The following is a 135,588-nucleotide window of genomic DNA, read 5'->3' as shown; positions in this document are numbered from 1 at the left end:
AAAACAACAATACCTTGTCAGAACCAAATTTTCTCGTTAAACTTCATGTCGGTACCTCCTCAGAACCAACCTTTATTTACAGTAAAAAAATACAATACCTTGTCAGAACTAAATTTTTTCTAAGTAATTTAAATGTCGGTACCTCCTCAGAACCATCCGTTATTTACAGTAAAAACAACAATACTTTGTCAGAACTAAATTTTCTAAGTAAACTTTATGTTGGTACCTCCTCAGAACCAATCTTATTTACAATAAAACAACAATACCTTATCAGAACCAAATTTTTTAAGTAATTTTTATGTCTGTACCTCCAGACAACCATTCGTTATTTACAGTAAAAACAACAATACCTTGTCAGAACTAAATTTTCTAAGTAAATTTTATGTTGGTACCTCCCCAGAACCAAACTTTTTTTTACAATAAAAACAACCATGCCTTGTCAGAACTAACTCGAATAATTCAAGCCCTTACCGTCTCCGATTCTCTCCACCTTTCGAGGGCTTGAATTCTTTATGATCATTGGACGCGTCACCAGCCCTGTCGCTGAGAGGGCCCAATCAAATTGCAGGTCATTATAATTATGCATGATTTTGCGCAGAAGACACTTCCGTAGTTTCCGGTTATTGAATCCAAAACAAAAATATGGACATCTTTGAAGCTTTACAAGACTTAGAAGCCAAATATGACTTTATATTTAAAGAAAAACAAAAGCTCGCTATTACATCTATATTTGACTGTCAGGATACCTTTGTAGTTCTGCCAACTGGTTACGGCAAGTCCAAAATTTATTCACATTTGCCAGAATTGTACGAAATTGTAACCCACGTCAAAGGCACAGTGTTAGTTATATCACCAATTCAAGCCCTTATGATAGACCAGGTTACCAAACTTGAAAGCAATGGTGTTAGTGCTACATTCGTTGGAGAAAAGCAAACAGACAAAAGTATTCCGGCACGAATTATTGAGGGTGAATTCTCCATTGTGTTTTCCTCTCCTGAAGCAGTATTGAATAAAGGTCCATGGCGGAGATGTATTACACAAGGTGTATTCCATGAGAACTTGAAGGCAGTTGTTATAGATGAGGCTCACTGTATAACACAATGGTAATTTTTTGATATTATTATAATATGTGTATTGATCTACAGTTTTTTTTTTATTAAACTATGAAGGCAACAATTTTGTATGTCATAAAATGAATAAGGAGATGTGGCCATGATATATTTGCCAATGAGACAACAATAGCTATCCACCAAAATTCATATGATATGGATCCGATATTAGAAATTATAGACAACCGTACAGCTTTGAACAATTAGTAAATACCCATGCCCTATAGGCAGCCATAAAAGGCCCTCACAAGAAAAATATGTCAACTGAACAATTCAATTGAGAAAACTAATGACTAAATTTATAACAAAACAATTATGAAAAAACAAAAATGGCAGACATGTACTAACAACAACAACATAAAGTTTGTGTTGGGTTTCTGGGTTTAAACACGTTGGTGCCTGGGACACTGGTGTTATAGCACAATATGATTTAACAAATTTAAAATTTATTTTTAAAACTATAAAATTCCATTGAAAAAAAGTAATTTGTTCAGATAAAATACAGAATCAGATGTTGAGACCTTGTCAGACTTTAATAAAAAAATATGTGTACATAAACAATAATTAAAACGCTTTCCAATACATGTAGATTGGTTGTCTTAAAATGGAAAAAAGGAGATGTGTGTATGATTCAATTAATGCAGTAAGAAGAATGTCAGTCTATTTCTAAACATTATATTTTTCTTTTTTTGCTATTTTAGGGGTGGTGAATTTCGCAAGGAGTATAGTCATCTTGGAGAACTTCGATCTGTTGTGCCCAAAAAAACAACTTTTGTAACTTTAACAGCAACTGCAACAAGATCAATAAAGAAAGACATTATGAAAACACTTGATATGGACATCAAAAGAACAAGCATTATTTCCGTGATACCAGAAAGGCCAAATTTATCATATTATGTGCAAAAAAGTAGTAAGAATTTGGCAGATTTAGACTGGCTAATTAACGATCTACTTAAATTTGAAAAATCCACCAAAAAGACAATCATATATTGCAGAAATATTGTTTCTTGTTCCAATTTGTATGAGTATTTCAGACTATCATTAGATGACAGAAGTGAATCTCTAGATGATAGATTGATAGGAATGTTTCACCGTTCAACTGCTGATATCAATAAAAGTCATGTGCTTGATGAGTTTCAGAAACTTGACAGTTCTCTGCGTGTTGTTTTTGCTACCATTGCGTTTGGAATGGGTATAGACATTCCTGACATTGAGCGTGTCATTCACTGGGGAGGGCCACGAGGTCTAGAGCAATTCTCACAGGAAAGTGGCAGGGCAGGCAGAGATGGTCGTTCAGCCGTATCAGTTATTTACTTCAGTGGATATGACTTGGCTAAGGGAAACTGTTCAGAAGAAGTGCGAGAATTTTGTAAGACTGAAGACTGTTTAAGGAATACTTTGTGTGCATACTTTCAATTAGATACATTTGTACTAGTGGTTATAGCGTTATAAAGCCCGATCCTCCTTGTACATGCTGTAGTAACTGCAAATTAAAGTGTGTCTGTGGATTCTGTAGTGAAAGCCAATTTCTAGGTAGTGAATTAGATAACTCATCGGTTCTTGATGAGGACTTAAACACAGCTGGTATTAAAAGAGATCTTACTCTTGAACAACGACGATTACTTCGTGAAAACTTATTAGACTACAAAGAATGTCTTATTGAAGAAGAAAGTGAACTTTCAAGTGAGTTAGAGGACTTTGCTTTAGACCAGATTGTAAAAAATGCACCATATTTGTTATGTGAAGATGATGTCATATCTCTAGGACTTGTTAGCCCTGAGCTTGCTGCAGATATTTTAACACTTATTGATGAAGTCTAAGTACATACAGTGATTTAGGGCCATACTTACATGACTTATGTCAAAATATTGCATGAATTTTGTTGTAGAAATGCAACATACAACATGTACAATGTATTTTCAAAAACTCAACCAAGTTCTAAAAAGAATTTTTTTTTATCATGTACATCTACCTGTAGATGTTCAATTTTTAATGCTCAGATACATGTACATGTATGTACAACTGATCATGTGAGATCTCCGACATTAAGAAAAATACCGAGTTGATTAGTCATATTTTAAGTACAATGTATCATAAACATTTGTCATACATGTCCACATTGTCATGATTATCTGGTTTACTTTTGAAAATAAATAGAAATATTTTACAGTTATTTATTTGCACTGTCTTCTCATTGCCGACATTTGTTTTGTTTTGTGCATGTTTGTTTGATTGATACTAGCAAAATGTCCAATGATATACATGTACATAAATGCCTATTACATGTATTATTCAAGAGTATTAAGAAGTTGTCAATCAGTCCAGACATTACACATGCTACAGTAAGCTTCTACTGAGAACCTGAGATAACAGTTTTTATTTGATGTGCTTCAGAGTTTTTAGTTTTCTATGTTGTATTATGTTAGCTGCTGTTTGTCTTGATGTAATTTTTTATAATTTCTCAATGGCTTTATTAAAATATGATGTAGTATGATTGCCAATGAGAGAACTGTTGTTGGTTTTCCACCTTTTGAGTTGATTGTCCCTTTGTTATGTTTCTACTTTCTTTTCCACTAATGAAAGAAGCGGTATGGGCTTTGATCATTGTTGTAGGCTGACGGTGACCTATAGTTGTTAATTTCTGCGTCATTTCGTTTCTTTAGGAGAGTTGTCTCATTGGTAATCATACCACATCTTCTTTTTTATAGTTTCTTAAGTTTCAGTTATAGTACACCAACAAAGGTATGGAGAAAACCAACAGCCTAATTATTGTACAAAACTAGATATCATTGAGATGGGAGCCATCTCTGTGGGCCCCGCTGTGAATAATGTGTGGTCAAAAATTTGTATCTTTATCATTGGACATGGGGTTGTCAAATGAAACCAAAGTTTTTGACCTTGACCTTTGACCTAGGAAGTTGTACATAAATTATGACACACCCTTTGGTTTATATACATATCAAGTATAAACTTTGAAATCATAACGGTTCTCAAGATATAGAGCGGACACGATCTTTACCATAGGACATGGGGTTGTCAACTAAAACCAGAGCGGACAAGATTTGTTACGGACAGACGGATAGACTGATCACTATAGGGCGGCCACCATTCGGCGGGGCCCTAATAAGCATCAAAATCAACAGTGGAAAATTTAAACCAGCTTTACTCACGAGAACATCAACCATAACACAAAAGAACAACTAGTTTATTCATGCCCTTGATTACTGTATATTCAGAAATTAATGCTATTTTCAAGTATTTCAAAAGTAATCACATGATGAAAAATTTCAAATTTAGAATGTAATATTTTTTGTGCAGCTTTCCTGATCGATAATAATTTCTGAATTTACAGTTATTAAAAACTAAAAACCTGAAACTGACAAGAAGTATAAAGAATCAAAGCATTGGAAGTTGTATTCAATTTTTATTTCAGATCTGATTAGATCAAAATAAAAAGAAATATATCATAAATAAAACTAAGCACATACATGTACAAGGTTTTGTATGTGTAATCAATACACATGTATATATCTTGGGAGGCAACTGGTTCAATATTTATATTTAAAAGGATTTTTCTATAATGGAAAGGCCTTTACAAAATTTCTAAAATACCAAAGTTATATATACAAACACAAAGACTATTAAGATAAGATAATAATTTATTAAAGGGTAACCTGTTGATTGCCTCAAATTTAACATTATAAAAAATAACCATGTAAAATAACCATTATCCAGTCAAAAAAAAAGTATTAGATACTAAATCTAAACAAAAAAATTCAAATGTATCACTTAATATTAAACATGCCATCGAATTCATGATTTAAATTTCTATTCAAATAATAATTATTTTTTAGAAACTAGCTAAGCATTCCAAAATTCAGTGCCAATGTAACAATTAGATGGGGGAAAAAAATACATTAGTAGGTACAACTTACAACCTATCAAAATTCATCGTAATATTTCCATCTTTTAAGGGGAACATATACATGATATAAATGTTAAGAAAAACAAAAGCAGAACACATCAATATAAACAAGAAGCACACAAATATAAACAAGCACACATAAATATAAAAAAGAAGCACACATCAATATAAACAGACTCAGCACACGTCAATATGTACAAACAGAAACAGCACACATCAATATGTACAAACAAAAGCAGCACACATCAATACATCCAGACTCAGTACACGTCAATATGTACAAACAAAAGCAGCACACATCAATACATCCAGACTCAGCGCACGTCAATATGTACAAACAGAAACAGCACACATCAATATGTTCAAACAAAAGCAGCACACATCAATATATACATAGCACACATCAATACAAACAGATACAGCACACTTAAATATGTACAAAAAAGCTGCACATAAAATAATACAAACAGAAACAGCAAATATGTCAAACTCAAGCAGCTTGCATCAATAGAAACAAGTAGCACACTTCAACTAAAACACAAAAGCAGGACACATCAATACATTAAAAGCACAAAAAGCACATATGTACAAACAATAGCAGCACACATCATTATAAACAAGTAGCACACATCAACTTAAACACAAAAGCAGGACACATCAATACATTAAAAGCACTACTAAAATGAATAGAAAATTTGTGTAGCATGTACATGTATTTAAAAGCAAATATATTGTAATAGAACCAGAACAAAATTTTGAATTCATTGCTTTTCCAATAAAATATGAAAAAATAATAAAATATGTACAGTGAAATATGTAGCACCATTATACTATTTATACATCAAAGCACTGAATTTGTAATCAAAGTAAATAAGACCGTAGTCTTTGTGTCTTTGAAAATTCTTCTTTTTTGCTGGTGAGCCAAGAGTTTAATTTTTGTCCATCCAACTTGGTTAGGCAATTGGAGTTCATACAGTTAAATGTGCGGTGACATCTTCCTGGAATGACTTGAAAAAGTTCTTCTGGTTGTAAATGTTTTACAAGAATGTCAATATCTTTCTGGATTGATGGCTTGGTGTTCGAAGGCTTTCCAAAAAATTGGTTTAATCCTGTTGTATAGGAATCAATGATGTCATTGCAGCCTTGGAGACTTCTCCCGCACCTTTCAATAGATGAACCGGTCATGTTGCCTCTGAGAGAGTTTAAAGCATCTTTTGCCCTCATATTCATAAACTCAAGAGCAAGGTCTCCTGGAACGTTAGCTCCCTTTCCACCATGTATATTGACACTTCTGTTGTTTTTCAGTTGAAAGGCTTGTTTTGGAGGCAGTATTGCTAAAAGCTGGGCATGTAATTTAAAAGCTAGTAGTTTGTATTTAACATGATTGTTTAAAGCGAATTTTAAAATGTCAAATCGCCACATTCTAACTAAACGTTCACCATCATTTTCTCTCGCAGCATCTTCTCTACACCAGTCAAATAGCCCATCCCTTAACAAACTGCAGCTGTAATTGTGTTTAAAATCTTCCTTCTTTTCTTCAACCTCAATGGTGCTTTGGACATGTTGGTCAGTATCATTATCTGGCTGTAGAACACCTTCGAAGTCTTTATAATGACATCGAAACCTGTGCTTTGACCTACATTTCCCATCTACAGCGAAACTTTTCTTGCAGCCAGGATATCCACACACATATCTTCCTTCTTCTCGTGTATTGGTTTCTTTAAGTGTGTCTAAATCAAATTTTTCTGTAGTTATGTACTGGTCTACAATATCTTGGGAAAGTTTTTCCAAGAATTCCTTCTTTTGAGTGTCAGAAGTATGATTAAGGTCTTTAAATTTGTCTAACGAATCAAATCCTAACAACTGCATGGCTCCAAGAATTATATAGCCTCTTGTCACAAATCTTAAGAATTCTCGACAGTCATTTACTGCATCTTTCACCTATAAAGAATAAAAAATATTTAATTTTTTTTTTATGTTGAAATATAAAAATTACATTTTAATTAAAAGTTATACAATATACATCAACTTCATTTGTGCGAAGAGTTGTCTCATTAGCCAGCCATCATACCATATCTTTTTAATTTTTATACGTGCATATGACGTTCAACAGAAAAGAATCTTTATGAAGATTACATATATCAAAACCTGTTGTAAACGGTCATGTAACTACTTATGAAAATCATGAAACAATCTTCTCTGTATCAATACATTCCCACTTTGGCTGTAATTTTTGCAATGTTGGATAATTTACATTTTTTTTTCATGTTTGTTAATGGTTCACAAAACTTACATTTGTAAATGGAAAGAATATTATGTATATGTACATGTACCTCTGATTTAACACCTCTTCTATCAAACTTGTTTTTCAGTTGGAACAATGTTCCCATTTCACCAGATGATGATCCCTTGAAATGGAGGTTAAATGTATCCTGAAAATAATAATAAATATTTAGAACAAGTAAATTTATTTGTTAGGGGACGACCATTTGATATTCTGGGGGGGGCCAGGAGGATTTGTTTTGGATCGGTTATTTATTTTTGTAAACTAAGAGGACAGATTATCTATTTTCTGCACTATTGAAGCAAGATTTTTCATTTTCATCAAAGCAAGGGACTGATTATTTATTTTCACAACTATATTTATATTATTCGAAAACATACAATTTTTAAATTATTTGTTTATTATAAATAATTCATGTATAGTCAAGTCATTATGTACCATTTAATCAGAATTAATTTTTAACCTCTGCAGAAATGAATCTTCTATAATCCCCAATGCATATACATGTATTGCATACATACACAGTATTAAAGTTTGGTTGTAACTAAGGCTCTTTTAAAAGTATTGGCAAACATGTTTTTCGCCGAGCGGAGCGAGGGAAAATTTTTTTGAAGGGTTTTTGAACCGCTGAAGGCCCAAGAAGCTATAGAACAAATGATGCAAAATCATGCCTTCTGGGTGTTCCCCAGACCCTTTCTTAAACTGAAAATGCAAGTTCTGTTTTAATAATTTTATGACAATATTTTGGTCTCAAAGCAAAATCACGTTATAGATTCAGTGTAAGACTTAAGTTTCTAGGGACAACATCAAAAGACAAATATGCATGATAAAGCAAAAATGTAATTCACATAGTTAAGTCTGTGGCTGATGTGTTTTTTTAAACTCATGATCAAGTTAATAATAAAATTACTAAATTACAAAATGAATGCAACACTAACAGAATACAGAACATGCAGAAGGGCAATCAATGGACAAAACACAAATATATAAGAAACATTGATCCCGAAAAATCAGGGGCTACGTCTGAGGGAGAACAGAACTTGCTTCTTGCAAGGCACTCACGGTGAACACAATTTGATATGGAGACAAGCGTTTGGTTTTGAAATTTCCTACATGAGGCATTTGTCTCAATGTAGTTACGGCCCTGATTTAATAAAAGTGAGGTAAGTGTTCCTGAGACAATTAACCTCAAGTTAAATGAAACCAATTTTCTGACATTTCAAGTATATTTAAATAATATTTATACTTTTATTATTAAAAGATATGGGAAGTGTTTCCCGATTTTTTTTTATGGAAAAAAGATGAATTTATGAAGAATCTGGTGCCATCTCATACTTTCGATTAGACCTGCTGAGTTATTTATTTTCAATACATTGCAAGTCAGGTAATTTATTTTCAAACTACCACAGAACAAACCATTTATTTTTGTGATTATCAAGGCTGAGTTATTTATTTTCAAAATCCTCCTGGCCCCCCCAGAATATCAAATGGTCATCCCCTTACATGTATACATGTACATAATTGTTTATGCATTGTCTGAAAAAGAACAAATCAATTCATATGAAACATGTACATGTACAAATGTATGAATATTAATGTAGTGATCGATAGGGAGCGTAATATAACGACTGGATTATTCGGGTTATGTCAGAACTAAACTTTCTAAGTAAACTGAATGTCGGTACCTCCTCAGAACCAACCTTTATTTACAGTAAGAACTTCAATACCTTATCAGAACCAAATTTTGTCAGTAAAGTGAATGTCGGTACCTCCTCAGAACCAACCTTTTTTTTTACAGTAAAAACATCAATACCTTCTCAGAACCAAATTTATAATGTAACTTTTATGGCTGTACATTCTCAGAACCAGCCATTATATACAGTTGAAACAAAAATCCCTTCTTAGAACAAATTTTCAAAGTAAACTGAATGGATGTACCTCCTCAGAATCAACCGTTATTAACAGTTAAAACAACAATACCTTACCAGATCCAAATTTTTAAAGGAAACTGAATGTCGGTACCTCCCCAGAACCAACAGTTTTTTCACAGTAAAAACAACAATACCTGGTCAGAACTAAATTTTTTATGTAAACTTTATGTTGGTACCTTATCAGAACCAACCTTTATTTACAGTAAAAAAAAAAAATACCTTGTCAGAACCAAATTTTTAAACTAAATTTTTTGTCGGTACCTCCTCAGAACCAACCGTTATTAATAAAAATTTACAGTAAAAACAACAATACCTGGTCATAACTAAATTGTATATGTATACTTTATGTTACAGTACCTCCTCAGAACCAACCTTTATTTATAGTAAAAACAACCATATCTTGTCAGAACTCAATTTTGAATGTAAATTTTATGACTGTACATTCTCAGAACCAGCCGTTATATCATACAGTTGAAACAACAATCCCTTCTCTGAACAAATGTTCTCGGTAAACTTTATGTCGATACTTTCTCAGAACCAACCGTTATTTGCAGTAAAGCAACAATATCTTGTCAGAACCGAATTTATATAACTAAACTTTATGTCGGTACCTTCTCAGAACCAACCTTTATTTTTAGTAAAAACAATCATACCTTCATGCCCTTTTCAGAACTAAATTTTAAATGTAGCTTTTACGACTGTACATTCTCAGAACCAGCCGTTATATACAGTAAAAACAACCATACCTTGTCAGAACTCAATTTTGAATGTAAACTTTATGACTGTACATTCTCAGAACCAGCCGTTATATACAGTAAAAACAACCATACCTTGTCAGAACTCAATTTTGAATGTAAATTTTATGACTGTACATTCTCAGAACCAGCCTTTATATCATACAGTTGAAACAACAATCCCTTCTCAGAACAAATATTCTCGGTAAACTTTATGTCGGTACTTTCTCAGAACCAACCGTTATTTGCAGTAAAGCAACAATACCTTGTCAGAACCGAAATTAAACTTTATATCGGTACCTCCTCAGAACCAACTTTATTTACAGTAAAAACAATCATACCTTCATGACCTTGTCAGAACTTAATTTTAAATGTAACTTTTCTGACTGTACATTCTCAGAACCAGCCGTTATATAGAGTAAAAACAACCATACCTTGTCAGAACTCAATTTTGAATGTAAATTTTATGTCGGACTGTACATTCTCAGAACCAGCCGTTATATCATACAGTTGAAACAACAATCCCTTCTCAGAACAAATGTTCTCGGTAAACTTTATGTCGATACTTTCTCAGAACCAACCGTTATTTACAGTAAAAACAACAGTACCTTGTCAGAACCGAATTTATATAACTAAACTTTATATCGGTATCTCCTCAGAACCAACCTTTATTTACAGAAAAACAACCATTCCTGGTCAGAACTAAATTTTCTGAGTAAACTGAATGTTGGTACCGACTATAGGACGGTACCTCCTCAGAACCAACCGTTATTTACAGTAAAACAACAATAAATTATCCGAACTAAATTTCCTAGGTAAACTTTAGGCCGGTACATTCTCAGAACCAACCGTTATTTACAGTACAAACACCAATACCTTGTCAGAACTAAATTATCTATGTAGACTCTAGGTCGGTTCCTCCTCACAACCAATCGTTATTTACAGTAAAAACAACAAAACTTTGTCAGAACCGATTTTTTTATCGACTTTAGGTCGTTACCTCCTCAGAACCATTTTGTTTATTTGAGACACGAAACGTACCATGCTCAGTACCAACCATTATATACATTAAATTCAACTGTATATACCTTGCAAGAACCAACTTTTGTACTTTTTTAGGATCTCAATGAAAATGAATGGGGAATGTGTCTATGGGACACAGATGATGCCCCCGGCCCGCTTGTATATAGATCTCAAAAACAGTCAAAGTGACGCTACCCAATTTCGTACTTGATCAGAGTTTTGTGGTAATAAGCATTATGTATAAGTTTCATAACATTTGGTTGAGGCAAACTTAAGTTGGAGAACGGAAACGAAAATTTTAACAATTTTCCATTTGTAAAGGGCATAACTCTAGAAAGGTAAAAGTGACGCCACCCAAATTCAATCTTGATCTGTGTTTTGTGGTAATAAGCATTGTGTATAAGTTTCATAACATTTGGTTGGGGGCAAACTAAAGTTAGAAAGCTACTATTTGATTTTTATGGGGGGGGGGGGGGGGGGATTTTTTATTAGTTTATCCTGACATTTTTTACATAAATTGTCATCCTGCCTTTTTTTGCCAAGTTGCTCACCCTGCCTATTTTTTTTACTCAAAACTCTTGTCCTGCCTTCTTTCTTCAAATTTCATCCTACCCCCCCCCCCCCCCCCCCCCCATACAAATCAAATGGTAGCTCCCTAATAATATAAGTCAAATCCAATCATTATTTACAGTAAATTATACACCCTGTAAGAACCTACTTCTGTATTTAAAATATAGGACGAAACCTCCTTAGAACCAACTAATATTTCTGGTAATTCAACAAAACCTTCTCAGAACCAAATTGTCTTCATTATTAAAAATTGTTACCTCCTTATAATCAACCATTTTTTTACTTATTTTTGAAGTGAAAATTCAGCGGTTGCGATGCTCTATTATATTGTCAGTTTTCACATACTCATTTTTCAAGTTATGTAATGAGTTAATGAAAAAATATTTTAATTGTTAAATATACAGCTAAAATTAAGCAAAAATGGATAGACGTACAAATTTATCGAGAAGCAACTGTTTTCCCTTATAACAGCTGTATAATGTGACATAAATGTTTTAATTTGTTTATCTTACCGACTCCCTATTCCATATTTAAGAAAACAAGTGTATTCGAAGAAAAATTGTACGTGTAAATTCGGACAAAAATATTTAGAAAGAAAATAAACCAAAGATTAAGAAACCAATTGTATAATATTCATATTTTATTGTAGGATAAACTATCTAGCACATAAAACCAAATTGAAATATGTCTCTTGGGACCAATAGATCATGAAGTGTAAATAACAGATGTTTCTAATATATAACTGACAAAGATAATAAAATATAAAGTTATCTAATTAAGGACGCATCTCAAAACATTAAATTTTACATACTGAACCCAAAACACCGGCTAACATGCAATTAATGAAGTCTTTAATTTCTATATTTTATCATTAAATCAGAGACATTGTACAAACTAAAAGTGTATATAATCTAAGACTACTGTGTTATAGTAGTCTCAGATATAATATATGTCTCCGAGTAGATCAATATATATGTCGTGATTATTGGTGTACATTCAGGTCATAATTGTTTGTCGGTAATTAGCTAACAACTGCTGCGCATGACTTTTGAATGTTTCTGGAGACGTATTCCGGTGCTGCATTTGTACGGTTCTGTGCTCGTACCGGCTGCCGTATATTGATGACGAGAGCTGTGGGTGTACGTTCTTAAGTTACTTATATCACTCCTATCTAGGAGCACCACAAGATACAGTACACAGTGTATCGTTACAGATTAATGTGAGCATTAATTTTTTATTTTAAATTTTTATCTTGTTATTTCAGGATATTCCACATGATACAAATATTTTTTTAGTTAACAAATAAAATTGGTGAGTAAATAAAAATCAGTATAATGCAAGTTTAACCCTGCCTCATTCTGTATGTGCATGTCCCATGCCATTAGCCTGTAATTCAGTGGTTGTCATTTGTTGCTGTGTAACATAATTGTTTTTCGTTCATTATTTTGTACATAAATTAGGCCGTTAGTTTTCTCGTTTGAATTGTCATACATTTGTTAATTAATGGGCCTTTTATAGCTGACTATGCGGTATGGGCTTTGCGGTGACCTATAGTTGTTAATTTCTCTGTCATTTGGTCACTTGTGGAGAGTTGTCTCATTGGCAATCATACCACATCTTCTTATTTTTATAAAACAAAATTGCACATACAAAGCTGACACTGCCAACTCAGATGCTCCAAGAACTGCACATTTATCAAGAGAAAACTTTTTTTATTTCATGTGTTTAAATACTAAATCAAAAATGCTAGGTTCCAATGCAAAAATTAGTTGGTGTGAATTTTGTAGTCAGACACACAGGCACACCAGTTAATTGTACCGACTAAGGACTAATATGTGTCTGTGTATCCCAAGACACAAAATGCATGCTGACTCTATTTTGCACTGAAAAAAGGACATATCTGTAATAAATATAATTATAGCTTGCAATATGGTGTGGGTTTTGCTCATTGTTAAAGGCCGTACAGCAACCTTTAGTTGCTAACATCAACAACATTTGATCTCAAGTGGATAGTTGTCTCATTGACAACCAATATACCACATCTCCTTATTCTATAAAGTATGCTTGGAGGAACAAATAAACATGCATGTACTTATGAGTTGTTACAGTTTTTTTCCTGTATAAGAGTTAGGGAGCTACCATTTGATTTTTATGGGGGGGGGGGGGGGGGGGGGGGGGGGGGCTAGGATGAAATTGGAAAAAAATAGGCAGGACAGGATTTTTGAGTAAAAAAAAAGGCAGGATGAGATTATTTGCCAAAAAAAAAGGCAGGATGACAATTTATGTAAAAAAATAGTCAGGATAAACTAAAAAAAAAAAAAAAGCAGGACCGAATAGAGTGAAAAATAAAAAGGCAGGACCGAATAGAGGGGAAAATAAATAGGCAAGACAAAATTTTTCATCCTAGCCCCCCCATAAAAATCAAATGGTAGCTCCCATACAATTCATAGCGGGATACCATTACAAAATCAACTTTTAAAAAAAATCCCCACTGTGGTAAGCATCCCTTTGGCCACTCTCTTACATTGCAGATAAGAATATAATTCATGATTGAAATCCCTATTTTGTTGATCTTGTATTCTTATCATTTTTTCTGTGAACAGTTTCTCTTTCTGCTACATGCACAGATTTTTGCCCCAATCACCCAAATGGGTAAAAATGTAATTCAAGGGCATTAACTCTCATAAAAAGTCTGGACTGATTATTTCTGCTTTGTTGGCCTAGTAATTAGTAATTTTTGGGGCCCTTTATAGCTTGAATGCTCCGTGTTGACGGCTGTACCTTGACCTATAATTGTTTACTTTTATAAATTGGTACTTGGATGGAGAGTTGTCTCATTGGCACTCATACCACATCTTCCTATATCTATTTTCAGATTTTGTCTTGCAAATAGTTTTTGCTTGTTAGTTTCTTTTTATCTTCTATAGATTTTGCTCAAAACTTAAATAAGTGTAAAAATTGCCAATTAAGGCCAACAACTTCTATAAGGAGCATACCTTGTCTTGCTGATCATTTTTTGCTTTTTAACATGTCTATAATCTATCTTTTATAAATTTCAAGATAATGTGCAAAAACTCAAAAAAAAATGGTAAAAATTGTCATTAAAGAGCAAGCACTCCTGCAAGGAATCGACTGACGACTTCACCCATGATGACTTATTTGTAGATCTAAATTTACTGATCATTTTTGCGTTTTAAAAGGGTCTATCTATCTTTTGAAGTATTCAAGATAATAGGCAAAAGCACTAAAAATTGTCATTTAAGAGAAATATCTCCAATAAGAAGTCAACTGATGATTTCAGCCATATGATTTATTTGTAGGTCTTAATTTGCTGATCATTTTTGCTATTTAAAGTGTCTATCTATCTTTTCTATTTTTCAAGTTAATATGCAAAAACATAAACAAGAAATGAGCTGTCAAATTGACAACAAACTTGAATTTCTGTACACATTCTATGCCTATTTTTAAATTTATCGAGAACGACAAAAATGAAAATCTTCAACTTCAAACATTACCACTATTTTGTCACCAGTAAAAGCATATTTAATCAATATTGGACTTGACCTATCAAGAACCATAACTCATTTTACTGCAAAGTTCAAAACCATCAATATCTAACTTGAGTTTCATTTTTTCATCAGCAGCAAAAAGTAAAATCACAAAATTATCAAACTCAGAGGAAAATTCAAAACGGAAAGTCCCTTATCAAATGGAAAAATCACAAGCTCAAACACATCAAACGAATGGATAACAACTGTTATATTCCTGACTTGGTACAGGCATTTTCTTATGAATAGAAAATGGTGGATTAAACCTTAGGTTTTATAGCTAGCTAAACCTCTCACTTGTATAACAGTCACATAAAATTCCATTATATTGACAATGATGTGTGAACAAAACAAACAGACATAATAGGTAAAAATGTCAAAATAGGGGTACAACAGTCAACATTGTGTTATAATCTAAATCACTAAAAAAAAAAAAACAAATATGTAACAAAGAAACACAAAAAGGCATACAAACAAGGAATTATTTGAATCTGGAATAATTTTGAATTCTGGAAAATTGATGAGAAATATATGATGAAAACTAACCCAACTAAATAGGGTTAGCCATGCGCGCATGGCTAAGGTGGGTTAGTTAGTTCATACTGAAATGATAGTGAAAGTAAAATTAAGCTTAGCCATGCACGCATGGCTAACCCTATTTAGTTGGGTTAGTTTTAATCATACATTTCTTATCCATTTTCCAGAATTCAAAATTATTCCAGATTCAAATAATTCCTTGTTTACAGACAAAGCACACAAACAAAAATGGAAGACAAGAATACAAAAAATTAGCAACAGATTTAAATTCAAAAAGCATTTGTCAAGTGGTTGAAATGTAATAGCACAAAAAGGACATAAAGTGTAATTTTCCAATAGATCAAGGACCATAACTCCTGAACAGTAAAAGTGAATATCATCGATATTGAACTTGACCTCCATTTTGTCATCAGTAACAACATATTATAATTTGAAAACCATTGGAAGAAGGGTTCATAAGTTATTGAAAGGTAACGACATAAAGTGCCATTTCCAATATATCAAGGTCTTCAAGGACCATAACTCTTGATTAATAAAAGTGAAAATCGTCAAATCAATAACTGTTTTTTTCCTTCTTCAACCCAGTTAAAAAATTGGTAAAAAATACCATTAAATTGCAAAAACTCCAATAAGGAGTCAATTGACGATTTCAGCCATTGGAATTCTTTGTAGATCTTATCTTGGTGATAATTTTTGTCTATTGAAGTTTTTATCTATCTATTATACTTTTTAAAATATTAGGCAATAACGAAAAAAATTGGTAAAAATCATCATTAAAGGGCAATAACTCCATTAAGGAGTTGTTGGACAATTTCAACCATGTTGACTTATTTGTACATCTTGTCTTGACACTGGACGTTAAGCAACCAACAATCAATCAATCTTGTCTTGCTAATCATTGTTGCTCTTAAAGTTTTTATCTTATCTATTATAGTTTCAAGAAAAAAGGCAAAAACACTAAAAATGGGTAAAAATGGACAGCTGGGTCATAATGGATACATTTTATAAACTAGATACCTAATGATGATTGTCAAGATTGGTGAAATTTTGCTTAGTAGTTTCAGAGGATAAGATTTTTGTAAAAGAAAATGCACAACTACAGATACCAAGTGATGAGAAAAGCTCACTTGGCCCTGTGGGCCAGGCGCGCAAAAAAGATAACAGAAATTACTAAGATTAATGTACTGTACACTACACCAACCACCAACATCTGATACCTCTAAAAGTTTCGCATACAAACAAAAACAAACAACACATTTTTAAGATAGCACGACTTGGAACTGGCACAAAAAATGGTGAGGATAAACCACTTTTATGTGGGCAAAACTACTGCTTTGTATATTTAAACCATTAAATGATCCTCATGGAAGCAATTGTGATTGACTCTGATAAATCTGACTTAGTACAGCCATTTTGGAATGTAAGTGGCTGAAGAAGGATTAACAGCACTCCAAACTTCAATTATTGACAGTCATCACAGTCCCAATCATTTCCTACTGGATGTTAAACAAAGCCACAATCAATCAAGAAATCAAATTATTTTCTTTTAGATGATGTCTATATATATATTGGGCATGGATGTGTATTTGCCAAGCCAAACAGACGTTGTTGTGTAAGTATACTTTCTGCACAACAGGTTTGTGCCTCAGCAAGAGAACAGTAGCTGCAAGGGTTTTGTGGATCCAGATAGACTACATAAATCAGGCCGTTAGTCTTCTTGTTTGAATTGTTTTACATTTGTCATTTCAGGGCCTTTTATAGGTGACTGCGGTATGGGTTTTACTCATTGTTGAAGGCCGTAGAGTGACTTATAGTTGTTAATTTCTGTGTCATTTGGTCTCTAGTGGGAGTTGCCTCATTGGCAATCATACCACATCTTCTCATTTTTACATCGGATGTGACCTTGAGAGGTAATACCGGTGTTATGCTGCTGCAGAAATTTCTGCACACATCCCTTGTGCTTTTGACTGATAACCGAACGTATTTTGTATAAATACGCGGATATTATTGAGTGCAAAATAACATTCCTTATCGCTTGTTATAAATTCATTTCTTCAATGAATACTCATGAAAATATTTTTAAGAACATAAATAAATAATATGAAAATGTTTTGTCATGAGAAGTATATATATATAATTAAAAAAATCATTACCGGTAATATCTATGCACACATACCGAAAAATTGTGTTTGCAGATGAATTTGTCATTTATATCATGTGTATTGAATAATTGTAAGGTGTACAGATCTGTCTGGCAGGTATATTACTGCCTGTCATTTATTCATCATCCATCCAACATAACTTGCGGTCATCCCATGTTCAGTACTTCAGTACTTTGATTATAGCATATTACCACACATGCATTTTATTCAACATCCCCAATTACTTCAGATATAGCTGTTAACAAAAAATCTGAATTAGCTGAGGCTTTTCAGGGCCACCTTTTGCTACCAAAAAGTTCCACAACTTTCTTTGTGAAGAACAAACTGTATGTATAATAAACCCGCTGCAATTGTTTGCACCTGTCCTAGTCAGGAACCTGATGTTCAGTAGTTGTCGTTTGTTGATGTGGTTCATAAGTGTTTCTCGTTTCTCGATTTTTATATAGATTAGACCATTAGTTTTCCTGTTTGAATGGTTTTACACTGGTCATTTTTGGGGCACTTTATAGCTTGCTGTTCGGTGTGAGCCAAGACTGTGTTGAAGGCCGTACTTTGACCTATAATGGTTTAATTTTACAAATTGTGACTAGGATGGAAAGTTGTCTCATTGGCACTCATACCACATCTTCTTATATCTATGCAATATAGGTTTCCAAGGTATGGACAATAAAAAAATACAAAACAATAAAAACAATGAAATAACAAGTTTTATTGATACAAAATTTTACTTAACAACATTTAAGAATTAAAAAAAAATATCACAGATAACATTGTTCAGTAAATTTAATTTTTGTATAAAGACAGTTCACATGTCCATTTTTTGTATACAACATTAACACCTTAAAAGTAGAAAGCTAATTATAATCTAATATCTATTCAACAATAAGCTAAGAAGAGCATTTATTGATAAAGGTCATTATGGTCTTAGTCAATTACCTATTAAAAATATACTTGACAAAATCTAGCAAGGTACTTTTCTTTCGGTTTGAATTTGTTCTAAAAAAAAAATATTTCCTACATATTTCCAAGAATCCAAAGGTTATTCTTCCTTTGGGGTTACATTTTTCACTGAAATAGCAAATCAAAGCCAGTATCACAAAAGTCAGCTCCTATCTACTTTAATTGACATTTTTCAGTGTTTATATTTCATTTATTTTGGTTTAAAATTGTGTCAATGGTTTTGAACAAGAAGAATGTTTTACATTAAAGTACATTTACAGTGATTACAAGTTCAACAAAACTATTTTTGGCTTACAAATTTATGTAATTGAGGACATTGTGTATATTTTAAAGAGTATAGTCAAACAATTAGGGAAGTATAACTGTCCCTTTAACAAAGTTATAAAATCCTCCTGTAGAGACTGCTCCTATGGTAATATGGACCTTTAATCCACTTGATGCCTGAACAGATGCTGGCAGTCCAAATGTTACACTGGTATGGTTTGTATACTGCCATTGAAGAATATTAACACCACTATCATGTGTTCCAGCAGACACCTCATAGTATAAATGGTGGTCTGACAAGAAAATTCCTTCCCATGATGCCATAAATTTATTCTCTTTCCATAATACGCTCACAGTTTTTGCAGCTGAAAGAAAAATAAGCCCTATTATTGCAAGTTTATTCATTATTTATCAAATTGAAATTAATATGTATCAACACCAATTTTATTTTATTCCTTTGTTGATATATGGTATACAAATTACAAAAGTGCACATGCTGAAATGTCATGCCTGCTTTACTGATTGAATTTTAAGTGGAAAATCTTAAGGAGCAAGTCAAATGATCCCATTGTACAGATATCCACTTCATTTGAACTTTGGTGGATAGTTGTCTCATAGGCAATGATACCACATCTCCTTTTTTTTATTTTATTATAATCTATTAGATTATCCAGCTCTTTTATGTTTTTAAATTTGAATCTTTATACAAGCTAATGTGGTTACTTACAAAGTAGCATATAATTGTCTAGCTTTCTTAAACAAGACAAAACAATAAATAAAATAAAAATACTTGTAAAATCCTTCTATTAAATTATCTCCCTTTAGTGTTGAATACAATTGTATACAAAAAAGAAAGAATTTAACACCCTTATACATTGAAATATAAAACAGGCAAACAATTCCTTCTGGTAATTTATTTCCCTTTATTGTTGAATACAATTGAATATAAAAATAAAGTATTTAACATCCCATTGAAATAACAAACAGGCAACCAAGTTACTTTATTTATGACACTAAACTTCATATATTTTTTCTTAGTATCTTTTTTTCCCATCTTCAGAGAGCTAACTTTTTACCAAATATTTAGTTGGTTTGATAGTATATGTTTTTAAGCAATTAGAATTCTTCACTGATCATACTTTGTTATTGCAAGTTCTTTCATATTTATTCATGAAAAAGTAACTACAGATCTTAAACATGAGAAGCAATTTCTCACAATCAGAAAATAGATGGTTATACCGACATATCCCCCTTTTAGACTTTGAATATTTTGCAGCATACAAACAAAACAAAAATTTAAGGCTAGAAAAAAATGCTTATATTTTCATTCCATCCCCACACCTAAATTTCCTAACTTATAAAAGTTAGATGAGAATGTAGATTTTTGTATTTCCATGTCAGGAGTGAAATAAATAAATGGAGAATGTGTCCATGGGACACAGATGATGCCCCCGCTTGCATATCATATAAAGTTATAAAGGGACACAACTGAAGAACGGTAAATGTGACGCTACCCAAATTTGTTATTGATCTGAGTTTTGTAGTAATAAGCATTGTGTATAAGTTTCTTAACATTTGGTTGAGGCAAACTTAAGTTAGAGCACAGAAACGAAAAATTCAGCATTTTTTTCCTTTTGTAAAGGGGCACAACTCTAGAACAGTAAAAGTGACACCACCTTAACTCAGACTTGATCTGTATTTTGTGGTAATGAGCATTGTGTGTAAGTTTCAAAACATTTGCTTGAGGCAAACTAAAGTTACAGAACGGAAACGAAAAATTCAGCAATTTTTCCATTTGTAAAGGGGCATAACTCTAGAACAGTTATAGTGATGCCACCAACACTCAAACTTGATCTGTGTTTTGTGGTAATAAGCATTGTGTATAAGTTTCATAACATTTGGTTGAGGCTAACTTAAGTTAGAGAACGAAAACGAAAAATTCAGCAATTTTTCCATCTGTAAAGGAGCATAATTCTAGAACGGTAACAGTGACACCACCAAAATTCAAAATTGATCTGTATTTTGTGGTAATAAGCATTGTGTATAAGTTTCATAACATTTGGTTGAGGCAAACTAAAGTTAGGGAATGGAAACGAAAAATTCAGCAATTTTTCCATATGTAAAGGGCATAACACTAGAACAGTTAAAGTGACACCACCAAAATTCAGTCTTGATCTGTATTTTGTGGTAATAAGCATTGTGTACAAGTTTCAAAACATTTGGTTGAGGCAAACTATAGTTAGAGAACGAAAACCAACTTTGGACGGACGGACAGACAGACAAGGGTAAAACTTGATGCCCCCTCCGCTCCGGCGGGGGCATAAAAAAGTTGTTTATATACATATATAAAAATATGATAACATAGAATGATTGATTGATTATTGATTGCTGATGTTTAATGCCACTTTCAGCACTATTGGTTATATTGTGGCTGCCAGTTTTTATTGGTGGAGGAAGCTACAGTGCCTGGAAAAAACCACAATTTGGCAGGAAAACTGGCCAACCTAGTCAATTATGATCGGAGTCAAACACACCTGCCATGTGTGAGGTTCTAACTCACAACATCAGTGTTAAAAGGCTCGTGATTGCTGTACATGAACTACTTAGACAACTCAGCTACGGATGCCCCTATATAACATAAACTGTTAACACAGAGATATGTCTCGCCTATTTGTTATTTTGATAATGCAAATGTTGAAATTAAAATAGCAATACTTTAACATGTAAGTTATGCAAATATTTAAAGTCAATGAACCATGACTGAAGGTACAGGGATAAACAATCTCCATGGAAATGAGATGTGCCATTTTATGCTAATACAACTGCAAACCAAATACCATTGAATTTTCATAAGTCGTTCCTTTTAAACAAACCTAAACACAAACATAAACTTGTAAACTATGTAAAAGTTTCAAAGTCAATGAACCATAATTAGGGGGTGTGGTTATATAATCTCCATGGAAATGAAACTTGCAAATGCCAATACATTTGTATACCAAATATCATTGACTTTACATTAGTGGTTCATCTTAAACTGACCTAATCACAAACTAATACATGAAAACTAAGCAAAAGTTTCAAAGTCAATCGACCATGAATGAGGGGGCGGGGCCAACTAATCTCCATGGAAATGAGATATGCCAATGCTAATACAACTGCATACCAAATATCATTGACCTATCACTTGTGGTTCCCCATAAACTGACCTAATCACAAACTAATACATGAAAACTAAGCAAAAGTTTCAAAGTCAATAGACCATGAATGAGGGGGCGGGGCCAAATAATCTCCATGGTAATGAGATGTGCAAATGCTAATACAACTGCATACCAAATATCATTGACCTACCACTAGTGGTTCCCCATAAACTGACCTAATCACAAACTAATACATTTAAACTAAGCAAAGTTTCAAAGTCAACAGACCTTGACTGAGGGAGTGGGGCCAAATAATCTCCATGGTAATGAGATGTGCCAATGCTAATAGAACTGCATACCAAATATCATTGACCTACCACTAGTGGTTCACCATGAACTAGACCTAATCACAAACTAATACATTGTTGACGCCGACGTCGCCGCCGGAAACAACATACCTATGTCTCGCTTTTTGACTCCATCAAGGCGAGACAATAAAATGAACCTGTATAAATATTAAACCTACCATCAACCTGTGGTGTGTCCAGATACACCATTAAGTCTTCTGTCACTTTAGCACTTCTGAGGAAGACTTTATTAACTGCCTGAATGGAAAGTTTTTGTTGAATATCACTGGCTATAGACATTTGTGTGAAGTGGGTATACATCAAATCTTGTTCTGTAGGGAAAAACATTAGTTCTGACCTGCCATCACCAACATCTACCTGGAAGTATACAATAAAATATAAGTGAATACATTTATATTGTTAAGACTGCCTATTAGACTATAATAAAAAAAAATGTCAAAAATCAGTGGCATTAATGGATATGTTAAGCTGAAACATACTCACAGCTGTTAGAAAGGACAAGACTTCTGGTGAGACATAACAGAAAAGAGCAAACTTATTTGTTCAATAATTTATTAAAAGGAGTAGGGGTATCTATATTACTAAATGAATAGAGTTGAAATTGGGTGTCACGTTTTCTTCTTTCACATAAAATCCACAAATATTGTTTTATACCACAAAGGGGTAATGACCAGCGTAGTTTATTATGTGTTCATTTCTCTTTTGGGGGGTCATTTGGGGGTTAAAATCAGAAAAAAGCCAGTTCAGATCGACCTACCTTCACGACGTTCGGCTCTGAAATTTATGTGACGTCATTATTTCCGTCATTGCACATCTGCCCAGCAAAATTAAATTTTATTTCGTAGCAGATATGGTAAATATTGACCTTACACTGAAACACTTTGTGATACACATTCCCTTGACGCTCTCAGCAATTTAACAACAGATTTTTACACGTCAAGAGCTTTTCCTTCCGGGGAACCACATCAATTCAACATGAAAAGGGTGGGGGGGATTACTTCAGTTTTCAGTTAAAAATGGGTAAGTGCAGCTGGAATGTGACCCATTCATATATTAATGCATAAAATTTTCAGACCACTCATATATGGGGGTGGTTCTGAGCACGGAAACACCAGAAATCAGGTGCGGATCTAGGATTTAATTTTAGGGGAGAGGTGCAAAAAATATTGTTCTGCGGAACAGAGCATGTTGCAAAATATTTTTAATTAGCATTAAATTAGCAAAAATTTACGTGCCGTCATCATTTCCGCTTTGTCTACAAGTATTATGCTCAGCAAAAAGTTTACCCTAAAGAGTGGGGATTACTTCGGTTTTCGGTTAATAATGGGTACAAAAGTGCGGCTGGAATGTGACCCCCCATTCATATATTAATGCATAAAATTGTAAGCCCACTCATATATGGGGGTGGTTCTGAGCACAAAAACACCTGAAATCAGATGCGGATTGACTGTCTTGCGCACCTGGATTTTTCATCATTCAATGTTTTCCCTATGTGTTCAGTACACAAAATTTATAACCAAAATTTTTTGGGGGTTTGACAAAACTGCTAGAAGTGCTAGACAGATTTTTTTTTTTACCAAATCAGGGTCAGGATATTTTTTGTAAAAAATCCCAGTCAGTTTTCAATTTATATGTCACCAATTAAAGGTATTTATAAACACATATCATTTTGATCAGTGCAATGCATCCAGGGTATAACAATGACATATCCTATGATTAGATCACAAACGCCAATAGTTTCTGTCGGGAAGACTATTCTTTTGTGTGTCATATTGAGTGGTGGTATTTCGTCTGTGACACGCTTCAAAAAGATTTAAGATCTTAATATCGCCTTACACAAAAACTATGTATCTTCAAATTATGAACCAAAGTATATTTTGCGGGTATTTTCTAGTTAAATAGATATAAGAAGATGTGGTATGAGTGCCAATGAGACAACTCTCCATCCAAGTCAAAATTTATAAAAGTAAACCATTATAGGTCAAAGTACGGTCTTCAAAACAGAGCCTTGGCTCACACTGAACAGCAAGCTATAAAGGGCCCCAAAAATTACTAGTGTAAAACCATTTAAACGGGAAAACCAACGGTCTAATCTATATAAACAAGAGTGCACACGCTGAAATGTCTCGCCTTCTTTACTAATCATTGATATTATGTTGATAGTCCTAAATATAAAGCTTTATTACAACTGTCACATAAACTTAACATTAACCAAGTAACCTTATCATTGACCAATGAACCATGAAAATGAGGTCAAGGTCAGATGAACCATGCTAGGCAGGCATGTACAGCTATCAATTCTTCCATACAACAAATATAGTTGACCTATTGCTAATAGTTTAAGAAAAACAGACCAAAACACAAAAACTTAACACTGAGCAATGAACTTTGAAAATGAGGTCAAGGTCAAATAAAACCTGCGTGACTGCCAAATAGATCATAAAATATTTCCATACACCAAATATAGTTGAACTATTGCATATAGTATTAGAAAAAAAGACCAAAACTCAAAAAACTTAACTTTGACCACTGAACCATGAAAATGAGGTCAAGGTCAGATGACACCTGCCCGCTAGACATGTACACCTTACAATCATTCCATACACCAAATATAGTAGACCTATGGCATACAGTATAAGAAAAACAGACCAAAACACAAAAACTTAACTATAACCACTGAACCATGAAAATGAGGTCAAGGTCAGATGACACCTGCCAGTTGGACATGTACACCTTACAGTCCTTCCATACACCAAATATACTAGACCTATTGCCTATAGTATCTGAGATATGGACTTGACCACCAAAACTTAACCTTGTTCACTGATCCATGAAATGAGGTCAAGGTCAAGTGAAAACTGTCTGACGGGCATGAGGACCTTGCAAGGTACGCACATACCAAATATAGTTGAACTATTGCATATAGTATTAGAAAAAAAGACCAAAACTCAAAAACTTAACTTTGACCACTGAACCTTGAAACTGAGGTCAAGGTCAGATGACACCTGCCCGCTAGACATGTACACCTTACAATCATTCCATACACCAAATATAGTAGACCTATGGCATACAGTATAAGAAAAACAGACCAAAACACAAAAACTTAACTATAACCACTGAACCATGAAAATGAGGTCAAGGTCAGATGACACCTGCCAGTTGGACATGTACACCTTACAGTCCTTCCATACACCGAATATACTAGACCTATTGCTTATAGTATCTGAGATATGGACTTGACCACCAAAACTTAACCTTGTTCACTGATCCATGAAATGAGGTCGAGGTCAAGTGAAAACTGTCTGACGGGCATGAGGACCTTGCAAGGTACGCACATACCAAATATAGTTATCCTATTACTTATAATAAGAGAGAATCTAACATTACAAAAAATCTTAACTTTTTTTTCAAGTAGTCACTGAACCATGAAAATGAGGTCAAGGACATTGGACATGTGACTGACGGAAACTTCGTAACATGAGGCATCCATATACAAAGTATGAAGCATCCAGACCTTCCACCTTCTAAAATATAAAGCTTTTAAGAAGTTAGCTAACGCCGCCGCCGCCGTAGCCGGATCACTATCCCTATGTCGAGCTTTCTGCGACAAAAGTCGCAGGCTCGACAAAAACGAGAAACGAGAAACACTTATGAACCACATCAACAAACGACATCTACTGAACATCAGATTCCTGACTTAGGACAGGTGCAAACAATTGCAGCAGGTTTAAACGTTTTAATGGTACCAAACCTTCACCTTTATCTGAAACAATAGTGTAACATCACAACATAGAAAGACACACTATAAAATATCAATTGAAATGGTTTAACTCAATCAAAAGACATATTAACACCAGTGAACATACACTGAACAAATAAATTTGATCTATGTATCATAGATCAAATTTATTTGTTCAGTGTTTTTTTATATTCTGAATACAAATGATACAAAGCAAATACAAAATAAATAAACTAAGGGAAGAATAATTAAAGTAACATGTTATACCACTGTGAAATAAAGCCCGGTTTTGGCCCGATAAAATAAAATATTTGACAACTATTTCAAATTTGCACATAGTGTTTGGAAATGCATAGAGTTAGGAAATATAGATAAGAGACATAAGATTTTTTTAACTGATGACGTCACAATTACGTCATACTATGTACTGTTTTCATGAAAATGATGAAAAATACAGAATTTATGCAGTTTTCCATCGTTATTTCCATTGTGGAAACAATGTGCACAGTCAAGAAACAACAAAATAATTTAAGAGAAGCTTTATTATTAGTATTGTCATAATCTCACCAAATATAAAGTTGTTTCTTGGGTGTGCACATACTTTGCCAATCTAAAATATACTTAAAATTTGATAAAAAAACCAAGGAAAATCAGGAAATTTTACAAAATATACAAATTTCGTCATGGTTTATTGCCATGGTAACTCGCTAAATGTGAAATTTTTTTTTATATTCTGAATACCTGGTACCTTTGTCTAGTTATGACAAATTTAAGAATATGTATGAAAACTTTTAAATTTCCAGGAATAGAGATATATTTAAGTTGTTTTTTGTTATTATGTTCTTAGGTGATTCTCCTGTAAAAAATTATCCTTTCATTATTATTTTGGCTCAACTACATTTCACATAAGTCTGAGATACAGTAGCTTGACTAACTGGTAAAAGATGTCTTTTCAGACGTTCAGGTGCAAAACAAATTATTTTTCAAAAATGGACATAACCAAGAAGTTCTGTTGTTTGGGCACCCCCTTAGACTGTATATAAAAGAAAAAATAGATTCTTAATTCAGTATGATCTGCTGCACTCAACAACAAGTATGTGATACATTTTACTATGATAAAAGAAAGTGCTTTACCCCATTAATCACACTAATTTTCTCCATCAATATGACTCAGGCCATAAAAAAGAATATGTTTGTTTGCCCTAACCCTACCTACCCAGAAAATAGCTGCCTACTCAAAATCTTTTATTGTCCTGATGTGAAAAAGTTTTTTTTAATCAGATAGGCATGAAGACTAAAAAACATCTGACACTTCAATTTCTCTTTGCCAAAAAAAGAAAAGAAAATGCCTACCTACCTACCCACTGTCTCTACCTTTGGTAAGGGTTTGGGCAAACCAAAATATTTTTAAATGTGGCCTAACTATTATGAATAAACAGCTGCGCCATGAGGGCATGATACGCCCGTCGTCTTGTGTGTGAATTTTTATGCAATAAGCATAAGTAGTTTCTGACATACGGCGTGACATGCGAAAACCCCCTTTTTTTTTTTTTACAAAAAACTCAATATCTCTAAAATAAAATTTTGAATCAAAACCAAAAAGTATACAGATCTATAGATTAATATAACTAAGAAGTGTGTAAAATTTTAAGCAATAATCATAAATCGTTTTTGAGATACAGCGCGACATGTGAAAAACCCCCCTTTTAAAAAAAAAAAAATCAATATCTCAAAAATAAAATTTTGAATCAAAACCAAAAAGTATACAGATCTATAGATTAATATAACTAAGAAGTGTGTAAAATTTTAAGCAATAATCATAAATCGTATTAGAGATACGGCGGGACATGTGAAAAACCCCTCCCCCTTTTTTTACAAAATACTCAATAACTCAAAAATAAAATTTTGAATCATCACCAAAAAGTATACAGATCTTGAGGTTAATATAACTAAGAAGTGTGTAAAGTTTTAAGCAATAATCATAAACTGTTTTTGAGATACGGCGCGACATGTGAAAAACCCCTCCCCTTTTTTAACAAAATACTCAATATCTCTAAAATAAAATTTTGAATCATCACCAAAAAGTATACAAATCTTACGATTAATATAACTTAGAAGTGTGTAAAGTTTTAAGCAATAATCATAAATTGTTTTTGAGATACGGCGCAACATGTGAAAAAAAACACACACCTGTTTTAGTTACTAAGTCCCGTAACTCAAAAAGTTTTAATCTTATTTTCACCAAAAAGTATACAGATCGTTTGACCATCATAAGAAACAACTATGTTAAGTTTCATGAAATTTGGATATGTCATTCTCAAGTTACGGTGCGACATGTTTCCGCCGGACAGACAGACGGACGGACGGACAGACAGACGGACGGACGCCGGACATTTGTATAACATAATACGTCCCGTCAAAAATTTGACGGGCGTATAAAAACTGCTGAATCATTTATTTTAATATGTACCCATTTTCGTGGATTGAGGAAAAACTATTTTTCGTGAATTTGCCAAAGTCTACATACCAGCCTATAGAAAACTTGCACTTCCTTGAACATTTAAATTAGTGGTTAAACTTTACCCACAAAATTGGTATACCACGAATAATAATGAATCCACTGCATATGAAAGTATAAATAATGACATTAAACCCCATCACCTAGAACATCTTTTCAATTTAGCCACTTTCTTTTACTTTAGGGATAAGACCCAACCCATGTAGACTTATACTAAACTAACCCTAGTCCTCAACCTAACAAATAACCTTTTCTAACCCTAAGTCCCTAACACTACAACGCTTACCCTTACCATAGAACAAATACTGACCTAACACTTACCAGAACAAATACTCACCTAACCCTAACCATAAATGAACCATTACACTAAAACACACAGACCCCTAAAGTAAAAATAAACCAATTAAGCTTTGTACTTACTACATATGCATCTATACCAACATTATCAGTAAACCCAGACCATTTCAGTCTTATGTTATCTGTAACTCCCTGGAATCCACTCTGAGGATTGTACTGTGTAGACGATATACCAACAACCTCTACCTCAGCATGATCAGTGGAGGGACGTTTCTCTGTGATTTTCACTCCATCAGTAGATCTAACCGAAGACAAGCCAGCATTGTTTTCACAACTCAGTGTAGAATAGACGGTATAACCCTCCAATACACTGTAGTCAAATTCCCTTGTACCTGTGTTACCTGCTACTGTGGTGTAGATTTGCAAGTCTGTCCTTTCAGGTAGATAGCCTGTATATAAAAGATTTAATATTAGAATTATAAAAACTAAATTTGTTTAAAAACACTAAGAACTAATAGTTCATTCTCCTAATAAGGATAACTCAAACTTGACTAGAAAATTGACACATAAGAACAGACAGACAAGACAGATTGATGGACACAGTCAGAATGATCACTTTAACTTGAACAAAGTAATATTTGACATTTCACCCAGACAGACAAGAAGCTACTGTTAGATAATTTGTCAACTCATCAGCCTGAGCAAGTTGTTGTTCTAAAAGATATGCTGATTGATGAAGACAGAATTCCATTACTGGAAATTGACTTCTGATCAGGATTATATTAATAAAAAGCTTTGATATCTGTAAAATTTTCCTGAGACTTGCAAAATTTCCTATATAATTTCAGACACTGCAACAAAGTTTAGTTTTGAAAATCCTTGCTGATCTGCTTAAGACGTCCATTTGACTGTCACTCAGTAGAAAATATCAAAGAGTTAAGTAATAGCAAAATTATACTGTTACTACCATCAGTCTTAGAATTCGTTAGACGCTATCAAAGATGTAAATATCTATAGTTAAAAATAAATATTTAAAACTTTTCATGCAAAATCAATTTTGTGTTGATTTTTTTTTGTTGATACAATGTTGAATAATATTTCTTAATCATCCAAACAATAACAGAAGTGACAAAAAATATCTGTATTTATAACTAGAGGAGCTCAAGAGCCTGAATCATTCATCAGTTAAAACATGCCATTTTGATATTAATTTTTATTTTTACCTTTATTGCAATTCATTTATGCTTGCTTATTTGTGGATCTTATTTAGCGTCATTTGTGTAGATTTTGTATTGATGATCATTTTTACAGTTACTACCTATCTATTATACTTTAAAGTTTGAGATAATTAGTAAAAAAGCAAAAATTAGTCAAAATCATCATTAAAGGGCCATTAATCCTTAAAAAGCCATCAAATGATTTTGATGGTGTTGGATTTTTTGTAGATATTGAATTGCTGATCATTTTTGCAGTTTACAGTTAACAGTTTCTACTTACCGGTTATCTATTATAGTTTTGGAGATAATGGGCCAAAACACAAATGAAAAATCATTCAAAAATAGTCATTTAAGGACAATAGCTCCTAAAGGTATCATCCAATGGTTTTGGTGTAGATCTTGTATTGCTGATCATTTTAACTGTTTCTACAGATCTATTCAAGTTTTCTAGATAATAAGTAAACAATCTTAGTTTCAGGGCAACAACTCTTTACAAATTCATCAAATGATTATTTGTAGATCTTGTCTAATGCTTATCATTGTTGCTGTTTACAGTTTTTATCTATCTATTATATTTTTCAAGATACATGTCAAAAACAAGAAAATAAGTCAAAAATTGACATTTAAGGATAACATCTCCAATAAGGAATCATCCAATGGTTTCTTGAGATGATAAGCAAAAAATTGAAAATTAGTAAAAAAAATGTTGTTTAAGGCAAGGAGTCATCTGATAACTTTGGTGAAAATAGGAAACTGATCTTGACATTCTGAGCATTTTTTCCCCTGTCAGATTTTCTCTATCTTTTATAGTTTAGTTATACAACAATAATGCATTCTACCCTTATGTTCTATTTTAAGTCATGTTTGTTGATAGACAGAATAAAAACCACAAACTTTAAACTAGATACCCTTTAAGGATCATTCATCTAAAGTTTGGTTGAAATTGGTCGGTAGATTCAGAGGAGAAGATTTAAAAAAAGTTTACAATGATGACGGACGACAATGGACGCCAAATGATAGCAGGCCAGATGAGCTCAAACAATCAAGTGCAATTAATATTTACCCATTGTATACTACTTACAAACATTGATACCAATGACTCATTATAAATTTTCAAGCATATATACAATTTTTATTCCTTGTACATTACAAGCCTAATGATACATGTATTTACCCATTGTTCAAGTGTTAAAACTGATATTTACCTATTGCCCATTTACATTCCTTGATACCAGATTGTAAATCTTCTACTTCCCATTTAGCAGACACTTCATTTAAGATCCAGGAATCTTCATCTATACCTACAAATCAACATGTACTTTTATCAAGCAAGAATGTGTCCATAGTACACGGATGCCCCACTCGCACTATCATTTTCTATGTTCAGTGGACCGTGAAATTGGGGTCAAAACTCTAATTTGGCATAAAATTTAGAAAAGATCATATCATAGGGAACATGTGTACTAAATTTCAAGTTGATTGCACTTCAACTTCATCAAAAACTACCTTTACCAAAAACTTTAACCTGAAGCGGGACAGATGGACGAACGGACTGATGCACAGACCGAAAAACATAATGCCCCTCTACTATCGTAGGTGGGGCATAAAAATTATTGATCTTAATTTAATTATTTCATTATTTATCAATGCAAAAAGTGAGCCATGATAATCATTGAATTATTAAATCTAACATTCCAATATGACGATCTTCCTTCACTTTGTTAGAAAGCCATGTTCTTATTCAGACAAAAATACAGTGTATGTGCATGATGACCTCAACATTAAACTTTCAATTGTCAGTTGTATTTTGAATGACGCTGGAGAGCAAGATGGATTTCTAAGTAAGAAATTCAATAAAATCTTTTAAAATGTAAGTCGTATTAGTACCATTTTTAATTGTGAAACAGTTTGTTTTCTGGAACGTTTCTGTTTTCTCAAAATCAAATTTCTATCGTGTCTAATAAGTCTGCTTCAAATGCAATAGTGTTCTTAATTGTCCTATCAAACACAAAATAATTCATGCAGCCAAGGTCTCCAATAGATAAACTTGATATACAGCCCATTCATGTCTTCACTAATAGACTCACATCTGTTTTAGTTTTATTAAGTCAGCTTCTACTGACATCCATAGTGAATTGAAAATATTAAAAGATTTTGTACAAATTAAACAAACACATTTGTCAAGGACCATCTTCAGAAAAATCAAGCCCGTGAAAAGTTTTGCTATTTAATCATTTTATTAATAGAAAAAGATGTAGAAATAGCTCTTATTACTTACTTAAGCCATCATTGATATAATTGATATCTGGGGGTGTCAAGTCTACTAGTATTGGATCTGAATATGACACACCCCTCAGTCCTGCAGCATTTGTGGCAATAACAGTGATATAAATGTAGACATTGTGAACCAGTGTAATGTTATTGTTGTAACCAAAGTTCATCACTCCTACACTCCTGAATGGCTGGATCTGGGTACCTCCTTCTGCATAACCTATTGAAAAATGATGAATAATATCATTTAGGCCCTTCAAATGAAGACCATAAAATATGTATACTGGTACATTATAACTGTGAGTTATACAGATCGATGAGAAAAATTGGCATCTGTATGTACTCAATTACTATATAGTATCACGAAGAATATTTTTCAAAGTACATTGTTGTAACTGCAAGATTGAAGAACTATATAACTAGTATATCAAATATGTGTAGCACTGTTGAAGAAAGCTGTTGCTTCAATGTGATTAATTTTATCATTAAATGAAGGTACAACTGGATTCTTAAACAGACTGATGCTTACAAATGGATATGCACAAAAGAAATGTTATTTGATGGAAAAATTAACCATACTAATACAGATTATAAAGCAGTCTCTGGGTTCTAGATACTTAAAAAAACATACATACCAATAGCCCAAGCGTAATCTATAATTGGAGATTCTGGGTCTGCAAAGCTCCAAGATCCATGAATTGACCCCCATTCATGTATATAAACAATATGGCCTAAGATATGTCCACCAGAGATGTCATTACTTGCTAATGTCACTTCCAGTACAGAGAGGTCATCTATTAATATTCCTGTTTTCTGATCAGCACTTCCAATAGTCAAATTTACATTATCCTCATTAGCTTTAATATAGTAAGTGTGTCTGTGCCAGGATACTTCTTCTCTAGAGCTATCTCCATGGTTATCTCTCCTATATGCCTTTGTATATATTAAGAATATTTCATTGTGGTCTCCAAGCTGTATGAATCCTTGTTTATTAGCTGCTGCTGAGTCCCAAATTGGTAAATGACTTGAAAAGAAAGAGACTTTATAAAGGGTTCCAGCAATTATATTTTCTAATCTCTGATGAACACTTCCTCTAATAAACAAGAATGAACGTCCATCTTTGGCCAAATTAACATCTGAAGATACGACTGCCAAGCACGCCAATGGTTCTGGTGACCATGACGATGGATAGTAAATATAACTTAACATGCAAATATCAGTTGAATTTACATCCTCCCACATAACTTCACTTCCACTTGTGTTTTCAAATGATGGATTACTGACAAGATTAACATCTGCATGTAGAAATTTTTCAGAAACAGGTTGAGTTATATCTATGACAACACCATCAGATATAGCTGTGTCTGATCTTAAACCAACATTATCAATGGCATATACCTTGCTGTAGATTTTATTCCCTGTAAATATTGAATAGCCATATATATCATAAAATGCAAGAAAGAGTAATAAAGAAAGTTTGATATAACTTCAATATAAGTTTTGTTAGTGGCCAGGATATTAGGTGCAAAGTTCACATAACATTTCTCTGTGACTTAGACATTAGTATGTTTACTTTGAATGTGTAATTTTTACAGAATGCTTGAGCAAATTCATGCTGTAAGCTTCATGAATAGAAAAATTTACTAACAGATATTTTTTATTGGCCAAAATGAGGTTTTAAATTACATGTCTTGGCAATTTTATATTGATTATGTTAGCTTAACCATTCAATTAGATCCCTAAACCAAAAGAAAACACTTCCAAGTCATTATACCTTGTGTAATACTAGATGATAAATTCCTTGATACTGATACATGTAGTCCAACATTTGTCCAGCCTATGACAGAGCATTCAGAAGGATCAACTGATGTTCCTACACACCATCTATACTCCTTTATACCGGAATCAGTGTCAATAAACCCATGCCATCTAGCTGATATAAAATCTGATGAGTTCTGGTATTCCAGGTCAGATCTTCCTAGAAATCAATAGAAATATTTACAATAAGAAGTTTTCAAGGTTGGAAGAAAGTCATGTGTAAACTTGAACAGTTATTACTATCAAGGGCACAAAAGAACCCAAGGATATGTTTGTGCAATTTTAATAATGGCAGTACTTTAATATTGCAAAAAAGACATCTTAAAATAGTTCAAAAACAAATTTAAAATCATGTACTACTAATATAGTTTTTTTTTTTTTAAACATTTACAGTAGTGACCACACACAAATAACAAGGAGACCATTACATATTCTTCATTGCTATATCTTCCATTACAATCATAGTTTGGTTCCTTTATGTGAATCAATACAATCTGATAACTCAGTAAAATATGTCAAACTTCATATCATTCTAAGTATAAGATCACTCTCAATACAAAAGACTATAAAAAGACAATTAATCTAATTTTTGAAGTGAAATATAGATCCAATATCAGTTGATATTGAACCTTGACCTTTATTCTTTTTTTAAGTCTGGTCCAGTTTCTTATGTGGGAAGCAAGCTACCTACATAGAGCTGAGGAAGAAAGAAGGAATGTGAAATTTTGTAGAATTTGTCTATAATAATTACCTATCCCATCATACACTATACCAGAGACAGGAGAGTGAACATCCACAATAAATCCATCAGAGGTCACAGTTGTATGAACTCCAGAGTAGGTATATGCTACAACATTTGTGAAGTACAAAACGCTGGGTACCAGACTTAATCGAGATATGTTGTAACCAGTGGCACTTCCTGATAATTCATCACTTCCAGCCCATATGTCATGACCTAAAATTATCTAAATTCTATTAGTTTGCAATACAAGCAACGTATTTTACTTCCTTTCAGGCATGATACAAACAAATTAGGAGCCTGTAATATAGCGGTTGTTGTTTTTTGCTGTATATCATATTTGTTTTTTGTTCATTCTTTTGTACAGAAATCATGACATTAGTTTTCTCGTTTCAATAGACGATTTTCATATTACCGACTTTTGACTCCAAATTATATAATTTTTCGACAGGTTACTTTTTCTGTGGTAGGACATCCTTGTACTCGGTCAAGTATGAGCAACCAAAATAAGTAAAATCAAACATATAGTCGGTGTAATTTGAGGGGAAATTTTTCTATTTTCCGATGAATTTGTTGTGTAAAGAAAATATAAAGCAGTTAATTTTCCCCAAAAATTGTATCGATTGAAAGCCTCATTTTACTTCTTTACGTTGCTCTTATTTGATCTGGTACCATGATGTCCTACCTCTGTACTATGTAACCAGTGGCGGATCCAGAAATTTTCATAAGTGGGGGCCCGCTCCAGTCATGCTTCAGTGATTCCCTATATAATCAACCAAATTTTTCCTAAAAAAGGGGGGGCCTGGGCCCCCCTCTAAATCTGCCTCTGGTAACCTGTCAAATAAATATAAACTTAGGAGTCAAAAGTCGGTAATATGAAAATGGTCTATTGTTTTACATTTGTCATTTTGGGGCCTTTTATAGCTGACTTTGTTGCTATCTTTCTCATTGTTGAAAGCAGTACAATGACCTATAGTTGTTAACTTCTGTGTCATTTGGTCTCTGGTGGAGAGTTGTCTCATTGGCAACCACACCACATCTTCTTATTTTTATATTTGATCAATGTTTTTACACTACAAAAAGAAGCATTTAATTATTTCACACAGAATGTTTATGAGCCTTGTTTGAAAATTTTTAAATTTTATTTAACATCCTCAATAAACATTGATACCAAATATTACAATGAATGAAATCTTTTAATCCCAACTTCATTGAAGAATATAAATCTGACATCCAGGATATGTACTCAAGAGTCACTTCCACTCCTTCATAAGCAAGTAAAATACATACATCCAAGGCATGTACTCAGATAAACTTCTACTACTTCATAGGTGAGTATACAACTTATCTCCACAATGTGTTCTCAGATAAACTTCTACTCATTTATGTGTGAGTATTATACTCACTTCCATGCTATTTACTCAGATAAACCCCCACTCCTTTATAGGAGAGTAAAGTACTTACCTCCAGGATATGTACTCAGATAAAAACCCACTCCTTCATAGGAGAGTAAAGTACTTACCTCCAGGGTACTTACTCAGATAAAAGCCCACTCCTTCATAGTGTCACAGAATAGAAGTTCCTTCATAATATAAGTTCCAAAAGGAAACAGTATTCTGGAATATTATTTCCAATGGAAAAAATATTACAGTAAATGTTCCTAACGGAATAAATGGTATAGAATATTTGTTCCAACAGGAACAGATATTATGACATTGTTTATAACAAAGTTTCCAGTGGAACTTCTGTTAGGCGGAACAAATATACGTTGACAATAGGAGAGTAAAGTACTTACCTCCAGGGTATGTACTCAGATAAAAACCCACTCCTTCATAGGAGAGTAAAGTACTTACCTCCAGGGTATGTACTCAGATAAATTTTGTACTTTTGAACCAAATCTTCTGCCTCTAAGAATTTGCCACTCCAATCAATAACCATGGGTCTTCCTGTCTGTATATAATCTTGATCTTTGGCATTGTTTCCTAGGGTCTTTTCTGTAACCTTAAAAGTATAAACATTTATGATAAACTGGTTGTTAAAGAAACTTTCCACCATGACAGGGAAAGTTTAGAAGTCTTTTCATAACTTAACAAGTTTAAAATGTTTCCACAAATACTTATATATACCCAAGGGTATCACTAGCCCAGTAATTATAATTGATATGCTCATAATTTTAAATTAAGGAATAGATTTCTTATTATAGATAAGCTGTATTTTCAGAATTTTGGGTCCTCAATGCTTTTCAACTTCATACTTATTTGGCCTACTTATGTTTTTAATTTGAGTGTCACTGATGAGTATTTGTAGACAAAACGCACGTCTGGTATACCAAATTTTAAGTCTGGTATCTATGATGAGTTTATTAATATTTATTTGTTTAGAGGTTGGGATAATCTGGACTATTCAATAAGTGAAAAATTATATGTTTTTCTATCTAGAAGTGAAGACTACCAGCCATTAACTTACAAAACACTTTTTTGGTTTTGTACTATTCTATAGTTTGTATTGTTCTTACTTACAACTTTACCACGGACAGATGTTACCGGTGGAGTTTGAGAGAATACAGTAATACCATCTGACATGAAGACAGCATAAGAGTCCACTGTGTACCAAACCCTCACATAGAAACTGTATGATGAATGTTCAACAAAATTCACACCTGAAAATAATTAACAATTTCAAATTACAACCCGTATGAAAATTTCAACAGGAGTTCAACTGGACTCCAGCTGGATTTGAGACGTATTCCAGTCTGACTTTGAAAAGTCCAGTCTGACATGAGCCGTACACGTACTTTTTCTTATACTTTGGTTATTTGCCAGCCGCACTTTTTGTAATGCTGACAAGAAAATAAACACGGCTGGACTTTTGAGGAAATTTATTCCTTTCTGTAGAATGATCAGCAGGATTTTTGTCTTAGAAAATTTTACATTCATTTATGACAGGAATTTAGACTTAGAAAATTTTCATCAGCCAAATCTACCCTTACAGAAATAAAAAGTTTGCCACAATAGATTTATTCTATGAAAGGAACAATTCTTTCAAAATATTAAACAGTTAAAAATGAAAGTTTGCAAGTAATAATAATAATGATAAAATATTTGTTTTCAATATACTTTTAGTTCAAACTATAAGATGTGATACTTTTCCTAGATTTTCAATTCCATTATGGAATATTTAACATAGACTGTTCATGGAAAGTTAAAATTTAATTTTGGTGACTTTTGATTGAATTAAATCCAAGTTAATATGTTTAATACAACAATAATTTAACATTTCTACTTTTTTCATAAAAAAAAAATACTAGCAACATCAGTGTTACAGGTTAAATTTATTCATTTTCTAGTATATTTATATTTTTAATTAGATGATTAGATGAATGCATAAAATTAATAATTTAATCATTCATTCTTTAACATCAATTAGAAACTTGAGCCATATAACAGTGATTTAATAGCAGTTAGTCTTGTAGAAATGTGCCATCTGTTTTCAATTAACCTCAGTCTGGACAGGTCACAGGAAGTATTATCTCCACAGTGATTGAGGCCATATGTAAGGAGAACACATTTCGAAATACATATTTCTGCAATTACTATCACTTTTATTAAAAATTTCATAATCAAACAAATTAATAATTGATTTTCTTTTTTTAATATATCACATATTCAAAATTAAGGCACATACAATTAGTCATAAAAAGAACATTTAAAACAACTCCTTAAACAACCTCATGTATTGCAATACAACACAATTTGAATTTGGAATAAACAGGAAGATGTGTCTTCTTTCTTGAACAAAATGAGAATTTTACATAATTTTGTGTAAAGCAAATGTTTGGAAGTAGTTCTTTTCACATTAAATAGAGAAGATGGATCCTTCTGACTGGCATCAATGACAATTTAGGAAGATTGCTGTTTGCATGTGTTTTGGATTGCATATTCTGGTAAGTACAATAAATTGAATTCCACCATTTTGGTGATATTATCTGATATGCTCTTTTTATTCAACATATTAATAGAATAATTACAATATTATAAATAGCTTAATTCTTATTTTTGAAGAGTAAAAAGAATAAAAAACCTACATCAAATATTTATATTCATGCAATAATTTTCATCATGTCTGTTATGTCACTGTCACTTCCTGTTTTGAATTGTTATGTAAAAAAAATGTATTGTTATATTTTTTTATTCCCTCTGTATTAAGGAATGGTTATTATTTGAGTTGTTTTGAAAGTTTTTTGATCTCTACACTTTAAGTGACTTTCAAAGCCAACTTCATTTTATTTTTAGCCACTTTAAAATTATTTAGGCTATTATAACCACAAATTTTTAGAAGTTGGCATTTAGCTTCTCAGTTCCCCATTTCTTGGTTTTTGCCAGTAAGACAGTACAAAAAAGAAAAAGAAATAACCAGTATAAATGCATAATGTCATCTGTTGTTTTTGTATTTTCAGATTATTATAGCAAGGGATGCATGATGCAAATTAAATCAGAAGAACCAACCATCTGAAGAAAACTGAGCAGTGGTGGATCCAGGGGGAGGGTTCCGGGGGTTGGACACCCCCCCCCCCCCCCCCCTTATCCTGAGTAAGGAACCCCCCTTTTGAAAATGGCAGGATTCGCCCCTGCTGAGATCATCTTTAAAAGTCAAACCCCACTTTTTGAAGTCCAGCTGGACTTTATAGAGTTCAGCTGGACTTTTTAAAGTTCAGCCGGACTTTGTAAAGTCCAGCTGAACTTTATAGAGTCCATATTTTTGCCACAAATGCCGGCTGGATTTTTTTTCAGACGTACTTTTATTAAAGTCCAGCTGGACTTTATGAACCGGACTCCTGCTAATTTAAATATTTCGAGCCGGTTTACGGCTAATTTCGCTGAAAGTCCAGCCGGGGTATCTATTATAAGCAATTCAAAGAAAAGACCAAATGAATATTATAAGTACGGTTCTCAGTACGGCTACAGTACGGCTACTGTCCGGCTGGAGTACGTGTCATGTTTTTCATACGGGAATGTACCTGAAATGAGGAAAATTCTTTTTGTGATAATTTAATTGCCAAAGTCTGCATACAAGCCTATAAAAAATATGTAATTCATTGGATATTTCAATTCCTGTTTCACCGGTACCCACCAAATTCACGAAAATTGGTGAATAATAATGAATCCACAGTGTATCTATTTTACTGAACAGCTGTAAATCTGTGAAAAGTCAGACAAATAAAACAAATCAAAAAGCTCATATAACTCATCAGTATACATCGTGCGCGATCTACACATGAAAAATCATATCAAGATCTGCATAAACAAAATTCTGCAAAACTGATATACATTGATTGTTTGTAATTTTGGAGGCATTTTGGAGGCATTAAAAGATATACATGGGTAAAAATTATATGTCCCTTAGTGCATTTCATACATTATATAACAATGATTAAGAATATTTTTAATATATGCTAGTTATATGGAATATTGTAGAAGGCATTCAGTAAGAAGGCAGTGATAAACATTGATTGTAATTTAAAGACAGACATGGGGAAAAATTGTATGTCCCTAACCAATACATGTGTTCAATAAATAATTAAAATGGATTTGGCTATTTTTCTATGTCCTTTTGATCATATAGCTCTTCAATGGTTTCTGTTCATATATATATATATATACAATCTTGCCTTTCAAATATTTGGCTTTGAGCGTTCCTGATGAAGGTAAATCCAGAAAAGCTCTTCAGACACATGAAATTAATAGCTTGTTTTCATTTTCTAACAGAACAAACCTCTATTGGTTATATATACTCCATCTGTAAACTGTCCTCCATCTTGCCAATTTTTTTGGTCTACTAGATTATATATACCAGTTGGAGTAGAAAATCCAGTATAACCAACACTCCATTCATACCTGTAAACATTTTCATAGTTGGTCTTAAGTAGGGCAAAAAATCTTATTTAACTGATCTTTAACAGTATCAAATGGTATAAGGCTGCAAGTTCTATTAGTCCAGCCCTGGCCTCAGTGACTTATTTTCAATTTTTAATTTTTTTTGTTGTCACTGAGTCCAGCTCGCCCTCCATTACCTTCAATGGTGCAAGCTCCCAGGTAGATTACCCGGGGACGATATAGACAATACCAGAGCGCTCAAGTACGAAAAATGTATAACAAATGGTAAAACTTGATAAAATAAACAAGTTACATACCTGAAATGCTTATACACTATATGGAAACTCATTTTAACAGGAGGAAATCCCTTGCAGTCGGAGCTGTGGGGATCTTGTTTACATCAGTAACGCTATATTACGGAACGTGACGTTTCTACGCTATAACATAGACGAAACGAAATTCAATGTATCGATAAAGTGGGTCTCATTGGGATCTAAGCGTGACCCGGGATTGCCGATTTTTTGTAAGCGTGACACGTGAAAGTCAAATTATTGTGCCGTGAAAACGGGAAATGAAGTCTAGCGGGACACGGGAAATTACAAAAAAATGAGAATTGCTTACGTACATAGTGTAAGCGGGATACGGGAATCTGACAAAACAGAAAGCGGGATCCGGGATCAGAACCCCCCAATGAGACCCCCGATAAAGATATTCAACGTTTAAACTCATTAAATCAACGATTTTGCACCTCAAACTTTTTAAACGTGGACTTTAGGGCACTGAATGCTGCTGGTAAATTATGACACTTTAAATTATGTATGTGTATACTTTCTGTTGTTCAGAAGAAGTTTACTGATTGTGTTTTTTTTTCTTCCAAGTGACAGAAACCAAATCAGTTTAAACGTTTTCACATATCATGGTTCCTTTCAATAAATGATGGGACAATATTAAAAAAATCTCTTCATCAATTTATCATCACACTTTTATTTTTTGAACCATTTTTCAACCCGAATTTCAACGAATAACCCCGAATTTTTATTTGGGGTTGCTGTACGGCTGATAGGCGGCTCTGTCGATTTCCTTGCGATTACTTATATATTAACCGCTCTTTCAAAAGCTTTTTGAATGTGAATTTATTGTTACTGGTGACAAAATGGAGAACAACTTTAATACTGACGATTTTCATCTTCTATCATTGTTTTGAAGCTCTCGTTGATATACAACTGAAATTCCGGCCTCGTTAAGTCTTGTTTTACTGAAGCAGCGAATGATAAGTCTGAAACTGTTTTTTTCACATAAAGTCTTTTATATCTTAATTAGTGTATTCAATTTAACATTGTAATTTAATGCAATCTAATAAATTTTTTTAACTTTCAAATTAACGATACACATACCTGCTATTAACCTTTGGGCCAAAATAAAGTATTTTGAATGGTGATTAATGTGAAACTAGACTTACGGACTAAGTCCAGTTTCCAAAATCGTATCATGGCAGGACCATCTCCGTTGAAATTCGGGTTGAAAAATTGTTAAAAGAATAAAAGTGTAATGATTTATTGATGAAGAGATTTCTTATTGTCCCGTCATTTACTGAAAATTTACGAAGATATGGACAATAGTCATGTGATTATATCAGATTCTAGTTTTTTAGTCCTAGAAGATATGGCCAACCACGAAAACATTCCTTTACCGGTGTGAATGTTTTTTTAATTTCCATCCATTTGTATATCATTCTATTTCTTTTATTCTAGTAATAGTGCATTGCAAGTGCATGGTGGACACTCTTTTGTATTATTCGAAAAAAAAAAGAAATTTACTGGACTGAAAGAATACGGATGGAATTAGGCAAAAAAGCACAATACAAGCACACGTTGAAACTCATTATCACACAGAAAAGAGTTTTTTTTTAGCATCGAATGAGAAAAAAAATGGTTGAACTTGATTATTTGGCAAAATAACTTTCCCTGTGTTCCAAGTGTAATCAGTCTCTGAAATTCATTGGTCTGTACAGAAGAAATCTGATATAGTTTCGGAAATATTTTAAAAATAAAGTTCTAGCTTTGTAATCGTATAAACGGGTCTCCACAGGACAGCAACATCGGAATGAGGAGAAAGTTAACAAAGGCTCAGAAATACATGTGCACTTGGTAAGGAAGAAATACAATTACATAATTCATGTCCTGTTACAGCCTGATTAAAGCCAGGGAGAGACAAAACGACTGAAAGACGATTAACAGAGTTGCCTTTTGGGGGGAGGGCATATTGCTCACATAGGCGTCGGGGAAAAGCTCGAGGGTTTTCATAGTCTTATAAGGAGTTTTTAGAGCAAGTAAACAAGTATGTATGTACGGCTGTTGTCTGCTCTTTGGTCGGGTTGTTGTCTCTTTGACCTATTCCCAATTTCCATTCTCAATTTTATGTATGTAAAAAATAGTGTTGGTGTTTCTTTGTGTGAATAAATGGAGATATGGGATATACAATAAGATAGCAACATGCAACTAATGATATCAAAACCACATGTATCTAGAAAATCGTGACTAATGCATTATGGACTAGTATCTTTGTACTTCTAATTTGTAGTTTTAGTAAACGTTGGTCCCCTGGATTGGAAAGATATATAAGTATATTTAGTATAGCAAGAATTAAATCTATCACGTTCACAACAATAGCCATATTTTAACTATCGTAGTAACATATTTCAGTTTCCTAGTACATATTTGTTTAAGTCGTTAAACTTCTTTTGTTTCTGGAGAAAACACAAACCATAATGAAATAAGGAGATGTGGTATAGTTGCCAACGAAACAACTTTCCACCAAAGACCAAATGACGTACATGTTTGTTTACTAACATTGCTTCATTTCAGATCTCCAAATCACCATTTCACTATACATGCTATAGCAATGAACTGCATATTCAATGATATTTGTATTGTCACCACATTCCTTATAAAATAGCACCATAACATATATATATATATATTGTTTTAACCGTGCCCGTTCGACAGTCAAATCCGTACTGGGTATAAATAGGTTTTAGACGGCTAATTTCTTAGGACTGCAGTCTTTTAAATTGTATACCTGCTTATACTAAAGTTGCTGCGCATATCGTCAGGTTTATATTTTGTAAATGACAGGTTGCTGGATTTGGCATTTTGATAATATAAAAAGGCACGCATAATACAGACTCCGGCTTACATCTCCTACATGTACAGTTTCAAACTGGCACTTTTGCGCAGAGTTTTTTACATATATATAGAGGGTGCATATGTAAGCGTAATTTCATTCCACCGTGTATTTATTCCGGGTACCTTTTTTCACTAGAGAATATTGGATGTAAATAGCTTGAAAGCATCGATCTTGATATCGTTGTTTTGTTTATATTGACCGGTTTATTGTTTACATACATTTATGGGTTGGAATTAGAATAATTTTCAAGGAACCAGTGTAATTGATCTGAATCAATCTATCCGGCGTTTTATGATATATAGATACTGACAAAGAAGACATGATTTTAAGTCGATTAAAACGCAAATGCACTGTAAAACTTCGGCAATGCAGTGTATGATTATTACAATTAGTGACAATTCAAATCATAAAGATTTTATGGATTTGCATAGAAAAATCATTTAAATCTAATTTGTAAATAAAACGTTATTGTGTTATCATGTGTTCAAATCAAAATAAGTACCCAAACACTTCATGAATGTATGGATCCGAAACACTCGTGTAATGAATCCCGGTTCAAAATAACTATTGCAATTAATCCTCGTACAAAATCACTAGTGTAATCATTCCTGGTTCAAAATCAATGTAATCATTCCTGGTTCAAAATCAGTGTAATCATTTCTGGTACAAAAGCACTAGTGTAATCATTCCTGGTTCAGAAACACTTGTGTGAACATTGAATTTCCTTCGATGAAAAACACGAGTTTACTTTGTCAATTTTATACATAAATCAACTATGCAAGTTTAAATTAGATCAAATACCCCCCAAAAATACCAAGCCCCATTTGTTATATATTTCCCCTTCAAAAAATTTGTCGTCAACGTTTACATTGACTGACGTTTTCTTATGAAAATTACAAGAACAAAAATGGTGACCTAAGTTTTTATTGCATACAATGACATATGCTAATGTAACTCGATTCAAAATACAAGTGTGCCAAAAAAATTTAAATATCAGGATCGAGATATGCCATTCGGTGTCGTGTTACCGTAACGAGTTTTAAGCGTTGAAAATCTTTATCGATACATTGAATTCGTTTCGTCTACGTTATAGCGTAGAAACGTCACGTTCTGTAATATAGCGTTACTGATGTAAACAAGATCTCCACAGCTCCGACTGCAAGGGATTTCCTCCTGTTAAAATGAGTTTCCATATAGTGTATAAGCATTTCAGGTATGTAACTTGTTTATTTTATCAAGTTTTACCATTTGTTATACATTTTTCGTACTTGAGCGCTCTGGTATTGTCTATATCGTCCCCGGGTAATCTACCCGGGAGCTTGCACCATTGAAGGAAGTGGATGTCGAGCTGGACTCAGTGACAACAAAAAAAAATAAAAATTGAAAATAAGTCACTGAGGCCAGGGCTGGACTACAAGTTCTATATATATATATCTGAATTACTGTTGGATAATTTTGTTAAGATCTAAAGGCATGTCAAGGTAACTCCTTGTAATTCTAATTAGTATAATACAGTAGTATCTATAGTACTGTAAGTTCAGAAATTAATGCAAACATTTCATTAATGCAAATAATGCAACAGGGTCAATTTCGCAATCATAAGAACTCGCATTCTGATATCAGATACTTATAATTGTATGCAGATTTTCCTGAAATCTTGAAGTTTTGTCCTTTCTTCAAAAAGCGTAATAATAAATGCACACAATTATTTCTGAACTTACAGTAACTCAGAAACTGATTAAATCTTGAAAACTTAAAACAAACACTGGACTGTGAAACTCAGGTAACAGTATAGTGATATTTCTATAAAAAATATTAATATCATCATCATTTTCCTTATATAGTTCAGTCCACCATTTGGCATATATTATAGAACTGATGTGTGGTGTAGACAAAACATTATTTACCGTGCAGTTAAAACCAGAATGAACAATTAACACAATTCTTAATTAAATGTGTCTACTGGAGGACTATTTGAACAAAGGAAGAAGACAGAATTGATCCCTATGTATTGTATGGTTACTTTCTCACCACAGAGGAGCCAGTCCTTGTGACTGTGATATCATCCATTGTCCTCTTAGAACATTTGCTGATGAAGTAAAGGACAAGTCAGTGGAAGAGTATCCATTTGAATCCATGACAAGCAGAATACTGTTTGAATTATCTAAAAATATATCAAAAACTCCTTTTAAATAACTACTATTAAATTCTTTGCAGACATGAAAATAAAAACATAGATATAAATTCCACTCCTGCATAAGTGATATATGATATTCCTTCAATCTATGAGAAATAAAATAAAAATGTTTATAAGTGCCAGGCTAGTCAACTTTTTTAAGAATATTTAAAAAATTATCAAAAGTGGAGAAATATCATATTTCATGAGATGCAGTGGTGGAAACTGTTTCTCTAATGATTATAAAACAGCTGGTAGACAAACTTCAATGTTCTTTTTAAATAATCTGTAAACAATTGCAAACCAACAAATAGGAATCATTTTGTCTGATAAACAGCACAAAACATTTTTTTTCGGTTTTGGTTCTTATACATCTTTGGCTTTCAAATATTTGGCTTTGGGTGTTGCTGGTGAAGGTTTATCCATAAAGCGCTTTGGACGCATACAATTTATAAAGTGTTATTTTAATTTTTTCTGAAATTTTGGATACTTTTGGCAGCCATTATAATCATTGAATGGTGATCTCTACTTGTCTTTTGTTGGTATTTTTTTGTTGTTTTTTTTCAGCAGTATTGATATTCACCTCATACTGTGGATTCATTTATTTTAGTGGGTATCAATTTTCGTGGATTTCTGAAAACTTGCATATTCGTGGTTATTTGATTTCGTGGTTTTGCCAATATCTGTATACTAAGCCTATTGAAAATACGTTATTCATTGAACATTTGAATTCGTGGTTCACCTGTACCCATGAAACCCAGGAAAATTGGTATCCAACGAATAATAATGAATCCACAGTACTTCATATTATAATTATATATAAGTTTACATACTTGTAGTTATGTCTGTACAAGATTTTAAACTAGGTGAAGTTGGACATTTCTGGTCCTGCGGAGCACAAACACAATGACCTTCACATGACATTGAGTCACAACGTCTGATCAACTCTAGTGCTCCTCCTGGCACTCTTCTGAAGGCAGAGTAAATAAGATCACTTCTTAAACCAACCTACAAGAAGATGCAGCTTAAATAAGTTTGATGTTCACAGACAAATAAGCATACTTTGTAACTTTTATATTTTTGTTGGATATACATATATATCAATGTGTTTAATCAGGTCAACAAAACAAAAAGCTAACCCAATGGTTTGCACAATATATCCCCACTTGTTTTTATACATTGACAAAACTTTTACTGCTCATATGGTTTGATTAAAATTAAAAGTACTGCCAAACATGTAATAATTGCCACATAGATATGAAAAAATTTTACATGATACATCTCAAAATCATAAACTTACAGATGAAAGGGGGTCTCATTGGGGGGGGGGGGGGGGGGGGGTCCTGATCCCAGATCCCTCTTATTGTTTTGTCAGATTCGCGTATCCCGGTTATCATTGTAATAATAACGCTTGTAATTTCACATGTCCCTCCCGACCTCGTTTCCCCTTTTCACGCACAATTATTCGAATTTCAGGTGTCACACTTACTAAAAATCTGCCAATCCTGCGTCACACTTAGACCCCAACGAGACCCACATCAAATACCAAATCATTCATTCAAGTAGTAAATATACATTATATCAAAGCTTTTAAATCAGCCTGTCACCTTGCGACTTTATTGCAAATGAGAAATGTCGCCTTTAAAACTTGATGCAAAACTGCAGATTCAAGCCATTGTACCTTGAAACTAAATAGTTTTATCCTCTCATCAAGGACATGCTCTGCAGCAAGTTTTTCTACCCCCTTTAATATCAAACATCCCCACTTTTTTTTACCCCTATATCCCACAACCCCCTCTATGGTATATATACTTGCCTATTATTGAAGAATGTATGTAGACCATCAGATGTCTTTTGTGTTGTGGGGTTGCTGTCTCACTGACATCTTATTCATATATATTTGACACAAGTTGACAATAAATTATGCAGACCTGCCAACTATCCCTATTTATGGGGGATATCCCCCATGAGCGGTGCTGACCTGAATTTTGAAATTCTTTGTAATATAAACTGAAGACCTCAAAACAGGTATTTAAATGAGTTAAAAGGGTATTTAAGCACATATATACTCATTCAAACAATATAGAAGTAGAATAAATAAGAACACATTTGATAATAAAAGAGGAGCATTAGGTCCTCTTGCGCTTAAAATCCCCCATGGAGATTTTGAAAAGTTGGCAGGTATAATTATGTATATGACACAACACTAAGCATGCATAGTTTTACACATTTAACTCCATCATCAGATGTATCCATTTATGTATGATACTGCACAGTTCTTAGTTTGACGATCTACATATTATACAGTACTGTTCATTTAAATACTTACACCATTTACAGCCCAAATAGTAACATAGAGAATATCGTAGTTGATCAGGCCTTTAGTTTGAACTTTGAAAAGTTGAACTTTGCCTTCATCTCCATTATCCTCATTAGCAGTGGAATGTGAATACTTAGCATCTGGTTTCTGTTATAAAAAGTACAAATGAATACAGTTAGATGGAACATTTTCCCACTCTTTCATATCTTAACCTTAATATCAAAATGTTATACTAATCTTATAATTTTTAATTTGAAAATTAAACTTCAATTGACGACAATATTTTTTATCCACCAAAAATACCCATATAGAGTGAATTATATTAACACTTAAGGTGGTATGGGAGTATAAATTAAAAATGATAGAATTTGTTCATACTTTGCCAAAACGTAGTATATGTTATGATATGTTCAAAAATATAATAAAAAATGATAGGTCACCGAGCTTTTTCTCAAGCTACATTTTGTATGGATTATACAGGAAAAAATATATTTAAGGATGTTAGCTCCTCTTGTTTTTGAATTTTTGTCAGATATTCAGAATTCTCTGGTTTTATCCATGTATTGCCATTGAAAATTTTTGCCCGCAAACCCCTACTTTTCTTTTCATAATTTTATCACATATATTTTTAAAAAGCCATATTTGACAATCTTATAAAATCCTTGCTATTTTTCAGTGTTTGAAAGAAAAAAGTTGCCAATGATAAATGGATAAAAATCTAGAGAGAATCAATTCTGCCAAATTAAGTATCAATTTATAACAGTCTTTTAAAAAGCTTGTTATTTTGAAAAAGAGTAGCGAACATCCTTAAGTGAATAAAAGCTAAACTAAATGTCTTTTTGATAGAATTTTTTCCTGCTAAAATATCAAATAGCAAAATCTCATGTAGATTCCTTTAGAAAATGTACTATTCCAGAGTTACCTCCCCTTAATACGCCAATTTTTAAAAAAACATTGGAAATACAAGCAAAAATAATCTACGTTTGTAAAAATATTAATAATTATAAGTTAAAATCTTATAAATTTGTTATTTAAAATGAAATTCACATTAGTTAATTGCATTCCTCATCAAATTCTGCTGACTCGATTGAAAATCTGGACCTTAGGTGCTCTGCTATTTTACAATCAAAGATGACGAAAGACACCCATTCTTAGGTCCGAGTACACAGTTATTTCGTAGTGCATTTCTTTTAGACAATAAATGGAAATTAAAAAAATCCCACCTGCGCTTTCTCAATAATATTTTTACAGTGTGTTGTACTACTTTTGGGACAAATTATATCAAAATTATAGAAAACTTCATCGGCTCTAACTCAAAATATGGACAATTTCATGCTAAGGGGGTCTTCAAATCTTTTGACAGCTTCCGATGTGCTAATTTTTAACATTTTTCAGCTGGACCAAATCACTACTTTACTTTAAAATTCATGACCCAAATTTTTTTACAGTGTCATTTCACCCCCCTACTTACTATTTGAGTCATAAAACATGGAGAAATAAATTCGGAAGGGGTATAAAAAAAATCGACAAGTAACACACTGTCCACACTAGGGACTATATTCGTGGACAACGAAAATCAAAGGACGATAACTGTGTACCCGGACCTAATAGGGTAGAAAAAGTTGACCAATCTTAATGAAACTTGGTATGACTAAAGCTTATAAAATTATAAGACTGCTTACAAAGTTTCATGGCAATAGGATATATATTATAGACAATATGACTAATTCTATATTGAACTTTGAGTGTTAAATTTAGACGTTAAAATTGAAAATTTTCAACTATCAACAATTGAGGCTTAAAAAATTAAAATATTGCAAAAAAATACTTTTGAAATGCCTTAATATATAATATAATATGTATTAAAAGCAATAGAGTACTCATTTGATTCATCAGACTTATCATAATTATTAAAAAGTCAAATTTATATGAGCCTGTGGCTAAAAATGGAGGTTTTCCAATGAAGGGGGGCCTTACATGAAGATGTAATATTTTCCAGCAATTTTAAATTTGTAAAGCTTTTTGGTTATAAATAATCCTTACATATGTATTTAATGTACTTTAAATGGAAAGAAAACTTACAAATAACATATCACATTAGCTTAAAAGGGTCTTAGGCCAAGTAAGACTGAAAATAATTTAGGGTAAATTTAGGCCGTATCACATATTTACATTTAAAAATGCATATTGAAGCTATATGAAATAAAATTTTGTGTCTTTTCTATCATTTCTATACTCAGGTGACATGATACAATAAATCTGAGCACAAAAAGACTCTTGCATTCAACTTTTTTTGCAGACAGTATGGTCTGATACAAAGATTTTTCACTTTTTAGTGAAAAACATGCATGCAATTTTAGTCTCAACAGGCTTATATTTGAACCACTTGCTATCCTACAGAAGAAAAGAAAGGTATTATGTGACATAAAACAGGTACAAAAGACACTGTTAAGTGCTTTTTATACAAATTTAGTGAGGTCTTTATAATGGACTTCAACTTTTATGTTCCAAGCTCCTCACATTTAACTTGATCCAAACAGGGCGTTAGACGATGATCATATATACAACACATTTTGCGCATATTGTCTGAGATAATCTTCTTTTCTGTAGATTCAGAGTTCACAAATGAGTAATACAACTGGATTGAAACATAGAAACACAAATATTGACACATAAAAACCTGTCAGATAGAAAGTCAGAATGCCACTTATGCATCAAAATTGAAAAAGCTATGAAATGCTTATTTTGACCATAAAATGCCAAAATTGGTAATTTTTGCAGAAATTCTATCAAATAAAAGTTTAAATCCTTTAGTTTTATGCTATTTGATAAATTGACACCATCAAATCATTCAGGGAAGTTGCCAAAGTACAGATTCTATATTTCCTGATTTCACCTCTTAGGTCCGAGTACACAGTTATTTCGTAGTGCATTTCTTTTAGACAATAAATGGAAATTAAAAAAATCCCACCTGCGCTTTCTCAATAATATTTTTACAGTGTGTTGTACTACTTTTGGGACAAATTATATCAAAATTATAGAAAACTTCATCGGCTCTAACTCAAAATATGGACAATTTCATGCTAAGGGGGTCTTCAAATCTTTTGACAGCTTCCGATGTGCTAATTTTTAACATTTTTCAGCTGGACCAAATCACTACTTTACTTTAAAATTCATGACCCAAATTTTTTTACAGTGTCATTTCACCCCCCTACTTACTATTTGAGTCATAAAACATGGAGAAATAAATTCGGAAGGGGTATAAAAAAAATCGACAAGTAACACACTGTCCACACTAGGGACTATATTCGTGGACAACGAAAATCAAAGGACGATAACTGTGTACCCGGACCATACTACCTTAACCTGTAATCTTACATAATACACAAACTGTAAAAGTGCTACCTTATGTCAGTTGTGAAAATTATACTGAAATTAATTATTCAAACTAATCTGTGTATTATCATTGATCATACTAACTCTAATGTTGAAAAAAAATATAACTACAAGTTTACCATACATTTATCTAATTTTGATTATGCTCGGGATATGTTGCATTCATTCTTAAATTATCTCCCCTCTATAAAATAAGTTTTAAATTAGCTCTTTCTAACTTGGTTATTATGTCAAAGTATCAAAGACCTTTTTCCTCCAAATAGGCAAAGGATCAAATACCTTTTCCTCAAAATACATCAAATTTTCTCATCAGAAATTCCCAAAATAAAATCATAAAATCCCCAAAGGAGTAAAGCCAGGTACCCCAATAAACAGCCCAGTTAAAAGGTGTTTTTTTTTAACTTGATTCAAGTAAATCTAACTTTTGTATGTATTGCTAAATGTATGATATTTGAAAGTATAACAAGAAAAATATGTATATCTGCTTCATATTTATAAATATATTAGTTAGAAATAGGAATAGATTTCATTTTTGTCCATATTTCTTGAAATTTGCCATGTTTTTCTACATTTTTTCAAGATTTGATAAGTGGCGCCACCCCCCACCCATTAAAATGTTTGTGGAAAAGTAACGAATATGATATATAAAGAATATTTAAGCAATAATATTTGTGGGTGAAGGGTGGCGCCACTGTTGATTTTTCAGAAAACTGTCATAAATTTTACAAAATTCAGCAAAAAATTAGGTTTTTACAACATTCGCCTACAATATGAAGTCACAAATACTTCACTAATAACGCAATTGGTAAAAGTATATTTTAACTGAAACAATTGGACATTTTAACATAAATTTATCAAATTTTCACCACTATTTTAGCAGTGAAAAAAAATCAGATTTTTAGGACCAAAATTATGAGTTAGTGAACTAACTACTTTAATAACATTCTCAAGCATACTTTCACTTGATAGTTTGATACAGTATATGTTTCAACAGACAGTTAAGTAATACCTTGCCAACATCAGTAGCCATATAAGATGATCCAACAGTAACTTTGTAATGGTTTATACTAGAATGTGCATCACTAAAACCCAGCCATGCTAAAAATAGAGTTGAATATGTCCATGTCATCCATCCATCAGAATGTCTAGATAGGTCAGAATTGACAGCATGGTCTGTATTTATAGCAAACATTCCTGCACAGTAAACAAATGACTTGGTTTAATAAGGTTAAATTATTTGTCCTATACCAAAACTGGGAAGTTAACATCTCATTATTATTTATACTTATCAAGGTACCATTTTTCAGAATTCTTTATTGTAAAGTAGGTACCGGTAATTAAATTTAGTGGATTGCAATGATTGTGATGCATTTTTAATTTTCTATTCACAAATCAATGGGAAAGTTTCAACATATCAGTCATTTTATGCACAGCAATCCTTATATTTCTCTTAATTTTTAAAAGCATTCATTTAAATCAATTTTTTTTTATATTTACTACTTTTTTCATTCACTTCTACCCAAATACTAAAACTAAAATTTTTCATCAGAAATGGATTTCTCTGGATTTTAAGGGTTTTTCCACCTTCATGAATACATTTTCATAAAAAGAAAGGATTAGCTCAATTTAAAACAGGGAGAGAGAGGATGTCAATATACTGAAGAAGTGAAAGCAAGAATAAAATCTTGGGTATTTGTCAAATACAAGTCTAACCTCTGGATGGTGGCGAGCTGTCTACGAACATCCCTGGAGATGTACTGGTAATACAGATCTCTGCTCCATTACAGGAGATTAATGTTACATAGTATGTCACACCATCATGTAGGTCTAGTCCTGTTATAACATACCACCTAGCTATTCCATTTACCTGCAATGAAAATTCCCGTATGAAAAACATGACACGTACTCCAGCCGGACAGTAGCCGTACTGTAGCCGTACTGAGAACCGTACTTATAATATTCATTTGGTCTTTTCTTTGAATTGCTTATAATAGATACCCCGGCTGGACTTTCAGCGAAATTAGCCGTAAACCGGCTCGAAATATTTAAATTAGCAGGAGTCCGGTTCATAAAGTCCAGCTGGACTTTAATAAAAGTACGTCTGAAAAAAAATCCAGCCGGCATTTGTGGCAAAAATATGGACTCTATAAAGTTCAGCTGGACTTTACAAAGTCCGGCTGAACTTTAAAAAGTCCAGCTGAACTCTATAAAGTCCAGCTGGACTTCAAAAAGTGGGGTTTGACTTTTAAAGATGATCTCAGCAGGGGCGAATCCTGCCATTTTCAAAAGGGGGGTTCCTTACTCAGGATAAGGGGGGGGGGGGGGGGTGTCCAACCCCCGGAACCCTCCCCCTGGATCCACCACTGCTCAGTTTTCTTCAGATGGTTGGTTCTTCTGATTTAATTTGCATCATGCATCCCTTGCTATAATAATCTGAAAATACAAAAACAACAGATGACATTATGCATTTATACTGGTTATTTCTTTTTCTTTTTTGTACTGTCTTACTGGCAAAAACCAAGAAATGGGGAACTGAGAAGCTAAATGCCAACTTCTAAAAATTTGTGGTTATAATAGCCTAAATAATTTTAAAGTGGCTAAAAATAAAATGAAGTTGGCTTTGAAAGTCACTTAAAGTGTAGAGATCAAAAAACTTTCAAAACAACTCAAATAATAACCATTCCTTAATACAGAGGGAATAAAAAAATATAACAATACATTTTTTTTACATAACAATTCAAAACAGGAAGTGACAGTGACATAACAGACATGATGAAAATTATTGCATGAATATAAATATTTGATGTAGGTTTTTTATTCTTTTTACTCTTCAAAAATAAGAATTAAGCTATTTATAATATTGTAATTATTCTATTAATATGTTGAATAAAAAGAGCATATCAGATAATATCACCAAAATGGTGGAATTCAATTTATTGTACTTACCAGAATATGCAATCCAAAACACATGCAAACAGCAATCTTCCTAAATTGTCATTGATGCCAGTCAGAAGGATCCATCTTCTCTATTTAATGTGAAAAGAACTACTTCCAAACATTTGCTTTACACAAAATTATGTAAAATTCTCATTTTGTTCAAGAAAGAAGACACATCTTCCTGTTTATTCCAAATTCAAATTGTGTTGTATTGCAATACATGAGGTTGTTTAAGGAGTTGTTTTAAATGTTCTTTTTATGACTAATTGTATGTGCCTTAATTTTGAATATGTGATATATTAAAAAAAGAAAATCAATTATTAATTTGTTTGATTATGAAATTTTTAATAAAAGTGATAGTAATTGCAGAAATATGTATTTCGAAATGTGTTCTCCTTACATATGGCCTCAATCACTGTGGAGATAATACTTCCTGTGACCTGTCCAGACTGAGGTTAATTGAAAACAGATGGCACATTTCTACAAGACTAACTGCTATTAAATCACTGTTATATGGCTCAAGTTTCTAATTGATGTTAAAGAATGAATGATTAAATTATTAATTTTATGCATTCATCTAATCATCTAATTAAAAATATAAATATACTAGAAAATGAATAAATTTAACCTGTAACACTGATGTTGCTAGTATTTTTTTTTTATGAAAAAAGTAGAAATGTTAAATTATTGTTGTATTAAACATATTAACTTGGATTTAATTCAATCAAAAGTCACCAAAATTAAATTTTAACTTTCCATGAACAGTCTATGTTAAATATTCCATAATGGAATTGAAAATCTAGGAAAAGTATCACATCTTATAGTTTGAACTAAAAGTATATTGAAAACAAATATTTTATCATTATTATTATTACTTGCAAACTTTCATTTTTAACTGTTTAATATTTTGAAAGAATTGTTCCTTTCATAGAATAAATCTATTGTGGCAAACTTTTTATTTCTGTAAGGGTAGATTTGGCTGATGAAAATTTTCTAAGTCTAAATTCCTGTCATAAATGAATGTAAAATTTTCTAAGACAAAAATCCTGCTGATCATTCTACAGAAAGGAATAAATTTCCTCAAAAGTCCAGCCGTGTTTATTTTCTTGTCAGCATTACAAAAAGTGCGGCTGGCAAATAACCAAAGTATAAGAAAAAGTACGTGTACGGCTCATGTCAGACTGGACTTTTCAAAGTCAGACTGGAATACGTCTCAAATCCAGCTGGAGTCCAGTTGAACTCCTGTTGAAATTTTCATACGGGATATGACAGTACAAAATCTCAGGCTGTATCAAACTGCATACTGATTTTTCCCAACTTAAAGTAATGTGAAAATTTAAACAATCAGCAAATGCATTTACATGAGATGTCTGGATACATTTAATATATAAGGATAAATGTCCATTGTTATGGAAAAGACCTACAGATTTAGAACAAATAAAAGATGAACAAAGTTAATCAAATTCAATTATCTTCCATTTAACATGTTGGACCAGGATTACATTCCTTTTCACACATCCTCAGGTGTGTTCTACAACTGTATGAAGTATCATTAATATGTGTCTGGCCATTTAAGAGAAGTTGCGCTTACCAGAGACTATTAACCCATATTGAAATATTAAAGTTCTATTATCTCCCCTTTAACATGTTGAATCAATATTTAATTCCTACATGCACATCCTCAAGTAGAGTTCTATACCTATGTAAATCTTCATCAATATCTGCCTATGCTATTTAAGAGAAGTTGTGCTTACAAGAGATTATTAAATGATATGATCAAATCAGCCCTAATACGGATAAATCAGCATGTGCAATACTGGTGACGTTGTCCTGTCGATATAAATCAGGAGTAATATTGCTTTTCGGACAGGGCCAATACGGGGGCCAATACGGAAAAGCCTAAGCTTACTTAACAGTTAATTTTGGACGTATCGTTATGAATAAAATACATTTGTATTCATATTTTTGAACTTAATATCATAAAAAAAGTTTAAATGATGTTCAGTGTTTTGTTACGTCTTGAAAGGGAAATATTTCTCAGCCTCTTCGAGTACGACTTCCGATTATTTTTACTGTTTCATTTCCGTTGATCAATCATCAGAATGCAGAAGATTCTAGAGCATGAATAGTTAAACAGTCTGATTTATTCTTCCCAGCTACTTTATATTTGATAGATAAAATGAATTGTAATAGCATAATATTAAGTACATTTGTACTTGGACGAGAAATCAGAAATTACATCTGACAATGTTGACAAAAAATCCATGGACGTGATTGCGAATTTCTGTATCTTCTTCACGGTAATTTTCTTAGTTTATTCTGATTAAATTTTTTTAAATCATTTGATAAAAGTGTTATGAACTGGCTGTTTCTGTATTTCTCTTCGAGTCTCGGGTCCAATACAGCTAACCTCGAATCTATAACAGGGCCAGTACAGAAACAGCCAGTTAACAACACTATACTATTACCCCATATTAGAACACTGAATTTCTATTATCTCCTCTTAACATGTTGTACAAAAATTATAATCCTTTGTGCACATCATCAGGAAGTGTTATTAATCTGTGTTAAGAAGACACTCTAAACAATTTGGAGATTTATATTCCAGGGAAGAGGTTCACATCATTGAAACTTCTGTTATTCGAGAAGTTGTTAAAGATTATTTTTGTAACTTTATTTTGTTTCACTATTTTGTTTTAAATGGCTAATTATTATCAATATAGTTCCATGAACAAAAATATTTTTGTGTATCATGCCTTTATATGTCTTACATGTATTGAAGACAAGTTAAACTCTCCACCAATGTGTGAACTGATAGATAAATACTGTCTTATTATGAACGATTCTGGATCATCTATGTCCCATTCTACTTTAATTGAGTCTCTGTATATCTGTGTTAGACCATTAATCCCATAATCCTTTGCAAAGGTCAATGAGGTTGATACAACAGGGGCTGTGATGTCCACAATAAAACCATTGGATGAAGATTCTGTCCATAAACCTTGAACAAAAAATAGCTTTAATTTGTACTGAACTTTCATTTTGTTGTCTATGCTATTGCTTTTTCAGAGATAATACAAAGAGTTCAAATATTAGATAAAGATAAGTGTGTCATAAATTGTTAAAATAAATTTGAAAGTCAAGGTTAATGTTTTGAAGGAAAACCAAAAACATAAAATTGAGAATGGAAATGGGGAATGTGTCAAAGAGACAACAACCCGACCACAGAACAGACAACAGCAGAAGGTCACCAACAGGTCTTCAATGCAGCGAGAAATTCCCGCACCCGGAGGCGTCCTTCAGCTGGCCCCTAAACAAATATATATATATACTAGTTCAGTGATAATGAACGCCATACTAAACTCCAAATTGTACACAAGAAACTAAAATTAAAAATAATACAAGACTAACAAAGGCTAGAGGCTCCAGACTTGGGACAGGCGCAAAAATGCGGCGGGGTTAAACATGTTTATGAGATCTCAACCCTCCCCCTATACCTCTAGCCAATGTAGAAAAGTAAACGCATAACAATACGCACATTAAAATTCAGTTCAAGAGAAGTCCGAGTCTGATGTCAGAAGATGTATGGTTTGTAGGTGAAGATGAAACCAATGGATTATAGATATACAAGTTGTAATGACAGTAATATTGAATTGCTGAAAGGGGGGCTATTCTATTTTCATTTCTATTTCATTTTGTGAAATACCATACCTGCTCTGTTATAAGCTCTGACAGTAAGATAAATTTTCTGATTTACAGGCAGATTTAGATTAAGATCATTAAGTGCTAGAACCTCTGTCAAGTGTAGCTCTGTTGGGGATACAATGTCATCTCCACCTATACTGGTACCTGCCCTCCATTCATATTTTTGTAAACCAGATTGAGGGTCATCAAATCCATACCATTTAGCAGATATATATGTTCTGTAATAAACGTATCATAAAAAGTCTGCATTAGCTGAACCAATAGTATTGAAGCATCATAAAAAGTCTGAATTAGCTGAACCAATAGTATTCAAGTATAAAAAATTGACTTCTTATTCATACAGGCTGTAGGAAACTGTTGATAATGAAGAACAATTTCATCAGCATCTTGTGCAGGACAAATCTTCCTTCAACTTACAAAAAAAACATTAAGAAATACAAACACAATGAATCATGAATATTATTGCATTAAACTTTAATATTTTATACTGGTTTGTGCTGTTGGATTCGACAGCATAATTCTCAATCTATTTGTTGTAATTGAAGGGTCCACCTGAATTGATTGTTGTTTGCTTAATGTGATATGTCCAGTGGCAAATATTTTATGCATTTTCAGGAGAATTTGCCTATTCAGTTTCTGTACATCAACTTTATGTTTTTTTCATTTTTTTCTACATACTCTTAGATTTTCATATGTTATTATTTCAAATATTTTAATATATATTTATCTATTAGAATTGACCTTTAAACTAAAATATTACCTCTGATATCATTGTACAGGTAAAATCTAACTTTTCCTTTTTTTTTCTTCTTTTTTTTGCAATTTTGTTACATTTAATAATCTGCAATTAGTGCAAAAGCTCAATAGCTAATAGTCCTACCTCATAGACTGGTACTGTGTGTCATAGAACCCTGTACCATCTTGTACATGACCAGCAATGGGTGGACTGTTGTCAATAATAACACCATCAGAAGTAACAGAAGTACACATAGATGCAGTATTACATGCTGTAACAGTGGTATAATATTGTAATCCTGTTCCAAGATGGATATCCTTTAATGTAAATTCTGTAATCAAACAAATACATGTAAAAAACAGATAGTGTGTAAGAAACTAATCTTTTACTTTTCAGTATCATTCCAATAATGAAAATCTTACTGCATAAAGAACAACAAATTAAATAAACCACCAGGGTATTATATACAGTGACTTGATTGTAAGTGTTGTCCTTTATTTAATGAAACAAATTGCAATTTGGTCTGAATTTTAAATAAACTGCAATAGGTGGACAGAAACAATGACAATCAAGTCACAGTAAGAGTATGAAAATGTGAGAAAATATCACAGAGGACAAACAAAAATCAGTATGAAGAAGAACATATAAAAACATCAGCAAAGGAAAAAAACAATACAAAAAGACAAAGAACTAAACTGCACATAAAACTAAAGATTGAGTGACAAAAACTCCTAAAATGACCTGGGGTACATTCAGATGCTTTGTTAGGGTATTATTCATAATTTAACATGATTTTAATTCAGGACAATCTTTACATATTGGTATAAACTCATGTCCTTAATTTTACAGGGCATAATTTAAGAACCTCATATGTGGAATCTACCTTTAAAGTTGCATTTGCTAACTTTGTGTGTAAAAGTCCATTAAAAATTGAGAATAGTTCCAATTAATGCTCCAACTGCCTAACAACTTGGGATACACTTCATCTGAACTTTGGTGGATAATTGTCTCATTGGCAATCATACCACATCTCCTTATTTTTATAATGAAAAAATTCAAATTCTTCATAGCAATATTAATATTCAATATAACCACTTTTCAAATACCCATAGAAATGTCCATTCAAATCATTATAATTCCAAATGGCTACATAAAATAGCATCAATGATTCACATCAACATAATATATATATTTCAAATCAGTATTACCATTAGTTATTCCTACAGCTTGTTTTGTCAGAATATCTTCACACTGGGGACAGGTTCCAACTGATACGTAATAATCCTGTATGATCGAATGAGTATCATGGAATCCTTCCCAGTATACATGTATAACTTTTGTCTCTGTCTGGTAGTCTATATCCTTTACATTTCCTGTTAACATTGTTTTATCTCCATCATATACATGACCAACTGTGGGTGGCGTTGTGTCTACTTGGAAAGCCCAGGATGTAGCCAAAGATGATAATCCAGCTTTGTTAAAAGCCTGTTGAATGAGTAGAAAACATTTTTTTTTTTGTATTTTAGGTACAAATGCACTTTTAACACTCTCTAAGTTACTAATACATACTCTTATCTGAATCTTAACTTAACCTGTGATATAAGAAAAATAAAATATAACCAAACATTATATGAAACAGTCTATGGGGAGTTTAATTAATTAGCTTGCAATAAATTATTTAAAATATCTAGTTCAGAGTTTTGGAAATTTCAGTCAATCATTTACAATTCTACTTTCTTAATGCTGTAAATTACATATACATTTACCCTGACATTGATATAATAATAATGGCCGTCTAGCAGATCCAGACGGTTGTTTTTATCTGTTGTATCGCACTCCTCAAAAACTGTAACAAATGGCATCATATCTACATAGCCTGGTTCTGATCCTATCGACCATAGGAAATAATCTATCCCACTTTCTAAGTCTGCGAACACATTCTTCCAGCTATAATATAAAATGATCATTGGTTGAAACAGTCCATGAAAGCGTTTAGATCAAATTGGAAATATCTTATAGCATTTTCATCTGTCTTTTACTGATATAAAATGATAAGTACTTTTACTTACATGTATGCATTTTTAAAGAGTGTTTTACTATTGCAATGTCAAAATCAGGATTTCAGAAATGAGCTTCTAATAAGCTATACATATGCACTGAATATCGTACATGTATGGTAATGCATAATTTAGATATAATAAAAAAGTATACATCAAGAGGCAACAACACAAAAGCATGAAGAAAGCAAGTTACATTATCAAGTTCCTCCATTTGTAGCGATAATAAACAGTTATGCAAGTGTATCACCACTTGCAGATAGTAATTATATTAAAAGTACATTGCAAAGCCTCAGCTATTCCATAATTGATATTTGGGGCCATTTTTTAATTGTCAAAAGTGTAATATCATGCTTCTGTTTTTTATGGATGCTAAATGTGGAAGTTATTACTAAAATTAATTTTCTAGACTAAAAATATTTTTTCTTAAGGAATGTGAAGACATATAACTATTTCAGCAGTACATTACCATGCTTCAATTTCTGTGGTGGATGTTATATGTAGATTTGTAATTGTTATGGGATCATTTGACTTCTCTGGTGGAGTAATATCAACAATCACAGGATCTGACATTACTGTGGTTTCTCTGTTAGCAAAATCTACAGCTAGAAAATAGATACAATTTTTTTAGTAATGTCTTGCTAAAGAATGTTTTTAAAAATAAATAAAATTCACAAATTTTGGAGCTAAATAACATGTTTAAATGTAACAAAGGAATACTTTCACTTGTCTAAATCTTGACCTTCAACTTTAAGAGAATGTCAAAACAGTTCATTCCTATCTAATATTTCTACTAGCAAACAAAGACAATCTTAGAGTAAGTGTTATTCTTTTGCACAAATCTAGTTCAGGTTTATTTAATGAATCAATGTTTCAAACGTCTATATTTACCTTTTATTGTAGCATAATATTTGTAACCGTTCTGTAGATTTAATCCATGTAAGGCTTTATGCTGTACTGTTCCTACATTCTCAAATGGGAACACATCATTTCCTCCAGAGGTTGTTCCTAGTTAAGCAAAATTCATTACTTATAATTTTGATTTACATTTGAAAGTGAAAACTTCCAATAAGCAATGCATAGTAAAACTATTATAAGAGGAAGAAGTTCTTATTACAGTAAAAATCAAAGTACTGAAGTACTGAACATCGGATGACCGCAGGTTCTTGTGGATGGTCAAAAGCACATGTCACAGAAACAGATCACATCTCTATACCTGAAACTGAGGTTAATTTACAGAGATTTTTTTTTCTTATACAAGTTCGTGCTTGGATGATGAATAAATGACAGGAAATTCAACCTAACCGTAATAACTATTATATTGTAGTGATACAAATCAGTATACCTTAGACTATTATACTAATATAATAATAGTTCCAGAGAATACACTGGTTTGTTGTTATATATTATATTAATATTACGGTTGCATGTATATATAATTTTCATCTATTTGTATATCATACTATTCTACTATTATTATAGTGTAATGCAAGTGCATGGTGGACACTCTTCTGTAAAAAAAAAAATCAAAGTCTTAAAGGCTGTAAAAGCAATTGCTGCCATGTTAATGTTTTGTGGACGTTTATTTTTCATCCATATATATAAGAATTAAACCTGACAGGACAGGAGTGTTGACTAGTGAGAAGCAAGATGGTTTTAACTTTATATCAATATAAGACTTTAGCAGGAAATCATTTTAAATATGTTTTATATTTTACAAGGAGACAACAAGTTTACCAGGCTAAAGTTGGGGTTAATTATACATGTGCTGAAACATATAACTGAAAAAAAAATCATTATGGATTATCCCCTGGTAGTGTTTGTAACTGGGCAATAATTTCCTTTATTGATTTAATTTTAACCATTTTCATAATTAATTTAAATTAACCATTCAGTTAAAACATTTCAACTTTCCAGACGCAAATGTTGAATCAAAGCACTGTAAGCGCTGTAAAGGCAGTTAATTACAGGTTGTGTGTATTTTAAGTCCAGTTATATCATTATCTTGCATAGTACAGTGTACTTATCAGAGGTGGCTTTCAGTATTTAAGATTTAGAGTTCTCTAATGATATTGAATAAGTTTTATGAATGTCATATTCTGAGCACTATATGAAGGCGATTGTTCTCACTTGTTTATGAACTAGTGCATTATGTCCAGTTTGTACCTTTTTTATCTATGTTTATAGTCAAATTAGTTATCAAAGGTACCAGGATTATAATTTAATACGCCAGACGTGTGTTTCGTCTACATAAGACTCATCAGTGACATTCAGATCAAAATAGTAACAAAGCCAAACAAGTACAAAGTTGAAGAGCATTGAGGACCCAAAATTCCAAAAAGTTGTGCCAAATACGGCTAAGGTAATCTATTCCTTGGATAAGAAAATCCTTAGTTTTTTCATTGGCAATCATAACACATGTACATCTCCTTATTTAATGATATAATGATCTATATTCAACGACCTCAGGTACAAAAAAAATGTATGTAACTAAACTATGACGGGAAACCTTTGACTTCTTTCTTTATATAAACTTTTGATTTGGTACCATAGAACTATGTAGAGTAAATGTACATTGCAACATGTCAACTCTTTCAACTCCAAGCAAAATTATATTTCCAAGCATAAAGTAATTTATGAATGAAATAAAATGCTCCGCTGGGGCGCAGCTTGATACGACCGCAGAGGTCGAACCCTGAACAGTTGGGGCAAGTATGAACACAACATTCAAGCTTGATTCAGCACTGAATTTGGATTGTAATTAAATATTTGACACAGCATAGGTTTCTGACACAGAATGGAAGTGGTCTAAGATACTAAAAAAAATTTAATTTACCTATTCAAACCATATCATTATTATTTGCTTTTATATATAAATCAGAAATAACCAATTTAAAATGGAAAATTTTAAAGAAAAAAAAGGAAAAAGAATCCCCCCCCCCAAATTTTTTGAACCCCCTTATGATTCATCACCCCAAAACTCAATCCCAGCCTTCCCTTTGTGGTATGGTACCTTGCAGTACAATTTCAGAGAGATCCATACACTTGAACACATGTTATTGTCTGGAAACTAGAAAAATGCTTGTTTTTTGGCCCCTTTTTGGTCCCAAATTCCTAAACGTTTAGGGCAATTACCCCAAACTCAAACCCAGCTTTCCCTTTGTGATATGGAACCTTGTAGTACAATTTCATATAGATCCATACACTTACACACAAGTTATTGTCATGAAACTGGAAAAATGCTTGTTTTTGGCCCCTAATTCCTAAAATTTGGAGGCAATTACCCCCAAAATCAATCCCAGCATTCCCTTTGTGGAATGGTACCTTGCAGTACAATTTCAGAGAGATCCATACACTTGAACACAAGTTATTGTCTGGAAACTAGAAAAATGCTTATTTTTGGCCCCTTATTCCTAAACTTTTTGGGCAATTACCCCCAAACTCAATTCCAACTTTCCCTTTGTGATATGGAACCTTGTTGTACAATTTCATAAAGATCCATACACTTACACACAAGTTATTGCCATGAAACTAGAAAAATGCTTGTTTTTTGCCCCTTTTTGGCCCCTAATTCCTAAAATTTGTAGGCAATTACCCCCAAATTCAATCCCAGCATTCCCTTTGTGATATGGAACCTTGTGATACAATGTCAGAGAGATCCATAGACTTGCACACAAGTTATTGTCATGAAACTAGAAAAATGCTTGTTTTTTGCCCCTTTTTGGCCCCTAATTCCTAAAATTTGGAGGCAATTACCCCCAAAAATCAATCCCAGCATTCCCTTTGTGATATGGAACCTTGTGGTACAATGTCAGAGAGATCCATACATTTACACACAAGTTATGTCTGGAAGTTACAAAAATGCTTATTTTTGGCCCCTTTTTGGCCCCTAATTCCTTAACTGTTGGTACCATAACCCCCAAAATCAATCCCCACTATTCTTTTGTGGTATTGAACCTTATTTTCAAATTTAATTGAGATCCATTCACTTAAACTAAAGTTAGAGTGCGAAAACTAATGTGTCTTCGGACGACGACGACGCCAACGTCATACCAATATACGACCACAAAAATTTTTTTGCGGTCGTATAAAAAGGAGTTCTTAATTAAGAAATAAACTGATTCGCTGAGTGCAGCTGGATACACCCGCAGAGGTACTACCCTGAACAGCTGGGGCAAAAATGGACACAATATTCAAGCTTGATACAGGTCTGAATTTGGATTGTAATTAAATATTAGACATATTACAGTTTCTGAATAAATGTAGTCAATGAACTTGAAATCGGTTATATGAATTGAATTTATATTCAATTAAAGATTTCTTGCTGTTGTGCAATACACTGTGCTGTTGTGCAATACTTAATAAATCTGTTGCCAGACTATAAACAAATAAAGTTCAATTTCTTCTCAATGTCATATTTGAAATTTATGAAAATCAATAGGGAGATTACATCAATAGCTATAAATAATTCACCAAAGTTTCATGTGAACTGCTTAAAGCATTTTTGAGTTGTTGTCCAAAAACTGGAAAATCCCCCCTTTTTTAATGAATAAAACCCCATAACTCAGAAATGTAAAATCTAAAATTTATAAAATTCTAAAGGGAGCTTAAGGATTAATAATTTAGTCTTAGATGCAAGATTTTTTTATCAGTTGTTAGTGGCTTTGAACTAGCTGTCAGTAACTGCGAGTACTCTCAGATTTGTACTTAGTGTCTTTTTGTTGTTTGGATGTACAACTACCCGACCACGTCCACTTGTATTTGTATTTATCCATCTGATGAGTTTAGCCTCTTTCAACTGATTTTTATAGTTCTTTCTTATATTGTACTGTTACACCACTGTCCCAGGTTAGGGAGAGGGTTGGGATCCCGCTAACATGTTTAAGCCCGCCACATTCTGTATGTACATGTATGTGCCTGTCCCAAGTCAGGAGCCTATAAAAGTGTAATTCAGTGGTTGTCGTTTGTTTATGTGTTGCATATTTGTTATATTTGTTCATTTTTTTACATAAAATAGGCCGTTAGTTTTCTTGTTTGAATTGTTTTACATTGTCATTTCTGGGCCTTTTATAGCTGACTGTGCGGTATGGGCTTTGCTCATTGTTGAAGGCCGTACTGTGACCTATAGCTGTTAATTTCTGTGTCATTTGGTCTCTTGTGCATGTGTGGAGAGTTGTCTCATTGGCAATCATACCACATCTTCTTTTTTATATTTACATCAACAGATATAAAAAATTCACCAAAGTCAAGGTGAGACAACAAAACTTAGTTGTAAGATCTCTGACATTTTTTACAGGGTACGAGTTTTTCTCATTGTTGGAGATTGTACGGTGACAGTAACACCTGTAACTGCTTTACCCATTTCTTATGCACTTTGGTTCGATAAACTCACTGAATATCATACCACATCTCCTTATTTTTATATGCATTACAATTTACATGTGCATGTAATTGTAAATATATATATATATCAGAACAAAATTCATTGCGTCACTTTTATTTATGCATCCTTTGGCACAATACAAGTTCTAAAATTACACAACATAAAACAACTAAATGTTATTTCAGATGAAAGTTTTGTTTCAGTTCCATTCATAGGATTTATTAGAATTTTGTATGTTTTGCCAAGTCCAATAATTCGCTCTATGTGACATAGAGACATAGTTGACTAAACCACCAGGTGTCGAACATTCAAGAATTTTCAGTGTTTCTGTTTTTATTTGATAAAAAGGTTGCCTGAGCTCTAGGAGCTTTAGGTTTTATCACGGGATATTCTGTGCTGTCAATAATAATCCAAGTCGTAGGAAACTTTAATTTGAAGTTGGATGGTGAAAAATACCTGACTAAACCACTAGATGGCCAAGTGTTAGCCTCAAACCACTGTTTAGACATAAAAACAATCCATGTACACACAATATTCTTAACACTAGATTCAATCTAGAATCTAGACAGTTCAAAGTTGGTTGTATGATGCCTCAAATTCATCAAAGTCATAAAAAAACTGATTTTCAACTGACACCCTATCAATTTGAAAATATATGTATCTCAAACAATGTGCTGCTGGACCAAGTGTGGTCAAAACAAATAAAAATTTAGTATACAACTCTAAACCGGTATAAAAATGCATGGCTGTGTCACGTGTCTTCATTTCAAAATTCTCTGCTGAAAACATAGGCATTGATGGTGTTTGCGTAATTCCATCTGTGAAGCTCAACATTAGCTCGGCAGTTGGTGGTGGACAGTCATAAATCCTTTCTGCAGTATGAATGACTTCTTCAAGAAAACCAACTTTACAATCAAAACCTTCCTCTAGATTTCTACTACAATATTCATCAAGTTTAGTTCTTTTGTTTTCACAGGAAACTGCCCTGATTTTTCTTTTTGCGGACGATTCAGTCTCTTGCTTGGTCCAGGAAAATAGGCTGGGAACTGCAGTAGACTAAAGTCTCTGTATGGTGGGTTTGCCCCCTGAAAAAGGTTATAAAACATTAGTTTTTTTATAATTCAATGAACTTCCATTAGCAATGTATACTTTGTACTACCTGGCGAAATATTAACTAGATTTATTCATTACAATCTGGATAAAACTATGTTTGCCTGATTCAATGTATGTTATGTAAATCCAAAGGACAAACAATGAGAGACTTATGCAACAAACGTACATTGTTTGTACCTAAATAACTATAATATAGATGAGAGCATGTCATTGTTTTGTTCCTGTTAACATTGTCATTGATATTTTTCAAGAAAGTCTATGAGGCATAGCTTATGCATTCCTGTCATTACTACATTAGCATAATTACTGCTAAAATAATTCTCAGTATGATATACCTCTTGTAAGAAATCATTATAATTGTAGCAATCACCAAAAAATCTCTAACAGATCACATTGAATCGTAATCCAAAAAATTATGACGTCTTGAACTACCCACCCCCTTTTATTCTAAAACGATAATTGCGGTTGTAAACAGACTTTGGTTTATTCGCATGGTGATTACATATATAACTATATATTTCACAAAGAAAATAGAGTTTTACCATGAATAGTTTCCTGCACATAGTCTTTTTCAGTAAAACGTGCCTTGCAAACAACAGCTGATTGAGATGGACTCCACGATATCATCGTGTTCTCATCCAATCTGCGTATGGGCCATGGCGTTGATCCAACTTTTCCTTCTTTTTAAGTCATTTGGAAATGCATGTCCTCCTCTTAAATGACATCCAGGTACACAACAACAAGTACTTGGCATCGTTAATTAAAAATATAACTGAAATAGTTGCACAGTGGAGAAACCGGAAGTAGAGGAACAGGATCCGCTACCACGGCGCCACCTATTCAGGAACGATAATTTGCTACTTTATATAACTGCGAAAATAACGTTAGATGGGTTCACGTGCATAAACAGAAATGCGCTTTAAATTGTATAATATAATTCATGTTCAGTCGACCTTTAATTATTATATCAACGACTGAAATGATTTATAAACATCTAGATTGCAGATAACACTCGAAATTAACCCGAGCTCTTTCCACACGGAATTCAAATAATTCTAGTTTGTCAATCGGTTGACTGCTTATAATGCAAAATACTAATATATCAAAAGTTTTTAAAACTAACAAAACACAATGATCGTTTCTCTATTTCCCAATGTAAATGAAATGAAACAAAAAACATTTTATATCGCAATAAGAAGAGGAGAGAATTCAACATTTCCGGATCTACTTGGAGTCTAATGACCCCCCACGTAGATAAGTTGGATATCGCGGAAGGAAGGATTAACCCGGCAACTAGAAAGGCATTAAAGCACTGCCTTTAAAAACGGGACAGAAATAAAATATCTTCCAAGACATAAACATGTAAAAAATAAATATATATTTCAGCTTACTAAAAATATTTTCATAATGTTACTTTGACATCATTTCTTAAAACTAAGTCCCAAACATAATTGCTCAGTTGACATGTGTCATCCTCATGTGATACGAGATAACTATAATTCTGATGCAATCCCGAAAAGAGGGGTCATCACAAACAAACATGACATTAAATTGTCATTATACGAACTAGAACAAACAGCTCTATGTTGCTTTGATATTTATCAATTTTCAGGAAACATGTGAAATAAATTTCAGGTCCATTTCATTATAGTGCCTAACAAGATTGTGTGAGGTAGACGAAATTGACCTTAAAACGATCGTATTGTCTTTTGAAGTCCAAAAATAGGCAGATCGGACATATAAGGACTTTATCTAATGACTACATAAATTTGGGATTTATTATTATTATAATATTCTAATGAAACTGAAAATTGTATTTTTTTTTAGGATAAACAACAATTTTACCTGGCGTAGCCGTTCATAAATGTTTTTCTGCATTTATCTTCGAAAAATGGCGTATTAAATGGAATAGAACGTTAATACAGTAAACTTTCTCTTTTTTCTCCGCAATAGGCTATCAAAAATAATTTATCTAATGTGTATGTGGAAAATTATGTGAAAAGATAAAAAGTGGCATGAACAGTTTGAAGGTAATCTAATAATAACTTAATCCAATCAAATTGCATACGATTCAATAACAATGTCAAGTCCACATCATAATGAGTAATAGAGGTAAACTGGGTAGGGAGAAAATGACAGATATTTCAAGTTAATATTTATGCAATAACGAATTAAAATTTGTCAACCAAAAGTTTTGCTACAATTTCAAAAACATGTCGTTCTGTATGGGTATAGTTTTCGTATCTTTCATTAGCGTATTTAAGGCTATAAAAAGTTTGGGCTTCAAAAGTTCACACAATTATTGACTTTATACAGAAAATTCGTCCTTGTAAAACATTTAATAGTTCACAAATGATACGCGATTTTAAAGTAAAATTATTTCTTAAAACACTGCAAAAAATTTCATTCATATTGATAAAGTGGTATCGTCATAAAGTGCGTTGAAATGAACAGTGGTATAGCAAACATCGAATTCCTTCACAAAATGTTATCACACACTACAGTAAGGGGAGTCAGTTAAGTTTGTCTATTTTTAGATACTATACAGGTAATCTTTTGACACTACGTATACAACCTGTGTGACCTGTGTAGTGATTTTGATTTTACGATAAATTCATAAATGAACGATAATTTTATGAATGAACATGAGCACCTGACCTCTTTCTTAAACACCTATTAAACATATAAAACCGTATTTATTAAGGAGATAATTCAGTCAAATTTTCAGTACTAAATCAACAACTGAAATGATTCCATTTTTTGATGAAACATTGTACGAACGGAGAACGGAATCGCAGGTATAAAAATGCACTTTTTTCCCTTGTAATGACCGCGGATCTATAATTTTTATAGATCGGTTGAAATCCCAAAACTAATTTGCATAATGGAAATTTAGGCGATAGCAATACATCGGAATGACCTGAAGGTCATCCTCTGTAAAAATCAATATAAAAATCTATATAATAGTCAATCAAATATCTTTCGATTTCACTTTTCTGTTCTTCATACATGAATAAATGTCATCTTGTACTCTTCAATGACAACATGTACCCTATTTTTACCAAGTCATACTTTTACCAACTTGTTCCAAATTTTTTTTTTAAAAGAGCATATGATTTTCCCTGATTTGTAAATTTGATTACCAAAATTATCATTGCATTTATACAGATCGTCTTTTTTACAGTTTACACCTGCATAACATTATACATAAATAGACAAATTTTACCTCAATTTCACTGTGGGGTTATTTCAGCTTACGTTGCTTCACAGAGAGTATTATTTTCAATTAGTTACACATTAAAATACCCCTCATTCATGAATACCACCAAATAGGGACAAAGAAATCAGTAACAGAATTTTTCCACTCTGTATACACAACAGTTGTAAGGATTGCATTATGTACAGGACATTGTAGTGAAGATATTCAAGGAAACAATGGTAAGGGGTTTAAATGTACTTCATTCATGAACACTCCACCTTCACAATATTTAATTCAAGTTGTATAATATTCTATGCTAATAGATCAATAACAATAACGGCTATTGTCTAAAATGCCTTACAACTCCAACTCCAACCAACAAATAACTTGATTCCTGGAATAAGCCTTATGGAATATTTATGCCACGTTCTTACCTATACCCAATATATACTCCTTTATGCCTGTGGAATGAGGACCATTATTGTACTCTTCAACATCATAAAAACCATCCCAATTCACATACATATCTGTAATAACAGTCTGAAAAACAAACCATCACTCAATTTACATGCAATTATGCCTTAACAGTCACATCCATAAATTGACTCTTACAATTTAATCATTAAACATATTTTTGCCCTATTGAAAAGAAATCTACATCATGGCAAGAAATCTTGTTAAGATTAAATAATTTTAACAGCCTCATTTTCAAATACAACTCCTACAAAACTGATCGACTGTATTTGAGGTAGCAAAGCTACATGACACAGATCAAACAGCATCTTAATTACTGCCTTTTTACATCTATGATTTTTGATACTATTAAATTCATGTTGTCCCAAAATTCAATAGTTTTTTCAACATTTGAACACTGCAAGTGCTCAATGAGAATATTCAAATTTCACAGTTTGTTCTACAACAATTTCAACCAAATTAAGGACGAAATTATCACTAATAACAGACAGGAATACAAGAACAAGTCAAGTCAAACTAACAGTATACCACTATACCTGATGTGTAACCGTTGGAATATTACCAATCCACACTCTCCCATCCACCGGAGGAGTGAGATCCACAATGATACCATCACTACATGTATTAACTTCTGCGAGTATGTCTGTCCACATCTCATACTCAATCACTCTAGGATTAGCATGGATACACACTGTATACCTTGTACCATGAATCAGTTCTCCATCAGCAAATTCAACATTCATAAACTCTGAATCTAAAATTGATCAAAGCATGAAAGCCATATAACAAAAATGAAATAATTCAACATTTATAATTAATATAAAACATATTTCAGGCAATCAACACATAAAATATTGTATAATGAACTTTATAAATTTCGAACTTTATAATGCCAAAAAAATTCTAATTTTTAAACTAATTGGTTTATTGTGTCAATATTTTAGTATAGTAAATTGTTAACAGTAAAGGTGCAATATTATTGATTAATTTGTGTAAAAAAAATATATATATTTTAGTACTTAATTTTGATATATAAACAAGTAACAAGTTGCTGACAAAAAACAGCAAACTGGGATTTCTTACATTTATTAGTGTCTTTATCAAAGCAATTTAAGTCCATAACTCCTAAACAACAAAGTTGAAAATGTTCAAAAACCAATCTTCACCTACATTTTGTCATCAGCAACATTGAAACTTAAAAAGTACTGAATCAAGCTTTCTCAAGTCATCAAATTGAATCAGCAAAAAAGGCCATTTTTTCAACAACATGGATCATAACTCCTGACAGCAAAAGTGAAAATTATTAATATGGATCTACACCTCCATATTTAAATCAGTAACAACATATTAAAATTGGAAAAGCATTGGTTTAACAGTTCTCTCATGATTGCATGCCTGCCTGCCTCACAGTACTATCCCAAATAACCATTTTTGTTGTTGTTGTTGAAATATCAAGTTAATAATATTACTTGTAGCTCCACATTTTATAGCATCAGGGTGATCACATGGGTCTTTCAAACTCAGCTGGTTAATTTGACGATAGTAGGTGGTGACATCTATTGTTTTAGCATTCAGAACAGCATAAGTGTAAGATCTATGACGCAGAGTTGGCCAGACAGCAGAAATAACATTCTTGTATGGTGTGTAATCTTGGTCAGCCTCTGGCCAGTAGTCATTCTTGGTCAGATAAATTGTCCTTCCAACTCCATCTGGAAATAACATGCAGTTGACAATTATTTTTTACTAAACAAGGATAGTTTGATAACTGTGATTATATGAATCAAAATTACAAAATTCTGTCTATATTCCATCAAATGTTGGGTCAGGAACTTGTGTCAAATAAAGTAAATTTTAATTTTTGTGAGTGGTTTATTTTTGTAATTTTGTGGTTGAATTAATATCTGAAAAAACACCCTCTTGCCTTAATTTTAAACCCCTTTAACGTAAGATTAGAATAAAAAAATTCATAAATTTATCCTTTTCAACTGATCTTCTTTGAAATAAACTATCATAATAGCAAATAACCAATGATAATAACCATGTAATTTTGGAGAAAAAATGCACCAAAAACTATATGGAAAACTTGCATATTTAACAGTTTCTTTCTTCTTCAAAGTTTGGAGAAACAGACAAATTGCCATTTAAATTCAAAAATAAATACTAAATCATATACAAGGTAGTTGAACAGTTCCATTCAACTTGGTAAAAAAAAAGACCTAACTAAGATCACAAGATTACAAAATATCTATCAATAGTACATCAAGTTGACATGCAGCATCTATAACAATATAAAGAATAATCCTATTTGGCTAAAAGGTATCAAGATGCAAATCCAAGATTTAAAACAAGAATGTGTCTATAGTACATGGATGCCCAACTGGCACTATCATTTTCTATGTTCAGAGGACCGTGAAATTGGGGTCAAAACTCTAATTTGGCATTAAAATTAGAAAGATCATATCATAGGGAACATGTGTACTAAGTTTCAAGTTGATTGGACTTCAACTTCATCAAAAACTACCTTGACCAAAAACTTTAACCTGAAGCAGGACAGACGGACGGATGGACGGACGGATGAACGAATGGACGCACAGACCAAAAAACATAATGCCCCTTTACAATAGTAGGTGGGGCATAAAAAGAGGGCTCCCATTAAGGGGGTAGGGTGTTTCAGGACCCCTGCCAACACCCTTAATTAGCCTCTGGGTATAATAATATTTCAGCCTCTGGTAATTTTACTTACCTACTAGATCAGGTTGTCCTACAGCATCTATTACAATGTTTGGGTTAATAAGTATAGGATTGTAAGCTGTACAATCTTTGATCTCTGTTGACACAATGGAATAATGCTTGGCTTTGTTATAACCTCTAATCGTAAATCTTTTACATCTAGAAAAATCCATCTCACCAGTTAAAGGCACCTCAAAGGAAACCTAAAATATTGAAGATATTAATCAAAAATGTGTAAATTTTTCTCACAATTTTATGAAGAGCTCAAAATAGTTTTGATGGCTAAATAATATTACTCTTTTTTGTCAAAGAATCAGTTCTAAAAATTTTAAGATTGAACAAGGTTTCAAATACAAAATGCCAGTCCACTTGTAGAGAATATAAATTCATGCTACTGTAGAAGAACAAAACATTTAAGTTTTTCAATATTTTGTTTTCCAATTCTTGTCATTAAATGTCCCTCCTCTTTGTGAGTGCATCAATGTACTGTAAATTCTGCAGTTTAAAAGAATTGAATAAGATAGATTAATTTCCGATTACTTAAAAAAGAGGCTGTAAAAAGAACTTGTTAACCTCTTGTTTTTAGTATTTTGCATTCAGGACTTCTGTATTGACCTGTTTATATGTGACTGCATCTTAATAAGAATATATTTTCCATAACAGCCTATGTCATCATGGTCATATATTTATGTAACTGTATAAATATTCCCATTCTTCCTTATAAAATATTCCTGAAATACAAACCTTGTGATTTTCTGTACTTTGACTTTTAATTGAAGTCCATGGTGTGTACATTTTTCCTAGTATAGAATTATCAGTAATGGCATACTCATATGTTGGGACTGCATCATATTTTTCTGTAGTGTTCTCTATATCTGGGTCATAAAATTGGTCAAAGGTCACAAGCAGCTGTAATAGAGAATTGGAATATTAATTAAAAAGAAATGTGTGAGTATTCCAATGAAGATATATGTTGTCTCCAAATAATATAAGCTGAAATGGTGGTCAATGTTTTGGTATGAAAAACCTAAAACTAGAGGCTCTAAAGAGCCTGTGTTGCTCACCTATGTGCATCTTTATACAATTGACAATCTCGAGCATTGAAGACTAGAAAAATCAAAGAGCGAAAGCACTGTAAAGGCAGTTAATTACAGGTTGTGTGTATTTTTAGTCCAGTTATATCATTATCTTGCATAGTACAGTGTACTTATCAGAGGTGGCTTTCAGTATTTAAGATTAAGAGTTCTCTAATGATATTGAACAAGTTTTATGAATGTCATATTCTGAGCACTATATGAAGGCGATTGTTCTCACTTGTTTATGAACTAGTGCATTATGTCCAGTTTGTACCTTTTTTATCTATGTTTATAGTCAAATACTGTTTAAAATAGTTAGGCATTTTCCTTTTAGTAATAAGTAAATTTTATCAACTGTATTTTATTCAACTTTGCAAATATGTTTTGTTACTGGTAAGTATGGATGATGGTTGTTTCATTGGCAATCATAACACATCTCCTTATTTATACAAGAGTGCACACGCTGAAATGTCTCACCTTCTTTACTAATCATTGATATTATGTTGATAGACCTAAATATAAAGCTTTATTACAACTGTCACATAAACTTAACATTAACCAAGTAAACTAAACATTGACCAATGAACCATGAAAATGAGGTCAAGGTCAGATGAAACATGCTAGGCAGGCATGTACAGCTAACAGTTCTTTCATACAACAAATATAGTTGACCTATTGCTCATAGTTTAAGAAAAACAGACAAAAACACAAAAACTTAACACTGAGCAATGAACCTTGAAAATGAGGTCAAGGTCAAATAAAACCTGCGTGACTGACATATAGATCATAAATTATTTCCATACACCAAATATAGTTGAACTATTGCATATAGTATTAGAAAAAAAGACCAAAACTCAAAAACTGAACTTTGACCACTGAACCATGAAAGTGAGGTCAAGGTCAGATGACACCTGCCAGCTAGACATGTACACCTTACAATCATTCCATACACCAAATATAGTAGACCTATTGCATACATTATATGAAAAACAGACCAAAACACAAAAACTTAACTTTGACCACTGAACCATGAAAATGAGGTCAAGGTCAGATGACACCTGCCATCTAGACATGTACACCTTACAATCATTCCATACACCAAATATAGTAGACCTATTGCATACAGTATAAGAAAAACAGACCAAAACACAAAAACTTAACTATAACCACTGAACCATGAAAATGAGGTCAAGGTCAGATGACACCTGCCAGTTGGACATGTACACCTTACAGTCCTTCCATACACCGAATATACTAGACCTATTGCTTATAGTATCTGAGATATGGACTTGACCACCAAAACTTAACCTTGTTCACTGATCCATGAAATGAGGTCGAGGTCAAGTGAAAACTGCCTGACAGGCATGAGGACCTTGCAAGGTACGCACATACCAAATATAGTTATCCTATTACTTATAATAAGAGAGAATTTAACATTACAAAAAATCTTAACTTTTTTTTCAAGTAGTCACTGAACCATGAAAATGAGGTCAAGGACATTGGACATGTGACTGATGGAAACTTCGTAACATGAGGCATCCATATACAAAGTATGAAGCATCCAGATCTTCCACCCTCTAAAATATAATGCTTTTAGGAAGTTAGCTAACGCCGCTGCCGCCGCCGGATCACTATCCCTATGTCGAGCTTTCCGTAACAAAAGTTACAGGCTCGACAATAATGATCTATATTCAACGACCTCAGGTACAAAAAAAAAATGTATGTAACTAAACTATGATGGGAAACCTTTGACTTCTTTCTTTTATATAAACTTTTGATTTGGTACCATAGTACTATGTAGAATAAATGTACATTGCAATATGTCAACTCTTTCAATGACAATACTTTTTTTAGAAACTATAACTCCAAGCAAAATTATATTTCCAAGTATAAAGTAATTTATGAATGAAACAAGAGGCTCTCAAGAGCCTGAATCGCTCACCTGTATTTCAGAGAAGATTTTTAAATGTTAGCAAACTTGATGAACAAATTGTGTAAAATTGTCTTTAAAGGGCAATAACTCCTTAAGGGGTCAATTGACAATTATGGTCTTAATAATTTTTTTGTAGATCTTACTTTGCTGAACATTATTGCTGTTTACAGTTTATATCTATCTACATGGTCTATAATAATATTCAAGATAACAAAAAACTGCAAAATTTCCTTAAAACTACTTATTTAGTGGCAGCAACCCAACAATGGGTTGATCGATTCATCTGAAAATTTCAGGGCTGATAGATCTTGACCAATTGAACAATTTTACCCCCGTGTCAGATTTGCTCTAAAAGCTTTAGTTTTTAAGATATAAGCCAAAAACTGCATTTGACCAATATGTTCTATTTTTAGCCATGGTGGCCATGTTTTTCGATGGATCAAAACTTCGGATATAATTTATAAACTAGATACCCTAAGGAACATTTAGTTAAAGTTTGAAGGTATTTGGCCCAGTAGTTTCAGAGGAGAAGATTTTTGAAATAGTTTACGACGACAGACGACGACGATGACGCCAAGTTTTATGAAAATCAATAGGGAGATTACATCAATAGCTATAAATAATTCACCAAAGTTTCATGCGAACTGCTTAAAGCATTTTTGAGTTGTTGTCCAAAAACTGGAAAATCCCCCCTTTTTGTTGAGCCTTCAACTTTAGTCAAAAAAGCGAGACATAGCGATCCTACATTCCGTCGGCGTGGTCGTCCGCGGCGTCCACAAATATTCACTCTGTGGTTAAAGTTTTTGAAATTTTAATAACTTTCTTAAACTATCCTGGATTTCTACCAAACTTGGACAGAAGCTTGTTTATGATCATAAGATAGTATCCAGAAGTAAATTTTGTAAAAATAAAATTCCATTTTTTCCATATTTTACTTATAAATGGACTTAGTTTTTCTGCCAGGGAAATATTACATTCACTCTGTGGTTAAAGTTTTTTAAATTTTAATAACTTTCTTAAACTGTCCTGGGTTTGTACCAAACTTGGACAGAAGCTTGTTTATGATCATAAGATAGTATCCAGAAGTAAATTTTGTAAAAAAATAAATCCATTTTTACCTTATTTTACTTTTAAATGGACTTAGATTTTCTGCCAGGAAACAACACATTCACTCTGTGGTTAAAGTTTTTAAAATTTTAATAACTTTCTTATACTATTTTGGATTTGTACCAAACTTGGACAGAAGCTTGTTTATGATCAAAAACTAGTATCTAGAAGGAAATTTTGTAAAAAAATAAATCCATTTTTTCCATATTTTACTTTTAAATGGACTTAGATTTTCTGCCAGGAAACAACACATTCACTCTGTGGTTTTATAATCAAATGCTAGTATCTAGAAGGAAATTTTGTTTTCTTCCAGTTAGCATTACATTCAGTCTGCAGTTAAAGTTTTTAAACATTTATTAGATTCATAAACTATCCTGGATTTTCTTCTTATAAAGCTTCTTACAATCAAAAGATAGTATCAAAAGGAATATATTTATTGATTTACTTCCTCATTTTTGTTGAGCCTGCGATTAACAGAAAAAGTAGGCGAGACACTGGGTTCGGCGGAACCCTTACAAATTTTTTAATGAATAAAACCCCACAACTCAGAAATGTAAAATGTAAAATTTATAAAATTCTAAAGGGAGCTTACGAATTGATAATTTAGTCTTAGATGCAAGATTTTTTTATCAGTTGTTAGTGGCTTTGAACTAGCTGTCAGTAACTGTGAGTACTCTCAGATCTGTACTTAGTGTCTTTTTGTTGTTTGGATGTACAACTACCTGGCCATGGCCACTTGTATTTGTATTTATCCATCTGATGAGTTAAGCCTCTTTCAACTGATTTTTATAGTTCATTCTTATATTGTACTGTTACACCACTGTCCCAGGTTATGAGAGGGTTGGGATCCCGCTAACATGTTTAACCCGCCACATTCTGTATGTACATGTATGTGCCTGTCCCAAGTCAGGAGCCTGTAATTCAGTGGTTGTCGTTTGTTTATGTGTTGCATATTTGTTATTCGTTCATTTTTTGTACATAAATTAGGCCTTTAGTTTTCTTGTTTGAATTGTTTTACATTGTCATTTCGGGGCCTTTTATAGCTGACTGTGCAGTATGGGCTTTGCTCATTGTTGAAGGCCGTACTGTGACCTATAGCTGTTAATTTCTGTGTCATTTGGTCTCTTGTGGAGAGTTGTCTCATTGGCAATCATACCACATCTTCTTTTTTATATTTACATCAACAGATATAAACAATTCACCAAAGTCAAGGTGAGACAACAAAACTTAGTTGTAAGATCTCTGAAATTTTTTACACAGTACGAGTTTTTCTCATTGTTGGAGATTGTATGGTGACAGCAACACCTGTAACTGCTTAAACCCATTTCTTATGCACTTTGGTTTGATAAACTCACTGAATATCATACCACATCTCCTTATTTTTATATGCATTACAATTTATAAGTGCATGTAATTGTAAATATATATATATATCAGAACAAAATTCATTGCGTCACTTTTATTTATGCATCATTTGGAACAATACAAGTTCTAAAATTACACAACATAATACAACTAAATGTTATTTCAGATAAAAGTTTTGTTTCAGTTCCATTCATAGAATTTATTAGAATTTTGTATGTTTTGCCAAGTCCAATAATTCGCTCTATGTGCATGTGTTAATTGGAGACTCTTCAATCCTGTATAAGAGTTTTGGAACTAATTCTGTTTCATTTTTGAAAAAATTTAGCAAACAAATTTTGCCTATTTAAACCTTTGTCTGCCATCACACTGTCACCTGGATCACATAATTGAACTATTCTACATCTTTCAACTATTTCACAGTCAATGGTACAACCAACATATGCATTAGAGACATAGTTGTCAGACTAAACCACCAGGTGTCGAACATACAAGTATTTTCAGTGTTTCTGTTTTTATATGATGAAAAGGTTGCCTGAGCTCTAGGAGCTTTAGGTTTTATCACGGGATATTCTGTGCTGTCAATAATAATCCAAGTTGTAGGAAACTTTAATTTGAAGTTGGATAGCGAAAAATACCTGACTAAACCACTAGATGGCCAAGTGTTAGCCTCACACCACTGTTTAGACATAAAAACAATCCATGTATACACAATATTCCTAACACTAGATTTAATCTAGAATCTAGACAGTTCAAAGTTGGTTGTATAATGCCTCAATTTCATCAAAGTCATAAAAAAACTGATTTTCAACTGACACCCTATCAATTTGAAAATATATGTATCTCAAACAATGTGCTGCTGGACCAAGTGTGGTCAAAACAAATAAAATTTAGTATACAACTCTAAACTTGTATAAAAATGCATGGCTGTGTCACGTGTCTTCATTTCAAAATTCTCTGCTGAAAACATAGGCATTGATGGTGTTTGTGTAATTCCATCTGTGAAGCTCATCATTAGCTCGACAGTTGGTGGTGGACAGTCATAAATCCTTTCTGCAGTATGAATGACTTCTTCAGGAAAACCAACTTTACAATCAAAACTTTCCTCTAGATTTCTACTACAATATTCATCAAGTTTAGTTCTTTTGTTTTCACAGGAAACTGCCCTGATTTTTCTTTTTGCGGACGGTTCAGTCTCTTGCTTGGTCCAGGAAAATAGGCTGGGAATGGCAGTAGACTCAAGTCTCTGTATGATGGGTTTGCGCCCTGAAAAAAGGTAATAAAACATTAGTTTTTTGATAATCAAATGAACTTCCATTAGCAATGTATACTTTGTACTACCTGGCAAAATATTAACTAGATTTATTCATTACAATCTGGATAAAACTATGTTTGCCTGATTCAATGTATGCTATGTAAATCCAAAGGACAAACAATGCGAGGCTTATGCAACAAACGTACATTGTTTGTACCTAAATAACTATAATATAGATGAGAGCATGTCATTGTTTTGTTCCTGTTAACATTGTCATTGATATTTTTCAAGTAAGTCTATGAGGCATAGCTTATGCATTCCTGTCATTACTACATTAGCATAATTACTGCTAAAAAAATTCTCAGTATGATATACCTCTTGTAAGAAATCATTATAATTGTAGCAAGCACCAAAAAATCTCAAACAGATCACATTGAATCGTAATCCAAAAAATTGACGTCTTGAATTAACCATCCCCTTTTATTCTAAAATGATAATTGCGGTTGTAAACAGACTTTGGTTTTATTCGCATGGCGATTACATATATAACTATATATTTCAAAAAGAAAATAGAGTTTTACCATAAATAGTTTCCTGCACGTAGTCTTTTTCCGTAAAATGTGCCTTGCAAACAACAGCTGATTGAGATGGACTCCACGATTTCATCGTGTTCTCGTCCAATCTGCGTATGGGCCATGGCGTTGATCCAACTTTTCCTTCTTTTTAAGTCATTTGGAAATGCATGTCCTCCTCTTAAATAACATCCAGGTACACAACAACAAGTACTTGGCATCGTTAATAAAAATGTCACTGTAATAGTTGCACAGTGCACAAACCGGAAGTTGAGGAACAGGATCGGCTACCACGGCGCCACCTATTCAGGAACGATAATTTGCTACTTTAAACTGCAAAATAACAATAACGTTAGACAGGTTCACGTGCATAAACAGAAATGCGCTTTAATTGTATAATATAATTCATGTTCAGTCTACCTTTAATTATTATATCAACGACTGAAATGATTAATAAACATCTAGATTGCAGATAACACTCGAAATTAACCCGACCTCTTTCCACACTGAATTCAAATAATTCTAGTTTGTCAATCGGTTGACTGCTTATAATGCAAAATACAAATATATCAAAAGTTTTTAAAACTAACAAAACACAATGATCATTTCTCTATCTCCCAATGTAAATGAAATGAAACAAAAACATTTTATATCACAATAAGAAGAGGAGAGAATTCAACATTTCCGGATCTACTTGGAGCCTAATGACCCCCCACGTAGATAAGTTGGATATCGCGGAAGGAAGGATTAACCCGGCAACCAGAAAGGCATTAAAGCACTGCCTTTAAAAATCATGACAAAAATCTCTTTCTTTTTTATCTCTTATTGCTGATCATTTTTCTGTTTACAGTTTCTCTTTCTTCTTTAGTTTTTGCCCAAACACAAAAAGGGGTAAAAAAATCATCATTTAAGGGCAATCACTCCTATAACGAGTCTACTACATATTTCAGCAACATTTAACTAGTCTGTAGATCAAGTCTTGTTGATCATTTTAGTGAATTTAAGTTTCTATCTATCTTTTATAGTTTTCAAGATAATAGGCAATAACATTAAAAATGGTAAAAATCATCATTCAAGAGCAAGAACTCCAATAATGAGTCAACTGACCATTTCAGCCATTTTGACTTATTTGTCTTGCTGACCATTTTTGCTATTTTAAGTGTCTATTGCAGTTTTTAAGGTTAAATATGAAAAATGGCATATTTTCATATCGTGCATAGAGCAATTAATATCATACATTTACATTTTCTCTCCCACTTCAAGTATCATGACAGAACAAGTATTTTGAGAATAGGGTTTATTAATGCTGACTAAAACGTGTGTATAAAAAGAAATACCTTTTCAGTTCCACCACCAGCAGTCAAATTCAGATGTTGTAGAGTTATTGCCCCTGTTGCTGGAGGACTAGACATCACCATTACTCCATCTGTACTTATTGTCTGGAAACAAATTGTATTGGCACAAAGTTTCAAAACAACACGATACATGGTCCCAGGTGATAGTGTTAAATTGTCTACTGTTATGTCAAACACTGTGGAAACGTAGTCAAAGCCGTGGAAGGGAAGCCAAATATCTGAAAATAATGTCACGGTAATATTGTATTCAATATGGTTGACAATGATATACAATTTTGATAACTGAAGCTCCAATTATCAACATTAAAACTTCTTATGAAATTTGGAATATTTTCCTTGAGCACCTAAAAAAAAAAATAACATCAAAATTGCTCATTTTAGGGACATTTATAAAAAAGAACCTCAAATAAACAACTAAGGAGTAACTGTAAATACATTGGTCTTTGGTGAGACCTGAGAGTGCAAGTTCTTACAATGAAAAACAAACCTCCCAGAGATGATCGTCTCTCTATAGCAAACAATGCGTCAAAAGTATACAACTGTATATCCTCTGGTACAGTCCAGTAGGCCTTGATAGAGTTCAATGACATCTGGACATCTATGTCATCTGGACAGGGAAATCTGTGGTCCTAGGAACATATTTTTCAAATTAAAACATGATATATTGTTAAGTGGAAAATTATTGTGAGCGGTTAGTTTTTGCTTATTTTGTGTTTAAAGTCATATGAAACTTTAAATTTTTTTTAAAAAGTTGAACATGTTTTATATATATTTGAATTTACTCTAAAAGAAGTGAACGTGAACTGTTTTTAAAGAAAATTCTTTATGGTATCAAAATCTTCATAAATTCGGCTGTTGTCTGCTCTTTGGTCAAGTTGTTGTCTCTTTGACATATTCCCCATTTCCATTCTCAATTTTAATTAATAACTAAGCAAAAGCTTCAAAGTCATTAGACCGTGACTGAGGGGTAAGGACCAAATATTCTCCATGGAAATGAGATGTGCTAATGCTTATACAACTGCATACCAATTATCATTGACCTACCACTAACGGTTCCCCTTAAAATGACCTAATCACAAACTTATACATGAAAACTAAGCAAAAGTTTCAAAGTCAATAGACCATGACTGAGGGGGCGGGCCAAATAATCTCCATGGAAATGAGATATGCCAATGCTTCTACAACTGCATACCAAATATCATTAACCTACCACTAGTGGTTCCCCATAAACTGAACTTATCACAAACTAATACATGTAAAATAAGCAAAGTTTCAAAGTCAATAGACCATGACTGAGGCGGCGGAGCCAAATAATCTCTATGGTAATGAGATGTACCAATGCTAATATAACTGCATACCAAATATCATTGACCTATCACTTGTGGTTCATCATAAACTAGACCTAATCACAAACTAATACATTGTTGACGGCCCGGAAACAGCATACCTATGTCTTGCTTTTTGACTCCATCAAGGAGAGACAAAAACGTGGATGCAAGACTAGTTTAGTATATATGCATGCATTGGTTCTAAAACAACAGTCCTTTCTAACTTACATGTGCAACAAAGTTTTGAATGGCCATAATTTCGATAACATTAAAATTTCAAGAAACTCGTTTCATATGACTTTAAGCCAGATGGGCTTTTATTTAAATTACTTTAAAATTAAAATCCATAGAATTTTTTAATAATTTGTCAAAATGTAGTTTATATAATGCTTTTTTTCAAAAACATATTAAAAAAGTATGGGTCACCAAGACTTTTTCACACTACAGGCTGTGCAAAATGGCAGATTTTGTATTAGATTTATATGCATGGAAAACCCAATTTTGTGTGATAAAAAGAAAACTACACCATAGAATTTTAAAATAAAATATGAGAAGATAGCTCTAATAATATGCTTTTTGATAAGAAAAAAAAAATGGGGTCACCGGACTTGTTTTTTTTGCTGCGTAATAAAATAGGGAAAATTCACAACACATTTACTTTATCTGAGTTATCTCCCCTTATGTGGCCAAGTTGGAAAAAAAAAATGAATCAAGCAAAAATATTCTGTTTTTTGTAAAATACAGCCTTAAAATATGCTTAAACTCATAGTTTTCTATCTTAACATGAAAGGTCTTACACATGAATTACATATCACTTTCAAAATTAGCATATGTCGTCAAAGATCTAGACCAATTGTTATCTGCTATTTCAAAATCAAAGTTGGAGGAAGACACCCCAGCTACCTTAAGTCTATACAAGAAAATATCCCCTTGCATAAATGTAATCTCTAAGTAAGACCAAAAAAAGGGAAAAGAAAATGAAAAATTAAACACTGCAAACAAATTTAAAGTAATTTAAATAAAATTGTCCATCAATTGACAAGAAACATTTTGCTCATTAGTAAATTCAAGATTTTCCTTACAAAAGTGGAGGTAATAAGTAGATATCATAGTGTTACTTTTATGTCAATGCAATGCATATGTCTTAATTGATCTTGTTGTAAGGTAAGTTCTTAAACTCACCACCAGTACTGTCATGATGATAAACAGCAATAAAAGCACTTATCAGTTGATTAAAGGCTGTATGACAATATATCTTGGAAATATTGTCATATGATATATCAATCCAATTTCACCATCATTGGATTCATTTGAATTACAAATATTGAATTCATTTTTGCTCCATCAAACCAAGTTTATTTTAATCATAAATCAAACTTTGATTACTGTGAATTTCAGCTATTTGCTTTGTTAAATGTATCAATTTTGATATATTAATTAATAAACAGCTGCGCCATGAGCGCATGATACGCCCGTCGTCTTGTGTGTGAATTTTTATGCAATAAGCATAAATAGTTTCTGACATACAGTGTGACATGCGAAAACTCCCTTTTTTTTTTAAAAAAAACTCAATATCTCTAAAATAAATTTTGAATCAAAACCAAAAAGTATACAGATCTTAAGATTAATATAACTAAGAAGTGTGTACAATTTTAAGCAATAATCATAAATCGTTTTTGAGATACAGCGCTACATGTGAAAACCCCCCTTTTAAAAAAAAAAAAAATCAATATCTCAAAAATAAAATTTTGAATCAAGACCAAAAAGTATGCAGATCTTTAGATTAATATAACTAAGAAGTGTGTAAAGTTTTAAGCAATAATCATTAACTGTTTTTGAGATACGGCGCGACATGTGAAAAACCCCTCCCCCTTTTTTTTACAAAATACTCAATAACTCAAAAATAAAATTTTGAACCATCACCAAAAAGTATACAGATCTTAAGGTTTATATAACTAAGAAGTGTGTAAAGTTTTAAGCAATAATCATAAACTGTTTTTGAGATACGGGGCGACATGTGAAAAACCCCTCCCCCTTTTTTAACAAAATACTCAATATCTCTAAAATAAAATTTTGAATCATCACCAAAAAGTATACAGATCTTATGATTAATATAACTAAGAAGTGTGTAAAGTTTTAAGCAATAATCATAAATTGTTTTTGAGATACGGCGCGACATGTGAAAAAAAACACACACCTGTTTTAGTTACTGAGTCCCGTAACTCAAAAAGTTTTAATCTTATTTTCACCAAAAAGTATACAGATCCTTTGACCATCATAAGAAACAACTATGTTAAGTTTCATGAAATTTGGATAAGTCATTCTCAAGTTACGGTGCGACATGTTTACGCCGGACAGACAGACGGACAGACAGACGCCGGACATTTGTATACCATAATTATCCCGTCAAAAATTTGACGGGCGTATAAAAATTGTAATTGCTTGGCAATTTTATTTTGTCATTTTTAACAAATTAAATGAAATCAAATCTGTATTCTACACAAACTTCTTAATGAACTTACCACTTCATGATGACCTAGGGTAAAACCTGAAAATGTATATAAAAACTTGTAGAACTCATACAGACTAATAATTTTGGATAGTTTCATAATGTAACAATTACACAATAAAAATTTAAGAAATCAAATTTGTGATTGTCCATTATTACTGTATGTAAAAGACTAGTTATAAGTCTAAAACAACTCTCCTTTCTAACTTACATGTGCAACAAAGTATGAATGGCCATCAATTATTATAAATGTGAATTCTTTTTTATTTCAGCAAATAGACTATTGATTTAAAAAATGTTCAAAGTGTTTAATCTTAAAGTAAGTTACAAGTTAATCATTTTCTCATGTCATACTGAACCATTATAAACTAAGAAAACTCCAGGATGGAAAAGTACTTTTTAATGTTGCCACAAAATATGTTCACCGTTAATCCTAGGTAATGTAATAATATAAGACTAACACTTTTTAGACAAGTAAATTAAGAAACTAAATAATTTTTTTCTTAAGTTATACTGTAAATTCAGAAATTATTGCAATGTTTTTATTATTGCGAAAAATGCGACAGGGTTTTAATCGCAATAATTAAAACTCGCATTTTGAAGTTTTTTATATGAATTAAACAGGATTTTTCTCAAAACGGCAAAAATTAAAATCGCAGTTTAGTCTAAAATGACAAAATCGCAATAATAAATGCACGCAATAATTTCTGAATTTACAGTAATACATATATTGTACCTGTCATGTTACAAGGTTTCCCGTCATATATCTTCACTCCTGACAATGCAGCATTCTCTGTTACTATAGTGACACCATCTGAAGAAACACTAATGCTGCCAGCAGATGTCACTGCAGTCACAGTTACAAAATATTTCTGCAGAAAAGTCGAAAAACTTGCAAAAATATAGTTATACTAAACACATTCTCCTAATCATACATAATTTTTATAAAATTGTTCCTGTGCATGTTTTGGCAGTATCAATAGGCTTACATTTAACCTTTTTTCAAGTTTTTTGAAGTTGCAGTTTAAATTCATCTCTTCAGACTGATCAAAGAGGAAAAATTCAGCCAACTGCTTAAGAAAGGTTTGTTTGTTCATTTGTTGGTGTCTATCATATATTCAACATATTTCACAGAATTACTTTAGTCTTACAAATATATTTTCAACTTTCATTTCAGAACAATAGTTGAATAACCATTTAAACAATGTTCAGCACAAACTTATATAATGTTACATGTCATTATGATAGAACAATTTTCAATATTTCTATAAAAATCAAAATGCTATTCAATGCCACATGCTGCTTTGGTCGACATTTTGCTTCAAAACTGTACATTTTACATGTTTTTGTAAAATTTTGCATTGAAGAACATTTCTAACCAAAATTAATTGATTTGTATCTGAATGACAATATATAGGTTGATTCTAACAGAACTTTGGTTTAGAATGTCATTCTTATACATCTTTGGGATAAATACTCAAAATTTGCCTAAATCTGTTAAACTTGCAGTTTTGACCTATTTCTAGGCATTTATAATTTGATCATCAGTTTTAAAATATGTCACAACATTGTTAAAACCTCAACATGCACACATGAAGCTGTAATACTGAACACTGAATAACATTTAGAAAATGGGTGCTGTGTGAAAATAATTCAGGCAAAATTGACCCTACCTTTTTATACTTTCTCACCTTTAATGGGTCTAAAGATAAACCTGTTTCTTTATATGCTGTAACAATCCCAACATCTTTTAATGATATTATATCACTTCCTCCTTTTGAAGAACCAATACTGACTCTATAAGTCACATTTAAATGTGGGTGTGCAAATCCAGACCATCTTGATGCTATACTTGTTTTGTCTGCCTTAAAATCAATATCTTCTATATCCTGCGGAAAAAAAATAATGTTAACTTCTTTAACTGAATAGTACAATCATTGTGCAAAAAATGAAGTAAAATTTTCTGTTCAAATTCAAAATTAAATGAAATTATGCATCTGCAATTACAGTAGTTAAAGTTTGCAATTCTTCATGTATTACACCTATAGTACTGATAAACTTATCATAGATACCAGGATTAAAATTTTGTACGCCAGACACGCTTTTCATCTACAAAATAATCATCAGTGATGCTCAAAGTTGAAGTTGAAAAGAGCGTTGAGGACCAAAAATTTCAGAAGTTTTGCCAAATACAGCTTAGGTAGTTATCTGAATTAATCATAGCCAACATCTTGATCTCTATTTCAATATAAAGTTGATTTTTTTTTTGCCAAGTACAATATCTTTGTTGTTCTGGTATCTGCTCAATTGAATCTCTTTGTTGATATGTTGGTGTCTGCCCTACTTTTCAGTTTACTCTGAAAATTCATAATTTCAAATTGATAATAAAAGTTTGAATATGAATTCTGCTCACCTTCAAGCGCATATCTGTTGTAAAATTCTGAAACAAAATAATAAAATACAAAATATCTTATTTCAACAATTTTTCTTCATAAATTCAGTATATCTAAAAAAAACTGTTCTCATTATAACTTATTTTATAATAGCAACTTTCTTTCCTTGCTATACTATCAAATCTTTTGTTTTTTATCCTTGATTCTCAATACAAATTTTTCATCAACAAGCCCTTAAAAACATTTTTTCTACTTTTACGAAGTTACATTTTCTTGCCTACTAAATGAAAATGAACAAAATTATTTCTCTTCCACTTTCCGTGGACACAGGTACTATAGTAAATTCAGAAATTTTTGCATGCATTTATTGTTGCAGTTTTGAAGAATGGACAAAAACATGAGATTAGTTATTGCAATTTCAGTAAATGTTACATATAAATAATGCTACCAAATTTGAAAATGAGAGTTTTTGTTTTTGGGATACCTTAACCCAATTTTTTACAGTAATAGAACTGGTTATTATGTACCTGTGAATCAATATCTAGAACCAAACCTTCAGCTGGTAATTGAACATCATGGATATATGGACTGGATGCCTGTATAGTGGTCAACCCAGCTGTGTTGGTTACTTTGATAGAAATGAAATATGTGTGATGTCCATGAAGGTACCAGTCTAAATCTGTGATTTTCACTGCTGTACAAATTGGTGGCATGGTAATTGAACAGCCACCTCCCTCTCTAAGGGGGAGATAACCTTGGACATCAATACTGTACTTTTCATGTCCTACAATAATAATTATGTTACCATGAAATCTGTCTAAACCATAACCCTCTTACATTAAAAACATGTGTAGACTGCAATCCTATTCCTAGAATACAACACATATCTATAATAAGTTAATCTTTATAAAGACAGTAGGGAAGGCTTCCACCATCTTGGATCACAAATTAACACAAATATTTGTTATGATTATTACCTAAAATTTTCTCACTTTGATGCAGTTTAACTACGATGACCTTTTTTTTTTTACTTTTCCTTTTCAAAAAAGAATTTGATTAGATCCATCTCACCAATCATTTCAAAACTGAGTTTTCTTTCCAATCACATTATCAGTAAACACTTTCTCCATGGTAATTCTTGTAAAATATGAGCATTTTGTAGAAAATTAATGGTTAACAAAACTTATTTCTTTAAAAAATATTTTCACTAATCCCTAATGAGGTATTATGAATTATCTAACTGACAGAGACATAAATAAATTTAGTATGTATACACTCAGTCCCTCTATAGATTTTTTTTTTCTTCCATTTGATAAAAAAAAATAAGATGTTGTATGATTGCCAATGAGACAACTATCCACAAAAGTTTAAATGAAGTGGATGTAAGCATTTATAGGCAACCCTACAGCCTTCAATGATGAGAAAATCCCATACCGTATAGTCGGCTATAAAAAGCCTGACATGAAAAATATGAAACAATTCAATATAGAAAACTTATTGCCTTATTTATAACAAAACAATTTACGAAAAGCAAATATGACAGAAACAAACCAACGACAAACACTTGACTTGGGACAGGCACATGAAGAATGTGGTGGGGTTTAAGCATGTTTGAAGGTGCCAACCCGGAGGTAACTGTGGATTCATTGTTTTTTGTGGCTATTTGATTTCATGGTTTTCCCAAAGTCTACTACAATTAAATTCATGGTTTACCTATACCCAAAAACATCTACAACAAGAATGTGTCCATAGTACACGGATGCCCCACTCGTACTATCATTTTCTATGTTCAGTGGACTGTGAAATTGGGGGTCAAAACTAATTTGGCATTAAAATTAGAAAGATCATATCATAGGGAACATGTGTACTAAGTTTCAAGTTGATTGGACTTCAACTTCATAAAAAAACTACCTTGACGAAAAACTTTAACCTGAAGCGGGACAGACAGACGGACGAACGAACAGACGAACGAACGGACACACAGACCGAAAAATATAATGCCCTATACTATCGTAGGTGGGCATAAAAATGGGTATCCCAAGAATAATAATGAATCCACAATATTTCTTTTCATTTATTTTCCTTTTAAAGATTTCCCTTTAAAATAGGGCATACTATTTGTCCACTTACCAACAGAAAATTCATATTCCAAGTCATAGAATTCTTCACTGTCAACAAAAGCATCAGATGCCCATGTGGCTAACAAATAGTCTCCAGATAATGATAGACTAATACTCCCTGTAAAGTCTGGTGGTGTGGTGTCAACAAAACAAGGCCCTATGGACTATATAATAAAATGAAACAAATATACATTTAAATGAAGCATTATATAATTATGATGACTGTCAAAGAAACATGCATTATATAATTCATGCTTTAAACAACAACTTTTTAAAATGATTCTGAGGTGAAAATTGTCATCAAAAGCAAGTGATATAAAAGCCATCCAAAACAAAGTGAAATCATACAGCAACAAGCATTTGATGAATATGTAAAACTGACAGAAATTTTAACATCTGATGCATTAAAAACGTCTTTCTTCACAACATGATATTAGTTTTCGCATTGTTTATCTCACTTCCTCAGTGCATTTCCTTTACATTTACTGTTTGTTTTTTTAAGTTGATCTCCATTCCAATATATTTGCTCTCTGTTCGACAAAATGCATACATCAGCTGACCTGGCTTTTTAAGTAAAACCTAGTTCATTCTATATATTAAAGAAACTGAAATTGAAAGCTGCTTATTGTACCACTGTTTCTATATATTATTCAAGTACTGTGGATTCGTTATTATTCGTGGAATACCAATTTATTGATTTTGTGGATACATATGAACTATGAATTCAAAGGTTCAAAGAAGTACAATATTTATATAAACTTGCATGCAGACTTGTGTTAAACCACAAAGTCAAATATCCAAGAAAAGACAATTCTTCCAATAGATATAAGAAGTTGTGGTATGAGTGCCAATGAGACAACTCTCCATCCAAGTCAAAATTTATAAAAGTAAACCATTATAGGTCAAAGTACAGTCTTCAACACGGAGCCTTGGCTCACACCAAGCTTTAAAGGGCCCCAAAAAATTACTAGTGTAAAACCATTCAAACGGGAAAACCAATGGTCTAATCTATATAAAAAACGAGAAACAAAAAACACTTATGAACCACATCACCAAACGACAACTACTGAACATCAGATTCCTGACTTAGGACAGGTGCAAACAATTGCAGCGGGTTTAAACGTTTTGATGGTACCAAACTTCACCCTTACCTGAAACATTAGTGTAACATCACTAATCCACAAACCACTAAACTGGTACCGTCGAAAATAAATGAATCCACAGCATTTTTCGTAAACAGTTATACACAAAATCTTAAGCAAGCCGCACGTACATTCATTATGCATTTTTCTTTAAGGTTACATAATCCATTATTGTTTAAATAATTCAATTAAATGTATTTAAAATGCTAGAATATACCTGTCGAGTAGGACAATTAATTAATTTAATTTTAACACTTACATTTATTCCTTCTTTATTTGATTTACTTATTGTTTTAATAACAATAAAGAACCTAGTGCCGTCAGGTATATTACTGTGCATGATAAGATAGTGAGCATGTTGTTTTGATGACTGAAATGCCATCAGATCTGGAGCAGAACTTCCAGATGTGGAGGATAATCCAACTTCATAATCATAAATCTGTCCTGGTACTAAAACTGGTTCCCAGGATATCTCCATCTAGAAAAAAATTGTGATGTGATTTTACATGTAATTATGTATAAGCTTAGTTTTGACAAAGAATGCTTCATATGTATAAAAAGAATAACTACTGGTATTCATAATAGATGTGTTCAAGCAGTAAAATTATCTGAGACAGAACTTTCTTGTGTGGTGACATGTCATACATGAGAACTATTTCTTGGGAAAATGGGCACAAAAGACAGTTTTTTTAATTTAATAATTATTCATTCAAATATCAATTGTGCTGATTTATAGCTTTATTTCTTTTTATTCATACCATGGATATATCAGTGTTTCTGTGATTTATTTTATGTAAAATGACAAAATTTGAACAAAGTGCTAAAGATGATTTCTGTTATTTACATCTTACCATAGAAGATTTAGATAGCGTTATCCCTATATTACTTGGTGCTCCAGTTGAGTTTTGACAGAACACACTACCATTCACTTCTACTACAGTACCATTCTCATACTGTTCCAATGGGTATAGGTCTATATCTGGTATTTCTGTTGCCTTGTCTCTGTAATATTAAGTGATATTGACAACTGTATGCTGGTCAAACAAAACTAAATTTAACAAGGTGGTAGTTGGTTTAGTTTTATTCAAAGAGGAACCAAGGAGTCTAAATTGCTCACCTGGAATTTGTTGGTTGGAATGTAACACAAGCACAAATATTGTTGTTGACTGACGGACTGACAGACGGATGGGTCAAAAACATTCTACCCTCCGCAACTCGTTGCGTGGGGGTATAATAAAAAGAGATGTGGAGTATAAATCTATAAAACAGCAATTGGACAAAAAAACAAAAGACATTTGTGTATACATGTATAATAGATACTTTTAATATTTGAAAACTTACGCACATTCTGTTGTTGGATTCGAAATAAGTCTTCTATTGCGGTCTGATCCCAGAATATAATACTTTGTTTGTAATGTGTTCTTTATCAAGCCTCCTTTAATTATTGCATTCTCAACAGCCACTTGTTCAATCTTTGGTACAGAAGTATCTATTGTAACACCATCAGAACAGACTGGGTTAGAAGGTTCTAATGCTCTGTTATAGGCTATTACTGTGAAGTAATAAGTTCCCTCTGAAAGAACTGTTTCACTAGCAAAGGTTTCATATGTTTCTACAATCTACAATATTGAATACCATAGGAAAAAACTATTTTTTTTGTGCGATATTACTCATAAGTTTTTGTATAAAAACATTTTGAAAGAATTTAAAGAATAAAGTTTGTAAACCCAAAAGCACTGAAAGACTGACAAAAACGTTATCTGATTATTCCAACAATTACTCTTTCACAAGAGTGCACACGCTGAAATGTCTCGCCTTCTTTACTAATCATTGATATTATGTTGATAGTCCTAAATATAAAGCTTTCTTACAACTGTCACATAAACTAACATTAACCAAGAAAACTAAACATTGACCAATGAACCATGAAAATGAGGTAAAGGACTCAAGGTCAGATGAACCATGACAGGCAGGCATGTAGAGCTAACAATTCTTCCATACAACAAATATATTTGACCTATTGCTTATAGTTTAAGAAAAACAGACCAAAACACAAAAACTTAACACTGAGTAATGAACTGTGAAAATGAGGTCAAGGTAAAATAAAACCTGCGCGACTGACATAAAAGATCATAAAATATTTCCATACACCAAATATAGTTGACCTATTGCATAAAGTATAAGAAAAAAAGACCAAAACTCAAAATCTTAACTTTGACCACTGAACCATGAAAATGAGGTCAAGGTCAAATGACACCTGCCAGCTAGACATGTACACCTTACAATCATTCCATACACCAAATATAGTTGACCTATTGCTTAAAGTGTAAGAAAAACAGACCAAAACACAAAAACTTAACATAAGCAATGAACCTTGAAAATGAGGTCAAGGTCAAATAAAACATGCCAGACTGACATGTACATTGTAAGATATGTCCATACACCAAATATAGTTGACCTACTGCATACAGTATTAGAAAAACAAACCAAAACACAAAAACTTAACATTGAGCAATGAACCGTGAAAATGAGGTCAAGGTCAAATAAAACTTGCCAGACTGACATAAACATGGTACAATATTTCCATACACCAAATAAAGTTGACCTATTGCATACAGTATTAGAAAAACAGACCAAAACACAAAAACTAAACTATGACCACTGAACCATGAAAATGAGGTCAAGGTCAGATGACACCTGCCAGTTGGACATGTACACCTTACTATCATTACATACACCAAATATAGTAGACCTATTGCTTATAGTATCTCAGATATGGACTTGACCACGAAAACTTAACCTTGTTCACTGATCCATGAAATGAGGTCGAGGTCAAGTGAAAACTATCTGACGGGCATGAGGACCTTGCAAGGTACGTACATACCAAATATAGTTATCCTATTACTTATAATAAGAGAGAATTTAACATTCCAAAAAATCTGAACTTTTTTTTCAAGTAGTCACTGAACCATGAAAATGAGGTCAAGGACATTGGACATGTGACTCACGGAAACTTCGTAACATGAGGCATCTATATACAAAGTATGAAGCATCCAGGTCTCCCACCTTCTAAAATATAAAGCTTTTAAGAAGTTAGCTAACGCCACCGCCGCCGCCGCCGTATCACTATCCCTATGTCGAGCTTTCTGCGACAAAAGTCGCAGGCTCGACAAAAATGGAAAAATCCAAAACAAAAGTTGAAGTTTCTACAAACAATATTAATGTATCCTTTACAGCATTAAGTTTGTAATAAATATAATAAATGCACATACATTAGGATGGCTTAGATCCAAATCAAAATCCTCTTTATTTGCACAGCTACTCCCAACAATGTATTGATAAAAGAAGACCCCACTTTCTCTGTCAAAGAACTGGTCCCAATAAGCTCTGATGGTCAGACCTTGTTGATAATCTACTTCTGGACTGCCAACAATACCATCATGGACCACACCTGAATGTGGGGGACTAATATCAATTGTTATCTAAAAAGAAGATATTACAAAATTACTACAATTATGTACCAAGAAAATACTACAAATGATTTCATCTGTCTCAACAGACAATCTATCACTTCTACATGAATGATAAAACAAGTGGATGTATATACAGAAAGTCCCATACATTTATTTTCAGATTATATTTCACATTTTCCTGGATTTCACTTGCACAAGTAGGGCAAAAAAAGGTTCAGTTACAATAAACAGATTACTGTACAAAGCAAATCTTTGTAGTATTAAATTACCAATTGAGATAAGTGGTCAAAGAGTGTTTTTACTCTCATCTAATATTACAAATTCAAAATAACATTTTAATGTGCTATACATGTATATTAAAATTAACCTGCAAAATCCAAATCCTTTTCAGTTTAAAGTCATTACTAATATCATGATGTTAAGATCTTGATCTTGCAGTTGGTTTTTAAAGTAAACCTTTTTTTTGCACCAATACATGTGAAAAATTGGCATAAAAACAACTCACCCTAACTGTTTCTAATCTTGAGATATATTTAATAAATTGTACTACAATCTGTAGAAAATTCTCCCCATTAGAACATCTATAATGTCCGTCAGTCATGTTCATCGTTGAAATCAAATAAAGTTTCGGTTTTGAATAGTACATAAACAAACTTTACCTTTTTAGTGAGGAGTGTTGTAATATTAGCTTTGTTTGTTACAGATATATCTATGTGGTAATCATAATCATGAACACCCTTGTATAAGTTGTGGATCAGTCCTCCATGTGCTTTTATCTCTGGTTTCACTTGGAAATGCCTATGGTAACATCCCATGAATGGAGTACAGTAACAGTTAGCTCCCCTGGCATAGGATTTATACATGTTTTCACAGTCCTCCAATGCCTGAATTACATAACAAAATTCAAATAAAAGAAAAATGTATGTTTAATGAAAGAAAATGGATTTATTATTGTGAGAAGAAAAAAAACAAGCCTTATCTCAAAGATCACGTTAGGTATCTATCTGTCCTGTAATATAGGAGTCATGGCAGAGTCGAGAACTTGCAATAAATATAATTGCATTTCAAAGGGAAAAAAAAAAACAATTGATCTGCACTGAATTACAAACTTGCCTATCACATTACTTATGTAAACTTTTGATATGAATTTCATAAAAATCTGGAAAGAAATGTAGGCTTGAGAGTGCTTACAATGCAATTTTACATAGAATAAACATTTCCAGGGGACACATATATAATTTATGTAGAAATAATTGATCAGAGCTGATTTTTCAAAATTCACCATCCATTGCTGATATAAACGTTTGGTATACATATACAAAAAAATCCATACAAGAAATATTGGTTAAGTATGCTTACACTGCAAAATTTTTTTTTCATTAGGGCATAACTCTTTCAAAAATTGTTGATAAATAGTAATTTCAAACTGGTCAGAGACATTGCTGATATATAAAGATTTACAGAAATAAAATATTTTCTACCATTTAAATCCATTGAAAAGTCTCTTGCTATGAAAGTATGATGACCCAGAATATTTGTAATGCCAAACATACTTAGATATTTTTGCAATGAACATGAATAATGAAAATTCTATTCGGAGTCATCACTGAATAATTAAATGGAATGATTACCTTTATTCAAGAGATGAAATATATTTGACATAAATATAAAAACTTACATCAGCCCCTCCTTGAGTGATTATATCTTCATGACCATGTAAGACTACAGTCCCACCATACTGGTCATACAGTTTCCAATAAATAGAATCCAAACCACTGTGATCATCATATGCCACCCATTCAATTCTGTAGAAAATAATACATATGAACTGATTTTCTTATTAACTGGTTTTTGGACTTAAAAGACATTTCAATTTTCTTTTGAGGATAAATGAGGACATGCAAATTAGCCATTAAAAAAATCTGACTTAGGGCTGGGGTCTTTATTTCTTTATTCTATAATGAGGGTGGTAAAGGGTTAATTTCGTGCAACGTTTTCGGCCTTTTTATTTCACGTGTTTTCGTGTTTTGACGTTTTATTTCTCGTTTTCTCGTGTTTGGTTCGATGTGCGTGCTTCGTGTTTCCCCTTATTTAATTTCCGTGTTTCGTGTCGGTACTCTTTATTTCTCGTGCTTGTCCCGCATTTGATTAAAAAGTTTTGCAATTCTATTGTATATGTATGGTATGTTATAAAGTCCATCAAATTACTATGAATATTTTTTTTATTGAAATCAGATGCAACTAGCGGACGCTAAAAGGTGACCGCAGCGTCTTCGTGTCCATTAATAGTGACTGCATGATCTCCAAGAACGGCTGAGTAATAACTTCTAGTACTTTTTTCCTTAATATTTACTATTTTATTTCTCATGCTTCGTTTTTCCCGATTTTTATTTTCCGTGCAACGTTTTTGCGATTTTTATTTCACGTGTTTCCGTGTTCAGACCCCCCCTTTACCACCCTCTATAATATTTAGGCCATTTTTTTCTATTAATTACATTTTCCCCATTATTCTTTCTTCTTTCTATTTTGGAATCCCATTAATCTCTATTATAAAATTTTATGGTCCATTTTTCTCTATTCTTTATTTTTTTTGCCCATTATTCTCTTTCCTGTAAACCATATCTAGAACCTCGTCAAACCCTATTAAAGCATATTTAAGCATACACCTAATCAGCAGAATAACTCCATTGAAATCCTTCATCTTGGTATTACTTGGCTATTGTGTAAAGGTTAAACGTTCAGCTTAAGAATTACTAGCAACGTTTTCCTTTTCATAATACAACTGGAGAAATTTTAATAGAAAAGTATCAAAATTGTTATGCTGTCACCTAAGCATTTTCTAATACATACTCCATTTAGCAGTTGCTTCAGACAAAGTTAAATATAAGATCTAAAAATTACTTTTTGATGATATTTTATATCTTAACTGATTGTCCTCTATTCAAAAACAGTTTTCTTGCCTTTTATAATAGTATTACTAAATTTACAATCTAAAACTGATTTTTTTTTTATCTAAAGTTGTCCGGCATAGTTGACCTTAAATGCATTTGGCTATTCTGTTAATCCTCATCTGGTCATGAAGCTCCTAACACATCTACTTATTTATATATCCTTGGCTTTCCAATATATTGGTTTGAGCGCCCCTGGTGAAGTTAAATCAATGTACAAAACTTATAAAGTCTTATTTTTCTTCTTTTGTCATCAGATTAAATACAGCTGTAATATAGCATTATCAATTTGTGCTACTCACGTCATTTGTGTAAAATATTCTATTCTATGGACACTTATATTGACTCTGTCACCTCGTGTCAACCACAAGTTCTCTATTACAGGGGGTGTGGCATCTCTGTATATTATTACTGTATCCTCATTAAATTCTCCAAGAACATCCAATGCCCTTACTGTTGATGTCAGTCTATCTCCATCAGTCCAGTTAACCTTGAGAATGTCATACTGGTTATGAATGTCAGATACGGAGGTCAAAGGTCGGGAATCATTCAATAAAGGGCTATGGACTTCAAATGAAACTTGAAAATCAACAATACCTGAAAAAAAATATCTCTATATATGTTCATGAAATGTTAATGTTCTAAGAATTTATAAAAATCTAACATTAATAAAAAACGAAACGACTTTTAACCTGCAACTGTGTTATTTGAGGAATCAGTAGTGATATTTTTATTGTTTGTTTAATCTAGTTTACATCCCATATCAAGTTGTGTGTGTGGATAATGACTGGAGTATCTGGTGAAAATTATATACATTAATCAGACAATATATCAAATGCTAGTAGATCTATCACACAAAGGTATGAAATTTTGACAGTACATGTATAATGAAAATGTTTATATAATATATTGAAATGGCAATAATTAACATGATAACTATATGAAAGTTTCGATGTCAATTGACCATGACTGGGAGGAAGAGGCATGATATCTATGGAAATAAGATGTCCTAATGCTAATACAATTGCACACCAAATGTCATTCAAATACCATTAGTGGTTCCTCTTAAACTAACCTTAATCACAAACTTTTACAAACTGTTGACGTTGACACTTGAAAAAGCATGCCTTAGTCTTGCTTTGTCAATTTAGTCACAGACGAGACAATTATAAAACCCAAGAAAAATATCAACTGCCTAGAACTTGAAATCTTTCGGAATCAATCAATGTCATTCTGTCACCAACAAAACAATTTCACCCGATAAGCATTCAAGCTTTACATTTTTTAAAATTTATAAATGATACATAATATATCATATAATTCTTTCTTATTTTCCAAATTTTACAATACATTACCATGGTGATTATTTAGAAACTTATTTGTCCTCCTGCCATATAAATCTTCATATATAGAGACCTCTTCACTTGGAGAAAACTTCTGCACCTCATTAAGCCAACGATTGTGTTCATGTCGAGTATTTATAAACCTGTCTGTCCATATTATCTGTAGTGTATCTGTATCAGTTATAACCCACTCATATGATGTATTCTGTGAAGCTGTGGAGCAGATTGTCTGCCGATGTTCATACTTATCAACAACAGATTGGTCATCAAACAGGAACAAAGTCCTTCCAGTTTTATAGTTGCCTGCCTTGTCAAAGGCAAAAAAATGTAGGGAGTAAGCGCCAGGTCTAGAAACAGTAAATGTGTTCTAAAAATAAATTATGAAAGCATTAAATCCATTCCTTCACAAAGCTGTAGTGATATACAGTAAACATCAATACATATAATTATATATATAAACAAGTCTAAATTGAAAACAACGTTCAAACCTATGATTGCGTTGGATAAAAACCGCAAATTTTATGCGTGTGCATGCAAAACAAATTTCTTGGTAGAGGGGTCTAAATACAGCACAAACAACATTTTCCAAAAGACCAAAAAAGTGAAAAAGTATATTTTAACAAAACACATTTGACTAGCAGGTCGAACAACGGATGTTCTTAAACCCTGCTGACTGCCACTGGTGATTGCCAAGTAAACAGATCACCAGATGTAACAAAATGGATCTTAACTATTAATTTAATACCAAACAGAAAACAATAAACTTGCGGAAAAGATGGTATACTGCAAACAAAAGGTGCAAAAATTAGTACACCATATCCGGATTTCAACAATTAATATCTCTTCGGTGATGTTAAGAATCGAAACAGTATTTTGAAGGCCATATAATTTACCTCAATTTAGGATAGACTCTTGAATTTTGAAGAGTCGAAATAGGATGAACAGATCATATAAGCCCAAAGGCAAATATAATACAAGCCCAAATGAAAAAATATAAACAAGTCTAAATTGAAAACAACGTTCAAACCTATAATTGTGTTGGATAAAAATCACAATTTTTATATGTGTGCATGCAAAACAAATTTCTTGGTAGAGGGGACTAAATACAGCACAAACAACATTTTCCAAAAGACCAAAAAAGTGAAAAAGTATATTTCAACAAAACGCATTTGACTAGCAGGTCGAACAACGAATGTTCTTAAACCCTGCTGACTGCCATTGGTGATTGCCAAATAAACGGATCACCAGATGTAACAAAATGGATCTTAACTATTAATTTAATACCAAACAGAAAACAATAAACTTGTGGAAAAGATGGTATACTGCAAACAAGTGCAAAAATTAGTACACCATATCCAGATTTCGACAATTAATGTCTCTTCAGTGATGTTAGGAATCAAAACGGTAAATATATATATATATACATATAAACAGAAGACTATGGAAATTCAGATACTTTAAATGTCAACAAATAATATCCTATATACTTAGTCATGCACTTCAAATTGAGGAATACACTGCTATGTTTCTATTTATGCAAACGAAGAGGCTCGAAGGAGTGTGAACTACCTCACTTGACAAACCCCTGAATAAAAAAAAATATCTACTACTTACTGTGCGGTTATCTACATGTATCTTGGATTGACCAAATACTGCACTCATACCATCAATTAGCTCCTCTCCATTATGACCAAGCTCAAAAACTTCATAGCCATAATATGATAATCCAGCCAAATCATCTTCCCAGCCTCCGAAGGTCAAAGTTATGTTTGGCTGAAAGATCACAATAAAAGTTAGAAATTATATGAAGTATTTACATATTTATTGAAGAGGATTATATTAGACAAGAATGTGTGACCACAGGCTCACACTATCATTTTCCTTGTTCAATGAACCATGAAATTAGGGAAAAACTATAATTTGGCATAAAAAGTTACGAGATCACATCATAATGATGATGTGTACCAAGCTTCAAGTTTATCTGACTATAGATTCATGGTACACTACCTTAACCAAAAACTTAAACCTGAGAATGTACTGGTCATGTTCAGTGAACTGTGAAATTTTGGTCATACCTTATTTGGCACAAAATTTATAAAGTGCACATCATAATGAAAATGTTTCATAAGTTTCAAGTTGACCATCATAAACCACATTTACCAATTTACCAAAACTTTAACCCAATACGAACTGACAAATGGACAGACAGATGGAAAAGAGGCGGAACCACAGACCAGAAAACATAATGCCCTGTCTACTATCATAGGCTTGGCATAAAAATAATTAATAGGAATTCAAATTATATTTCATATTATTTTTAACACCTTGTTGTACAACTGGCTTTGAAGACATCACATCATACACACTATTTCACAGCATAAACGAAACATTATCTGTATGTATACATGTATATCCAATATGGGTTATTAGTAATAAAAGTTGGCTAACTTGGCTTAATTAAGGAAAACAGTAAATAGTAAGTGTAATAAACAATATATACCGTGGATTCATTTATATTTGTGGTAACAAATTTTCGTGGATTGAGAAAAACTTGCATTTTCATGGATATTTGATTTTGTGGTTTTGCAAAAGTCTACATAAAAGCCTTATAGAAAACATGTAATTTGTTGAACATTTAAATTTGAGGTTCATCTGTATCCACGAAATCCACGAAAATTGGTATCCAATGATTGATAATGAATCCACAGTAGTATATCTAATAAAAAAAAAAATCTATATTATCATGCAAATATGTACTATATTTATTCAAAACACTAGCTGCTGTACTTTGCCACTATCATGAATAGGAGCTACCGAATTCAGGCTTGAATAAACGGTTTTATTCTCCAAAATGGAACCTGCTAGACTATAGAGTACGATAAGCAAGAAATAAGAGAAAAAATTCGATTTCGCGAGGTTTGTTTATGTTCTGCCATGTTTGTTATTGAAATTGTAGAGGGCGCTATTATCATTTTCAAAACTAATAATTTTACCTAATCCATATTTATATGTAATTTTTATTCAATATCAAATATAAACTGATAAATTTCAAAATTAAATGCTTCACTACAAATTTCTCCTTTCTTTTCACTGCATTGCTTAAATAAACTGGAATTTGCTTGAATTTAATGGAACGAAAAAAGTGTAAAAGTCAATTGGGAACCAGCTTATGCATAATGATGTATAAACTACAAAATGTAATCGGTTATTTGTTCCATTTTAGTGTTTCATACTGACGCATGTATTTTATTTTAGCTTAAGACCCTTCAAACTTTAATGTGACAGATATATTAAACATTATTTTACTCATGGATGGAACTGGTTTAAACATACACAAGTTTCTATATTGTTTTTTTTTGTGATTTTCACTTATTTCAACACTCGTGAAGTGTTCTAGAATCATTTACAAACATTTTCAACTTCTATTTGATGATGGAAAAACGGGTTTTTCCATGAAAATACCGCATACGATCACACATGATTTGAAATAACCAGAGTTTCATTAGACGTTTTCTAACAGTAACAAAAAGTTTTTTTTACCTGAATTCTCATGGCAAGAAGGGGGGTGGGGACAATGTACTAGTGCGAACTATACAAGGCAGATTACGGTATTTGAATGAGAAATTTTGAAGAAATTGTTTTCCTTTTTCATTAGGTTATGATGGTCCATTGTTTTGGCAGCACCTTTAGGCAACTGTTCTCTATCAAATAACCCATAGTAAGAAAGAGTGTAAAAGATTTATTCTGGGTTATGTTTATCATAGAAGGATTTTAGAAGCTTACATTTTTTAAAGCTACTTACATTATCTGTTATATCATTTGTGACAGAAGCAAAAGCTTCACATCCTAACCCTTGTGTAACAGAACAATGGTAGGGGTTGACAAGATCCCAGTGGAACTCAAACTCACGGACCAAAGTCTTTCCTTCATAATAGTATCTGTTAATTCCATCTGTCTCTCTGTTATGTACATCTACATAACCACCATTTTCTGCAGATACTGCAAACATTATTCTAAAATTGGAATCAATAAGTGTTTCAAGATATACTCTAAAAGTTTATTTTGTTTTATGATAGACACAAGCTTTCAGTTTTCTATAGCTGAGATTTTCTTTTTTAATCTTATACAGTTAGTGGGTATAAGTTTTATGATCAAGCAGCACTGTAAATTCAGAAATCATTGTGAGGTTTTTATTACTGCAAATCATTGTGACTCTGTGAGTATTGCAATAATAAGAGCTCGCATTCTGATATCTGATACACATATCTGTAAAACACTTATCTTAAAATCGCAAAAATCAAACTAGCATTTTTATTCTTTCTATAAAAATCGCAATAAATTTTCTGAATTTACAGTATTTGATTTTTGAAAAAAAATTTAAACCATTTTTGGAAAGTGTTGACATTACTATTTCAATCTTTGCATTATAATTTATCGCATTTGTTTATTAAGTACTTTAACATTTTTAACATGGTCAAAACAATAATTCAAATTTTTGAATTTAGTTGATTTATTCACTTTTAATGTATGATATGATTCCGTGGGAACAACATATGTTTCTGGACTAAAGATCTAAAGTTTTGAAAGCAATAATTATAAAACATCTGAAAGCATGAAAACCAAAAGGACCTAAACAGAATAATGAATAGACAAAACCATCTATGGTTATTTTTGCTTATTAAAAAGAATTGTAACTATATTTTGGCACAATTACTATTTTAGGATCTGGATATCTACATAATGTATATAATGTATTATTTAAAGCACAAAGTAAAAATTACTGGGTGTTTTGGTCCACAAGTGGGTACCAAATTAATGATTCAATGTATGATACGATATTCGTGCTAACAACACCTCATACTAGAGTAAATTTCAACAGGTAGGCCTTAGATCAAGAGCTTGGTAAGTCAAAATATAAAACATTTTAAGAGCATAAAACACAAAAAGTATCAGAGAAAGACGTTTGTAATCAATAAATAAGCTGAATGTTCAGTGAGGACAACAAAACTTTCTAGAAATACCTACTTATCATCGTGTAGTGTAGTTGGAAAGCGACTTAAGCTAAACTTGTTTGAGCAATCCTTAGAATCCACAGGTAGGTCCCTGTCCATTCCACTACAGTACTTCACCTGTGATGACTCATAGGTTCCATCTGCAAAAAATACACAAATAATTAAAATAAACTTAAGCACCATCAAACTACTTTTTCTGCTCAGAAATAAGGTCATGAAAGGGATTTTCAATATGTCTTTTTTTCCATCTTTAATAAAACTTCATGACAAGCCAAAAAGTTTAGCATTTTTGTGCCTATGAACTCATAATATTTAAGTTTAAAATTTAAATTAGAAATACATACTATCCATACTTGAGCAAGCGTTAAAATCTCTGGATACCAAATATCTTAAAGGGGACATGACATAATTAAGAGCTATGCCAGGAGTGCAAAACATGTCCTTGAAATGCACACTGAAAATCATTACATAATAAACTACTATAGGCACTAATTATTATTAGACATACAACACTAGGACTGAAGGCATTGTGGTTTAAAGGCTTATATACACAGATCATCTCAAATCTATCCAACACATTGAAGAATTTGTCATTTTTTACATATTTTCAAATTTGTTGGATATAATTAAGTGATCTGTTATATACTTTTTCAAAACACCTACTCTTATAAAATGACAATGTTATCCTCTGCACAATCAGTCCAATTCTAAAAGCAGTCACATAATGATCTGCATCCCTAGTGTCTGGTGGTTGTAAAAACTTGGCAGCCATACCAGTCTCAATAATACTAAACCCCACAAAGTTTGTCCAATAAACAGGTATATCATTCTCCACATAGTTAGGGTTATTTTCCAACTTGTGTAGCCTGCTGCTATCATAAAAAGCTGCATGGTTAAATGCAATGGTAGGATCATTCATTACTGAAAAAGTAAAGGGAGATAATCGTCACTTTCTTTAACACAAAAGCTGATGTACACAGAAAATACTCAGCTATACCCTTCAATATCTGAATATATACTACTTTTAGTATATGAATTAAAAAAAAGTGCTACATATGTGATATCAGTACATGTATCATTGAAAACCATGTATATATGTAACATATCTGTCTTTTATCATTTACGGTATCAACAAATGCCATGGGTCTTATTTTCTTAGTTTTACTTGCCATGAGCAACATGACAGGTGCCACTAGTAGAGCAGAAACTGCTTACCCTACAACAGAACATGAGATCCCCCTGTTTTTTCGTGGGGTTTCTGTTGCTCAATCTTTAGTTTTCGATGAAGTGATTTGTGGATGGTGTTTTGTTGGATTTTTTTTCTTTTGGCCATGTACCAGTGTTGTCTATCTTCCACTTATGTGGAACCTTTTTAATACCAATCTGTTGGATTGTTGTTCATCAGATTGTTTTTTTTGCTTGAGTGTTATCTTCCTTCAACTTGTTGATTTTTATATCTCCTTTAGTAACCTCTTACCTTTGTTGACATATATGTTCATTTCCTTTTACTAATATTAAAGTACCTACGACAACTGTTAGACCAATGCATATTTCTCACAACAAATCTATTTCAAATATTGTCATGTCATTTGTAAGTTAATAAAATAGTGGTTTTTAAATAATACTTAAACTTACTTTTTTCACAGTGATTACCGGTAAAGTTCCCTGAACATTTACAATTAGCTGCCAACTCATCAGCACAAGTTCCTGGATAACAACGGGTACTTTCAGCTCTCCAGTTACAGGTCTCTATCAATAGTAAAAAAATTACCTTGCTAATTTTGTTGATAAATTTCTATGAAGTAAATTAAGTTTCACCTATTCATAATAAACAGCTGCGCCATGAGCGCATGATACGCCCGCCGTCTTGTGTGTGAATTTTTATGCAATAAGCATAAATAGTTTCTGACATACGGCGTGACATGCGAAAACCCCTCCCCCTTTTTTTACAAAAAACTCAATATCTCTAAAATAAAATTTTGAATCAAAACCAAAAAGTATAGAGATCTTTAGATTAATATAACTAAGAAGTGTGTAAAATTTTAAGCAATAATCATAAATTGTTTTTGAGATACGGCGCGACATGTGAAAACCCCCCCTTTTAAAAAAAAAAAATCAATATCTCAAAAATAAAATTTTGAATCAAAACCAAAAAGTATACAGATCTTTAGATTAATATAACTAAGAAGTGTGTAAAATTTTAAGCAATAATCATAAATCGTTTTTGAGATACGGCGCGACATGTATAAAACCCCTCCCCCTTTTTTACAAAATACTCAATAACTCAAAAATAAAATTTTGAATCATCACCAAAAAGTATACAGATCTTAAGGTTAATATAACTAAGAAGTGTGTAAAGTTTTAAGCAATAATCATAAACTGTTTTTGAGATACGGCGCGACATGTGAAAAACCCCTCCCCCTTTTTTAACAAAATACTCAATATCTCTAAAACAAAATTATGAATCAACACCAAAAAGTATACAGATCTTAAGATTAATATAGCTAAGAAGTGTGTAAAGTTTTAAGCAATAATCATAAATTGTTTTTGAGATACAGCGCAACATGTGAATAAAAACACACACCTGTTTTAGTTACTAAGTCCCGTAACTCAAAAAGTTTTAATCTTATTTTCACCAAAAAGTATACAGATCGTTTGACCATCATAAGAAACAACTATGTTAAGTTTCATGAAATTTGGATAAGTCATTCTCAAGTTACAGTGCGACATGTTTACGCCGGACAGACAGAGGGACAGACGGACAATGTTTTCAATTATATAGCAAATGAAAAGGAAATGAAGTCCAACTACCGGTATTTGTGAATATCTTACATCACCACACCCCCCCCCCCCCCCCCCCCCCCCCGCTTTCTGACTTTTATTACAAAAAATGACTACGTCCAAATATCTGGCACTTTGAGAATACTTTAAAAAAATTAAAATCCTCAGTGTACAAACAACCTAAAAAATATTAAAGCTGTCTCTCAAAAACTGTAAGAGGAGATAGCTGGACAAACCATGATTTCTTTATGCAGCTAGTATAAAAAAAATGACTATGTCCAAATACCTGGCATTTTGAGAATATTTGAAAAAAATCAAACTCATGTGGACATGCACAAATGTATTATGTGTATAAAAATGGATGCCACATCTCCTTTACAAAATATAAAAGCTGTAGCTCAAAAACTGAAGGAGGAGATAGCTGGACAAACCATGATCTCTTTATGTAGCTAGAATAAAAAAAATTACTAAGTACAATGTACAAATACCTGGCACTTTGAGAACATTACAAAAAAATCAAAATCCTGTGGACATGTACACCTCTATTATGTGAAGAAAAATCCTACAAAATATTATAGCTGTAGCTCAAAAACTGTATCAGGCGATAGCCAGACAAACCATGTATCTACCCGGTATATAACCGGACAAACAAAAGGAAAAAGGGATGGACGGATGGACAGGGGTAAATTAATATGCCAATCAACATTTTGTTCCGGGGGCATAATGAATTTAAACAGTATGGCTTTCTACATAAAACAAAATGCTCTAAAAAGAGTGGAGACAGGAGGCATCATCACGAATTCCCCAAAAAATGAATGCTGAATTCAGAATTCACTAAAAAATAAAGCATTCTTTTCCGGATCCTGAAAAATTAATCATTAATTCCTGAGTCCCAATAACATTAAATCCCATTCTTGAATTCCCACAAAAATAAAGGAGCTATCAATCCTGACATCCCAAAAAACAATTATATATCCATGATGTTTACTCAGAAAGAAATATTTGACAGCAATGATAATAGAGAAAAGAGGAAAGGAATGGTCCACTGTTTGGATGAAAAACATGAAAAAGAAATCATTAAAAAAGTAGTTAAATACTAATACAGTTTTGTTTTAAGCAACTGCACATAGTGATGATTACGATTTCCTTATTGTTTAAACCTTTTTAGGTGTAACCGTTTTAAATTCATAATAATTAAATTACATGTATGTTTCATTAGAATCTGTACTTTTGATTGGCTAAAAGTAATCGTAAGGCATTCCAAAATTAAATAGTATTTCTACATAAAATTCAACATTTATGACTCCGAAAAACAAAGAAATTCTTGATATAACTAGTAATTTCATAGTTGTAGAACATAAATGTAATTATAAGAATTGAATGCTTCTTTTTGTAATTTCATAAGGTTTGTAAAAGGCCTGATCGTGCCCAAATTTATAGTATGAAACGCTTCCGCACTTTATACCAAATGTGCTCCGTCAACGCTTCTACACCCTAATTAAATCACAAAAGTAACTGTAAGCATTCAATTCTCAAATAAAAAACAATTGTTTTTACAATGCTTATGTTTTACTATAACACCATTGTGAACACAAATGAGTTGAGTATCAAAGTTAAATTGTATTGCAATGTCAAATTTTTACATCCTATCCATAATGCAAAGTTATCACAATAGATCTAATGAAACTAAAAATATATACTTTGACAAGAATTGGCATCATCAGTTTCTGGAGTATATGCTCTCCAATATGGTCTGGATGCCACATCTCCTTCACAATACATGCATTTATGGTTTGTGGCAGTTGTACATCGTCTGTGATTACAGTTACTGATCTTAGAGCAAACTGGAATTGACAGGAAAATAATTCAATATTATGTATATGAAAAAGAAGAAATTTATACTCAATTAACCTTATTTTTAAAGCATAGGTGCCAATTTGACAGGTTTAAAAGATAATATGATGTTTCAATCCCCAATAAATCATGATTTCGTTTTAAGAGAGAACTTATTCTTTTTTTTAATATCATGTAAAAATACCATATAAATTGGTTAGTATTAATCTTAACTTTCATCAAACTTGTGATTGTGTTCTCTCTTCATGTAATCCTGTAAGATTTTGTTAAAAATTCTCCAATAAATATAATACATATGGAAAATAAACTGTTGACACAGAAATGTCTCGCTTTTTGTATATAATACAGTCGACTCTCATTATCTCGAAGTCAGCCAGACCAGAGAAATATTTCGAGATACCCGTAGTTTGACTCAAACGTATACTGGAAGTTTGACAGACCAAGTGACACAACTTTTGCTTCGCTTGGTAAGGCTAAAATAAATCTGGACAAAGATGAGTAGGGGATCGATATTCTGGTCTCAGAACGATGTGTTTGAATATGTTATGGTCTTCTATTATTATGATACGATTTTATGTTTTCGTCTCTTATTTATTTCTTTGTACAGTTACATTTTTTTCTGTGGTTTTTAGCCGAGAGAGTAATTTCCAATCGATCTTAGCGTTATTTAAAGTTGACAAAATTGATCATTCTCGTATACAAGAGATTTTAGAAAATTTAGATTTCTTTTCGATTTCTTTTACTTCAATCTTTTACCGCAAGAGAAAATACAAAAAGATTAAGGACGCCTATTGGGTAGTTTTGAATTGATCACCACGGAAGTCTCAATCCCTACTTTATACACAACCAAGCTCATTAGTGTATGATTACGGTAATTTGTTTTTAAAACATTTTAAATAATTTTTCATAAACTATTACAATATATCACTAATTATTAATCAAGGATAATCTTAGGTAAACACTCGTGGAAAAAGAATGTCATATTAATCAATACATTGGTCAGTGACCGGAAATTTAATTACACATGTATTGTCAGATTAACACTTCAATCCATTTAAATCCCAGAGGTCATGTTTTGACATATATGTGTATTAGTTCGAGATAAATAATGAATTTTGAATGCTTTTGTTAACCTTGGGACCGTAAATTTAGTTTGAGTCAACCGAAATTTTCGACTCATCAGGAGTCGAAATACATATATTCATATGGAACAAAGATCAGGACCACGAGAAAACTTCAACTCATCCAAAATTTCGAGTCAACCGAGTTCGAGACAACAAGAGTTAACTATAGTTTAATGCAGATTAAAATGGCAATATTTTAACTTGTAAACTATGCAAAACATTAAAAGTCAATTAACCAGACAGGTGCAGGGCCAAATAACCTGCATGGAAATGAGAAATGCCAAGGCTGATCAAAACTGTATACCCAATATCATTGAATTGATTATTATCAGTGGTTCCCTTAAAACTATCCTAATTACAAACTTTAACAAGTAAACTATGCAAAAGTTTTAAAGTCAATGGACTATGATGATGGTGCAGGGCCATATAATCTCCTTGAAAATGAAATTGCAAATGCTTATACTGTACAACTGCATACCAAATACCATTGACTAAACACTAGTGGTTCATCTTAAACTGATATCTAATCACAAACTTTAACTGTAAACTATGCAAAAATTCAAAGACCATGACTGAGGGGAGGAGTCAAATAATCTCCATGGAAATGAGATGTGCCAATGCTAATACATCTGCATACCAAATATCATTGACCTATTACTAATGGTTCTCCATGAACTGACCTAATCACAAACTAATAAATGAAAACTAAACAAATGTTTCAAAGTCAATAGACAATGACTGAGGGGACATGGACAAATAATCTCTATGGATATGAGATGCGCAAATTTCATACAACTCCATTCCAAATATCATTGCCCTACCTCTAGTGGTTCCCTATAGGCATACACTGATTTGATAACAAACTATTAAATTGTTGAGGCTGCTGTCACTGGAAACATCACATCTATAAGCCTCAATTGTCCGACTTTGTCGAAACAATACAAAAACTACTTTTCAAGTAAAATGTTCTTTACCTGTGGGTTAAAAAAAATGAAGATACCCCAGCTAAAATCCAGCAGACTGCCATCAAACCTCAGATATATTCAAATTCTGTGATTTCAGTTGTGTCATTAAACAAGTGAACATATAGATCATGTGACAAACAGGTATTGATAACAAAGGTATTTGGTTTACACGTAGATGAAATCACTTAAAATAATATTCACTTATATATGTCCTATTAAAAGACTTCAGCATATGGTTTCCATTATGAAATACTTACTTCTACAATTAGAGCCATCAGAGTAAAACCCATCATTACAGTCAATACAGTTGTTTGGACCGGTACAGCTTCCTCCACTGGACTTCAGTGGTGAGCTATGACTTCTAATTATTTGTTGGTCATCAGGATAATAGATATTACAAGCTCCATTGAAATTGGTTTTTCCATCACATATTGCTAAAAATACATTAATTACAGCAAATTAATTCTATCTTAGTAACAGAATATTATTAAAAGTACACATCATTGTTGTTATGATGTGGAAATACTGAATGCAGGGTCTGGATCATCATCTGTGATCACCCGTGTGTCAGCTGCATGCAATTGATCAGGTAACATGTGTACTGAAGCTTAACTGATGAAGATGATTACCAAAATTAAATGCAATTTGACTTGAATAAATTATTTTCATTGATGTAATGTTAAGGGTTGAAAATATATAGATTTGAATATAACATATTTAGCATAACAATTTTCATATTTCTGAAAGTTTGAAGAAACTTAATAATAAGCAACTTATATACATGTGAAATACACATATAGGATTTCATTAGCAGCAAACCAGTTTCTCCTCTTAAACGATTAGCTCCTTGTACAATATGAATGTTGTAAAATTTTAAACTATCAGCAAACAGAAAGAGGCTGCACGGCAGATGTTAAAATTGCTTACACACTACATTTCAACATAATCAAGCTCCAGACCAAAAACATTTTTTGCTTCCATAGAAGCCAAGAAAACTTTCACGTAAATTTTCTACCCAAGGTCTTTCAGACAGACAGAGTCAAGCAGTTACTATACATGCTTTTGCCTTTGGCGCACAGGTAAAACCTCTCTAAACATGAACTGTGAGAATTGTATATTATAGTTTATGATACATAAAAACCACAAATTAAGGAAAAAAGGAAATAAATTATCTTTAAAAATAATATATATACAACTAAGTATGATGTACCCTCTGCCTTTTCATTTTGAAGGTTTGAGAAATACTATAAGCATAGGTATTAAAAAATTATTTATAAAGAAATGTATAGAAACAAAGGTTTTCATATAAATTCTCTTTTGTTCAATTTTGAAGAGTATAATTCTTATTCATATTACATATCACATAAAAATTGAAAAAATGTAAAATGACACCGTAAACGTACTTTCTAAATTTTAATTAATTTACAAAATCGATCATGCTTTAGAACTTTATAACAAGCCTTTTAAAGTCTTAAAACTGCAAATTTTCCACTCAACTTGCTACTTTATTGTTTGATTGTCTGCTTACTAATTGTTCATTTCTTATCATGTAAATAAGTGAATATTACATACACTTTGTTATTGACAATGCTTCAATATGCACAATCTTTTTTATTAGTAATTTAATATTATCATTAATGACTATTCATGTCAATTATAAAAGCTATAAATGAACATTTGATAGTTTCCTAATAGTTGGTTCAATGTAATGGTGTTTTTTTATGCAATTTATTTGTTCTGAGTTTATAAGCAAATCTGAACTTTGCAAGAAGAATATAAGAACACAGCATTCATGCGTCATTCAACGTAAAAAAGAAGAATGCATCCATGGGATACAGATGCTCCCTCTTGTAAATATGCAAGAGTCAATGTACTTATTTAAACATACTGATGCAGATGTTTTGTTTTCTTTGAAACTAATGACATTTCTTTCTGTATTTTGTCATTAGATATTGTGTGTGTGTGTGTTTTTTTGAGTACTCACATTGTTCAAGAACAATTCTAATTAAAATATAGATCTATGCCCTTGAAAAGCAATTTTTGCCCACTTTGAATTTTTCTTGCAGACATTCTTTTAGATCAGAAACTTCAAATGGCATTGCAATTAATGTTCTTCAAAATAACATTTGTTGCTATTCAAAGTTTCTCTTTATCGCTATTCTAGATTATGCAAAAAACTTTTAAAAAACAAAATCAACTTGCAAGGGCAATAATTCCCATAAGGGGTGATTGACTATTTCAGTCATGCTGACTTATTTGTAGGTATAACTTTTGCAAAACATTTTTGCCAATTAAAGTTTTTCTCTTTGTCTATTATAGTTCCTTCAAAACAAAAACAAAAAATGAAAACTGTCTTTCAATACTTTTAAAAACAGGAAACATTTTAAAAGAGTAAGCAATCCCCATACTCCCCCTCGCCAAGTCCAAAGTAATATATGTGAATTGTCGATCAATTTTTTGAGCAACTGGCAATCTGAATGAAACAAAAACAAACTTTAAAGTATACTAGGTAACTGCTTTACTCATGTTAACAGATGCAAAGCTAGATGGACTGATAAAAACATTGCCATCTCCTTTCAAAAAACAAAAAATTTTACCACCAAAAAAACAGAAAAATATGAAAACACTTTGAAGCAAACCACGAAATCAAACTGGGACAGGGAAAAAATAAATATTAAAAATGACCTACCATAGTTACATTCTTTATCAGAGTAAGATTTGTAGGTCCATCCATCATCACACCCTAGTTTAGAATTAAACTGACTCCTGAAAGAAAATGAGAGAAAAAAATAGTTTACTCATTATTTCAACAGCTTCTCTCATTTTTAAGATCAAAATTGGCATTAATCAACTTGTTTTTGCTTAAATATTTTAAAGGCATTCACTATTCAGGCTAACATGACTAAAATGGTAAAACAAGAGTTGACACGCTGAAATGTTTCAGCTCCTGAACTGAGGTATACATCAATTAGGTATTGGACAGGGGTAAGGGAACATGAGAATGAGGGGACGGGAACCAGGAGTCAGGGGGTGGGAACCGGCGGAAGAGGGGCAGTAAAAATAGAGATGTTGTAGGAAAAATTTATGGAATGATTTTCGTTTGGGAATAAAGGGGGAGGGAAGTGGGAGTTGGGGGATAGGGAAGTGGGAATCAGGGACCCCTATCCACCCCTCATCAATAAGAAAGCAAACCATTATGACTGAATATACTTCACACAAAAGGTTTAGCAATACAATTTCCGACTGAAAATAAAGTAAATCTCGATTTATTTTTGAAGTTTTCTTAATCTTCAATTGTTAGAGTATTCAAAAGTAGTATCTATCTTCATATTTCTAATTCATTCACAACTTTGACTATTATGTGCCGTTTCATGTGTGGCTTATGTGCAATTAAAAGTAATAATTTTTTCATTAATATTACGTTACATTGGTAACATTGGTGAACAGAAAAAATCAAATATATTACGTTTTTTATGTGGATTGTTATCCTAGTATGTATGTTTCGTGGTAAAACTATGAAATTGTTATGCAGTACGTGTTTATGATGTGTGTGAAAGATCTTTGAGCTGAAAGACACAAGAGCTGTACTCGTCTGGGAATATACAGTCACGTGTATACAATTATGTTGACCAAATTTCAGATAGCTTAGACCTGGGAACAGTATATCTATGTTCCTGCTTAGACATATCTGTGGTTGATAAACGAAGGAATGTTTGAGTGTGTGTGCATAACCGTATTACATTTTTTGTACCTTCTTTTGTACAAGTTGCCACTTACTTCAAGTTTTGCATTTGTTTTGTTACAGTTTACAAGTGTGATCGAAGAATGTAGGGGAAGGAAACTTATCATTTGTGTTTAATTTTCCCTTTCTGTAGCGTTACTTCGAATGTACCAAATTTGCAATTCTTGATTTTGCCCTTTACAGTACTGACTTTGAGTCATAAAGGAACTCAAAATGCCTCTTTCACTCTTTTATTGAAAAATAACAGTGTAATGGACTATGACAAAACGCAAGTTACAGGGCAAGGCGCAATAATCAGTAGGTTGTCTATCCACCAATAACCGCAAACATGATTCAATCATTCTGAAAATTACAGTCTACTTCTTTTTCTACATTTTCCACAGGTATTCTTTTTACTTTTTACACTCCATTATTTTTTTTAATCATGTGTGACATAAAAATTTCTTGTATCAGGGACCTGGGAACAGTATATGTTCCTGCAGAGACATATAATATTCTTGTTTCAGATTAGATGCACACTTTGACAAAATCACTTTTCGGTGAGTAATTTTCTTTTTTAAAACAAAGTACTAGTAAGTCTTCTGTCAATACAATTAATGTACATTATATATATTAAGAACGATATGAAATCAAAATGAGTGGCCGAATCGTCAATGGCCGAACTGGTACTCACGGTGGTCGAAACGATATATATGACCAAACTACTGGAAGTGTTTTACGACCTTGACTGGATATACATCCCTCGCACGGTCGGTTAATGACCGAACTACCGACCGTGCGAGGGCTTTATAGCCAGTCAAGGTCATTAAAAAACCCCATAAGTTAAGTTGACTGAACTGGTTGTGTGACAGAAACGTCTCGAAAGCTTTAACTCGACGAGAGAACCTCTGAGAAAGCTCACATTGACGGTGTTGGACGGCTGTTTTGAAGCTCTCGACTGACTTGTTGCACACTACATCTTCCAACTCACAATCTTAACGAAGAATGAGATATTGAATTGTTCGGTTTTGCTTATTTGTCCCGGATGTAGAAGAAAAGATGGCTGACACGCTTTTTAGCTCCTGATATTTTATGATACCCAAGCACGTTTTAAGCAGTTTGTTTTAATGCACATGTATATATAGTTGTACAAAAACATTCACCTCATCGTCGTTATTTTAGTTATCTTAAAACATTCTTGTTTAAAACCAGTACTAGACCTGTCAAAAGTGTGTTTTTACCGCCGGCTATACTTTGCCGCCATCTTGAAAATATATAGATAAAGATATATCAGTACTTCCCGTGTACTCAAGAACCTCATTTTAGATTTTACTAACTGATTTTTAGTAACTTTTTAATATTATTCTTTTAAATATACCCAATGCACTGTACATGTCCCCTTGCAAGTGAGTCTATACTACGTGGTCTATATATATATAAATCAGACAAATACCACTGATAAATCTGGATCGATTGTCTCGTAATCTCTTAATGCAACAAAAGGTAGAAAAAAAGATATTTGTACTGAATTTCTATAATTCGACTGCTAGAGTGCTTTTGAAATTTCTACAATTCGACCGCTAGAGTGCTTTTGAATGAAAACCAGAATCATATAATTGACTTTGTATCTTCACAACTATCTGACATTTTACTGATTCTAGATCGTAATAAGAGAGTATTGTCAATGCTTCCTTAACAAAAATAAATGCCAAGAAACAAATATAAAAGCAAAGAAACCCTATGACTCAGCACCTACTGCTTGTTACTCTGACTAAGGATTTGTATAGTAATACTAATCCTTGCTCTGACTTATCGATAACAAATAGTAACAAATGCATTGATAATGAAAAAGATGAAAACTCAATATGTCAAACATGTTTATTATTGTGTGAAACTGATTCAAAGGCTGTAGAATGTGACTCGTGCTATCGTTGGGTGCACTATGAGTGTGAAAATATCACGTTAGAAGATATTGAACAACTTGAAGAAAATAGCACGATCCTGTATATCTGTAAAGGGTGCGAAAAACTTAGAAATGACCATACAAATTTTAATCAGAATTCACATTCTCCAGAAATTGCTACCAATACAAACTCAGATCTTAACAAAAGTGCAAGTAATCAACAAGTTACAATACAAACCTTGCACAATGATATCAATATTGCTGATGATATTAACAAAAAAAGTGATGAAAAATATATGCTTTCTCCATTTACACATGTAAAGAGAAGTATCCATCTGACTGAGACTAAAATACTTGCTCAATCAAAAGATAAAAGCCCAGTGAGTGTACAATCACAAAAACAGTCAAGTCCGACCAAGTGTAACATACAAAATTCTAACTCAATACTAGAAGAGGAAATCAACCACTTGAAAACAAAATTAGCTCTTAGTGAAAAACGTTTGAAGAATAAAGATAGCCAATTACGTAAACTGGACTCAGAAATGAACACTTTAAAGAAGGAGCTTGCAACAAACAGAGCATACACAGTAAAACTTGAACAGGATGTTATAGACTTATAAACCTCGCTCAGAATTCAAAAACAAAAAAGTGGTGTTTATGCAAGAAAGGAAAGCCATAATGATGATGAACACTCTAGAGACCAAAATGGGAGATAAAATCATGGATTTTAGAAGAAAGAATAAAAACATTGGAATATGATGCTATTAAGCAGGATAACAAAATTAATAATCTAAGTGACAACTAATGGATATGAAAAACGATTTCATGACTATGGCAACCAATACCATGTTATAATATGTTGTCCATATAGACAAAAACGTAACAACAGACACAATACTGAGATAATTGATCCTGGTAGTGACAATTTAAATACATGCACACCAAAAAGTGATAATTTTAGGGAAGAAGAATTCTGCCTACGAACAGATGAAATACCTGATTCACAATCTGAAACCAACCTGGATTTTTTAGACAAACAAGGCCAGAAGAAACACGTACGGATGAAAGAAAAAAAAACCGGATACGTCCAATGAAACCAAATGTCCATACTCCAATCAAGAAACCTCTTGTGACACAACAGGCGTATCCGAATCATCCGATCATGCAACCATCTCTAATCTTAACTTCACAGCAGAGACATCATCCAAACCAGCACACTTTCCTCAACATACCACCAAGAAACCCTCACATGATAGCACCAATCCAACATGTGCCTTATCATATATATCCACTTCAACCAAACCAACATCTGCCTCCGATAATGTGAATGTACAGTCAAGTCAACCAAACTCTACGAAGTTAACTTGTAATAGTCATGATTTAAAGTGCCACAACAAAAAGCCAATTACTATTTTATCTTTTAATATTGAAGGATTCACATCAAACAAATTATATTTGGAAAACCTGTCTAAACGAGCTGACATTATTTTCATGCAAGAGCATTGGGTACATAGTTGGGAAAAGAATAAAATTGAAGACTATATTGACAATTTAAATTTTAAAAGTCACATAAAATGCTATGATGATGAAATCATTATAGACCCACTTGAACGTAAACGTGGACATGCTGGGGTAGCCATATGCTACAAAAACGGTTTTGCGAACTATATTGAAAAATTAACTGATGGTGGAAATAGAGTAATAGCCATTCGAATACACTCAGCAAAGCCTATCATATTAATCTGTGTTTTAACATTTGAAGAATAGGGATGAATCATAAATTGACTATTTTATTGAAAACAAGGAGATTGTGGAACTATATGTAACATTTCAGAGAGAACCTCCTAATACATATTGGCACGACCCTGTAATGGTACTAATTCATAGAGATATGCAGACGGATAAGGTACTTAATGAAAAAGTACATGTTCACAGAATTAAATGGAACAAAATGGACGCTTCCGAGTACGAAAAATTGATTGACATCGAGATGAAAAAGAAAATAAAGGAATCTGAGTCTTTAACAGTGTGTAATATCAACTCATTTATGTCATCTATATGCAATTCAATAGTTTCAACAGCTGAAAACTTACAACCAAGGAAAAAGAACACTTTTAACAGGAAACATGATTGGACTCCTCAAATGTCGTATCTTGCTAAACAGACAAATTTCTTTCATTGGAAATGGAAAATGGAGGGTGATAAAAATAGGAACAGTAAAAATTATAGAAAAATGAGAGCAATTAAGAAAAACCTACGTTCTGTCCAGAGAAAGTATGAAGCAAATAAACGTCAAAATAGAATATCAGAAATAATGATACTAGGTGAAACAAATGATAAACAATTTTACACCCTGGTAAAACATCAAAGATGACAAAAAAAAATTAAATGTCCTCGACTACCTCAATTTTAAAATATAATGACAAAGTTGCAGATTGCGATGAAGATATTTCGGAAACATGTAGGATGATAGGCTCAGTTTATTGTGCAGTACCAACGGTAGCTGATGATGTGACCCTAATTTCAAATGACCCGTTCGAACTACAGTCTATGCCCGATATTCAGATGTTTCATGCCAATAAAACAAAGATACATTATTAGAAGTCAAAAATCATGTGTTCTCCAAAGTAAAAGCAATGGAACTCATAGTTGGAACATCAACAGTCAAGTTCTGAAAACTCCTAATACTGCAACCCATCTAGGAATTAAGCGGGATAATGGATCAAAAACTGGCACAAAAGAAGTTTTACCCGACAGAATACGCAAAACTGTCTATGCTCTCATGGATGCAGGCCTTCATGGCCTTAATGGTATAACCCCAAAAGTGTCTCTCCATCTTATTAAATGCTATGTTATCCAAAGATTGCTGTATGGATTGGATGTGCTATGTTTGTCAGCAAAAGATATTAAAAATCTTAGTACCTATTTCTTTAAACTTATGAAACAAATCCAGCATTTACCAGAGAGAATCGTTTATACTAGTACTGGTACCCCATTGCTACTGGGTCAGATTCCGATTGAAGCTGTTGTTCATAATCGAATGCTGTGTACTTTCAGAAACATAATAGCAAACAAAAACTATGTTGAATATAACATTGCAAATAGACAATTAGCTATGAAAACACGGACTCTAAAAGCTGGTTTATAAAAATTTTGGAACTTGCTGACAATTATGAACTTCCATCCCCTCATGATTTATTAGTCAATTCCCTGTGTAAAAATAAATGGAAAAATGGTCTCGAAGCTATTAATTTTTTCTGGCTGGATGAACTAAAAAACTGGTGCCAATGTTGGTGTGGTATGAACAGTGTACAGAGTATTGGTTCAATATTTTTATCTAACTGATTTTATAAGTGCGCCGTTTTTATTGTGTCCGAGGATATTCATATACTAGTAGTGACAATTCATAAGGATTCAAAAAGAATCTACACTGACAAAAGACAACAGTGCCAGTGGTTCATCTTATAGAGGATACAGGACAGGTAAAGGTAACGGTAATGTATCAAGTGCCTTCGAGTTGTTCTTGACTGAGTTGTTAACTATTTATATTTGTAAACTTTCAAAGTCTTCAAAATGTTTAGGTTTAATAATCCTTTTGATTTTCCTATTTACCAAAAATTCTTCAGTCTCTGAATTTGTAATCCCCTGTGATAATCGCGCAGCTCTACGCTGGATCCTTTCTAGTTGATTGATGTTGTTTGTGGTACATTATATATGGATCCCATAATATACCGCATATTCCATTGTCGATTTTACTAATGAGGTGTATGCTGTTTTCTTTTTGTCTTTTGGGCAGAATCGTAAGTATTGTCTGAGAAAGCAGAATGTTGAATCTGCTTTCTTGGCTACATTTGAGATGTTGGTTGTCCATTTAAGTCAGATATTTGAAGCCCTAGGTAAGGATTGTGTTGTACCTGTTGGAGTATGTGTCCATCTAAGTTGTAGAATTTTAGGTTTTTGTTCTTAATGCTCAGAATGTAACATTGCTTGAGTCAAAGCACATGTCCCAATCTTCGGCCCATTTTTCTAGATAACCAGATCTTGTTGTAGTAGTGTGTGATCACGTCATGTTTTAATGTTTCTGTATAGCAGACAATCATCAGCAGAATGTCCGCTAACTGTTGATTTAGCTGCATCTGGCAGGTCGTTTATATGACAGAGGAAGAGAAGGGATCCGAGTACTGTTCCTTGTGGAACTCCTGAGTCGACTCTAAGTTCTTCGGATTCCTCTTCATCAATGATAACTTTCATCTTTTTCCGGTTAGAAACATTTCCAGCCATTTATTAAGTGGTCCTCTCACACCATATTCATCTAGTTTGTGTAATAATTTATTGTGTGGCACGGTGTCAAATGCTCTCGAAAAGTCCAGGATAGCGACATCAACTTGGTTACCAGCATCATATGATTTCATGAAGTCATGCAGTGTGTCTAATAGCTGTGAGCTGTGTCACATGAGTATCCGGACCTAAATCAATAGTTAAGTGATGAAAGTACCCTGTGCTTATCTAGGTGGTTTAGCATGTGGTTATCATGGTTATACATGATGTGTTCTAGTATTTTACACGGCACAACTGTTATTGATACCGGTCTGTAATTTTATGGCGCGTGTTTGTCTCCTTTTTTGAATACGGTTGAGATGTTAGCGTTTAAAAAGTCTCGGGGCAGTGACCCAGTATTTATTGACTATTGGTATATTAGTGCAAGTCATGGTGCTAGTTGTTTAGAGCACTCCTTGAGGATTCTATTTGGTATGCCGTCTGGTACTGATGCTTTTGGTGGATTTATTTGTCTCAGCAGTTATTGGACACCTTAATATTTTATTTCTAGGGATAGGATTGTGTTCCTTATGTGTATTGTTGTTTAAGGCAGAGTTTTGTTGTTGTCTCTGGTAAATACTGATTTGAATTGGTGAATCAGTAGATCTGCCTTCCCTTTACTGTCGATACTATATGACCGTTGCTTTTCAAAGGTGATACTCCTATTGTCTTGTTTTCTGGATTTGATGTATTTCTAAAAATCCGTCCGTTATGGTGTTGTTGATGTATTCCCCGATTCATCCTTCCTGACTTCTCGTACGCATTCTTTTTAGAAATATTTATAGTTTGTCCAGTTATTGCGTAAACCCCTTAGGGTTCACGCAGTATATATTGGACGACCTTCGTAGTCTTTCGGAACACCGGAAGTCATTTCGGAATACATCTGTTCTTTCTATGGCCCCCTTTGATATTCAAAATACAGTTTCAATTCGGAACTACATGCGCAATAGCGTATTAATCGACCTATTGAATATGCATTAGCATTTTAAAGTTGCTATAGAGATATGTGTTTAGTTTTAATTAGAGTCGCATATGTTAAGAAAATTATTCTGATGCAAGCTGTGTTAATAATATAGATTTTAAAACTGCCTAATTTTCAAACAACCTTTGCCCATAGTTATTTTCATGTGAGTTCCACGCAAATACAAGCTGCTAATATTTACATTACCTATATGCGCAGTTATTTTAATTAGAGTCAAACGTTGATACCAGCTGTGTTCAGATATGAAATAAGATTTCATGTAAACAATTGTGATATATTTGAAACGATTTAGCGTATTTAAGATTCGTTGAAACTGGAATCAAAAAAGTTGTCCATCTAGCATTCCATTTAAGATTCTACATCTAGGGAAGATGTACAAAACAAGGAATTTCATTATTTTTTTTTAATACTGAAATTAAAAGGAAGTCTTTCTTGTATTTTAATAAAATTTTACGTCTAGGATAGGTGTAAAAAACGAGGATTTAAAAAAAAAATCGTTTATTTAGAATAACGTTAAAATTAATTATGAAAGTACATTTCAGTTTTTATTTTAATTAAAATTGCAAAATGAAATAATTACAGTAATTTATTTTTCTTTAAATATTGCAACATTAATTCCATTTTGTTAAAATTACAAATCAGATTGTTATAGGTACATCTGGATCCTTTTTCCTTATTAAAATGTGAATAGGTAGAAATTAAATTTCATAAAAAAATAACTAAAATCTAAAATATATTTAAAAAAATTACATTTGATCATGCAGATGCATGTAAGATATGAAAATGAAATGATGACTTAGGAAGATTAATTAAATGTGCCGCGTAAATTACGATCGATAACATCAAAGTTAATCATGCATGCAATATTAGCAGACTTAACAGGGTCAGCGATAAGATATCAAATGTCTATTTATAGACACCGAGTAATGGTAGATGCAGGCAGAGATAAGAAAACGAATTTCTATTTATAGTAATTAAGGCTCATCAAAATTTTCGTCAAAATATAAAAAACAAATAATATATATTTCTTTAAGACGACATGTGATGAATATTCGGGTTTAATCTGATAAATACGAAATTGTAAAATAAGTTTTAGGAGATTTTGATATTTGTTTATTTATGAATTTGCAGTGTATATAATGTGCGAATCCTGAAATACCATTTGAACTGTATCCGTTATGAATTTCTAATGTAGAATGATAAATAAACAGACGACAAATTCATTATTTTTTAATAAAATAAGAAATAAGATATAATGTGTACTGTTTTTACAAATTCATGATATAGGTATGAGATGCGGACGGGTTTTCATCGCGCCTTAACAGCCATCCAGGTGTAAATTTGATACGCAGCGAGATAAATATTAAGAATAGTTGACGAACAGAGCGTGCAAGAGATTTAAAAGCAGCAGTTTAGTTTCATTTGCAGAAAAATGTACCTTTTAACATGATTATTAATGTTGTATAACTTAAAATGTCAATAAATTCCGTAAAAATAGCATTTATTGCTAATATAGTCAACTCTATTTTCTCTAATAAATTGTCCAGATCCACATCTGTATGTAGGATAAAATTTATCCTTTCATACATGTGTGACACGCCATCATTGAATACATATATCTTGGACAGTAAAGCCAATCCACGTTACCGAAAAAGCAAAGTTTTCTGTTTCGGTCTAAATTTACATCACGTACTAATAAAACGTCATTAGAGCTGTTTTCCTAATGCTTGTAGTTTAAAGGTGTGGTTTGTTTGCTTGCCTCGTTTGTATGAATGTTTGCTTAAGCATTGTAATTAAGATTGAGCAAACATTTATACAAATAAAGCAAGCAAGCCAACCAAACCTTTAAACTACAAGCATTAGGCTCTAATGGATGCATCTTAGATAACAAAGAGCGTTCACAAAACGATCTTCATTTCACGATTGAGTGAGTGGTAACTTTTCATCTCGCACAAACAATTGCCTTACATTTGACGCTTAGATGATTGGATAATTGATATTTCTCATGCCATTGTGTATGCATAAAAAGTAAAATCACAAAAATACCGAACTCCGAGGAAAATTCAAAACGGAAAGTCCCTAATCAAATGGCAAAATCAAAAGCTCAAACACATCAAACGAATGGATAACAACTGTCATATTCCTTAATTGGTAAAGGCATCTTCTTATGTAGAAAATGGTGGATTAAACCTGGTTTTATAGCTAGCTAAACCTCTTACTTGTATGACAGTCGCATAAAATTCCATTATATTGACAACGATGTGTGAACAAAACAAACAGACATAATAGGTAAAAATGTCAAAATAGGGGTACAACAGTCAACATTGTGTTATAAGAATACAAAAACTTGCCATAGCACAATAACACAATGACGGGATGTATAAGTACCGAGCCACGTCAAATGGATATCACCAAAAATAGACTAAACAGTAAAAGTAATATTCAAAAAGACAATTATAAGAATACTATAACACGTTATTCAGATGATAAACAACGTCAGTACCCAGAATCTATACTTCAAGACCATCGTGTGTTATTTGTGAAGTTGATACGGAATATTTATCAACAAGGTCTTGGTACCTTCCGATGAACTTTTTTTTAAAAAAAGGACGAGACGTTCCTTGACATACACCTGGTTCATCTACTTTCTGCTCAGATACTGGTGACGTTTTACAAAGTCTGAGTACATCTTATACAGTAAAGAAAGTTCGAGCAACCTTAATTTATGTATGAATTTCTTATAAATCGTTGTTACAAATAAGCAAATACGTAATTGTAAGAATACACGGATATGTTGAATACAATTTATTGTTACATGTCTAAATTGTTATATATAACGGGGTATAACCGCCGTATAGTTGATTCCGGACGTTAATCGCTGCATCGCAAAGCGATTTTGGTAGATAGACCGTCCTAATATTTTCACCAAAGACTAATTGATGTACTGTTCAGTTAAGTATTCAATGTTTATGAAAACAAAGTTTACTGCTCCTGACAGCATTGTATATTATTTATATTACATGAACACCCTGTGACTATTTTAAATAGACAGGTCTGTGAAACATCACGAAACAAACACTCTGTGTAACTCAAACTTGATTAAACTACAAATAGAACATAGTTGGTTGGCTCTTACACTAAATGCGACCGTGTATTTTGTGATTTGTTGTTGTTTGAAATACATAATGCGAATGAGAAACCCGTTGTTTTATTTTATTTGCAGACATTTACTTGAAAAACTGACCTCAGAATTTTGGCACTGTACGATTCATTCACCGTTCGTTGTACATTCTTGTACTGTTCGTTGTGCAAAAGCCTATCAATATGGTAGAAAAATGTATGGTACGGCGTGACAAACTTTGAAAGCTTTTTTAAGCGAGTACTAATTAAACTTTTCAAGGAAAATTCGCCATAAAAATACGTTATATTCATAGATGTTCTACTCCAGAATATTTTCGGATCCATGACACACTAATAGCAAACTCACCAAAAATATTTGAATATGCATGATATGAACATGTATCACCTTATGGCGATGTGACGCATATCACCCTGACCTTCGTGTGAGCTTGACCTTTGACCTCAAGATCAAAATACTGGATTTCTAAGAAACTGAATTGCAATCAGGCGCCCCCGATAAGTGAGCTTCTCTAGCTCTAGTAAGATCACGTCAAACCAATACAAAATTCAGGTTGTTTTAATCTTCAATATGAAATGTAAGAAATGTCAAATAGTTTTAGTAGTTGCAAATGCTTGCTAACAAAAAATAAAAGATAGGTATTTCAATAGAAACAGCTAATTATGTTCTCGATGTTTTACTAACGAACGGCACAGAACTATGACGAAAACACGCAACGAACGTACAGAAAAAAAATCGACGATCGGTACACAACGCACAACGTCCGGAATCAACCATACGTTGGTTATACCCGTGTATATTGAAGTAAGCATCTACGACTAGCTTGCATTTCAAATTGTAAATATAATCAATATTGAAGTCATTAAAAGACAAATTTTTAGTTGTTGCATGTCAAATTATCATATAAAACAACAATGAAAATTCATCGCACCTCCAAAAATTCCACATCAGAAATGATCGCACTTACAGTGATAATGCATCGCATTTATAGTTAAAATGAATCTCATTCAGTAATCAATATTATGGATTCAGCTGCTTTAATAACACTTTTTTGAACTTTAATCCTGTTATTATACATTAATTAGTTATATTCTAATGAAATTGTGTTAAAACATACATTCAAATCAATTATTTTTTATTTTCAAAAAGTAAACAAACGCAGTGGCGGATCCAGAAATTTTTATAAGAGGGGGCCCACTAACTGCCTAAGAGGGGGCCCGCTCCAGTCACGCTTCAGTGATTCCCTATATAATCAACCAAATTTTTCCCGCAAAAGGGGGGGCCGGGCCCCCTGCCTCCCTAAATCCGCCTCTGAACAAACGCAGTTTTTCCCATCATCCTTTATTCTACAATAGACATATCGCATACGACAGTGAAAATGAACTAACAGGATTCGCACTTTATATACAATGATTTGGACCACAATGCAGCAGAGCTCTGACAATGTACCGTTGTAAACGCGTTATCCAATTAATTAAAAACTCCTGGTCAACTGTTTTCATAATTGTGTAAACGAAACTATCTATGATGTCTTATATAACAGCTACGGTGTTTGGGTTGTAAGTGTTACTTTTGTGATGTAGATCTTGCGTTGCAAAAACAAATCGGTTATTGTACAAATTAGACATGTTAAAGAAAAACTATACTTTTGTACTCAACAATTTATAACCAAGGAGGTTATATAACCTCCTTGTTATAACTTTATAAAGTTTTTTTTCCTTGTATGATGATTTTAATCAATTTGCATTGGTTTTTTTTATTTTATATATAAATTTGGGTTTACATGTAAATAAAAATCATTTAAGTCTAAATAGTAAATATGTGGCTTTAAGATGTATGCTTTGGAAGAATTTATGTTGGTTTAAATTCTAAATAATAAATATGTGGTTTCATAATGTTTGCTAGGGAAGAATGCATGTTTGTTTAAATTCTAAATAATGAATATGTGATTTTAAGATGTATGCTTCGGATGAATGTATTTTGGTTGTACTTGATCATAGTAACGATTTTTTGGACTTGTGTATATATGTATAGATATATTTTTTATAAACTTGCTTTGTTTTTTCATTTATTAATGCATGTTTTCTATGTAAACTTTGATTGGAACTTCTTTAACAGAATCCCGCTCTATCTTATAAAATATTTTTAGAGCAGTAATTTTTCTAACTGGACATACAATTATTAATCTCCATCTTACCAACATATTAATCTCTATACAATGAATGTCAGATATCTAAATGTTTTTCAACTCAAAATTATTCTTGAAAAAATACTATATGGTTTTGTACATATTTATATCTAAAACCTAGATTAGATGAACTTTTTAAGGAGCCTGAAAACTTCAATTCTGTTTGGCAATCTATTTTAAGATCATTATTGCTTAAAACATACTTTTTATTACAAGTGTGAATATTTTGTACTTTATAGGCACATTATAGTAATACCATGAATACCAGAGATTTAGATTATTAGAACAAGAATTCATTGCTTAATATATAATTTATCTGTCAGAGAAAATGAATTTCTTAACCAGTTTAAATTCAATCTTTAAGCCAATTTCTTATTTAGACACTTTTCCCCAATTAAGTTCAAGTTTCAAAATCTAAAATTGTTTAAGTAATTTCTTTGCATAATTGACATGTGTCTGCATGATTCATATGAGATTTCGAAATTTAAAATGTTATATGAAACTTTAATATTTTATAGTGCATCAGCTTTTGTATTTTCTCTAAAATAATCTTGCCATGTTCGTTTAAAATAAATATTATTGATTTTAAATTGCTTTGTTTTTTGCATTTACCATTACTCTGACTTAAACAAAGAAGCAGCAAGAAACATATATGACATATAGTTGAAGAATAAGTTTCTTTAGTATCAACTAAATTGAAAAAAAAAACAACTAAATTGAAAAAAAAACAAAACATTTTCAATATTGGAAATCATTATCTTTTTTCATTCAAAACTGCTTCAATATAAAAATCAGAAGATGTAGTATGAGTGCCAATAATACAAACCCCCATCAAGACACAATGTAGATACAATAAGCAATTATAGGTTACAGTATTACTTTCAATGCAAGCCTTGGCTCTCACCGATCAGTAGGCTACAAAGGGTGCCCAAATGACCAGTATAAAACGATTCAAGCAAGAGATCAAAAGGATAGAATGTTCAATGAAAGAGATTCCTCCAAGGCAAAAACAGTTTAATTTCAGTATTTAGAGTATATTTTAATGGATTTGTCAAATGTCAGAGGGAATATCTTTACAAATAAGAAAATGTGGTAGGAATACCAATGAGACAACTCTCCCTCAAGACACAGTGTAGTCAAAGTAAGCAATTATAGGTTACAATACAGCCTTCAACACAAAGCCTTGGCTCACACCGAACAGCAAGCTATTAAGGGCCCTAAAATGACCATTGTAAAACAATTTAGACAGGAAAAACCAACAGTCTAATTTAAATACAAAACGAGAAACGAAAAGCACCTATGAACTACACCAAAAAAACTACAACCACTGAACAACATGCTTCTGACTTAGGACAGGTGTTGGAGGGAATATCTTTTTGAATAAGAAAATGTGATAGGAATACCAATGAGACAACTCTCCATCAAGACACAGTGTTGTCAAAATAAGCAATTATAGGTTACAGTACAGCCTTCAACACAAAGCCTTGGCTCCCATCGAACAGCAAGCTATTAAGGGCCCCTAAAAGACCATTATAAAACAATTCAAACAGGATAAAACAACAGTCTAATTTAACTACAAACAAGAAACGTTAAGCACATATGAACTGCACCAAAAAAACTACAACCACTAAAAAACATGCTTCTGACTTAGGACAGGTGCATATAAATGCAGCTGGTTCAAATGTTTTTACATGCTAACCTTAAGACAGTAGTGTAACATTAGCACTTAAAAGACACCCTTTAAAAATTAATGAAAAAGTCGTGTTCAGATAAAACAGGAACACCTTACAACACTTCATAAATGTGGCCCTTAAACTAATATTTAGGAGATGGGTATTCAGTGGTATTTTCATGCTTGACCATGTTAGGTTTTTTTTTTGTTAACATTTTTGTTTGTTTATTTTCAAGTACTAGGTGTAAACTATTTTGCCTGGGCTATTAATAGCTTTCTTTATGAATTGGTTTTGGTCATGAAGGTGAAAAGGATACAGTGCAATTCAAATTAGATATATTTACAATTATATTTGCAGGCCATTTTTCATGACACACAAATTAAAATATATGACATCAAAATAAAAAGTGACTAGCGTTTAAAGATTATTCTGAAACGAATATTTTGGATCATTCAGAAAAAATTCAGCGATGTCCCCAAAGTGTGTAAAAGGTTTTAAAAAGTATTTGTTTTTAACAAAAGAGGTTATCATCTTAAACTTTAAGAGCACGAAGCACACAACTTAAAAATTTCAATACTTACTACCCTAAGCATCACAAAAACCTTGCAGAGCAGGCATAAAGCTATTAACACTGATCAAAATCAAGCCATTGTTCAGATAACAATGAACATATCTCAAATTTCAATAAAAACAGCTTTTAGGGTTCACGTATTGCATTTCTTTTTTTTTAAAGAAAGCAACTTGTTTGTTCTCTTTGCTTGTTGGTATGGTATGAGGTAATTTCGTACCATTGCCATTTCGTACCCAAAATTACCATTTCGTACCATGAATTTGCCATTTCGTTCCATGAACATAAACCATTTCGTACCATGAACATAAACCATTTCGTACCATGAACATAAACCATTTTGTACCATAAGAAACCATTTCGTGCCATATGGAAAAAAAGATTTACCATTTTGTACCATACAGATAAATGCTTTACCTTTTCGTACCAACATTTCTTTCAACATCACCATGCAGACGGTCGTTTGTTGTACCAGAAATCCACTTGGAAGAGTAAGTATTACATGCATTGCAATAAATATGTATCATTAGACCAATAATTTGTTTTTTTTACATAAAAAAAGTTCGAAGTTGTGGTATGATTGCCAATGAAACAGTGGCATATGATAAAAATATTTACAATGCACAAATTGTATAACCATTATGATTCAGCAAGCCAAATTGACCATTGATGCACTAACGTGTTTTAACTTTACATATTTTTAAGAATAATTTTTGCTTCTTCAACTATTAGCAACTCAGCCGTAGTTTGAACTTTGAGTGTGTTTCTATTCAGTGCAAAAATATGACTTATCCCTTTTTGTTTTGCGTGCATATTAATTTTCATGCTAAAATTAAGTGCAATAAAAGGACTAATCTTTAATTTACTTTAGTACAGATTCATTATAAGGTTAAGTTTTTTTATTTTTTTAATACAGCTAAATTATAAGGTTACACGTTATTGCAATTAAAGGACTAAATAAATCATTAATTTAATTTGAGTGCCTTTCGAGTATACAATTTAGTGCAGTTAAAAGAATTATCTTTTTTTAGTTGACTCCGTGTCCAGTTTCAATTTTGTGCAATTTGTTATTGTTCTTTCTATTGCTATTGTTATGTATATATGTTCACAAATAAATAATAAAATAAATTAAATATCTGTTTGCTTTTTTTTAATTGATATTCATGAAATAAATGAATAAAAGAACATGTGCAGTATACACCATTTAGACAGTAATTACATCCAATCAATCATATAACAAAAAAACAGGGTTCTTTTCTCATATCCAATCAAGAAATTTCCTGGACGCACATTCTTTCAAATGGTAGGCAATTAAACCTTCAGTACTGAATTATGAATACATATAAAAATAGCATATAATGGTACGAAATGGTAAACATTATAGTCTTACATATAGCACGAAATGGTATACATAATAATCTCCCATATGGTACGAAATGGTAAACATTATAGTCTTCCATATGGCACGAAATGGTATACATTATAATCTTCCATATGGTACGAAATGGTCATGGTACGAAATGGTTATGGTACGAAATGGTTTTGTTATGGTACAAAATGGGTGGTACGAAATGGTTATGGTATGAAATGACTATGATTCGTTGGTATAGCCTAGTTTTCTTTTTGTACATTTTTCCAATTTTGTGGGTTATCCATGGTAGGCTTGTTTTTGAGCGGATGAGTTTTGATATGATGTTCTTGATCAAATTTGTGTAGAGTTTTTGAATGTGTCCTATAATTATTGTACTGTAGCACGAATTTGATACATATCAGTGATTTTTGTTGATAGTATATTGAGGTCTTTATGGAGGTGTTCCATTTTGATTTTGCTTTGGAGCATTTACATGGCTGTTTACTGTGGTAGTGTGGTTTTGTGTCACAGTGTGTTATGATCACTAAAGTTCAACCCTGTGATGTTCGGGGTATGGGATTCTCGATCGGCGAGATGTTTATACCCCACATATAATTTTCTAAAGAATTATCTTCAACGGCAATGAACATGTATTGTGCAGAATAACACTTCTATATTATCGATATATGTAAAAAAATATTATGCTTGATACATGCTATTATATACGCTAGCTAAGTCTCCGGATTTGCATTTACATATACCCAATTGATGTGCAAAATGAATGATTTTAATCGAGCGCATTGCATTTGCGTCAATATTTTAAAAAGTCAATATTTCATTTGCGTCACAATGTTTTATTTTATTTGCGCGAAAAAATAAATTCTGCCTTTGCTGCACTTAACGTGCAAAATATGACGGGACAATGTGAAGTTGTATTCTGAATCAATACGAAGCTCGTATATGAAATTTGTAGAGTATTATCTTAACATTCAACTGGTAAGTAAGTGAGTTCATACCCATTTGTCTTACAAAGCTGATAATCACTTGTTGGTAAAAACTTGTATAGTATTCACCTGATTATGTGAATACTTGCAATTGCTTTGCACTTTTCTCCACCGAATATTGGAGGTCTTAAACGAACAATTACGATTAATTACGCTACTATGTTATAACTACAATTTAGAACGTATTTATAATTGTTTTACAAGTGTTTATTGCTTTCTTTTTGTGCTGTTTTCTGGGTTGTCATATATATTCTATCTTCTAACTTTCAACTTACAATATATATCTTATATTTACCTATATCTGGTACATTTACCCAAAGCCCATAAACCACACTCCAGGTTTATTTTGCTCAATTTGTACTTTACTTTTGAATACCAAGTAGTCTTTTTTACGTGATTTCTTAAAAAAAAAAGATATACAATATTATTGTCCTTCTTCTTGTAAAGAAATTTCTATATTTTTTACATAAATGAGAGGCTGAACAAAGGAACTATTAGAAATTATTGACAGTATCAAATGTTACATGAAAATAGGGGGCATTTGGTTTCATAAATTCATAAGAAATCTTTATATTCAAAGGTTGGATTTTAAAAGAAATACATTTTCGGTTATATTGACATTTTTAAATTTATAGTGATGTGATTGTTTACGTACACTGTATATATTGTATAGTTTGTATGACGCAAACACTAATACCCCGCTGGTGTTTGCCCCCGATGTAAAGGGGTGGCTTCTCAATAAATATATATATATATTACGGATTATAAATGTGTCGACTTTTGTGATTGGATAACAACACAGAAATGTCAGTATGATTATATTCAGGAAACTGCCGGGGTATATGCGACGTTTTTTTTTTACCCCAATTGGAACCTCAACAAAGACATCATAACGAACGTTACTATGTGACGTAATTTGAAGCTATATACAGAAACACTTAAAGAACGTCAGAGGCTCACAGAGGGAAAATAATGACTTGTATCCGTCAGCAATACGTTTTTGATTTAAAATCACGCGATTTACGCATCAAATACTTAATTAATGTCTTAAAGTGCTATTACAAATTATTGCATACACGATAGAATTATTTTCACAGCAAATAACAAAATCCTTCGCGTATGCGGAAAATATATATACTGCATGGTGAATGTTTAACAAATATCTGGTACTGGAAAAACATTTAGGCAGGGTTTATCCTCAATATAAGTGTAATTCAGGTTTCAGACAAGGAATATAATGTGAAATTCCCGGCTTAGGGTTTATACATGTATCCCCTTCGCCTTCGTCTCAAGGGTTATAAACTCTAAGCCGGGAATGTCACATTAAATACCCTGTCTGAGACCTAACTAACATATAATATTAGTGGGGGTGGGGATATTAACCGTGTGATTTAAATACAAGCTCTCTGGGAAAAGATACACAACAAAATTAAATGCATATATGGCAATGACAATTATTTTGAAAACAAATAATTTACAAAAATGTTTATGGCAAATATTGAATTCTCAGGTACATTAGATCTTTCGCCGAGGATGTCAGTTTTTAAGGTGCGATAATATTTTTGCATACTTTGCAAAAAACAGTTACTAGAAGCTAGGATGTCCAACATTTATTAATATTGTAAGGACTATATAGGCAAAAGCAAATTTTAAAGAGTTAAAAGACTTGTCGATAGCATTTTGAAATATTATTAATGGAGGTAGCTTTACTGAAAATTTCGAAAAATTGCGATTACCAATCACCTTTTTTTTGGAACTCAACAAAATAAATTAAACAATGTTATAAAAACAAATAATCAGAGTTGTCGGCCTCCTATTCGTCAAATATATTAAATAAAATAAAAAGAGGTATACTCTCTATATTTTCAAAAGAGAGGTCGAACGATAACATAAAGAACATCACTACTACAGGGGTGTTTAAAAATCAGGACTATTTGTGGTGAAGTATTAACTTTGGTCACAGTGGATCTTTTTATGACCTCTTTGATCAGCCTGCAAACTATGCCAATGAAATTTTCTGTTATATTTTTTTATATTGTTTCTAGTATTCATTTACAATAACAAAAACAACTATAAATGTATAAAATTGGACCTACCCTCCTTCGCTTAGCCAGAAATCATTAGCAAAAGTAAAATCCACTAAAATTACAAAAAAAATACAACTAAAATAAATTAGTTTCACATCCATGTTCTTAGCTTAAACGCATACTAAAGAAATTAAGGACAGATTTAAGTCCCAATTCAAAAATCGATTAAAAAAAGTATTTAACAATCCGCTTTAAAATCGTTCGACGAAAGTAAACTTTAAATTGTTCTCGAATTTCAGATGAAGACCTTTTTAAATTGTAATTGTTCTAGTTAGTAACCGTTCATCTGTTTAATTAATTAAGTACTGTCTTATTAGTTCAATCATTAGCTAATAACAATGGATTCTCATTTCAAATTAAAAAAATTATGCAAACAAAGTAATTTTTGTTTGAAGACAATACATCTTTTGTTCTAATTGCAACGTGATCGCTTTAAAGGGTCGTTGTATTGACTTATTTATTTATGCTTGTCATTATATATATCTTCCAAGAATTTTTCCGGTTATACTAAAATCTTTAGAGAAATAGATTTCACCACCATATCTCGTGCGATACGACATGTTTTCA

The 135,588-nt window shown here is 32.4% G+C and overlaps 3 protein-coding genes across 3 annotated transcripts; 1 reads left to right on the top strand and 2 right to left on the bottom strand.

Annotated features, from left to right (window-relative positions):
* The first annotated feature begins 642 nt into the window (after nt 1-642).
* On the top strand, nt 643-2,561 carry LOC127706633 (uncharacterized). Its single transcript, XM_052211289.1, has 2 exons — nt 643-1,103; nt 1,811-2,561. Exons 1-2 carry the CDS (start codon nt 643-645, stop codon nt 2,559-2,561), a joined length of 1,212 nt encoding a protein of 403 aa, XP_052067249.1.
* A 1,982-nt stretch (nt 2,562-4,543) lies between these two features.
* On the bottom strand, nt 4,544-6,969 carry LOC127704205 (uncharacterized). The gene has a single exon (XM_052208148.1). It carries the CDS (start codon nt 6,901-6,903, stop codon nt 5,896-5,898), a length of 1,008 nt encoding a protein of 335 aa, XP_052064108.1. The 5' UTR covers nt 6,904-6,969; the 3' UTR covers nt 4,544-5,895.
* An 11,543-nt stretch (nt 6,970-18,512) lies between these two features.
* On the bottom strand, nt 18,513-135,213 carry LOC127706632 (uncharacterized). The gene is made up of 54 exons (XM_052211288.1): nt 135,031-135,213; nt 133,230-133,334; nt 114,778-114,854; nt 112,346-112,522; nt 109,846-109,989; nt 107,000-107,113; nt 106,028-106,285; nt 105,378-105,504; nt 104,155-104,365; nt 101,967-102,125; nt 100,365-100,719; nt 99,312-99,606; nt 97,740-97,866; nt 96,721-96,945; nt 95,861-96,070; nt 93,930-94,207; nt 93,440-93,590; nt 92,848-93,066; nt 91,457-91,610; nt 89,854-90,110; nt 89,347-89,373; nt 88,625-88,822; nt 87,670-87,805; nt 86,947-86,972; nt 83,584-83,725; nt 83,079-83,314; nt 75,181-75,345; nt 74,450-74,639; nt 73,176-73,415; nt 72,243-72,460; nt 71,667-71,772; nt 62,429-62,545; nt 62,007-62,142; nt 61,247-61,427; nt 60,689-60,965; nt 59,625-59,811; nt 58,751-58,962; nt 57,811-58,040; nt 53,816-53,969; nt 53,112-53,296; nt 48,716-48,853; nt 47,220-47,394; nt 46,242-46,374; nt 40,924-41,045; nt 37,671-37,810; nt 37,005-37,152; nt 35,164-35,367; nt 34,369-34,572; nt 33,230-34,012; nt 32,602-32,814; nt 31,529-31,624; nt 29,230-29,555; nt 22,711-22,909; nt 18,513-19,412 (listed from the first exon to the last, which is right to left on the bottom strand). The coding sequence occupies exons 1-54, from the start codon at nt 135,120-135,122 to the stop codon at nt 19,132-19,134; spliced, it is 10,260 nt and encodes a 3,419-aa protein (XP_052067248.1). The 5' UTR covers nt 135,123-135,213; the 3' UTR covers nt 18,513-19,131.
* Between the last annotated feature and the right edge of the window lie 375 nt (nt 135,214-135,588).

Source organism: Mytilus californianus, unplaced genomic scaffold (assembly GCF_021869535.1).
Source record: "Mytilus californianus isolate M0D057914Y unplaced genomic scaffold, xbMytCali1.0.p SCAF_6, whole genome shotgun sequence".
In the NCBI taxonomy this organism is placed as follows: Eukaryota; Metazoa; Mollusca; class Bivalvia; order Mytilida; family Mytilidae; genus Mytilus; species Mytilus californianus.
The sequence above is the reverse complement of the archived record's forward strand: the minus strand, read 5'-3'. Positions and strand labels throughout refer to the sequence as shown.

Bases quoted from the DNA above. Each gene is read 5' to 3' on its own strand.
- LOC127706633 (XM_052211289.1), top strand. From the start codon at position 643: ATGGACATCTTTGAAGCTTTACAAGACTTAGAAGCCAAATATGACTTT. The intron at 1,104-1,810 runs GTAATTTTTTGA...TTGCTATTTTAG, and splicing joins GCTCACTGTATAACACAATG to GGGTGGTGAATTTCGCAAGG.
- LOC127704205 (XM_052208148.1), bottom strand. From the start codon at position 6,903: ATGCAGTTGTTAGGATTTGATTCGTTAGACAAATTTAAAGACCTTAAT.
- LOC127706632 (XM_052211288.1), bottom strand. From the start codon at position 135,122: ATGGATGTGAAACTAATTTATTTTAGTTGTATTTTTTTTGTAATTTTA. The intron at 83,726-86,946 runs GTAAGTTCATTA...ATATGTTCCTAG, and splicing joins CCCTAGGTCATCATGAAGTG to GACCACAGATTTCCCTGTCC. The intron at 37,811-40,923 runs GTTTGTTCTGTT...AATTATTTTCAG, and splicing joins AGTATATATAACCAATAGAG to GTGTGAATTTTGTTGAACAT.